The sequence below is a fragment of the Agelaius tricolor genome, unplaced genomic scaffold (genome assembly GCF_023055355.1).
Source record: "Agelaius tricolor isolate 1412-34295 unplaced genomic scaffold, bAgeTri1.0.p SCAF_2, whole genome shotgun sequence".
Classification (NCBI taxonomy): domain Eukaryota; kingdom Metazoa; phylum Chordata; class Aves; order Passeriformes; family Icteridae; genus Agelaius; species Agelaius tricolor.
The window spans coordinates 49,983,215-50,084,739 of record NW_027269262.1 but is presented as its reverse complement, the minus strand read 5'-3'; the positions used below and the strand labels follow the sequence as shown (position 1 = coordinate 50,084,739).

General features: G+C 41.5%; 1 protein-coding gene across 1 annotated transcript; it reads right to left on the bottom strand.

Moving 5' to 3' along the window:
- Window positions 1–10,439: 10,439 nt before the first annotated feature.
- TAF4B (TATA-box binding protein associated factor 4b) lies at window positions 10,440–80,838 on the bottom strand. The gene is made up of 15 exons (XM_071418532.1): window positions 80,379–80,838; window positions 65,527–65,675; window positions 64,686–64,793; window positions 60,307–60,474; window positions 60,078–60,200; window positions 57,957–58,046; window positions 54,239–54,811; window positions 49,067–49,202; window positions 48,358–48,463; window positions 43,174–43,343; window positions 40,346–40,476; window positions 35,766–35,891; window positions 34,757–34,813; window positions 22,344–22,463; window positions 10,440–11,457 (listed from the first exon to the last, which is right to left on the bottom strand). Exons 1-15 carry the CDS (start codon window positions 80,650–80,652, stop codon window positions 11,293–11,295), a joined length of 2,496 nt encoding a protein of 831 aa, XP_071274633.1. The 5' UTR covers window positions 80,653–80,838; the 3' UTR covers window positions 10,440–11,292.
- Between the last annotated feature and the right edge of the window lie 20,687 nt (window positions 80,839–101,525).

Below are 101,525 nucleotides of genomic sequence, written 5' to 3'. Positions count from 1 at the left end.
GCTTGGGGGATTTGGAGGGCATCACAACCATCTCAGGCTCCAGCAAAGGGAGGATGGATTTATAAGCATGTGTAAGCCTCAACTCCAGCCCACCAACACTCTCTCCCCAAGGGAGAGCATACAGCTTCTCCTAGAGCATTGAAAACATGAAGGGAAATACCCTTCAGGAACTGCCCAGATTTCATACTTGGAATTCAGACCACCAGTCTTGTGATTCCTGGAGATCTGATTCATACTTTTTGAACGTGTGGGTTTGGCAATCCTGTGCTTACACTTACAGCCATTTCCCAACCCCTTATTTTCCCCAGAGGTGTTCTTACTTTTCCCTCTTTTTACTCTTGTACACATGAAATAAACTGCTTGGGGGTTAGGGGGGTTGTTACTGATAGCAAAACTCATCTATTAAATTCACAGTGAGTTGCTCACTAAATAACAGCAAAAAAAATCCCCCACAATTTTATAGTCTAAACCAACCACAGCAGGTTGGAGCGACTCCTCACAGCTTTTGCTTTGCCTTGGGGCAGGATACACTGAGCAAGGGTTTTTCTCCCCAAGGAGCAGCAGGAAAATGCTGTCCCCCAACTGCAGCCATGCTGGGGTGGCAGACAAGCCCTGTACCATTGTGGTGGATGTGACCTATCTGTCCCCACGTGTTTTTGTGGGAAAGGTGAGCCCCTGTCCTCCCCAGCTGCTCTGGGGAGGGAGGTCTAGGTACATGGAGGCACATAAGCTCCTAGGAGAGCATCTAAGGGCCTTTCCTGGGGTAATGAAAATAGGATGGTTTTGTTCTGGGACATTTAATGTGAGAGTTTTGGGCCCATATTAATTTCGACCAGCAAAAATTCCATTTTTTCCTCCCATATATTTCTTTTGTTCAGTCACAGAAATGACTGTATCTTTATCACTGTAGATATCAACCAGAGGCATAAGTAATACTGTAGCTGAAAGAAACAGTATTAATTATCCAAGCCCTGTGCTGAGCACCATTTGTATTCCCTCAGACAGCCTGCTCTTGGCACAACGGAAGGCAAAACCACGAACCCACGGGAGTGGAGACTGTTTTCCATTTTCTCTGAGAGCTCCCTGCCCATTTGAACACAGAGCAGACAGAGCAGAATCAGGAAACAAAAGGATGAGGGAGAGGGTTTGCAAAGTGCCACCCCAAAGTGGCCCCACATGCTCGGAGGTATCACAAGATGTGACCTTTCAGTCAGTTTGGGATTCACAGGCAATTTCAGGAAAAGGTTTTGTTGTGGTAAATCTTAGAAAGGTATAATATAGTGCTGTCCTTGGTCTACACTGCCTCAAGCAATGGGCCATGGGCATCCACAGAGGATGGCATATTGGGAAAGGGAACTACCAAAACCTAGATGGAGGGAAATCCCCAGTGCAGGGTTTCAGCTGCTGAGAAGTGAACACTTCCTTCTCATGGCATTCTCCGTGATGCCGCAGAAGCCTAACACCAGCAAGTTTTTATTGGCATCACAGCAAAGCCCAACTTGAACGAGACATCTGAAACAGCTTAATAGCCTAGAAGCACTGCAGCTGCCTGGGACAGCGTGCCTTCTTTCTGCAGGAGGTGCACACAGGAATCTAGGGAAGGAAAACTGCTCCACTTTGGCTGTCCTTCCCTGGGGAAAAGGGAATCTGCTTCTCTGACACCTTGGAAAGGCAGAAATGACAGCAGAGACTTTTGCAGCCAGCACTTCTCAAGGCTCTTGAGAAGTTACGTTCAAGGTTTGGAAGCTCCCGAGATCGCAAATACCACAGGACTGACACTGCCTACTCATTAACAAAGATAATGGAAGAGAAAGTAACAGCCCTATTTCAGCCCTGTTCAAATTGATTTAATGTCTCGACATGCCCACCGGGACCCCCAAGTGCTCACAACCCCCGCCTGGACAACAGGTTTGCGATAAAGCTTTGTGAGCTCTCAGCTCAGACAAGGGGCAGCTGAGGACTTGCTTGTGCAGGAGACGTCTCCTGTGGAAGGCAATCAAAGCAGTAAACCTGAAGAAGGCTGAGAAGCGATGGCAGTCATCCAAGGGAAACAAATTATTTGAGGGATGGGGAAGAGAATCAGAGCAACCATGGAAGCTGAAGAGGAAGGCAGGCCTTCTGGCAGAGCAGAAGTGCCCAACAGCTGTGAAAGATGAAGGTGGAAGCACCTGGTCTGGGTCCATGAGCATTTCACCTGGGTTTTGCCTAAGCACAGAAGTTCAAGTCAGGCTGGAGGGTGTCTGGAGGAAGCAGACAGTTCCCTCCCAGTTCAGAATTCATAGAATCATCATAGTGGAGTAGAGGGGCTGAATCACCTTCCTCGATCTTCTGACCATGCTGCATTTGATGCAGCCCAGGACACAGTTTTCCAGGCTGCAAGTACATGTTGCCTGCTCATGTCCAGGCTCTCATCCACCAGCACCACCAAGTCCTCATCAGTGCTGCTGTCAGTGACTTCTTCCCCCGTCTGCACTCATGTCTGGGGTTGCCCCAACCCAGGTGCCGCACTTGCACTTGGTCTTGTTAAATCTCATAAGGTTTTCATGGGCCTACTTTTTGAGCTTGTCCAGGTCCCTCTGGATAGCATCCTTCAGGTGTGTCAACTGCACCACTCAGCTTGGTGTCATCTCCAAACTTGCTGAAGGTGCACGTGATCTTCGGTCTATGTCTTCAATGAAGATATTAAATAACACCAGTCCTAATACAGACTCCTGTGGGTCACTGATGTCCTTCAGGGCTCTGAGCCATTGACCATTATCCTCCAGATATGATCATCCAACCAATTTCTTTTCTATCTAACAGTTCATCCACCAAATTGGATGGACTGTTCTCTCTCTAATTTAGAGACAAGCATGTTGTAGGATTTTGTGTCAAAGGCTTTATAGATTCTCAGATGACATCTGCAGCCTTTCCCTTGTTAACTGATGTAGTCACTCCATCAAAGAAGGCCACTGGTTTGGTCAGGCAGGACTTGCCCTTGGGGAAGCTGTGATGGCTGTCTCGAATCATGTCCCTGTCCTTCATGTGCCTTACCACAGCTACTGGGAGGATCTGTTCCATGATCTTCCCAGGCACAAAGCTGAGGCTGATGTAGTTCCCAAGGTCTCCCATTCTACTCTTTCCAGAGATAAGGACAATGTTTCCCTTTTTCCAGTCACCTGGGTCTTCAGTTGAGTGGCATGACTTTTCAAATATCATGGAGAGCAGCTTGACAATGACATCAGCCAAGTCCCTCAGGATTCTGGGAGACTTATGTACATTCAGGTTCCTCAGGTGGTCATGCTTACACAGTGGAAAACACTTTGTTCCCCAAGCCCCCATCCTGCTGTCCATCCAATTGAGTAATGTGGAAGAGAGGTTGCCATTAAGCCAAAAAATTGTTGAGTACCTCAGCCTTATCCTCATCTGCTGCCACCACTATCCCAGCATTGTTTCTTACTGGGGGTACACCTTATACTTTCAAAATATCGTTCTAGTGGTTAAAACACTGAGAAAGGGAAGGCTGGGGAGAACATTAAGGGAAGGCAGGCAGTGCTACAGCAGGTTTGTGCAAGGCACGAGCAGGGGGGAAAGATGCAAAACCAAGGCAACTGTAGGGTTAAAGAACTGGTGGGAAGGAGATCCAACACCACAGAAAACAGGTGGAGGGGACAAGGGTGGGAGCAGGGCCACTGCATGTTGGTCAGATGTGCCTGGGAATGTTTGTTCCAAGAGCCAGGGAGTGCTTGTGCTGCATCCCAACGTGAGGAACTCAAGCTGCCTGCGATGCAGACTGGCTTCTCAAGGAGACCTCAATGCTTGAGAAGGCTGGTGCCACGTCACATCACGGAGCACCCAGGCAATCATGGCAATGGTTCAGCGAGGCCTCCCACCCTCCCTCTGGCCGAGAGCCGCCGGCGCGCCGAGGGGAAGCGCCTTCCCCAGGGCAGGGCCTTTCCCTGGGGCTGGGCCGGGCCGGGCAGGCCCGGCGGCCCTGGGGCAGCAGGGCGGTGCTGGCTCCTCTGGGCCCCGAGCCAAGGCGGAGCTTTCTCAAGGCTGCCTCCGCCAGCGCAGCCTCTCCGCCCTTCCCGGGGCGCAGGAGCTGCCGGAGGGTAGCGAACGGCAGCGCCCGCCATCCATCGGCCCTGTGCCACCCACCCTGCCCCAGCCCTGTGCTGATTCGGCTGCCCCCGTGTGTCAGCTGCCGCCCACGGCGGGTGACAGCTAAACAGGAATTTTAAATCTCTTCTTGATCCCTTCTTTAAATCATCCGTGTGTTTCTAGGAGAGGGGAAAGAATCACCAAAGAGGCAGCACCCTTCCACTCTGCCAGGGCTGGGTGGCGCCTCCCGGGCTTTCTTCCTTGGGGGATGCTGCACCTGGGGTCAGCCCCGCTCCCAGACATGGCTCAGAACTGCAGAAAGTTGAGCCTGTTAAGGAGAAAAAGCCTGAAAAGGCAGACGTCTAGCTCAGGAGGTGGAGGAGCCTCACCCAGGTACAGGGAGGTCTGGAACAGTCGGGTCCCTGCAAGGTGTTCGTCCCAACAAAGTTTTTATTTGAGCAGGACTACAGAGAAGAAAAAAAAAAAGGGGGGGGGGGGGGGGGGAGAGAGAAAGAGAGAAGGAAAGAAAGAGAGGAAAGAAAGGAATAAAGAAAGAAAGGAAGAAAAGAAAGAAACGAAAGAAAGAAAAGAAAGGGCTTCTGACTCATTCTCTTCCCAAGACTGCCCTAGCCCAGGGCATTTTCCCTGCCTTGGGAAGTGTTGCAAAATTTGAGCTTGCCCTGGAGGTATCTCTCACTAGTAACTGGATATCCTGGTTTTGTGTAAGGACATAGGCAGGACCTTCCCACAGGTTCTTCTTTACCGCATGGGAAAAAAAAAACTCGAAACGCTGATTTCTGTTCCAGCATCCCCAGCAGACTGCTGTAAAGGGCTGATTCCACACTCGAGGGGATCTTTTTCTGGAGCCATCCTCCCCAGCTCTGGGGCATCACTCACCAACAGCTTCTAAGAAGTGTGGAATTTCAAAGGCAAAAACAAGCTTACTTTTAATATTTGCCCTCTGTACCTGATGTTTAGGTCACTTTCAGGTTTTTTTTCCCCTGTAATAAAGAAGGCTAAAGCTTTCAAATTAGAAGCAAAGACTGAGAGCTGTGTGAGATGAGGCCTCTTTGAGCTTGCACCACCCACCAGCCAGTCTGCAAAGGGCTAAGGAATGGGCTGGTGAAAGGCAGGGTGCAGAAAATTACAGACCTGGCCCTGACAAGAGGTAGCACAAGCCTGATTACCACCTCAGCTTGACACAAGGTGGATGCTCACACGGACTATTAGCCTCCAACTGTGGTTTATTCACATCAGCAGAGGAAAACTGCTTCAGCTACAAGATGTTGAGTAGCCCACGCTGTATTTACACAGCTCCTGGTCTGTCTAATGTAGCTACACTTCTTCTCCTTACTCCAGCATCTTCTTTCAGCATCGGGCCACTGACTCCCATGGACAGCATGTGGCCCACAACCCACAGTAGCTCAGTTCTGTGCTGGTGATAGCATTTGCTACTCCTTCAAAGAGACATAAGGTGATAACGGCGGGGTTTTCCAAATTTTAAGAGACATGAAGTTAAAAATGAAAATGGCATTGAGCAGGAAGCAACAATATAAGGATTTCTTCCTCACCAGGTCTGCTTCATTAGATACACAGCCTGCCTACATGGAGTCACCTACTTTGTTTCTAGGAAGGTCCTTTTCTGTCTTTTCTCTAAAAGAAAGCCTCTGCCAGAATGCTTGTAAATGTATCACTGAAGCTCCTGAAGAGAGGAGCAAGCTGTTTTCCATTCTCTGTATGCATTCTCCTTTTCCTACTCTTCCTTCTTGAGGCTTCCCACTGATCAGCTCTTCAAGGGAGTCTTTATTCTCTGCCCAATTTTGCACAAAGGTATCAAAGGATTTTAACACATTAAAACTTGAAACCTCTTTAAGAAAGAAGATAATTTATCTCCTTCCTCCCTCTCTCCTTGTTGCTGGAGTTTCACACCTGGGAGCTGTTATAACTCAGTCTTTACATAGAGTATTTCTTTTTAAAAGTTACTCAGCCATCCTTATACACACAGAGTACATGTATATTCACACATAATTCCTTGAAAAAATACTTCCATCCTCCCTTCCAGCTTCTAAGAGCAGAAATAAGAAACACCTTAAAATAACTGTAAATAATAAACCCCGTCATGCTAAACACTTCAAAGTGGAAGAGCAAATATCTCAAGAAGCTTGGGGAACTACACATAATTATGAATTAGCTCTCAAAAACAGATACAGATGATCTGATCTGTCAGATAATGTTTTCATTTCAAATAGATTTAAAAATACTATTCCCTGTGATCTGGTAGAGACAGTAGCTGCTTACTGATAACCACAGAGCAGTTATCAAACAAAACATGTGGAGCAGGAGCATGGCATGCCAAGCTGCTAAAAGAGGCACTTTATGCCTTAGCAGTACCTATGCAGAAGACCCCCACCTTTGCTCCCTCCCACCAGGGTGCAGCCCCAGGGGAGGTGGTGTTTTAGTGACACTGCAAAGGGGCAGAACTCTGGTGAAGCACATATTGGTCACCCTCTGGGGCCTCAGTGTAGGTCCTGACACCCCTCAGTGTCCACCTGAATCACACAAAACAGGCTCTGTACCCTTTGCTAGTTCTGAGACACACAGCAGACAATGAGAGACATGGAAGAGCTGTGGGACTGTGGGATGGGGCTGGGGAAGAGACTGGATGACCATCTCTGATAGGGTGTCCAGTGGGAACTTCGGGTGGCTCTGCCAGGAAAACATCCCTTGGAAGATGGGAGTCACCTACTGCTATAAGGACCTTGTAGAAAACCTCTGACTGAAGTAGGAGTTAATGGTGGAAGTCTTTGCCACCATGAAACACCAGCTTCCTGCAAGGATCTTCCTGGTGCACAAAGTAGCAGCCTCAGGGCTGTGGGCTGACCTGTGCCACCATCTCCTTCCACTCCAAAATAACCATTCAAGTCCAGGATGAAAATCTTCCTTTTCCTCCCTTCAGAGCAAAAAACTTTCAAAACCAGGTTCCTCACAAGGGGAACTGTGAAGCAGGGGCTCATGAGGAGAGACTGGGTAGCAAAGCTACCAGCTAACATGCCAGAATAGCTACAGAGAGCAGGCAGTGAGTGACCATCTCATGCCTGCAAGAGAAGTAGAAAGAAGAGGCCTAGATAGGATATATCTGAAAGGAAAAGATGAAGTTTATTGCTTATTCCTTCAGTGTTACAAATGGGGTGCTTATCTAGGTTACTGAAGGCCTGCACCAAGTGAAACACTGGCATTGTGGCCTGCACACAAGCAGCCTTTGTATCCAGTGAGGGAGGGACAAGGCACCGACACGTCGCAATGAACCCAGAACCCAAAGTGTCAAAACAGACAGGTCCGGTGTGCTGTTCAGTCTTGGCACTCAGCTTTGCACCCCTCAAAGGAGTAAAGCCTTCACTACAGGTTGTAGTTATTTCCAGAGCTACAGCCATGGGACCTGGGATAACAATGGCATCCAGCTTTCACAGCATGCACAGACATTGTGTGGTACATGCACAGGGAAGAGTGTGAAGCACTTGGCCTCAGAAACCCAGCAGCCCTCATTTGAAAAGCTGCTGGGAACAAGCCTGTTTCACCAAGTCCAATCACTTGGACTGTCTGCCCCTTCAGGACATCCTCACTTGCTTTAGTCTTTCTCTCTTCACCCCAGTGATTACAAATGAAGAGGAAAGCAAAGAACAGAGCAAAGAAATGAACCTGGAGAACAGCTGACAGCACTTTTGCTCAGCACAGTGCACTCACATGGCAGGACACAGGTGCCTACAAAGAGAGGGGGCCTAGAACAACTTGATGCAAACAGTAGCCTTAAGCTACTCGTGTCAAAGTGTCCAAGAGAGTGCAATGGCTTTGAGGAATCATCCAGCAATGTCTCACAATCCCCTGCTACCTTCCTCATTAAACCTCAAACAAAGCTGCAGGGTGTGTTAGTACACTCCAGCTAGGCTTTCCCATGGGGAGAAGGGAAAAGCTGGAGTCAAAGACAGTGCAAAGGGCTAGATTCAGTGCTAAAACTTGAAAATGGCAATAAAACGAAAAAGCAGCAGTTGGAGAAGCAGTACAGGCCCCCTTTTGTCAGCAAGTAACACACAAAATTTGGCACAGAATGCTGCTGAGATAGTAGTAAAGAGCAAGCAACAACAGCTTTCCCCCCAACTGTACACCCTTTTCTCTGAAGGTTGAGCACTTCAGTGGCAGGGATAGTTGCCCAGCCAGCTCAGTGCATCAGAAACAGCCACTAGGATAGCAGGCCAGCTGGAAAGCAGGAGGTGCCTGGAGCAAGCTTTAGAGCCCTCCCAGCACTGGTGGCACAGACAGTTCCTCCAGGTTCCCAAGCTTGAACATGAGCACACTGAGAACTGAAAGGCAAGGGAGCATGATAGCAGGTTTTGTCCTTATGACTGGGATTTCAGTATTCCCATAAAGGGCAGAAAGAGCAGGGAAAAGCATGGAAGTGAACCCCTGGTGATCTCTCCTTTAATTCCTGATGTAGCTGAGCAAAGCCCAGGTATCTCCTAAATAAATGCCACTTTAGAGGACACTTTTCTCAGAAGCAAAGTTGAGCTCATCTGGGGGCAGGATGAACCCTTGGCAAAGAGACAAGTATTTTCAGCTTTTGCACCAAAGACAAAGACATCCCTGTCTGAAATTAGGCCTATAAACTTGCTGAAAAACCTTTTTGAAACATCTGCTACTCCTTACAGTATAAAATTTTGGATTTGAGAGGTCTTTTGGGAGTGGGGTGGGTGTGGACATGACACATGGGGGAAGAGGGAACACACAGGGAGAATTGACTGGTGAGAGACAACTTGTGCTGGCAGCAATAAAAGCTTGTGATCTGCATCATAGGCAGGCCATAAAAACACCTGAATCATCCATAATCCTTTGGATATATCTATTTATCAATTATTTTCTCCAACATATTTCACTTCAGCATTGCACTGGTTTCAAAAGAAAGAGGCAGGCCAATTTACAGATTCTCTGTGTGATTCTCCAGCCTGCATTTAATTAATTGTGAGTTGCTCTAAAAATAATTTAGGACAGTGCTTCCACAGCACATTGCTGAAGTCTGACACAGTTCATGCTTTCGCTTCCCAGAACATGTGCAAAGCTCTCACCTCTGCCCAGCTGTTACCAAAAACCCCACAACCCAGTCTTTGTGCTGAGAGGAGAAAATTAGAGACATTTCTTTTTCTCCCTGCCCACCCCTCCCCTTTCCAGCAATCCTTTTCTCTGTCATCTACCTGTTTTAAAACCCCTTCAAATAGAGATGTTCATAGTTAATATGTTACATGAGGAAACTGTGCCAGCTCCTGCGATGGGCAGACAGCTGGGACTGGCTCTCCAAGTCACACCATTAGTCATGGTGCTGACAGCTTCAGATGCTGAACTTCTCATGTCAGCAAACAAAGTTACCAATTTATTATTTTTAATAAAATAATTGCTTTAATGCAGTATTTAAAATAATTTTTAACATCTGATCAATAAGATAACAGTACACAAATATGGAAAATGCTGCACTTTACATAAAAAGTAAAGCTAAGCATTTAATAATACAAAACAATTTTGCCCGATGCCATCAATATCTTGCAAACTATAGTCAAAGTACTGCTTTTCTTATATATATATATGCTATATATACATATATAAATAATTTACAGCATTCATTTACTAGATTTGTTTACTACTGTTCCAACAAAAACCAACATAACCGATACACAACTTCGTGAATTTGGTAACCATCTACAGTGGTTCTGACAGTGCAGAACAGTTGTGTGAACTGTTTTTGCTTCAAGTTTTGAAGCAGCATGCCAAGTAACCCTAGGAAGCTTGTTTTTTGTCAAAGAAAAGAAAATTCAGCAGGAAGCCATTCAATAGTTGGTCAGAGCATGGTGCTGATAATGTTCTGTGTTCAATTCCTGTGCAGGCCGTTCACTTTAGAGTTGGACTCTATGATCCTTGGGGTAGGTTCCTTCCAACTCAGGATATTCTGTGATTCTCTGAATGCAGTCAGTGTCTTTCCCACCAGTCCTGGGAAACAGCCATGCTATACAGTGCTGTGTCATGAAAGGCAACATGTTTGGAGCCTGGGAAGAAGGGTGACCCAAAGGGCTTTCCTTCCACCACAAGGCAGTCTTTAACAGCAAGCAGACAATCTTTGAACCTGTTCTAACAGTCTTTATAATCCAGAGTCCTCCTTCTCACTGAATGGGAACAAAGCAACTGTCTAAATTTGAGAAGCTTCCCTGTTACACCACATTAAAGTATCAAAACAATATTCTAAAGCAGTGAATCCTGTGCTTTGCAAACACTGCTCCTCTCCAAGGAGAGTCTTCAGCTCCAGAGTTTCAATGAATCTCAACTTTTCTCTTTTTTGTAGTCAGAACAGGTTTTGTTAATATCTTTCCACATCTATGCTCAAATTCAATGCTATTTCTTTTATTCACAGAAAGATGAACTGTTTTTTCTGTTTACCCTCCCTTTTTAGGATTTTTTATTCCTTTTATTTTTAGTAACTCCAAATTTTCCATGACCATCCAAGTATGCCCTAACTACATTGTGTGATGTACTTCAATCACAATGACTGATTTGTCCTCCTTCCCTCAGTCACCTTCTCAGAGGAAAGGCTGAGGGCAATTGAGGCAAAGTATGGGATACAAAGGACCCCTCATTCCTTTTACTTGCTATTTGGTCTCCACAAGTGGGCATCCAGTAGTAATTCTAAACCCTTTAAAAAAATTTAAGACGTTGAGTCACAGAAGCAATACATTAGCATGTTTACTGACTGCTGGTTCATGATTAAATACAGTTGCCATGCTATGCTGTGCCATTATATTTGCTCCCCTAAATAAGATGGGGTTGGAAGGTGGCACTACACATAGAACAGATGTTGCAGACTCTGGAGTACTGAAGCAAGTGGCATACATTAACTAGGGACACTTATCAAGCCCTCAGAGCTTGTAAGACAGTTCAATGCAAGCAGATAGGTGCTTATGTGTGCAGCTCAGTGTTTTCATTGGTTTACAGACAGATTTAAGCCAAGTATTATTAAAACCTTACAGGTGCTAAGTTAGGTATTTAATAAAAATATTTATCTGTAAACAAAAGTTATCCTTACAACGGATCATTTTCCAGAAACTGGAATTTCAAGACAGTGCAACAATGCTTCAGTGTTATCTTTGGCAGTAGACAGCATGGTGAAATGCAAGATTCAAATCACTTCAGAAGGGCACGGTACAAGCGTAGAGAATGCTTCATCTCCCTCTCTTGTTCCATGCAGAATATCAAGTCCCTGAGACAGACACGGGTTACTCGTGGACAGAGCATCTGCTTCGTAAGGCTAAAACCTGATGATCCAGCAATTCCATTGCTTTTCAAACCCTAAATGGGGGAGAGAGGAAGAAAAAACCCATCAGAAACATTAGAATTTCATGTAAATAGAAGTTTTAACTAAACTGGTTGGATTATAATGCCTATTTGTATAAAACTAGCCCACTGATGTTCAGCTTTCCGCGTTGAAAACCAGCAATCCAAAAAACCTTGCACATTAGATACTGAAAAAGACAAAGCAAGCGCTTGCCAGGTGATGGTTTATTTCAGTCAAAGCAACCACAAAGTTCTTTCTTCCTTTAAAATTATACTAAGATGGTAAGATAAATAACTGCCATTCCACTGAAGTCTGCTAAACAGACTTGCACTGAGAAAACATCAGCCACCTATGAAGAAGGTACTAACACAGTACCTATGCAGAGCCCCAGGTCGTGCACAGCTCTTACTACCGCTTGCTCCAGAGGTTTCCATCTCTTCATGAGGAACTGTCACTGTGGTGCACCCTAGTTTTGAAACATGGCCAGGTGAAACTCATCCCAGCCATCATATGTGCTCTGTCCTTTAAGAGGGCAACAAATACTCAGTGAAAGCATCCAGATATTCAGAACACTGTATTTGAGCCTATCCACCTCAGTCAGCTGCCTTGCTTGGTTATGAAAATATAATTGGTAGGAGATGATGACATTGAGTAGTTTTATATTCAAGCTACTAGAATGAGCAACCCCCACGCTTTCCAAAATGCCCCAAGATTTATTATTAGGGGTGGGGAAGAGGAAGATTACCATGAGCTGCACAATAGACTGGCTACTTATCTTGGAGCCAATCTGTGCTGCACAGCCAGTCTCTTATCACTACTGGAGGGTTCTTGGTAATGAATGTAATTTGTACAAATACGAGTGCTCAGTCTCTGTAACTTCAGCAGGGCAATGCCTGCCAGCATCAACACCACTTGGAGATGGTGTTGCTTGGATGCAGTGTTAACTATATCAATTCTTACCCTAACACTCTCTGCAAGACTTCAGCAAAATGACTTTGCCCACTTTGCTTAGAGAAATCTGTTTAAACCCCCCATTTATTAGAAATGACTACCAGTGCTGGACTACATATAGCAGCAAATGCTACTGTTGTTAGGGTGGAAGCATTGAAATTTATAAAAATATAAAGAGATTCACCAGAGAGCACATGCTAGCCACAGAAAACCCAGGGCACATTGCAGAAATGGAAGCTGTATTTTTTTACAAGCAGCACGCAGGGTATTCAGCACCATTTCATTTGCTTTACAGTCAATACTATTAAACACTATGAAATGCCATCATTTGAAACTTTCAGTTTGTTAAATGGCTCGGAACAAATGCGTGCGTGGGGAAGACTGCTGGCCACATTGCACAGAGGGCACTGCTGTCCTGGTAAGACACAAAAGGGTCACAGTTCAAGTTTGTCATATGACAACCCTGAAGGATCCAAGGGAAAGATAGCTCTGCAATGCAGCTGCCAGCACGGGTTGAAAAGGAGGTCAGTCCAACAGGATGCAGCAGAAGGCCCGAGGCAATGTTATAAATGAAACAAACCCCAAGGGTTTTCAGTAACCCAACAGCAATGTCCTTTATAATTCAAAGAACTTTATTGAGGTGAAAGTATTTTCTCTCTAAATAAGTCATTAGACTGGAAGTCTTACCTTTAAAAAGACACTAAACAAAGCCACCTCAATCCTGTTCACTCTTACAAAAAAGGGAGACAGACAGCACAAATCACCCAGCCTGCTTTGGAAGCTGCTGTAGCTGCAAGATGCTACAACAGGGCAGAAGCACCAAGCTGCCTGAGTTTGAGACAGAGTTAAGGATTTGTTTATTCTTAAATTCCTACCCATCATGCTCAGTGCAGAGACATAAAGCGATATTATGCTGCAATACCACATCCAAAGTCAAAGCTTGTCCTGGGCCCCTGTTTACTAAGACAGCCATTCACAGTTCTATGTTTCCCACAGCATCACTCTGGCTTATCAAAGCTACCGAGCACAGCATTTCAGGGGCCAGGGAGCTCTTTGACAACCAACAGCTCCTACCACAGGGAGCTGTTTGACAACCAACAGCTCCTACCATAACCAACAGCTCCTACCACTTTAAAAGAAAGTGTCCTTCTCTCAAAGTACATGATGGTTTAAAATTAAAGAAGCCAACAGACACCCTAGGTCATTCCAGTCCAGATAGGGGCCATGCTGGGGAACCCACTTTCAAGTGAATTTATGCAGTGCTGAGCACTATTTCCTGTTAGCTACTGTCTTCCACAGTTTGTATTGAAACACTGTTTTTTCCTGGTTTTGTTTTGGAACTTGGACCAAGCAGTGGTCCAAGATCTGCACATCCCAAAGAACCATCACAGACCCCTCTGTTAATGTCCAAGACTTTACTTATGAAATGCCCAGCTCTGAGCTCTCAAGGTGACACAAGGGACACTTTAGGGAGGGTCCTCTGCTGCTCCACTTTAGCAAATTCCTATTGGGCAGGAGGTCGACCTTGTCTGGCCCTAGGCAACAGTCAATAATCCTCTCCTTTAGATCTCACATACCCCTTCCTCAAAAGCACAAAACTTTTGAGACCTGAAAAACACCAGCTCACTCCTTGCTCCCTGACATCTCCTTTATGCTCCTTCCATTTGGGCAGCAACCACTTGTGCCCTGCTGTTTTGGGGGATTCTTCACTGCTAGTCTTCAGCACGCCCCAAGACAGCTTTGTCTGTTTCTAGGGGAAAAGTGCTGCTTTTCAACGAGGTCACAGACAAGTACAAAGATAAACAAATAGAAAATGCATCCCTGTAGAATCAGTTCTAACCAAGGCTACTGCAATCAGCCTGCATCCTCCTTCTGCAACATTTGATTATTAGTGCTCTAACTAGCAACTTCTTTTTTTCTTGCTCTTTTTTGTTTGTTGTGGGTATCACAACTGACAGCTGACAGACCCTGTTTGTAAGCCAGGTGAGGCACTACAGCAATGTAACTGCACCACTGTAAACATCCATCCCAGTACTGAGACCACAACTGGCTTAAAATCAGCCCCAGGAGGTCACAGCAGCAGGAGTCCTGCTTTTGATCTGTCCTCAGAACTGAGCCCAAATCAGCACCTTTTCCACAGCAGCACACTGTCACATTTAGAGCCTTTTATAAACACCTGACAGAGATCAATTGCACTCACTTGGCAGCACAACCCATTGTGGTGCTCCTGCTGTAGTCCCAAGCTGTTGAACAGCCAGTTTCATTCAGAGGTTGCTCTGGAAACCTGTTTAAAGATCTCTAGAGCTCTCTCCAGTGGCTGGATGGAGAATGAAATACCAATTCTCTGAAAAGGTAAGAGTGAAGTTAATACAGAGCCACCATTCCCACCTTACTTCTAGTGTGCAAGGTATCTGGAGCTTGGCATCTGCAAGTTTGGATCATGGATACCAACAAGGATTTCAAAACTGCTCAGAGCTATTCTACAGGTCCTGACACAAAGCTCATAGAGGTCTGCAGATATCTCCCTCCCCACCAAGTTCCACTCAGGTTCAGTGAGCTGTTCCTGGTGGAATACACACTCCCTTCCCAAGTTCAATGACTTCACACCAACCAAAATCCAAAATTTTAAAGCTCTTGGGAGGGAGACACTTTAAGGGAGAAAAGTACTCGGTCAAATGTTTAAAAGTCAAGCCAAGAGTTCTCATTTCAATTTTTGGTGTGGCATAAACATATCACAGGCCCAGAGCCAAGATCCCAAGAGAGCAGATTGTTGTTGCAGCTCTGCTGCACATTATAAAAATACCACCAGCAGAAAGAAGCAAAGTCATGAGACACTTTTCAATGACACCCCCAAACACTGAAAAATGACAGCTGTGTGCAGCAGAGGTGTTGCTAAAAGGTGGTAAGAGCACCTAGTGAATTGAAGCAAAAGCTTCCAGGTTCAACCCCCATATCTGTCACATGTGGTCACACTGAGATCAGGGATATCTACTGTATGCTCTACTTGGTCTCTCAGCTGTAAAACACAGAACACATTCCTGTCTCATAGGAAACAAAGGTTAAAAAACCACTAACACGTTGTGTTCAAGCACTTACCTGAGTCTCCTCCAGCAGCCAGGGGGAAAGGAACAGACCCTGGCAAAATTGTGACCTTTTTGCTCGTACACACAAGTGCCTAATGCAGGCCAGAGAAAACAAAGTGAAAGAAGTTGATAGCAGTCTGGTGGCAAGCCAGCCTACTGATGCTGCCTATTCTAACAAACCTCGGTCTGACAAAAATACTCCCACATTCACAACACTAAAGTATTAGATGACTCAATATTTATAGGATTCTTTATTTAAAAAGAATAAAGTTGGTTGTTTTAGGTTGGGGTCTGGGGATTTTTTATTTTTTTAACCTTATAGATCATTCGGGTAGCTCAAGCCAATGGCTGAAAGACTCAGATTTCTATGTCCAGACTGCATCTTGTGCAGCTGAAAGCAAATGTGTATTTATGATGTTATCTGCAGCCTACAAAAAAGCCTCACAGAGCTGTCAGATCTATATAATAGAAAACTCCATTCAATTACACATTTTTCTTCAGATTTCATTGCAACATCCCTACAAGTATTTTCAAATGTAGGCAACAACATGTTTTACATATTGAAACAAATTACTGTGAATGCAGTGTCAGTTTATTCACTATTATGCCCAAGATTCATGTACGCATGTCACTTCTTATGGGTACATCAGATGCTTAATCTGTACCTGGAGGTAATGAATCCTATACAAATATGTCATGTTAGTTAACAGACAATTATTAAGCTAAAATTTTCTGGCTCTTTGCCACATCATTTTAAGCAATGCATTGTCAACTAAATTATAAATCTCTTGACCCTTCACATGTCATCAACATTTGTGCATTACCAATATGTTCAGCCTAAAGCTACAATGCAATTAGTCATTTAAATTGCAGATCTCTTTCACATATAAGAAGAATTAAGTTCATCTCTAGCACAGAGAAGGCACGATATGGGCCAATGAACTGTATTTCTGAAGTGTGTGAATGGCAGTTGAGAATATTTTTGCCTATTTACATGGGGAAAAAAATTCAGATCAAGTGTATAGCCTAGACTGACAGGCACCAGGAAATTCAGCACAGAAACTGAAACTCTAGCTGACAGAGCTGTGCTTTGTTAGGTCTTGAAACAGGTAACTAAGACGCTGAGGACATTTTATTATTGCAGTAACTTTTAGCTCCCTTCTTCCCCAAAGGTATGACCATGTCATAGACACTTCAGTTGTCCAAGAGCTTAAATAAGAACCAGAAATTTAAATCAAGAGTCTACATACATTAAGCATATGCAAAATAGAGAAAACCTCACACTCCAGTATCACTTAATACCTGTGGGCTGGGGGAAGGGGTGACAAAGACAGAAAGAGACACAGAGAAAGTAAGGGAAACCACTGAAGTGTAGAAACAGATTTTGTAGCCTTGTTAGGAACACCTACTTGTATATAAGCGGCCCAATTTGAAGTGATTGCTTTTAAATTAATTTTATGCAGCTTCTAAGAAAATACTTTAGCAGACTATCATGTACCCATGCCAAAGACCAGACAGTGGCTTCACTGCACAGGGAGCTATCATTTGCTACAGAGCCAATTCATGCCTTTAAATTCACACTTAGACACACTTAAATTCACACTTAGTCATGTCTTTAACACCAATACTGAAGCTGATGAATTGTGCTAGTGTGTTCCCTCATCAGAAGAGCTTATGGCCAAAAAGAGTGGGACTAGCTTCTACAGTTACCACTTACAAGAGCATAAACCCCTTCTGAAAATAAAAAATAAAATAAAATAAAATAAAATAAGTCATTGGATTGTCACATACCAGAAAAAAACAAATCATGTCTCTTCCCCAGCCATTTGGAAGAGTTGGGTTAACTTCCATTCTGCAGAAAGAACTTGTTGCTCAAGGCTTAGTTCTTCCTCAGTCAACCTAAAGAACATTTCCAAAGCTCAAACAAGCACCATGTACAGAATATGTTTAATCAATGTGCATACCAGCATCCCAAAGTTGTAAAGCAAGAAGGGTAAGTTTAAGTTTTGCTAACAATGATCAGATGTGGCAGACACAAGAGAAGATGACAAGCTCATTTCCTCCACCCACAGTCAATACTAAAAATGGAACAATGACCACTGTGGTAAACAAGGCATTTCTTCCATTTTTGCTTGCCAAACTTCTTTGCAGAAGGAGAATTCAAGTGTGGACTGCTGTATTAGATGTGCACATCCCTGGAAGTTATCACATTCTTTTAAGTATGTTGGCCAGGGCTAGGAGTTTGACAGAAAAGGAGTATTTGAATGGCTCTGCACTGACCACAGCATATCGGCTGCATGATTTACTAATGTAGCAACTACTTGCAGTAGCTTATGTTTCCACAGCAAAGCCAGACTGCCTGTGACAAGGCAAGACCCACACTTGCTAACAGAGCAGCCAGTCTTGGCAGGGGACAGAACAGACACAAGCAGTATTTGGAAAGAGGAATTTCCTTTGCCATTGGATCTGACATAAAGAAAGAAAAGACACGAGATGTACAACCCTTAGTCAGTCAGTGGAACCAACCTGGGAGAAAGCAAGTGAAGAACTCGACACCAACAGCAGGAGAGACTGCATCACTTTTAAGTACTTAATGTGTTATCATGGAGCCAGAAAAATAATGCAAAGCAAGTGCTCTACCCCAAAAAATTACACAGAAGTACTGGTATTCAACTAAATTTTCCTATACAAAGTAGATGAAGGGCCTGACCACACTATTCAGATGAGGACCATAAGTGTAACAGCCAGTCTTCTGAGTCTTCTCTCAGAAACATCTGCAGACTTTTTTCCTCCCTGGTGCATGATTCTGCACAAATACACAGCTCTTGGTCCAAGGCCAAAGCTGACTTGCACCCAAGACACCTCTGAATAGAAGGAAACAAAGTTTAAGGACACAGAACTGCAGTCTTCAAACTTCTAAGGTTCCAATTACAGTGGAAATGAGAAAAAGCTGTTTCCAAAATGGCTTTGTCAACAGTAAAGCAGTAAAACTTAATAAAAAATATAAAAAATCCTTGACTATTTATCAGCATTGAAAACATTATGGGGCGTTTCATAGCTTTTACCAACCAATAAAAGCTATGAAACAGAACAAAGAACTGGAAAAATGAGTCTGTGGTTTCAAGTTTACTTTTTTCTTATTTGTTTTAGAAGCGTCCTCCCTTCCCAAGATGAGTTAGTTTTCAATTCTTCCTACCCTTTAATTCATTACTGTTTACCACATGCCCTCTAACCAGGGGAGGAGGAGAGGTGGGTAACAAATGCACAAACCCCAAGACACATATAAATGAAATCCAAAGGCCTCTCCTATTCATTGTATCCAAAACTGTCCAGAGGGATAAGAATGAGAGAGATGAAGATATTGCCACCTCTGGATTACAAGTAGCACCAATTAACACATTTTCACAACAGAGGGATTTTCTTACCAAGGCTTTCTCAAATTGCTCTTTTTGAACAATACCATTCAAATGTTAAGTTGCAGTGAAGAGAACATGCAAAACTACCCAAACTAGTGTTTCCAACAAGAAAGGAAAAAGAATTCCCATTATATTGCTGCCTTTTCTTTCTTTTATTTTTTTTTAATTAGGCCTAGAGCATTAGCCTTATTTTTTCATTCCATGATCATCATGGATTTGTCCCTACTGCTATTTCAACTTTAGAGATACATAAGCAATTATGGCAACATATAGATTATTCTTTTTATATTGCTTTTAGGTCCAAATCAGTTGACAGGCACTCCTCTGGACAAGAGCCTCTTTCTGTACTTGTTACATTATGAGGTGATGAGGCTGCTGGCAAGCAGGCTTCTAGCTGGAAAGCACATGCTTGTGTCACCACATGTTCTAGTTACCACATTAAAATGACCCATAATAGGTCTCCTGGAAAGACCAAGTAAAGCACAATTTCAGACATCAAAATAAGATGAACAGGCAGGAATCGTGTGCTCAACTATCTTGGGAAAAAGACTTCTCAGAAGAGGAGCAAAGCCCAGTGCTGGTGTGTGGAGAAATAAAAAACCTTGGGCTGAAAAAATCATCCCAGTTAAACACAGATACTTATTTGTGGATAAGTTAGCATACCATGCTCCCTAAAATGCTGGTTTGAGCCCTTCACATTTACTGCAACAATAGGCAGCAGATCCAACCAACCCAGTCTGCTGAACTGAACTTTCCCAGTCCCCATTCCGTTTTGGTACTGAATAAAGAAAGGCAAATAGACGACAAATTTACTTACAGAGTTTCAGTTTTTTCATACATATGTAACTGATTATTTCTTCCCTGTCTGCCCAAATACATTAGGGCTTTGGTTTGCATCAATAATTGCTTGAAAAAATTCCTTTCCTTTAATTATTGCAGTAGGTAACCATAAAAAGAAGCTGTACAGAGCTGACACAGCCATAGGAGACACATTGTACAAATAACATTATCCAAAGAAAGTTGAAGTCATAGTTAAAAATCTTAATCCAGTTAGCATCAGTGATTTTACTCAATAATGTTAAATATCATTTGTATTTAGGAATAACTTCTTCCATTGTTATCTACCAAGTTATCAGTCTTTAAAACTAAAAAAAAAAAAAAAAAAAAAAATGTCACAGGAGTATTGTGCACAGATTTACTTGCCATTGCACAGTCTAGAAGTTCTGACATTTAAGATTATTTGAGAGTAAAGCTCTCTGTATTTTGTCTGTATTTGCAATTTGAAATGAAAAAGCATATCCTGCCTGTTTAAATTATTCTCAGACAGGTTGCCCAAAAAGATGATTTTAAAGATGCCCAAATGTGTATCAGCCTAAGGCCATATTGTACTTGCTTTCAGTTTCAAAGACCTCCTTTCATCTCTGAAGAATGGAATGTTGTTTACTGCTCAGGATGTTTTGCCATGTTATCATGAATGTATTACAAATGTTCTGCTTCTTGAACTAGAGAGTGTTTGTCAAAACCATTCTTTATTCTACATGAGAAGTCTTAAGCCTTTTATAAATCCTGCTCAGATATATTGGGACACTTAAAAACATTTAAATCTAAACATCCTTCTCAAGGATTGTTATCCTGCATAATTTCACAAAATAGAAAAAAAAAAAGGTCTGCAGAGAAATGCTTTCCAGTAGCATGAAGCCTAAGAACTAGGCACTGGAATGTGAGCTTGCATGCAAGAAACAAAAAGGGTTTCACTGCCAGAATTACCTTCACCTACTGCCCTTACAAATCAGTCCAGTATGGCAACCATATGAGAAGCTGCTTACAGTACAGCAGGTAAATTTGTGACAATGGAATGTTATCAAGATTTCTGGTCAGTTTTAGGCGTGTCGTGTCCACATTCTTTTAAAGTGGTATAGTAAATAATGGATAACCAGCTTTCAACAGCAACACTGTTATCTGTCTCGCTTTGGCATAATCTCATGAAGCTTTTAATAAAGCAGACATACCACAGATGATGAGAAATAACTGAAAAGTACTTAACAGGCAGACTTGTTAAATATTCAGAAACAAATCCGACAATAATTACAGAAAACCACTATGAAGAACAGGAATAGTTACCTGATAGAAGCTTGGGGGAAGATGAGAAAAGCATGGGGGAAACTGTTCTTGTGCTAGACTGATTTTTTCAAGTTTTTCCAGTGGTATTAAAAAAAAATAACCATACATTTAGCTTCATGTGAAAGTGCATTAAAAAACTTCAAAGAAGAGAAGAAAAGCTGCTCAAAAGCTGCTTTCTGCAGCTTGTTTAGAGAAAGATTGCTTCCCTTCACTTGTGGTTAACAGGGAGTATTCAAAGACCTAATTCTGTATCCATGTCAGGGAAAAAAATAAGTTAAAAATTCACTGAAACAAGTCTATCTCACCTGCTTAGCGAGGCCTCTTGTGACAGTCCAGATGAAGAAAAAACCACAGGACAGTTGCCACCACTATCTCAGTTACAATGCAAATAACTGAGGACAAGGTCCTCCCAGACTGCTATGCTAAAATGACAGAGTATTTTCAATCCTACCATCTATTTAAGCTTCCCAGACAACAAGAATGAAAAAGACTGAAGGTTCATCAGAAAGGACAACTTTACCATCACTGCCTCCACACAAGAGTTGCTTTCCAGGTTCCTGATCATTGTGATTATGTCAGGACCAGCCTTTCACCTGAGCAATATTGAGGCTTCATGATAGAGGGGCAAAACTGGCAGTAACACCAATTTCTCCCATCTCCAGCAAAGATGATGACCTCTAACAGAAGTCTCCTCAGGATTTGTGCAGCCACAAAAGCTTCCCAGGCACCAGGAACAGTTACTCTTCAGCACATTGAGAGATTTGCTCAGATAGGGTTTGTTAAAAGCATTTTCAGTATCCAACATGAGCCATAGAAGACAATCTTGAATGGTCTAGCTTTACTGACTTATTTTCTGCTTTTTAGGAGAACCTAGCCAAGGTGAACTCAGAATATTTCAGAAGAGTCCCTATGCATTGTGCATGGATTAATGTCCACAGTCAAATGTCAAATCAAGAACCATTTCAAAAGCCATCCAACCCAGAAACTGTGAGTTCACCTGAGAGGCCATGACAATTACCCATTGTGGAAGGCCACCACAGCTTGGTTACCCTCCACTATAGTTGGGAATTTCTCTGAGTCATCATTTCATTTAGTCCTTTACACACAGTGCTCTTATGCATAGTCTTTCCTTTAACACACAATTACACACTCCCATCAAATTTACCAGAAACAATCCTTTCAAGCACCAAACACACAAACTAGGTTTCTTACAGAATGCAACAAACCATTTTGTGTGAGAGAATTCACACTTCTTCCTACAGGGAAAGATAAATGTAATTCAGTATGAAGATGTAACACAAGGCAAGTCATTGCAAGCCACATCTGTACCTCGAGCCCAGATCCAATGTTCAATGAATCCAGTGGTCTTTTCTTCCTTGGTCCAATGGCTGCCAAAGCTGTGAGGTTGGCTTCTCTTTGTTGCATCTGTGCTAATTCCAGCTGTTGCATCTAATTTAAAAAGAAAACACCTACATTAATTATGATACACATTATGTTCAATCGTTCTTTTTAGAGTGTTTCAGACGGCTCTGTAGCTCTTACAGAAACAATGTGTTTCACAGCATCTTTCCCCTCTTTCTGGTCACTTCTGACCAATTCCAGTACTCAGTCATGCTTGGAGCCCTATGGACAGCACTGTTGAACTAACACCTTTTATGGAGGCCACACTGTGGTATCAATGCGGCCTTAACACGAACCTTGTAGCTGCTTCCTTACCTCAGAAGGTTTGTTGTTTCTGCTTAATGGAAAATCTTGGTCTGAACTGGTTTATGAACCTGGATTAGTATTAAAAATTGAAGTTACCAGGCTATGTGACCTGGTTTTATTCTTATTTCAAAATCTCAATTCCTGACTGCACAAGGAAGATACCCAATTTCCTCTATCACCTGAACTCAGCACTTAATATTGCTTTTGTGAAACATTGTACTACCCAATTTAACAGGATGCTGCTAGCTGACTGCTAGTCTTTCTTTTCCCAGTACATATTTGAATGTTCAGGAACATCTGAAGCACGGTAGTGATACACTGCATTTTTATTTTCGCTCACCTCCAAAACTGTTGCACACTAAGGAATCATTAGAAACAACCTTCACCTGGGTTAGGTAAACTTGGGATGGGATAGAAACCCACAGTAAAGAGCATTTTAAAAAGTTTTAAAAAACATTGTTTAAAATAAAATTTATTCTTGTATTTTGAGATACATTCTATTCAATAATTATTGACGCCAGCTGCTCTGGAGCTCAACTCAGCCAAGTCTGCTGACAGACTTACTGTCTTAGATCAGCCACCTTGCTAATACAAACACACTGCTTCCAGATCCACCAGCTGTCCAACTTGGAGCATGGGTGGAGAAGGAAGGTTTTCCAAACATAAACTTCTAGGTGACGTCAAGCCTGGGATGGTCTGACCTGCAACTATCGTAGATAGCTCTGTAGCCCACATCCTCCCCATTCCCAGGACTTAGAAGATTGCTCAGATGGCAATTCTCTGCATGGATGTGTGTGCATGTCTTAAAAAAACTGAAGTACAACCATATCATGGGTAGGAAAGCATCCAAATCTCCTCCCATCTCCTGTCATAAACCCAATGAATTACCTGGATTTCCTCACCCAGTCAATACGGATATCCTGCTTACCAAGCTTGCAACACTATGATTTTGCTTGCTTTTCAGCTCTCAGAAATCCCACTTGGAGAGGAAAAGAGCAGCTGATAACAACTGAGCTTGCAGCCCCTACATGGTGTTAAGTCCCCTACTTGCTACTACTTAAATAAAGAAGAATCCACAACAACAAAATACTTTGGGGCTCATGGGGAGTGTTTTGGGGAAGAGAGCTTTTGGCTGGGTGGTTTCTGGGTGGGTGCTGTTACAAGCCTTATTTTACATCATATAAGTAGATTTTAGTGATGGTGGCAGCTTCACATCAGGTACTGCAGCAACTAGGCTATTTAAATGAAAACAGTATTTCGGGGCAAGATTCCTAAAAGGACAGTGTTCCCTGGAAGAGACAAACTGCTCAAGGTTTTTCAGCAGAAATCAGGGAAAGCAAAATTTTAACAAATATGTTGAGAATAAAGTTTTTGGGGGGTTTGTATGTTTCAGTTTTGAAAACAGCACTATTTGCAAGTCATCTTTGATCACCCAATGTATGCTTTTATTGTAGTAGTACTTCTTCACACAGTAGTACTTCTTCAAAGCTAGACACCATTCACTTACCACACACACTAGTCTTGCTTTTGTGTGCAGTGTACACAATTAAAACCTTATTTATCAAAATTTACTCCATTCAGTCAGCTTGTTTTTATCCAAATACACAGGACTGCTTTCAGGAATACTTTACACACTATGAACTTTCAAACTACTAGTATTTTGCAATTGTCTGAGGTTAACTCCAGCCAGCTTACTAGCATAAAATGTTTAGGATAAATTTTCCTCTTATCTCATATATAGATTAAATCTCATATCTTTATATTCAGTAACACACTCCAGCCAATAAGAGATGGGAGAAAGTGAAAATAAATTAAAAGAAAAATTTGAAACGTCGCAAACTGTGAAAGATTGAGGCAGGAGCAATGAAATGCTTAGAGGAAGCGTTAAATCTCAGCAACAAAATGCTGAGGTTTTTGGCAGAGGCACGTGCTGACTTCCAGCTGCCCAGGCCTCCAAGACCTGGAGCCACTCCTCCTTACAGGCAGCTAATGGAGCATCCCTGCAGAAGTAAAGCACTCCTTCCTGCCAGCAGTGTAGTTCTGTCATCACAATGGTCACAGGTACACCACAGTCTTCTTGCCATGAGAAGGGGCATTGCAACATGCCATGCACACAGCACTCCTCTGGGGAAAGATTAAAATCCTTAAGGCTCCAGTGAAAAAGAAAACCAGAAGGGGAAAGATGATTTGCTTTAATTTAGGAACCATTACACTCAACGTAAAACAACTTTTAAAACCATTAAACTTAAGACAATGCAAAACAAACCAAAAGACTTTATTAGTCTGTGTGCCTGCATCCCTGGGAAGCACTGGAAAACACATCCCCCTTCCCTCTCAACCCTACAAAGCACACACCAACCAGCATTACTGCAGTTAGACTTGTCAAAAACGTGTGGCTGCTGAACACCTCTGGCTTGAAGCAGCATTGAAATAAGCCCCTCTCTCCTTTTCACAGCTGCTGTTGATGGGCAGCCATGGCCAAGTGTGACAACAAAAGGCAGAGATATGAATTAAATACCAAGAGGGCTTTGGGTTGGCATCAGCATGGGGTGGAGGGGACTGGGCAAGTTGAGGCTCTCTTGGTGGAGCATCAGGATGCTGCTCTGGTTGAGGACCGGGCAGAGCCTTGGCACCATCACCAATTACACCATGGAATTCTAGCGGACCAAGCGTGCTGCTGGCACAGACACACTGCAGGAGGGAGCAATACTGCTGGAGGGCAGTGCTGGCAGAGATAACAAAGGAGAGAATGGCACTTGGGAGACTGTATAAAAAAAGATGTGCTTTCTAGAAACAGAACTGATGCATCTTCGACCAGGCAGTTTCCAAGACAATGCTGGAATCACATGTCCTTATCAACATCTGCTCTCTCCAATACATTTTCCACCTCCTAGCTAATCAAAGGATTTTTCAAATCATGAAGAATCTCACCAGGGTTTGAAGCAAAAGAAGAAAAAAAAATCATAGTCTTGTTGCATTCTACACATCTCAGGGATTTTTCTGAGAACATAATTAAGACAAATGAATTTAAACACTCAATTTCTATAATGGACTCAACAGATCCCCGTTAAGCGATATGGGCAGGCATCCAAATTACCCTGCTGAAGCCAGCAAAATCATCTTTTCATCAAGTTTTGTTCCATTAAAAATTGCAGATTAAATGTCTAAACATTGTGTGAGCAGTTAAAAGCACAGGATAAGGGGAAGACAGGCAGATAATGTCAAGGGATACCCGAGGATACTGGCTGGCTAACTACTGCCAGATTTTCCTAAACAAGATTAGGAAAGAGCAAGAGGTGACTGTGTGGAGTCAAATTTTTCTTCAATGGTTAGTTTTGTAGCATGTAAGTTAGGGAAGAAAGATCACTGCATAAGGGGCAGTAAAAGTAGTAGATACACTTTATTAAAATATAACATAGAGAAGCTGCATGGTTTCCCTTCTAGAGGTCAGTTTTATTAACATTGGTGTCTTTGAGTATGATAGGATACAAAGAGAACTGTCACACCCAGGTGAAATCATACCATCATGCTCATCTTGACAACAGACTGATCTTTAAAGACCAAAGCATGTGATGGCAATTCCAGAGGAGCAGGGGGGAGCTGCCCCATATGTTGGACCCCCAAACTAGCAGGCTGCCCCTCAACCCGACCTACTCTCTCTGCTAAAAGATGCTGCTCTTCCATCACAACACAAGAACCCAACACATGCTCTATTCAGAATTCATTCCCCAAGAAGGGCAATAAGAGGGGGTGGGTTCCAGGCAAGTGGCAAATGAATGTTCGTGCTTCCTTCCTGCCCTTTCCAATTTCACGTATGCTAAGAATTGCAGTACAAAGAGTTCTAAAAACCTGTGTATAAAGATCAAATTGCTATGAAAATGTCTCAGAACTTGTAAAATAGTCTTTGTTGCTGCTGGCCTTTTTAATAATAAAAATAGGGTTTAAAGTCTGGTCTTGCAGCAAGCAGGAATCTCTAGGGTGACACAATAACCATTTTAGTTAATCTGACCTGCAGCAGAAATCAGGAAATAAGGTACGTTTCAAAGTCCTTCCTTATAGTGAAATGGCATTTGCAGCATGGCTGTAATCACACAGAATGAAAGGTTTTAAAATTGACCTCTCTGTTCTTCACTCAATCCTCTTAGAAAAGTATTTTTTTCCTGCTCACAGAAACTCTCACGTCTCACACACCACATTTCAGAAAATACGCAAAATCTATTTTTACTGTTACACAACGACATTTTTGAGGCACTTTAATATTAAAAAATAAATTTCAAGTTGTATGAGAAGACAAGAAGTACTTCAGCTATGAGATGCTGAAACTTTTACTTAAAGCAATACTGCAGATTGGTTTTAAACCCTTTTGGTTATGAAGTACATGATAATGTGGTTGCCTGCCTTATCAGAGCCTCAATAATGCAAGTTATGCAAATCTCGAGGCTTTCCCTAAAGAGAAAGAATCCCTTAAACACAACTGATGAAAAGTATACACTGCTATAAATAAAGTCAACTAATTCACAGCAGTTAATCCATGATGTGTACAGCAGAGGGTGGCTGTATTATCAAAGGTGGGGAAAAAAAAAGAGTGTTATCTAGCTGAATACAAGTTCACCTTGGAAAAAGAGTAGATTAAAGTCTTTGTGTCTGGTCACAAAGTCCCCAGGACAGGATTCAGATATTTGATATAAGCTTTCATAGAGGACAAAGTACATGAAACATTTGCTCTCTAAGATCCTCAAAAAACAGTTTTACCAGGGAAGGTGTTTCTACAGGTAGAATTGAGATCACCTGTCTTAGCCAGGGCTCACAGAGCAGTAACAGGAGTGAGGTTAAAGAAAAGCCAGACAGGCAGCCCTTGTCCAGCAGATAACATGCCACCATCATGCTGGCATGAGAAATTCATACCACTGTCTGCTTCTGCAGGCACTTCAATATACAAAGTACTAGGAAACAAATCTGAGGAGCAGAGAAAAGAAATCTCTCTTCATTTGAACGCTAGGAACTTATGCCTGGGGAAAAAAAAAAAAGCCGAAAAATTGTCTTGGCAATGCAATAACAAATAAATACAGCCCCATGGATGTAAATGAGCTCAGAAAAAATGCTGGCAAAACAGATGTGGCTAAACACCACAATTCTGGACTTGGTTATAATTAATATAAGAGAAATACTTAAACGTACATGTACAAGGTTTAATATTAAGTAAAAGTGAGGATGTCTCCACATATGACATTACAGGCAGATGGAGTACAGGACAGATTAAATAAATATTTAAACTAACAGAAGAACTGGCAGGAAAGGAAACCAGGGAAGGCTGAAGACAACTTAATGTATGCCTAAGGGTTATGTGTGCTATCCAGCAATAAGTACATCAGGAGTAATAAAAGCACTAAAGTAGATGAACAAGAATTTTTATAAGACTTGCGGGGGGTGAGGGGGGGGAAAGAAAGGAATATAGGCATACAAAAGAGACAGAAACTCCCAATCCTATCAGCTCCCTCAATAAAGAAACTAAACAATAAATTAACAAATAGTAAAAGTCAAAGAAACTGCGACCAAATTTCAATGTCTGCCTTTTCTAGCTTGCATGTGTGAAAGAGAAACCTCAGGACCTCTCTGAGCCTTTTACTGCCCTTTACTGTGTATTTTTAAAGAACTAAATACTGAGGTACCTTTTTAATGGGTCCACTTATCCCACTGAAATGACTTTTCTCTTTTTTGTATCCATTCTCTCTTTTTGACCAGCTTTTTCAAGCAAGGTTTCACTGGGTTTCATTATGTCCTCTGTTTAGTGCTTTGAAAGTTGTCTACTGCTCTCAGTCACTTCTCTCTTCATTGTCTTTGGAAGAAAGAACTGCAATTTTTTTCACATTCCCTTTAAGCATTTTAAGGAACTTGAGAAGAAAATGAAAAATAAACCTTAAAATCTGCTTTCAATCCCAAGCCTCTCACACTGGCTGTCATAAAGCTCAATGAGTATTACTGCCTCCAGCCTCTACCTTTCCTACACAAAATTTTCTGCCCTACAGGTTGAATGTGGCTGAATAGCAGACTTCTCATATGGGGGACATTCTCTGAGGAAAACTGACACTTGGAGGCTGCATATTTAAACATTTACCATCCTCTCCTCTTGCCTATAATGCAATTTCTCTTCTTGCAATTGCTTCCTTTCAAACTGTTTTAATTAGCCATACAATTAGTTTCCACTGACTTTTCCCTCTGTTGTAATTTAGATTTAACAGCAGAAAGGCAGAATAGCATGCACTGGTTTGAAATGCAGCCCTGACTTATAACAGAGCTGTATTTAGTACTGTAGATTTCTTTCAGGTTAATATCCAAGATACCTGCTTCAGTGGCAAGACAAGCCCTACCGTGGCTGTGTGCCCCAAGACCAGGTGCTTTGCCTCTCTAAAAGGTTGCAATTAAATGTTCTGGAGAACAACAGAACATTTTTCCAGGACATCCACAAAGTAATCTACCCGTAGGAGGAGGGAAAAAAAAAAAAGGTATTTTGAGTTGATATTTCCTAATATATAATTAACTCCACACAAGAAAAAAAGAAAAAAATCCAGGGCACAGTGACTTCCTAACTCCTTATTTTGCCCACTCTTGGTAAGAATTTCCAATGTGTTGGAGTGCATATTTCCTTTTATCTGGTTTTTTTTTGTTTGCTTACTCATTATTGATACATTTGTGTGTTTTCTAGGACACTTGGAACATGATTTCCCCTGTGCAGTCCCATCAGTTTGCCTTATTTTGAGGCCCAGGGAAGTTTTTGGGTGTCCAGCATCCACCATCAAGCTCTCTATGTGCTTTCAGACCCTGTTTAGGCTAATTGTGCTGCAAGGACAAGAAACAGACTACAGCACCCCACACAAATGCAACATATTCCACAGGTTTTGTTTCAGATGCTATCACTTAGGAGAAGACTGTTCAATGACCATCAGCAGGCAGGCCTGTCCATCTCATCATGCATCCACCCAACTCTTCTTGGCAGACAACTCTCTGGATCTTCATTATCATCTTCTTTTTGTACTTCCAGCCCTAAAGTTTCTTCCATTAGCAAATTTCTGATCCAAGGCCATACCAGTTTTATGTTCATTCTCTGTCTCTCAGACAAACTGAGAAAAGGCTATTTGCAAATCCAAGAACACTTTTAATGGAGTTTTGTGGGGGGGCTGTTTTACACTAAAGACAGTTGTTGCCATCTTTCAGGCAGATGGTTTTAGGGTATCAGAGGCAGTGTCTCAGCTGCTCTTTTTTTACATTGCTTCAAAACACCAACATGACTGTCACAAACAGGCATTTGGTCTGCTTTGTAGCTCGCCCAATAATCTAACACGTCATCGAATTTCTATTCCTGAATTTCTACAAGACTTGTAACATACCAAATCTCTAATGATTGCCCTTTGTAATTTGTAAGGCTACATTGCAGCTAATGAAATTTATGTCTCTTTGATTATCATGGTTTGGTTTTCCTGTTTTTCAAAACATGCAGAAGCAGGTAAGAAACACTACAGAACAATAAAGATAATATAAATCAGGTAATTAGGCAGAAGCTCTTAGGCTGCCACTGAAGGCTCATAAAAAAGCCAATTGATAACAATGAGGTCTTGTTTTGTTTGCAGCAACTTGTACTTGCTTTTTTGAGAAGTTATAGTTAACTTCTGCCCTGCCACAAGAGTGGTCTTAAATAATTTGAACCATTGGGTCCAGAAGACTAGATAGAGAAGCAGCACAAAAGGAAAAAGAAAACAAACAGCTTGAAAATGTGAGTTGGAGGTGGTAGGGCAAGCAGCAAAGAATCAAGTTACAGTAACTTATTACCTGAGAGTGTTAGAGGAAATAAGGGAGTTAGAAGGTTATATGAAACAGGAAAAAAAAAGATGCTAACTGTTGAGAAGGTACTACAGAACAACTAAAATTCAGTCATTACTATGTAAGACCAAGAACGCACTGGAATCATGCTGGCTCTTTGTTTGATGTTTTCTATAGGGGTTGTTTTGTCTCTACAAAAACCCTAAGGTTTGCCATTTTCTTCCCAGTCAGTTGATACTAAAGATATTGAATTTTCTCAGCATCTCATCTACTGCCATCTTGCATGAGTGCATCAAGCAGGCAGGAACAAGGAGTGGAAAGATCTGTGCAATCCCAAGTGAACAGAGCTGCTGAGAGAGCAAAGAATGGGGCAGGCAGACCTGCTGTCCCTCAGGTGCTTGCTCCACACACTCCTCCCCTAGCTCAAGATGCAGCTGCTCCCCTTTATGCGCTGACAAGGTGACACAAGGTAAGAGCAGGGATAAAGGTGGCTACTATGGAAATAAGCAAAGATGCTCTCAGTGAAATACCTCTTCACCTGCTCAACACCAGCAGGTATCTTGCCCAGATACATTCTGAAAGGTTTGCCCAGGTTCAGCCTTAAGCTTCCTGAAGCTGTACTACAAAAGCACTCACTTCTGAATAGGAGGGACAGGAGTACAGGGAAACTGGGAAAAATTCCTTCACCAAAAGAGTTGTCAAGTTTTTGAACAGGCTGTCCTAGGAAGTAGTTGAGTCACCATCCTTGGAGGGGTCCAAAAAATATTTAAATGGGGCACTTAGGAACACGGTTTAGTGATGGCCCAAGACTTGGCAGTGCTGGGTTAATAGTTGGGCTCAGTGATCTTAGAGGTCTTTTCCAAACTAAACAATTCTAAGGGATCAGAGTTTTTATTTAGAATTATAAAACACCATTTAATACTGACATTTTTACAGGTCTTCTGCAATGAACTGTTCATATGGCTGGCTAGCACATTTGACAGTATCCTATACCTACTCAATTTAGGAAAGCTCATTTCAGGAAAGGAGAAAAAGGCACAGATAAACTATAAATACAGCAACAAGAATCACATTGACTGAACACTTTCTTTGTAACTGGAAGCATTGTGGAAAGTAGAACAGGAAATAGCAGAAACCACCTAAAAAAAGTCAGGGTTTAATAGTGCAAACATTACGGACAATGAGAGGGCTGCATCCTCTCAGCCTGAAGAGGCAGATAAAGCAGAATGAAAAACAGGGGTAATTTACCCAGACTGCAGGAATGCCACTGCACAAAGAGCTGGTCCGTGAGGAGAGCAAGGACAAAATTCTTGAGTGCACAAAGCAGCAGCTTGGGGCAAGCCTTGCAGCTGTCTCAGAAGGAATGTGCACTTTCCATAGGTATTAAAATCTGCTGAAACAGGTGAAAGAGGGAAATAAATACAGACTTAATTCATGGCAAGCTACATAGGCTAAGAATATAGGAAAGTAAATGACTTAGCATAGGGGAAGTTTGAGGCAATAGGTCATGCAAAAAGGGATGAAAAGGTCACAGCAATTATGTATAGCCCTTTGGATAAAAGAATCCACTGCAGAGTCTCTGGATGTACTTCCAGCAATGTTAAGATGTTGCTTCCAGCTACTGGATGACAGCACATCCTGGATTTATAAGTATTCATTGTCAGGATGTACACCCTGCATTTTGGGAAACTTTGCTTAGAACGTGTTACAGTGCCATTACTCCACACCCTCTTCCTTCTCCCAGGGGGTCACCATCAACATACAAAAGACAGCTTTGAGGAAGGCAGGTCCATATTAATTTTTAAAGAACTATAAGCAGACAATCAGATCAAGCTTTCCAGCAGATACTCGACTGGAGTGACCTGGAAAGGATCTGATTCCAGCTGACAGAGGCATCAAAGTTTCCAAGTCTGGTTCCTTAGGACCAGACTATAACCACAACATGACAAGACAGACAGACAAGGGTAAGCTATTTCAAGCCTTCATCCCACTGTACACCATGCTTCTGTGCTACCAGTTTTAGTCTTAGGACATTTGTTGATTTTTATTTTGCTCTTATTCCAGTCCTATTCATGCTTGCATTTTTTTAGTGCAAATGTGTGCTGACCAGTTTTCTGCAAACTGTCAATAAAGTGCTAATTTTTTTCCAGCTGCATGTGTTCTCATTTCCACTCTCCATCTTGAGATGGTCCCAGATGAAAAAGCACCACTGGCACAGAAGGTGGGTGTCCCCATTCTCTGTGTGAAGCTTGGAGAAGCTTCTGGCTGCCTCATTCTCTGGAGAACAAAGCAGTAGGACAGAGTTCTTTAAGTGAATATCAACACAAAGATCTGTGCTGCCCCAAGAGGCACATCTGCCTCCTCTTCTTTTGGTGGAGCAGTTGGAGACTGTCATTCTGGGAGCAGCACAGCATGGAGAAACACACAGGACAACGAGTGATGCAGGTTGTGTTAGTCTGGCACAAGATGAGATGCACTGAAGGAGGGGAACTCAAGACATATTAGAACACCAAGCACGAAACTTATATGCCTTCCCTGCTCTGTTGGCTCATTTTTTTGTACACCACTATGCCACTTTTTAAAAGAGATCTCATGAAAAATATCACTGAATCTAATCTAACCTTCTTTGTGCTCTAAATATGCAAACCACACTATACTTTTAATGATTTTACACATTATTGTTCAGAAAACAAGAGAAAAGAAGCTGCATAAATGAATTACTTTGCAGTCTTTATTAAAAGAAAGTACATCTAGAAACGATCAGATGATGCAGAGGTAAAGTCACCTACAAAACAAGACAGATTAGCATCACCCACTGATTGTTGATCCTGGTGGCACTAGAGGCAAACTGGGAAGGGCTTTAGGGCAACTTTGTACTCACAGACTGTAGCAATGAAGGAAGAATTGTAAGCAGAAACAAAGAATTAAAAGATAGATAGTAAAGCAAGTTCCTTCTTTCTCATTTTACAAATTTCATCTACTGTGGTGCAAATCCAGAGCATTGATTCAAATACTATTTTACTGGATTTCCATTTGTTTTGCCTGGGCTCCTACATTAATCCAAACAATAAGGGCCTTTAAAGCATTCATAAATAACCTGCTGCTGCTGGCACCTAAGAGCCAAGTGCAGCAATGTTAAGCAACAACAAATTTCATAGTTCAAGAGGCACAGTTAAGGAAAAAGGTTGCTCAGAAAATCACTCTCATTTAGCACAAAGATCCTTAAAAATTGCATGAAATCAGTCAAGTAACTATAGAAACCAATTTCTTCAGCTCTGTATCACACGTCTCACACCTCAATTGTCTTTATTATCGTCTGCTGTCAGATCCTTAATCAGAAATGTGAACAGGCTTGATGATTTATTCAGCAGGGACAAGAATCTGTAGGTCAAGTGAAAAATTTCACACACACATACACACGCACACACATCTTCAACCTTAGGTACTTTCATTTCATTCTGTTCCCAGTAGCTCTGGGGGCAACTCCAGTGAGATCCAATATTAAGGCTCAATTAAAATAAGCTCCAATTAGTGGAGCTTTTTTCTCTCAGGCTAGAAAAGTCAGGAAATGGATATTGGGAAATGTAAAAAGTCAGCTACTGAGAGGAGGCTGCAGACATAAATGAACTTATTTGTTGATTTCTACAGTTGCTATGCAGAGGCCTCTGGGAGTAAAAGCTTAACCAGTCTAAGCTATAAACTAAAACCCCTGCAGCTAAACATGAACTGTGTGAAACAAGGGCTCCATTCCAGAACAGAAAACTGCTGGGCCCAGAAAATTAAAAGCCAGAGGCGTTTTCCATTTAAAACTAAATCCCAGTACCGCCTCCCAGCCAAAGAATTATAAGCAGTATCAGATTTACAAAACGAACAATTACCCTGGAAAAATGTAGCCTATTGTACAGTCCCAGATGCTAAATCTTCTTTTTTTTTTTTTTTCTAATCCCACATTATATTCCTACCAAGTGTACTGCTGCAGTTTACAAAGGACTGTTTCGAGACAGGACTGAAACTGCAAAAATAAAATGTTAAAAAAAGAGAGCTCATAATTCATTGACCTCATTTGAAGCACTGCCCTTGCCTGTGGCAGTTCCTGTCCTTCCCCAAGGCCTCTGCAAATGGTATGCAGCAGCAAAATAAACCCTGACCTAATTGCCAGGACAGGGCTGCCAACCTTCTCTCAACACACAAAGGCAAGCATGGTAACTGGAAACTCCTACCTCTTTTGCTTTCTGCTTTAACCGCAGTTGCTCTGGATCTTCTTTATTGGAACGGCTCTACCAAAGGAAGAAGAAAAAGATTGAACAGAAATTACTGGAGTCCAAACACCATCCTATCTGTTAAATATTTAATAAATGACAGTTTTCTCTGGTGATTGAAAGATTTAGCTCCAGGGCTGAATGCCTGAATCCAGACTGGCTTCCATCCCCCTCCACGCATATACGTGCACACCCCTCCTCATCTGGGCCGGCTGCCTCTGCTCTAGCCAGAGGCAAGATTAAGCTGAAAATGATGCTAACACTGTCAGTCAGGTCCAGTCTAGGCATGATGTTGTTCATGTCAGCAGCAGACACTTAAAAAGGACAGGAAGTATAGGAAAGAAAGGGAGTTCTATTCATGCAAGCACAACACTGTTCGTTCAACTCTAGATTAGGCTTCCACCCAAGCAGCTCCAGAATTCGGCTTTAAACAAAACCAAAAGAAAAGAATCAACAGAAGATGGTCAAGTCACAGCTGATGAAGCAACATCTACTGTCCTAGCTTTTTTTTCCCTCCTCTTCCTGAGGGGAAGGAAGAGAGAAAAAACTTATTCTGTACTAGCAACAGCTCCATCAGGAGTTCATGGATGCTGTGGTACCAGCTCCAAGGCTAGCCCTCTGAAAAGGGAAAACAAATACTCATGCAACGGTGGTGGATCTCATCAGGCTTCTGTTTCAGAGGCAAAAAGAGATACAGGAAGGACATTTATAGATTGTTACTTCATTTTGACCAGTAGAAATAATCTCAAAAAAGTAATTCACCATACATTTCAAAGAACTCTTGTGGACTATTGAAAAAAAATGTAAATAGGTTAAATCCTTTTCTGTATAGCCACAATTGTCCTAAACATTATAGATTTTCAGTGACAGAATTAATGGTTACTATATTTAAAGCAGAAGTAGGAGAAACCAGAAGATGGTCACCAATCTAGAGGACATGACTACTTCCCTGGAAACTTACGAGTCTTACCTTGGCTGCTCGAAGCAACATTTCACGTTCCTCTTCATCTTTTCTCTGCTTTTCTAGGTGATCAAGCTTCTCAAGAAATCTCAGTTGTGCTCTGGTGTCACTACATACGATGTACTTATCACTCCCCTGAAAAAAGAACTTTGTTATAGACAACCAGGAGCTCATAAACCTAATGGGAACAATCCAAGAAGAACAACGCTATTTTTCAAAGCTGAAAAGTGTGGGCTGTTTTATAAAGACTTCAGGTAGTAGGTAGTTATTTACATGTCTCCTCTCCACTGAAGCATGCTTCCAAGTGTCTGTGACTAGTAAGAGGTTATTGAACAAGTGACATTAAAAACATCCAGTCTATACTGACTATAATAGCAGAAGTCTTCCCAAACCTTAGACTAAAGAAATTTTGTTTGAAACCACCAACTTATTATCCAGTAAACATGTCAGGAAAGAAAAAGGAATTGTAAAGCAGCAGGGCAAAATATCTTTTCTCCTTTGAAGAGAAAAAAAAAATTAGAATTTGACATTATAAATTTCTAGTGCTTTGTGTTCTAGTTTCAGCTATTTAACGCAGAAGTTGAAACAAGCATCATCTGGTATTTCCAAAAAGATGATGGAACGTATGTATGTATTGGAAAGGTGGTCTCGAACCAGTTATAATGAATCTTAGGGGTGAAGAAGGTGAAATATATTATATCTGGTTTGTTATAGCTTTAAGAATAGGTATTTTTGCCTCAGTGAATCTTTCAAGTCCCAGGATAGCTTATGTTGAAAGGTAACCTAGGGAAGTCATCTGGTCCAGCCACCTGTACAAAGCTGGGCCAGTGAATAGTGATGATTAGCTTTAGTCCAACAATCACTGGACACACAGGCATTCACACAGGACTGAGGTCCTTTTGGTCTCAAGAATAGCAATCAGTAGTTTATTTTACATTCTATTTTTGCCCCCACTGGAAAGCCTGAGTTGGCATTTACTTTAGCTCAGAAAGGCAGAGAAAGGAAAGATCCAAAACATGGTGAACTGGCAATGAAAAGCTTGGTTTTACTACTCTGCTTTTCCAAAGACAGACTTCTTGAGCCATGCGTTGGCCAGATGGCAATTAGGCAACAAAAGACAAGGAGCCCATTCTAGATGAGGTATGTCTGTGCCACCTGTTTGTACCACTTTTTATTGCACGTCCTACAGCTGTCTTCTTTCTGTTATTTTGTGAACTTGGGTTTTTTTTTTCCCTGAGAAATTTATCCTGAGGCATTTATCAGCCAAAACCACTATGTACTTTCAGAGTCTCTTCGTTCTATCTTATACCAGTCTCAAATGGTAATGAAACAATTCTGACATACAACTATTCTAAAAGAAGCACAGGATATTTTACAGCTGTATTTTAGGCAAGGTTATATGTTAAGTATAGGGACTATCCATAACTTCAGTTACTCAATTTTTAGTTTTCAAGGATATTAAGATACTATACTATACTGCTTCTTCTCACACACAGTTGTGCACTATGAAAAGATGGAAGGAAAGTAGAAGTTTTCTTGTGGAGCACTGCTGTCTCCTGATCTGAATTTTCACAACTGAGTTAGAGCATGAAATCAATCCCTTTTCTGGTATTACGTCTGGTCCTTTTCAATGAGGTACCTCATTGTCACATATTACCAACTGTGGCTCAAAACACACCACAGACTGCAACCAGAGACTTTCCCAAGCAGCGTCTGTGGCTCTGCAAAAAAGTCCAACAAACCTTTTCCCCTCCTCGTCTGTCACTGCTCAAGTCTTTTTTAACTGCTCTCCACAAAGTATAAGCTATTTCTGAGTCACTCTCAGTACATCAGTACAACTTGTTTTGAAGCAGCAGTTTATAATAATCCACCACCATGCCACAATCCTTTTAAAAGGACAAAGAAGAAAGCTGTAGTACCAGAAGATTATTTTCTTCCAAAGTTTAGAAGTGTTTCGCTTTGGAATAGCCAGATATTTACACATTTTAAGACAAATCCATGACCCTATACCAACCAGCAATGTAAGTCTCCTCAAGCAGAAGCTCCCCAATGCACTACCATGAGCTTATATGGGACAAGAAATAGGTGCATCTGTAACAGTATTTCAGCTCATCACCTGTTTTAAGATAGCTTATTTCAGGAATTTTTAAAAGAGGAACACCTGCAGTTATATTTTGTCCTACTCAATGAACTTCTCTGTGGTCATTTAGCAGGGAATTGCTGAGACAGAAAACATTACATTGTACCCCATTGTATCATGACTTGTAGCCAGTGCTGTTATGATGAAGCATTATCACCCACATCCCACAGCCCCTACAGATAATGCAGTTCAGTGTTGTGGCGTTTCAGTGCTACTGCATGAGGGGAAAATGTTTCCATGGAGCATCACTTATAGCTCAGCACCACACCACACCTCTCGGAGCCATGAGCTCAGGGCTTCCAACCACAGGAACATGGCAGCTGTTTCATGCTGGGATGAATCCACATAAATACTCTTTCCCTTTATGGTTTTCCAAAGGCTCTATAAAAGCACTGCAACAAGAGCTGCATCACAGAAAGCAGCTCCCAACCATCTGAAAGACTATTCCTACTTCACATAAAGAGACCACCATCATAGTTTTATCCCAATTTTATCCCAATTAAGTCAATATCCAATTATAATTTCTTTTCTTAAATTTAACAAAAAAAAGGACTAAAGTTGACAAGTCTACATGATGGTATAGCATGAAGCTTTTACCCTGCCAATTCACTCTCTCTGCAGGGCTGTCTATCAGATGAAAGCTGCCAGGCATGAGCTGAGTAACTGGGAAGAAGAGTTTCCTGACTATGATTCCAAGAATTACTGGTCTTTTTATACCAACTCCCACCCTAACAACAGCTACTTTGGTTTCACCACAACTATGCCTATTGCTGTCTTTTTGTAATGAAGATAGGCCAGTACAAAACCCCTTATGGAGCAACCACCCAACCCTCCTGGAAAGACACTGGGAATTTATCTGACATAGATGTAGCCCACATCATGCAGGGGTACCAATCAAAAGCCATGAGGGAAAAGAGAACAGGGGTAAGCACCAGGGCAGATGGAATACAGGACTGTATAAATATCTATATTAATACATAACGGGACTCCAGCACCCTGCAGTGCTCTCTTCTTGAACTTTAGATTCCTAAAAGCCTGTCAGCATCTCTCACAATAGCACTGCTCACAAAGGTAATCCTGTAGGACACTCCTCTGTCACGTAATACCATCTTCCTAACAAAAGAGGGGATCTGTGCCTCTAAGATTACTGTGCCCGTTACTTTTGATTTTTTGTTTGTTTTGCTTTTGAGAAAAGAGGAAAAGAAAGCCAGCTTATTGCAATCTTATAATCTTATCACTGCTTCTGGCAATTCAATCAGACAAAAACCTGTTTTTCTATTGCTTTAGTTCAATGAGAAAGAAACTAGCCCTATCCAGCCTACTGTCCAAAACCATTTCCTTCTGTTCTTGGTGTCTGCAAGACACTATGTCCTACTGGTTACTCTGGACTTCAGCTTCCTCCTCAGTTTTGCTCACAAGCTCAACAGTACCTCCCATTTTGGAGAAAACAACGTACAAGTGCAGATTTCCAAAGTCTTTTCATACAGAACTCTGTACTTGTTCTGTATTGATTTTCTTTTCTTTTACATCTTCTTCCAGGAAGGAACCGAGTACTCCTACTGCTTCAGAAAACACCATAAATACTCAGAAGTTTCCAAATAGTTGGTCCTCTTTACTATTGCTGCTCCAGTGCTGAAAAGCCAATAAAAAGTGCTCAGTACAAAAATAATTCCTATTCCATCAGTTGGTTGTTCTTGTTAAATTTCATTAAGTATAAAGTTCTTGTAAAAAAACTCAACCCGAACAAACAGGAAACTAAGAGTTGACAGATACATTTGCTTCTCACTTTTTTTTTTTTCTAAAACAGCTTCACATTGAAAGATGTAAGGATTAGTATCTTGCTATTGAATGACAAAAGAAAAAAAGAAAGCTAGTTTGGCCAGTAAATTATCACTTCCCATTTGCACCATACAAGCATCTTAAGGGATACTAGCTCACTGGGACACAATATACTTTATATTGAATGAAGCTAAAAAAAGACTTAAAATGAAAAAAATCCTAAGATGAAAAGGGCCTCTGCCTTCATGGAGCACTTTCCAAAAGTAAAATAATCAATTCAGTTTCCCAAGGCTTTTTACTGAGCCAATACTGACTGCAATTCCAACAACAGTAAATGCATAAGGAAAACAGAAGTCCCTAAATCAACCCACCATCAAGAGCATTCAAAGTCAGCTTTCCATGTACCATGTAAGAGACTTTGTGTAACAGCCACCATTGCTATGGAAGAGAAGAAAAATATGCATTCAGTCTTATGCTGGGTTTTAAGAGCACCTGCCCAACAAATCAAATGGAACAGTTATATGCTGGGCTAGACACAGCTAAAATCAGCCTTTGGTAGATACTAGGAAGGCAAATGTTGCCTGTGATGTGCCCACACTTGGAAGAGGTTTACCTTCAAGGCTGCAAAGCAGGAAAACTTTGAGCAAAACTTGCTAATGATTTCCTTTACCTTGTGGGTTGATACTCTGTGCCGAGCAATTACAGTTAGTTTTTCCAGGAGCCCTCGTAATCTTTCCTGTGTAGCGTGGGAGATCAAGTTCACAACATCAGAGTTAAGTTCCATAATGTCATGCCTTTTACCTGTGGAAGCAGAGAAAATCCATTACGTGTTTTAGTAGTAGCTGATAATTGAAATAATTAGCACAGCAGGTATTCTGTTCCCCCTGGAAGTCATACCCATTATGAATAAAGGTTTGGAGATTATGATTTTCCTGGTAAAGTCACAACTTCAAAGATCTTAGACATTACATTAATAAAACTTAGCCTGGAGCTTCAGAAAATATAGACATTGTTTCACTTAGCCTCCAGAACCACTCTCCTTGCAAGGTCATTTATAGGACAAAGTTAATAAGAACACAAATCAAGCTTCATGTTCAGGGAGGGGGAGAAGCGGTAGCTGTAGAAATTAGTGCCATATTCTGTTAATTCCAGTAATTAAAAAAATACAGAATTACATTTTGCCCTGCTTGACACCGTGCTTGTTAACAACTCATGACATTTATTTGACGAGCAGGAATGGGTTTTGCAGCGCACTCCAGGCACACGAGACCCTCCAAAGTGCCTTGGCCGACCGACAGGGGCAGCCAGACCCAAGCGAGCCACAGCAGCCGCTGGGACAGCGCACATTCCAGTCCAGCCGGGCTCCTCCTGCCACCACCTTCAACCTTTCCTCCCGGGCTGCTGCTGAATCTCCGCGTCTCAGCAGCTGCGACCGAGGCTGGTGCCAGCTCCAGGCAAGGCTGTGCTGGCCCTGCACCCAGAGCTGGGCATCACCTCTGTGACCTTCCCGCGGCTGCAGGCTGCCAAGGAGAAGCCTTCCCATGGCTGACACCATCCATCACTCAGCGCGGCGCCATCGAGACACCTGGGCGGCTGCGGCTTTTCCCTGGTGGGCACGGCAGGCAGCAGTTCCACATGCCTCATACGCTGTACCTGTCAGAAGCACTTTCCCTTGCCCTGCACTGCATTTACAGCAGCTGTAATGCTTTATGATGCAATATACAGCACGCCTTCAAAACCCATTTCAGTATTTACTGCCAAGCGAAGTGTTAAGAATGGATAAACAGCACGCTGTAAAAAAACTAATCACCTATTTCATTTGCTTTTGCTACTGTAACTGAAAATGAATGGCAATCTCACAAGGCAGGGAGAACCTAGAATGTTTTCCCAGATACAATCAAAGCACTCCCCTTTTTGATCAGTAAGCATTGGCCTGTAACTTAACTGAGTGCAAAGCTTTTTTTGCTCAAGCACCTTTAAATACTGCAGCTCTCACTAGACTATCAGATTACTGAAACACCAACTTAAAGACAAAATAAAATCCCCCCAAACCTCAAGACCTCCCTATACACACATTTCTTAATCCAAAGATGGCTCGGTTCAAAAGCAGACATGTTAACTTTCTGAATTGCTCTGCTCTCTGGCAGCATTCCTTTCCTTGCAAACAAGCACTTATCATTTATGACATGAATTATTGATATTGCTATTATTATTATTATTAATTTGGAACAACTACCATTCTAGCTATGAAACAGCCAGGCTTTTATTTTCCATCTTTCAACACAGTGTCTTTACACCCACAACCAGCAAATTATTCTAGAAATACTCTCTCTGGTTTTGCAGAGCTCTTTATTTTTCCTAATATCCACTTCCCACAAATGACTGATTCATCTTCTACTGAACTTTGAGAACATCTTCTGGGCACCAGGTCTGATGTGCACTTTCCCTTTGCCACTGGTAACACAGTATTTGCTATGCCCCATACAGCTCGAGATGACACATCTGGTCGACTGGGGCAGGAGCACCAAGGTCACAAGTAGCATTTGCAGGTTATGTGCTTGTCACAGGCTGGCTGCTCACTCTGGACTAAGAACCAGTTGTGTGTGGAAACAGAAAGACTTTGTGAACATGTGGTTAAGCCACTGTGACAGAATTGTGACTGTACATTCAGGCTTTCTTGGATGCTCAGCTGTAAAACTCAGTGTTCCAGTACAGCAAGTACTGGGCAGAGGGCACAAGCAAAGAGCTGAGCAACAAGCATGAAGTTTGCTGCTGACAAACAGCAAACTGGGACCAGCCAGTGTGCTGCAACACAACTGCATGCTCCCTGCTCTGACATAACACAACATTACTAAGCAACACTTATTATTTTTGCTCAAAAGAAATGATATCTACATTAGAAACTTCCTATAACACAGGCATTCAACATATATTCCACAGTATTACTCATTATACATACAGCTTAAACATCTCTTTTATATAAAATTAACGAAAGTTTTTTCCATGAAGGGAGTCATAAACAAAGCTCTGCTCTGTGTGTACTGGAAGTTTGAAACTTCTTCCTAATGTTAGTTGATAGATACATATACCTGAACAGGCAGAGGAATGCAAAAACTGTTAGGGAAGTCAGTGTAATGCAGCAAGTTAGAAGCTGCTGAGACAAAAAAGCACATTTAAGTGTTTTGATGCTAGCACCTTTATGGTTGTTAAGTGTTGCATTAGGTTTAAGAGTAAGAAAGGTGCTCACTTCTCACATGTTAAAGTGGCATCAGTTTCTTTTTTCTGGTTGTGCTTCATACTGTTTCCATGTAAAGAAAACCTTAAAGGACAGTTGTTTCCTAGAAGGGGAAGTGAAAACTCAATATTGTTTGGTAGAAACATATGAGATGGTAGATCATAATAGTTCCAGGTCCTGCTTCAAAGATTGGAGGCAGGCTGATGAAAGAGGCAAGGAAACACTACATCCATACATATCTGCTGTGTGTGCTGTGTTCTCACCTATGTTCAAGATCTTACTCTGAAGAGCTTCCAGAGACAGAAACGGTTCATCTGCACAAGAGTGAATCACTGTGCCAATGAGCTCAGAGTTTGCTGCCAAAATGCAGGCATTCTCCTCACTGAGATTAACCCCAGCCATAGAAGTCACATCATTTAGGTCATCTTCATCTCTACAAAAGAGGAGACCAACATTTTATGCTTTGTTTAGAACAGACACAAAGAAAAAGTCTCAACTATCAACAAGCAGCCACATTCACATTCCCTGTATACAACAGATGTTCAGCGTGGGTGTGGACAGGGAGCTCCTAAAAGCTCCCACACTTCTGCAAGGTGCCTCTGAAACATTAATTTGGCTAATGCCTCAGTTGCTAGGCATGCAAATCCTTTATATGAAACTGAAATTTTGAGCCAGCTTGGAAACCTAGGACTGAGTTAAACCCAGATTAAAAGTTCCCACAACCCCTAACCCTGCACCACCACTCTTGCAGCCTGAAATTTGTCCTAAAACTAATTCACCAGGTAGAACCAAGCATGGAATGAAGTTGAATGTTGACTCACTGGACTATAAACAAGCCCATTTTCTAACCAAGATGCATATCTTGCAAACTGAGGCTTAAAGCACAGGCTTATTAGCACAGACATGATCTTCAGTTTTCTTTAGCGAGTTCCCTTAAAACACAGGACACAAACGCTCCATGATTACTTACTACAACCAATCCAGGTACTTTTGATCAGTCCTACCATACTTGTATACACAGCAGGGAAGATGCCACTGCTTCTGAAGCACCATGCCAGAGCTCTAGCTGGTAACACCATTAGCTGGATTCTCATGTAGCAGCTTTGGACTATATGTTAATAATAAAAACTCAGTTAGGGTGAACATCACTCAGACTAGCTTTAATAGCCTGTGTGCTTCAGCCTAATGTTTTTTTTAAGAGATCATTTAAGTTAAAATACTGAATGAATTTTATAGGGAAAAGTTCTTGCACTACTTTGGCAGTGAAACAAACCAAGTTTTTATCAAATGAGTACAGACCACCAAGAGAAAGCATTTTTACTTCACAATGTGACAAAGGCCCTAACAGTGGCTTCAGGGATTTAGGACCAATCCAAAACAGACATCCATAGTATTAGGACAAGTAAGTAAAATCACTCAATCTGAACATCTTTTTATTTGGAAAGCACAGAAAACAACACACACACACACCCCTCTTGAAGAGTATTCTCTGGCAAGGTTTGATAAAGTTCACCTTCAGAAAACACTGTGTGGCCTCAATAACTCTTGAACAAGGGTTAGCCAGGAATTTGTCATTCTAAGGTGAAATGACATTTCTTGGAGGCTATCCTTTGACTGACTAGAGGCAGAAGCTAAAGTTATTAGAACATGAGTTAGGGTTGAGGTTAAGCAATACTCAAAAGACACAAGAAAATGTTAGGATATTTTTCTTAAAACTACAGATGCATTTTCTCCTTTGGGTTTCAGTATATTTCTATGGCACAATTCTTCTGCAAACTTCCAGTGAGAGACCCAGACAGAAAAGGAGTCCAGCCTTGAGTCCAGCCACCTTCTACCCCTCCTTCCATTCGTGTGCCCTCACTGCTAGCAGTTCCTATGTGTGAGTGTGTTTAGGGAAAAGGAGACCCAACAGATTCTCAAACCAGCTCCAGTTCTTTATGTCTAACTAGACACAATAGCTTCCCAACCAGGCCTGTGCCCCAAATCCATCATGCTAAAAAAAGTGTTATATCCCAGGACTGTCAGAACAGTTAGATGTCCACAGCTACGATTTAAAGCTGAAGCCAACAGTGCCAGAACAGCTTCCCTCCTCCTACCCCTTCTCAACCAGCAGCTGAGCAGCTCCAAGTGTATACTCAGGCTCTATCAGCCTAACAGAGACCCTGAACTTCCAACAAGCTTGTCAATGAAGCTTCATGGGATGATAATTGAGTGCTAACTGATCTTCACAAGTACATTCCAGTTTCCTCTTCTTAGTGACCACTACAGAGAAGTCTTTGCTGATGGCAGAGACAAGAATCCCACTGAAGCACAGCGACTGCCACATATCTGCTGACAAAATCAGCACAACCAGCACCAGGAACACACATCACAAGCTATCAGTGCTGGAACCTGACACTACTCCAGTGGAACTGTTTATGGAATGCCAGAAGGATGCTTACACCCCAAGTACAACTGCATAGCATGCAGTTTCAGGAAATCATTTTTACTTTTAATCTGGCCACATGCTCAAAACACTCAAGCAAAGAACAGATAAACTTCTATCTTCCATTTTTCTACATAGAGAAGTTTCATTTGTTTATAACCTGCCTTTACTAGGTACTATTTTCTTGATTATTTCCATGCACACAGTCTCTCCAGTGGGTACAAGCATACAAGACTTAAATGCAAGCAGACATCTCTACCTGTACTGTTCTTTTAGTTAGAATTAGTACTGTTAGTACCAATTCTAACTTTTTCACTGTGACACCTAAGTTTGCATTAAGTCAAGCTTTGATGAAATATATGAAAACACTGTTGCACTTATTTCACTTACCCCAAAGAAATTACCACTATATTCCCTAGGAAAGTGCTCACTAAAGATTAATGGAAGTTTCAGAAGCCATGCTAAGTTCATAATTTTTACTACTCTTTTTTCTTTGTTCAAACAAACTTCAATCATTTTAAGTAAGGTATCATGTACTTTGAGTAAGCTGTAGAAAAAATTCTACTAAGGTGATAAATTTAAAATATTGTAGAGTGTACACGAAGGTGTTTCTGATGGATATTGACTTCCTTTCACTTTTAAATCCCTCCATAAAGCCCCTTTCCTGCACCACTTCCTTTAATGCTCTTTACATTTGATCATGTCACACTCAGGAATGAGCAGGAAAAACTCATCCAGCTGTTAAAAGCCTCCAGTGATTTAAGTTTACTAGGATAAGGGGGAAAGCAGAACTCACAAGTTCTGAGAGATACACCACACAAAGTCAGGTTTGACATTTCTACTGGATATTCACTGCAAAAGAAGCCCAGGCAATGCAGATGCACCTCAGATCTATGAATTTGCCTGCTGCCTGAAAAGTGAGTCTGTGGCACCCTCTGGTGTCTGATGACAGCACTTGTCTCCTGAATCCTCCTAATTTACTCCATTTTATCCAAGAGTCAAAGGGAAAACTAGAAAGACACACTGAACCCAAACCTCTGTGCACCCTCCCTGACAACTACCCAGGCCAGAACAATTGCAGCCAAGCCAGAAAGTTGCCTGTGCTTTGGACAACAACTCTATTAAACAGAATAAATTCAAAACAAATGTTTGAAGATGAAATATGTGATTTACTTTTTTTCCAGAGTGCTCTAGCATATACTTTACAGAAACGTGTAGATCTGTTTACAAAAATCTTGATTTTTCAAAACCAGGCTATTTCTTTACATGCCATGGGGCAATGTCCATGCTTAGCTGAAACAACATCTAGAAGGTTGGAATGCTTTATGTTTTGTTGGGTTTTTTTCTGTTTGTTTGCTTGGGGGGCAGGAAATCACCACTCTTTCTACTGCTTATCTCGGGCAACCTAAAGCAGCGTGTTTAAGAGCAGACAGACAAGGTCAAACTGCAGCTAATTAAGTACAGCTCAGTGAGTAGAATGTCCTCAAATCCTAACCTGGCCTAGTCACAGAATGGCAGAGGAGTCAGGCTCCATGACACACTGCAGTGAGAGGGCACAGTAAGGGCACTCTCATTAGTGCCACATGTATAATCACATCAATTACAAGACACACTCTCTGCATTTAACAAATTTCATCACAAAATCTGAAAACAGGCCATGGTGCCTCTCTCTGCCTCACACACGATCAGCAGTTGATTGATCATAGGTGAGAAAGTTTGATTATAGCAGTGAATAGAAGAAACACCAAGGGTGTATTCAAAGACAAATTCTTCAGAGACAAGAGACTCTACAAAGAAAATTTAGGGTGAGTTAGAGATTTCCTATCTAAATTCTCATGGACTTATGCTACTTTGAAGATCACAATTCAAAAGCAAGAGAAATCTCTACTGAATCACACTGTAAAAGCAGGTTTTTTCCCTACAGTATGAATTTAACAATTCAGGGAACGACTTACAAGAATTCAAATTTCTCATGTAAGACAGCTAATATATTCGATTTGGAAGATCACAGAATTTTTTTTTTCTTTTTTGGGTATGGGTTTGTTCATTGTTGCTTTTTTTATTACTATATTTATGAAGGGGTGGTTTTTTTTAAACATCACCACCCAAAATTACATCCCACATTACATTCTGAAGTATATTTCATAAGACCTTGAGGCAGATGAACAGAGCTGTTGCTTCAATATGAGCTTTTCACTCCAGCTTCTGGCAACCACTCTTTTTAAGTGTTCATTGTATACTGTATGCTACTGTAAACAGCAGCAGCTTTCTGTCTAGACCAGTGCATTCAAAGCTGCAGCTTTCAACAGATGATAAGTCAACTGGTCAACAATATAGGGGTGTCATCATGTCTGCTTTTTTCCCTTGGAAGAGCAATGCCAAACTTGCCCTGAGGTGGTACGACTAATAATGCTTATGGCAGTCTGTACCTCTATTCCAACATCACACTTCATAGCTGCAAAAATAATTTCTGCCTTTGAAAAGCTAATCAGTTGCCAGAACTAAAAGCTTTAAGTACTCTTGCAATTTAAAGGCCTAGAGAACATGTTAGAAATCATGTAGTCAAAGACTTTCACCATACACACAGAAACAAGGAGCTAATTAAAGATTCTGAAATGTGGCACAGAGCTTTAGACAGGTTACAAGCCAGTCCAAGTAACAGCTCAGTGCTATCAGATTATATGCAAAAACCAGAGGTTCTGTCTGCTTTAATCCTGTTGAGAGACTTTACTACAAGATAACTAGATTAGTAATTGTACTCACAGGATGGAAAACATGTTAGTGAAAAGCTGACACAAAATGCAACCTCACCAGGACAGTTTTCTTACAGTAAGAATAATTAACATCTGCATAGAAGTTTTAAGGTTACCCATTACCCATGAGTATTGTGACGTGAAAAACATGTAGCAGAAAAAAAGCTTCTGAAGAAAGTTGCTATTATTCGGGCTCCATTCCCATCTCTATACTTGCTTCTTCCTTTTGTTCCTTTTTATACTTAACTTCTGATATTGTTCATTTTTACCTGAAGGATGTTGCTCCATTCTCTTTCATTTTCACTTTTTGAACAGGAGATGCTTGAAGCGACAGAATTTTATTTCTTGGCAAGGTAATTTGCTTCAGAATGGAACCTAAAACAAAACAAAGAACATGCTGTAGTACAAAGAAAAATGCTAAAACAACTGTTTAGTTAGTTCATTATTCTAGGTAAGGTTACTCAGACTCAGTAACAACTAATTGGGTCCATCTGAAAAAACCAGACACTCTAGAATCTTACATTCTGCAAGTTCTGTATGGCCCAAAGCCTCACACACTCCCAGCAAACACCCTCCCTTCTGTGCTGACCAGGGAAGTGTTTCAGTGAAAACTCACTGGCTGAGACAAACTCTTACTGTGCATCAGCCTGAACCTGTTGAAGGAAAAAGCAAGGCCTCATGAAGTAACTCTCAAAATCATCAGCTTAGAGGAAGTTCACTGCAAGGAGCTCAGTCACGGTATTTTAACAAGTACAAATATTTGATTGACGTGCTCTTAACAAGTGCCAGAAGTAGATGTGACATTGATTTTCTCATCAGAGCTCCAGACAGTAAAGATGTTCAACTTAATGCACAGAGCTGCTTGCTCCCGACAGACAGCCACCTTCTTGCACTCCTACAATCTACCAACAGCCTGCAGTTATTTCTATACCTCAGCAGTCCTCCCCCTTCTCCATGAAAGAGGTTCCTGCACTTTACCTGCAGGAAACTGGCTGGTTTGAACAAGGGTATTCAGTGGCATTTTCTTCTCAGCAGATGTCTGTAGGGTGAGCACTGAGGGCTGTGGGAGCGTGGATACTTGCTTGACAATGGCTCCTGATGGTTGCTGGACTACCTGGAAGTGGAATATCCAACATCAACAGTGAGAAGAGCTAAAAATACAGAGAAGTAAACAGCATCAATATTTCCATTTAGCCAGAAGTGCCACTGGGCAGGTATGCTTGTCTAGTTTTCAGTTTAAAGCAAACAGCATGCTCAGAAAAGACCTTTTTTTTTTTAAACTTCATGTCAAGAAATCTTAACAAGTGGTAGTGAGCTTTAAGCTCATTCAGTGAGCTCTAACAGACACTTCACCCCTATTCTTTACTGATGACTCTGTTTGACAAGTGTCACTAATTATCACACAAGCCATTACACTGAGAGGCTTTCCTCTACCTCACTCAGCAGGCTAACTATTAAAGAGTGACTCTGCCAGTAACTTCAAAAGGGTAGGTATCACAAACACCTAGTCAAAAAGGGAGAACACCAAAACAACTGAAGTCTTGCACGAAATACTGTACCTGCTAAGAATTAAAGAGTACATGCTCTATAAAATTACCAATATGTTTTTGGAATTGCAACATCAATTGTAAATTGTGATGCTGAGTCTCAAGGTGTTTAACTAAAATACACTAAACAGTTGCCAGGAACATGAAGTACTAAATAGCAACACCTATAGCAAGCAGAGCCTCTACACAAAGACATCAGTACACAGCTGAAGGGTAAAAAGGAAGGCAGTTCATAGTTTTGTTTAAAGAGACTCTTCAAAGAAACAAAACCAGACAGCAGGATGTCACCACAACACAGACCTACAGGCACAGCCCATAAATACTAATCCTTCCTCTTCAGGGGCAACTATTAAAATGCAAGAAAGTAATAAAATTGCAGCATCCCTAAAAATCTCACTTCTAAGCCTCCTAACTAGCAGAATGTGGGCTGGAGCTTTGATATACGCTTAAAAAAAGTTCTTGATTACAGGCAGTAGAAATATGTTAATTCACCAAAGCATAAAATCAACATCTTCAGACTGAATCCTATTTTTTCAGCAGCAGAAAACTAACAAAGAAAATGACAGGGTCAAGAAACCATTTTTCTCCTCTGCATCTTTCATCACTTCAGAAAGTCTAGAGAGTGCTTGCACAAGTGTAATTAAAGAATTGACATTTACAATACTTCAGAAATTAGGCTCTCTCCTGTCACCTAACTTCTCTGCTATTAATAAATATCATCAACATGAGCACCATACATTCACAAAAAGATACTTTGTGTATCAAAGAGTCAAGATAACCTCTCAACCATCTCTGAATTGGTAGCACTAAGGCTTGGTGTAGCAGCAGTAATAGAATAACTGATCTGAAAGTGGTATCTGAAAACCTGACAGACAGTTAACATTAAGATCTAGAGGAGGAAAGAACTACAGGAATATAGGGACAGACTGTGGACAGAGATGAGGCTCACATATGCAGCACTTCCTCATGGAGCAGAACAGATGCTAAGGTTTACTTCTACGTGTTTTTCCCACAGCTCAGTTTGATCTCTCAGAAAGATCCAGCTTCCAAAACTGCAAGTTGTGAATAACGTTAGCAGCATCTTTTGTGAGTTCAGGTAACTAATGAGGAGCCAAGCAGCTTGGACACACTACTCACAGGCTCCACTAGCACTAACACACACCTAGAGACCCTCCTTACCACCAGGAAGAATGGTGCTTCATCTTCAGCATGCAAAACACTGGAGCAGCACAGGAGGAAACATAAGCATTCCAGACTGAGGTACAGCAGACAAAAGGACAGAGATAGCAATGTTACAACAACAGTCTAAGTGAAGACTGGGATGTAAATCAAGTAACCAAGAAGGCTACATTGCCAAGAAACAGAGAGGATGTGCTGGCAGTAGAGTTCATCTTCTATTTGCCATTCTAGCTCTAGACTAACAAAAGCTGGAAGTCCTTGAGAGTTGCAATGGGAGAGAACAACAATACTGGAAATTTCAATATGGATCCAATGTGAGAATGAAGCATTACCAACATCAGTAATATCTGTGAGAATATCCTTTCTTCAGGTTAGCAGTAAGAAATAATAAAGAAAAGGGACTGTTCCTTTGTGCCCTGTTAAGCAGGCTGACACAGACATCAGAATAAAATTATTGATGTTCTTAGGTTAAAAAAAAAAGCAACACAACATTCAGCAGACAATGAAGAGACAGCTGCCTGAAAGAGACTTTGATTAGTCTCACTGAACCTGTTTAACATTCATAAAACAAAGTTTGGAGATCAGCAGAGGAATGCTGAAGTATCATCACACACAAGCAGTATTGGTTCATGAAGGAAGCCTCATTAATTGAATGCAAGAGCAATAACCAGGACAAAAAAAAAATAATGGAGAAGGTGGTTCATGAAAGCTCAGCTCCAAGGGGCCATGACACTAACAACTGACTAAGAACAAGCAGTTGCAAAGCATAAACACTTCACTCCTTGGTTCAATCATTAATAATCTCCAGGCAGTGTGTCTCACTGGTAACTGTGGGGACTATACCATAAACCCCTCTAGGGCTGGTTATGCCTGACGTGAAGCTGTGATCTCACAGCAGCTTTCTCACCGATGGATGCCAGCATCTGGTAATGTAAATTTTCATTTATTGTGCTTTAACAAGAGACAAAGCAATACTAAAGCAACACAAACGTTATTTCCAAGATGAAAAGTCTTTGTAAGCCAACAACCTTAAATGAGATGGTGTTGAGAAAATCCTTCAAAATATGCAACTGCCACAGCACAGGAGTGCAATCAATCCCAAGAGTACTCCTGAAGAACAGGCCCCTCAGTGTCCACACAGAGTTTTGATAATAATGCTGCAGAAATGAAAAGTTTTGTGTTGCATCACTCCAGTCACAAATTTGATATTAAAATACAGCAGTGCTGCACTCTTGAGCACCACCAATATTATAATGGAGCTGGCACGTGAAAGTTCAAATCCTCTCAAGCACAAGAGGCCAAAATTAGAACGGGTCATACAGAGGGAGTGTATGGCATCAGACATCCCTGTGGGCTGAAAAGGGAAAGAACTGCTGGCAGCATTGTATGGACAGATTTGCACAGCTGGCAGTGTGCTTCCTTTTTCAGCTGGCAGTAGGACCCTTCTGTTTAGGGAAGGCAGGTCCAGATTTGTTTTCTTATGGGAGAAAACAGACCCTCTGCCCTTTCAAGAGAAGGCACCAGGACAGTCATAGGAGACACAGCCACTTCTACTGACTTGCCCTTTGTGCTAGTAAGTTGTCTGAACAAACACCAAGCTCCTGATATGGCTAAACTGTGAAGCAATCAACTCAGTCCTTCAACTGTATCTGAGAAAAGCATTTTAGTCACTGTGTCTGCCCAAAATGAGGATGAAACCATGTTTTGTATGCAATTCAATATATGTAAGGCACAGCAAAGAAAGGCAATTGCAGCAGACTGCCACAGTGCAGCAGTGTAGAGGTAGAAGCCATTTCTTGAGTTCACCAATATCAAATTCAAGAAGTGTTTTGACTCCCCTGTGTGGAGCTAAGCTTCCTTGCCTATTTGTACAGATGGTCAACCTTTCCCCTGGATTACAAGCCTTGCTGTGTAGCCAACAACTGCTCTCCTGCCCTTGTACTACCTAAGAAATTCTCCTTTTCTTCTGGCTGGAATTTCAAACTTAGTCCTCGAAGACAATATGAGTACCAACTCCTTTTCCAATTTGACTTTAGCTACTACTAGCCAAGATGTCAGTGCATATGCTTAATAACTCTTCTTTGGAGTTTTGGGGTTGAGGGTATTTTGCCTCTTTTTTTTTTTTTTTTTAACAAATCCACTCAGAAAAAGAACTCTCCATCCACCCCATACAGTTTTAAGCAAGTCTGGAAAGGTGAAAAGCTCATGCTTACGCTACCATAGCGTGAACTCTTTATTTAGAATGCAGGATTCTTGTATTATATCTACCTTAATTCCTCTGAAAGGAAAGAAACTAAAAAGGCAAAACATTTTAGGGGTCTGAACACTGTTAAATCAAGTATACACAATATCCAAGCTAAAAAGAAAACTCACACAGCAGATGTCCTACCATACCTGTGAAAAGTAAATCTAGTTTCACAGGAAGTCTAATGGTTTTCCCACTTTTTAAAGAAAAAATTTTTTACAAGGAATTCCTTTGCAAGAATTGAGTTCTTTATCTGCCAAAGGGAGACTAATTCTCTAAAATACTTGAAAGCATTACTTACATGTAGACCAGCTGGACACCATGCTACTTGGTATCTTAAACACCTATAAGCCAAACCTAATTTATTTCACAAAGTTGTTCTTTTGGGTATACCTGTGACCCACAGTTTCTTGGTATTTAATATTAATATTAGCAAAAAGTTAACCTGTGCCAAGAATAAAAAACGTTAACACATTGCTTTTGAGGGTATTGTTTTAATAAGACAGTTATTCCTCCTGGAATTTGTTAGCTAATGAGGCCTGATAGAAAAAACTCACTTTTGGATGACTTCATAATTAACATGTCTTAGTAAATGTGGAGGTCAGAACTCAGCTCAGAAAAGCTCTTTGAGGTAGTTCATGCATTTCAGATAACATATCACTGAACAATATCAAGCCACCTGTGCCTGTCAAGTAGCCAGGGCAGGAACTACCAGGGGAGAGAGACTGGCATCCCTGGTGGCTAGCTGAGGCACAGCCCTAACAGGACATCCAAGAGCAATCAGTGTAAGTATCTCATGAGCAGTTTCTGTGTCTGACACTTGCATTTCCTAACTTTTCTTCCAGGTGCCAACCTAGCCTGGCTGTGTGCGTGGTGGGGGCTAGACCTCGTATCCCTCCGCCTCTCAAAATGGCTGTTCAGTCTGGTGAAATGGTGGTCAATGTGTCTTACAAGAGACCAAGCTGACAGATTGACTTTAGATTCACCTTTCCAGAAAGGGCTCAGCATTTCTAAACTATCACAAACATAACTGCTGGACTCAAGACAGACTAGCTTCATACATTTAAAAGAAAAAACAAAAGAAGAACCAGAGGTCCAAACTGTTATCCTCTTTATTAAATGGCAAGAGTCAAAGTAAAGGAGCTGGGTTATTACAGAGAAGCAGAGAATCCATCTTACCAGCTGCTTCACTTTAACCACCTGCGGAGCACCCGCTGACCGTGCCACGATGGAGCTGGGCTGCGAGATTTTAATGCCAACTGGGGTTCCAATGACTGGTTTCAGAGGCTGGAGAGGGGTTGTTGCTGAAGATGCCACTGTAGAGACCAGCACTGGCTTTGCAGCCTGCAGAGAGGGCGCTGGCACCGCAGTGGTGAGGACTGGCTTGCCAGGCTGGACAGCGGTCAGCCCAGACGATGCCACGGCTGCGGTGAGGACGGAAGCTGCGGGCCCCAGCGCCACTGTCCCTGTGGCAGGGGAAGGAACAGCCTTCACAGCCTGCAGAGGAGCTGCTGCTGATGTGCTGGCAAGGACTGGTGTGACAACTACAGGGGCTGTGACCGCTGCAGATGAGGGTTTTACAGCTGGAAGAGCAGTTGTTGCTACAGCCGAGGTTGCCGCTCCTGTCGAAGGAGCTGGTGCTGCAGAGGGACAAATGGAAACCTCTTCTTGGGTTGGAGCTGGCTGCTCCATACACTGCTGGATAAAGCTCTGAGGATCAGGCATTAGTTGCCGTAAGGCAAGCACACTTTTCTAAAAGAAAAATGAAAAAACACTGGATGTAGTAGCAGCAGAGTTTTCCACAATAATAATACATTTTTAACTGAATCCTCTTCCTAATTTCCCAATTAAATTTTTCATGAGACAATAAATGGCAAACAAGTTTTGCTAAATTTCAGGCATGCTTTAATTGAGGACAATCCTGTTCAGTGAAGATGACAAGAAACACCAACACCAGCTGAGCAAAGGTCAACCATCACCACAGCTACACTACACACAGTAATCCCATCTATAGGGAAACTCACATATTACTTTGTTCTTCTGTTTAGATTTTTCAATTTGGAATTTATGTTTCAGAGTAAGATGATTTTAACTGCTTTATTACCTCAAAGAATTTTGTCTTGCCAAAACCCCCTGCTATATTGGAACAGCTGTGTTTATTTCATGGAGCCTGACAGGGAGCTACGAATTATCCAATAAAGTCAGGAACAAGCTCTGAAGACAAGAACACTTTTATACCAATACAGCTGTATCTACACTAGGGGGGGATACCACTTTAATAATGTCTGTAGAGCTGCAGCAACACAACTTCAGCCAGCTACTTCTCTGCAAAAGGAGAACAAAAGTAAAGGAATCTGGCAACATCTCATTTTTACTACAGCTGTGTTTGAGAAGGTTAATAGACAGAATAATCTTCAAACTCTCTACAGATTTTTCTCCTTCACTGTTTATAATCTGCTATAGCTCTGAAGCAGGGGAAATCAGTTCTGCAGCTACCTGTATATTCTTGAAAACCCTTGTATTTTTTCCTCTGTTCTTAATAGTTGCTAAAGTTTGTAAGAGCTCCTAACACAGTGCTGCCACTTTGGACTTCATGCAAAAGGTGCATGTCTCACATGCTAGCGTACCAAGTAATCATACTGTTTGCACAACTGGACCTTTTGCAGCCCATCTGTTTTTTAACATTCACTTCTTTTTCTTTTAAAAAGCTGCTTAGCTCCTGATGCAATTTTTGTACCAAAAGCATCCAGCAGACTTGAAAATCAAGCAGGCTTCACAGCCAAAGCCACTGTACTTTTTCCACCTATTGGAACAGACAAAATGAAACACATGCACAACTTCATCAAAAACCTGCAGCTCAAAGATAAGAGCTGGCTCCAGAGAGACCTCCCTAAAATTCCACTTCACTAGCTAAAAGTGGATTGGCAAAATGCCGTATCACATTTCTTTCCAGACTGAAGCTGTAAACATTTTCCCCACAAACAAGGCCAGCATTGATCCTCTTAGCACCTTCGAGAAGTGCTCCTGAAGTCATCCTCCATTTGGCACACAGTCCTGTCACAGCTGCTCAGAGTTACAGATCAACCTAATTGTGTGTATCAGCCACACATCCTTACAGTGTTTCAGGAAAAGGCAATCTGGGTGCAAGATGCTTTAAAGGATTGGCAACACTGCAAAGTCAGCTAACTCTGACCATGTCTGAACAACACTTCTGAAGTCACAGTATATCTTTGTTAATGTAGCACACAACAGGGAGAGAGCACCATGCCAAGGATTATGTGGTATGGAGACTGCACAAATCAGAGAAGCCTAGATGATGCCAGTACCTGGCAGTGCACTGCAGAAGGAACACACAAGGGCTCTGCTGTGACAGGTCAGGGTCTGACCCACACTGATGAACCCAACTTAACCCCTGCAGAAATGCCTTGAGTTCTCTGCATCAAGTGTAGCAGCTCTTCACATCATTGGATGGCTTCTTGGAAGAGCTGAGCACTTCTGTGAGTGCCAGTCACACTGACCAAGTACTCACAGCCTGGTCCCTCTGCAGCCAGAGCCACACTGCATGCAGAAAACCCATTCTCAGAGCTGTGTATTTTTCTGGCTTTTGCATGGCCATTTAAGAAGCCTCCAGGAAATTAAACAGATAATAAATGACCTGTTTAATAAATCATAACATTTTATGTATCATAGAATCATCAAGGTTGGAAGAGACCTTATACCTTTAAGATCATCAAGTCCAACTGTCAGCCCAGCACTACTACTGTATCCCCTAAACCACTAAATCTCATCACCCAGCACCAGATCCAGATCCTATTAAACACCTAAGGGATGGTGACTGCACCACCCGCCCCGGGCAACCCATTCCAATGCCTGACCATCCTAAAAGTGACAATTTTTTTTCTAATATCAAATCTGAATCTCTCATCTCAGCTTAAGGTGCTGCAGAGATGACTGCACTCTTTCAGACTCATGGCAAACTTGCTAGCAAGGCATTTAAAAGTTGCCACTGTAAGGAAAATTTTTATCCCAGATTTCAGTAGATGAGCATCAGCCATCTAGAGCAATATAAACATTATCCCATGCATTGTTATATGGCCCATCAAATACCAAGGAAGAGGGCAAACTCCAGAAAAACTCTGTCCCAGCTTTACCACTTAACTATTTTTCCTTTATTCACCATCACGCTTATAATGAACGTACAGGTCCAACAAACCTAAGAGTATGGTGCACACTGGATTTAGTAAACTTAACATAGTTTTCTATGTTTTCACTGAGATTTAATGCTTGCTGTATAATTATTTTTTATTTTGTTAATACCATTCTATAATATGATTAAAAGTCTCAAGGAAGCATTTTTTCCTTTATATGATTATTTGCTTGAACAGAAGTAGAGTCCCTGGGATTCTTTTCCTAAGCTACAGTAGTCTTATCAGACCCTTTCTGGAGCAAGGGGCAGAGATTTTTCCTGTCTCTAGCTAAACATAAACCAGCAGAAGATGAATAGCTTTATGCAGATTGTTTGATCTTTAACATGGCATAAGCTTGTGCATCACCACTGCTGTCAGCCTTTGAGTTAGAACTCAGAATTGCTACAATTTTGATGAGAAAGTAGGAGGTTATCTTACCACAGCTGCTCTACTGTAGACTAGATGCACAGCTTCCAACACACCAGTCTCCCCTAACACCGAGAGGGCAATTACTCTACAACATTAGGAACACAGCATAAAATACTCCTCAAAAACTCCTCCTCCCCTTAAGAATTGTCTTTCCAAGCACAACAGTCACAGAGCACCATTCTTCAAGTGACCTGAACAAATTTGAATGCCTCAACTCTCTTCTCTTCTGGTCCTCCTCCCTTCCTTCTTTAAATACTACATATCCATAATCAGACACTTACCTTGAGAAAAGGAACTAAATATGGTTGTGGAGATGACTTAAGCTCTGTGTACAACTTTTTTGTAAATTCTTCTGGTTCAATTTTTGCTTCCTAAGAGGAAAATAAAATTATAATTTTAAGTTATAAGTGAATTTACCTCAAGACGTACCAAAAGGTCATGGAAACTTATATTATCGTGGCATTGTTCAATTTCAGTACTCAAATGCTTTTTTCCTACTTTATTTAAAAAGAAAAAAAAAGGGGAGTCAGGATAGAACAATGTTGTAATGTTCATATAGTATTACCCAAGTTGTTTATGCTTTCTTCAGCTACAGGCAGTTAACACACTTAGGGATAGGTGTTCACACCCAGTCACTGAAGTGAAGGGACAGAAAAAAGTTTATAAGCAGCACTGATCTTTTTGAGTATTTCACTGTTAAATCAACTACTAGTACTTCTTTCAGTAAAGGTAGTTTCTCTGCATAAAAATAAACTTAGAGGCATCAAAGACTTACGACAACTTAGCAGTTTTGGTAAGACAATTCCAAACTACTGCATTACACAGCACATTAGAACATTTAACACAGTCTTTCCAAAATGATCGAAACATTTCTGCATACCCCCACGGTAACAGTCCTCTGAATTACAGAGTACTGTTTCCTTTCTTAATGCTTTCCAGCCTGTCCCAACACAAATACCTGACTCAAGGGCTTGGGAGGGTTAGGAAGCTGGAGTAAACTTCTGAGACCCCTCACTTGCACACAGGGTTAAGCCCCAGACTCATCAAGAACATTACCTCCTCCAAAAAGGTATAAACACACAAAGGGAACACCAGTCTCCATTTCTGCTGAGAAATTACTCCTCTCACTAGGTTACCTCTGGAGAAACTGTTCCAGGTTGCTAGATAAACAGGACAGGGATTTTAGAGACTGTGTTTTTGCAGACAAACAGAGCTTCCAGCAGCTCTCCCATTTAGCCACTTGATCTGTTGCCTGTTAGATCTCACTGAGATGCAAACATGGGTCACCGAGGTCTCACTGATACAGATGCAAGTGGTTTGGCACACTAAGGCTCAGTGCATACAGGGTGCTTGACAGCCACTTCATGAAACACTGCCTTAAGCATCATTCTGCTGCCCAGCTGCAATTTACTCATTTCTCTCATACACACAAAACTCTATTTTGCATTTAAATCATACACATACCAAATAGCAGAATTTTAAACTACTACAAAAAGCAAACAACTGTGCAGTTAACAATGTATTAACATCTCTTACTAACTGCTCTTTAAAAAGAAACAAAACCAAAAAACAACAAGTACTGTAAGCACAAGAAAGAACAACTCAATTTTTCCCACAGAAGGAAGGTGTACAGTCCCGCAGGGACAGAGGGTAAGGAATCAAATTTTTGCAAGGCTGCATTCTTCAAACAATCTGCTCTCTGAAATTACACCTGTCTACATCACACCTTCCCAGACTGAAAAGCCCTTTGGTACCACTAGCAAAGCCACCCCCCTCCACCAGCACACAGCCTTCTGCTAGGGTGGAACAACAACACAGCAGCAGCGGTCAAATGCCATGACAAGAAGTGGCAGGAGAAATCGTTACCAGGAAAACCCAGCTGTGCTGGGATACAGCACGAAGCACCATACGGAAGCCACCTGCAAAGAGAGAGAGTTTGGCAGCCACCACACTGTTTGCTCCATCCTACTGTTTTAAACTATTGATAATGTCATTCCTGTTCCTCTGCTCAGTTCTGTCTTGGAGTAAAGCAGTAGTATGGACTCAGTGCTGCACTGCAACCTCCAGATTGTTGCTACTGAGGACTCAAAACTACACTAACATGAAAAAAAATATACCCAGAAGCTGTGTTAACACTACCAGCTCCTCCTGCTGTCGGTTACCTGTGTGCATAAAGTGAAACAGAAATGTGAGAGGGGAAATAACACAGCATGGGATTCAGTTTAAAAAAGTAAGATTTATAATGTAAGACTTAACAAGGGTCAGATGCATTCTGCCACAAATCCAACTCCTGAGCTGTTAAAAAAAAAAAGCTACAAAATAACAGGAACAAAACTATGACAAAGTACATGTCAAAAATTCATAGACAAATGACGCAGACTTTGTTTTGAAAAAAGTCTCACCAGTAGGTTTTGCACCAGATTCTTCACATTCTGCCCCATCTCAGGGGCTTGAGGTCCACTAGACGCCAATTTTACTAGCGTAGCAAGAAAATTCTTGCATTTCTTCACATTCTCTAGCATCTCCTAGTGTGGAAATAAAGAGAAGACTGTTAGATGTTGCACTGTCTCTTCAACCTCTGATGAACATACAGAATGTTAATTTTTAATTAAAAACTTTTTTTTTCCTTACTGCAGAAGCGCTGGTCTGTGCTACCGTTGTGCCCTCTGCTTTCACAGAGACTGCCTTTTGGGAGATAGCTTGTGCAGGTGGTCCTGTAACTGGAAGTTTTACAGGTGTTCCAGTACTCAAAGGCTTTACAGCAGTAACTGTAGTAGCACTAGCTGTTGCAGCTGCTGGCTGAAGAGAAAAATTAACACTTTTTAACCAAGGAACAACGTGACAAACATACTGGATTCTGCTAGCATACAAAGCAGCCACTTCCCTGGATTCTGCTAGCATATAAGGTAGCAGCTTCCCTCCACACTGCTATCTGAAGCACAAAGAAACAATTCTTCTCCTTGTTTTTAGAGTTTAGATTAATTTGTTTTGGGAGGCTCTATTTAATATAGTAAGTGACAGCCACAGCCATAATTCTATTTATAAATCAAGGGTGGGGGGGAAGAAATTACAGAGACATATCCAGACCAAAGCACTGCCTGCAACTTTGAAGGAAGAGAGGAAGGTAAAATTTGTCTTGAAGAAACCAATATATTAACTTTGCCAGGCTCCTACAGTCTAAGACTAATGGATTTCGGGCAATGCTAAGCCAGGTGATAGGATTCTGTTTATCTTCAGAATAGTAAGTCATTATTTATCTTCCAGTCTTGCCCTGAAGCTCCTCTCCCAATTGCAACACCCCTTGCTCTTCCTATCACACAAAAAGACATCATGTCAACTTTGGAAGGATGCAAGTGCCAGCAGAAGCAGCCAGCTCAGCAAATGGACCTAGCAAGTTCTTCCTGCTTTTTCCTCGTGGGCAGCAATTTGGATCTCCTTCTCCTCTGCCCTGACAGAAACTCTCACAAAATCCAGTTATTTTGAGACCTCTTTTTAAAAGCTCATTATAATTTACCAACAGATTCAGAAGCTCCAGCAACAGGAGAGTAATTAAGGTTTAGGAAAAAGTACCTCACTTCTTTGCAAACTAGGTTAAATCTAAAACCCAAGTATTGCTAAACCCAAGTATTGCTACTTCAGATATTAAAGAGAACAAACAAACAAACCATACCCAAAACACCAACACAGTTCATTTGATACAACAGAATACAATACAATTAAAACAATCTGCCCAGGCAAAAAACCACAACTTTTGATTTCTCAACTTAAAATCTGAAAAGCCAGAGGGAACCCGCAGGCAGAGTTCCAGGTTAACATTTGAAACCTAAAGTTGGCTGTCATCTTTCCTCCAAGCCTGTGAAGAGGAAGGGAAAGTCTGGTTTTGTAGTTCAAATTTTAGGTTCGGATCTGCACAATGTAATGGCTTTCACTGACTCCTAACACATTTAAGCACCCCAGCTTAGTCAAACACGCACAACTAATACTGGCTAATTGCATCAATCATAAGAGAGTTAGACAGGAATCTAACTTAACCTACCAAGGATAAAACAAAAACTAATCAAAAGTGGGACAGACATCACACAGAACAGCAGTCTTTCAGGAAAGGGAAATTAATGAACAAACATTTAAAGCTAAAGCAAAACCATAACGCTTTTGTCATACATTTACAATTTTTTCTTTTCTGGGTGGGTGTCCTCTCCTCCCCAAGCTGCTGCCAGCTTGACATGAAAGCAGCAGGCAGCTACCAGAAAGCTTTCTAGCTCAGGCTCCCACTGTTGGTAACACTTTAATAGCTCTCTGCAGGATCTTTGCCACCACCACTGCCTCTTCCAAGGATGAGGCTCAACAGCTCTGAGACCACGGGGAGGCAAACTGGGCACAAGAATCCCACAAACAGATGGGCAGGAGGAAGACGGAAGGGGACACAGCGCAGATCTGCCAAGTTGCAATGCCCTGGGCCTTTAAAAGTCGAAAACAGGAGCTGATCTCTTGCAAATTCCAGCATGCTTACACATCAAGACTAGAACAGCATTTTATCAGCTGAGGGAGGAAACAACAGGAAGTCTGCTGGACCCTTTTCCCAGGAAAATGAATATATGGGAATTAATTTCTGTCATCTCCCGTCAACCTTTTTCGCTACTGACAATTCTCATTCTCACTTCGAGCAACAGAGAAACGGTCACCACAAAAAATGGCATTAATCCTGCATATTTTGAAGTCATTTCAAGAGAAGAAGTGCTTTGCATCTAAATGAAAGTGCCCCAGCATGATGCTAATTAGACACTTTGCAGCTTTGTTATGCCATCTGGGAAACAGGTAAAAAATAAGAATGTGCAGGTAATTTTGTCTAACCTCAGAGCTTAAACATTCAGGAATGTCAGAAAAGGGAAATATTTTCGTTGATGAGGAGAATAATCCTGCAGTCAGTACCTACAGAGTTTAGCAGGGAGTGTTCCAAGTTGGATTTCACACGAGACTGAAGATGCAGAACCAAGCCAAGTATTATTTCCTCTCCACTCTCCACCACTTTCTGTGGTGACATCATACTTCCAGACCAACACTCCTCTCCTGTGACCTCCAAAAATTACCAAGACTAAGATCAGGAAGTTATTTTAAGACTGATGAATGAATTGCTGCCAAGGAAATCAGACTCAGGGACTCTGCCATCTTTCCCCAGATGGTTCCATCAACTTTTTGCACTGGCTCCCTTTGCAGCACTCTTCTCTTGTCCACCCCAGGGTGAGGAGCAACGTGCCCACATGATGGCAAGATGTATCCACATTGCATCTGTTTACTCTTCACTGTACAAGGAGCTCGTACAGAGGGCTTTGCAATCCTCTGTAAAACAGAGGGGCTTCAAGGAAGCCACTCCAAACAAAACAGCTCTGTTAATTTTTCCTAGAGTCATCATTCCTGCTGTCTAAATCTAGCCCTACAGCTCATTCCAAGTGTTCCACTTTCTACAGTGGGGGAAAAAAAAAACAGCTTACAAAAAACACTCCAAGTCTATGTCTTAAAATATTTTAGAAGAACACAAGTTCAACAGACTATATCAAAACTGAATTAAAGTACAGAAAAACCAAGCCAAAGGCAGATAAAAGTTTTAAAAAGAGAAGTTAATAGCATGATGAATCTCAGTGTTTACCCACATGAGAGTGTGAGGATGCATGTGACTTCATCCATCAGATGATGGATGACCTTCATCTCTTTTCCCCAGTGCAAGGGTAGTATAGTAGATAACTACTGTTTTTATATCCTAAAGACCTCTATGCAGAGATCACAAGTTTGCAAGCTAGGATTCCAAAACAAAAGTGAGGAATATCCATTACTGTACTTATACAGAAAGCATACACTGTTTCCATTCTGAGCAAAATAGGAACTGAATTAAGAGAGGCCTCTGGGTTTTCCACTTTAGCCCCAACATTATCCATCTGTAGTGAGAGGGAAGTGAAAAAAAAAGCACAGAGTGTGAGTAGTGTTCAGCTGCTGATACAGAAGAACAGCAGAAGGATGAACTTGTTAGTCAGACTGTTACCACTGTCAGCACACACATCCCCCAACCCTTCAAACACCCTCAGGGTCAAGAACATACATCCAGCATGTTTTTTTAAATGACTGATCTTGCTCATTTACTGAGTGTTTTGTCAACTGCTACAGCTCAAGTCTCCTTTGAAGTCTTGTCACAAAACACAAGTACAAGCCAGACTTCTTCATGATTTCTCCTCCAGATTATGAACAGAACATACTATATGCAGAAAAATGTGGGTTTCTTTTCGTTCCACATGCTTATCCAGAAGCCTGGTCCCCAAGAACAGAGGATGAACCATACATAGGAAAAATCTCATACTCTGCAGGTGATAAAACCCTCTTCAGAAGAGGTCTACAACATTTTTTCTCCAGAAAAAGCTATATAAGACCTAGGAAATAAGACAAAAATACTACCTGAAAATAATGAGGCATTTTCAACCACTGCCTATTTACAGCTGTACCTGTGGAACCCATCTGCCACACTCAATTAGAGAACAGGTCTTCAGCTATGACCTTCCTTCAGTTTATAATAAGGGGGAAAAACATCATATACATGAAAAACAGCTTGATTGGTGCAGACAGCTCATTTTCCCCTCAACATGATCTCAGGTATACCTTTTTCTGCACTGAGGAATCAGGGAACCCAAACAGGAGCACATCTCCCAGAAAAGATTTAGCAAGAGAATGAAGGAGCTCTGTCACAGCATACAAAAGCACTGGAAATGGCTCTCTGAACTATTTATTGTATTCATTGTTCACGTGCTTTCTACTGTAGTGAGTTAAGATTATCTGACACACACTGACAGAAGCCTAATTAAATTATGCATTTAAAAAAACAGATTTGAGAAATAATTTCTTATGAGGACAAAGGTTACTAAGCTTACTGAAAACCAGATTACAGTTAGAAATAACAGGAATGCATCTATATTTTCTCCAGTTCTTTCTGTCACTTATTCCACCATACTATAAAGCTTGCAAAGTACCTGTATTACAGCAGGTGTCTGAACAGTAGAAACCACAGCATTTGTTGTTTGAGATAATGTTTTCACAGGAGCAGCTGCTATTTTCTTTACTAACTGTGTGCCAGAATTCTTTGAAAAAAATAAAACATTAAAAATAATTACACATGGGCAGAGAACAGTTGTCAGACAAGCAATGACAAAACAGACATTGCAGTTGGGGTCAGATACAAACTGAGGCACATCCTCTTAACAGTAACAACACAGGCATCATTCACACAGTCCATATCATTTAAACACTGCTCAACAAAGCTCTTTGTCTACCACTTTAATATTCAATAACAGATTCAGAGACATTTATAGATAATGCATAATCAGAATAAAATGGTTAAAGAAATACATAAATTGTTACTTTTATGTAGCTCCTTACTCTTGCGTGCTGACCACACTAAGAGGTGGAAGCAAAAAGCCAGCAGAGTTCAGGGAAGGAGGAATATCCTAGGGACATGGGAAAGGTCCTCAGCTTTGGAGAAATATCCCAACAGAGGATCACAAGGTTTTTGATAGTAGCAATAACCATTTAGGCAATTTTGGCTGGCATTTTTTTTCTTAAAATGGTTTACATCATCACCATCATCAGAGAGGAGTTCACTAATTTGACCTTTACCATATGTAACAGTCCACAAGTTTTTACCCAAGCAAGAAAGCAAAGCACATAGTGATGTTTATTGGTGCAAAACCAAACACCATCACCCCACTCAGAAAGGGTTCAAACGTTTATTTAACCCTCCACAACTTATTTGCAAACCCTGTTCTACCTACATAACATACAGCTATGCCAAACTAAAGTTATGAGAGAAGTTACCTGCACAGCACATATTCTGATTGCAGGTGTGCTGGTTGGCACAGGTGGTCTCACACTTGTGTTGTTTTGTGTCTGGTTCTGTGCTTGTCCTATTGACTGTTGAGATACCAGCATTAGGTGCCCATTACTGCTTCTGATAAGAACAGTTCCTGTTGAAAAAAAAACACATTCAGGCTGTGATATTACGGCTTTCCTGTGTTTCTGTGGAAGAAATAACTAGACCACACTAGATAATGTAATATTTACTTTATTACTCCAAGGAACAGCTGCCAAGAAATAGAAGAATAAAGTGCACATCAGCTTTACTACGCATCTCTTGACAGAAAATAATTCCTACATTCAAGAGAAAAACTTAACCACTGGCCACGCTGAAACATGGTATGCATACAAGATGCAAATTGCAAAGCAGCTCACCATTTGAGTCAAAAAGATATTCTGAACATTAAAAAGACAGACACACAAAATATACACACACTCTGGGATTACTTTAGCACTAATTTTAAGCAGTTCTTCATCTGCAAAATTCATCACCACTATCACACTTGGCTGCCTCTTCAGTTTCTGAACACTTAGGCACATACTTAGAGGTGAAAACACAGCTTAGAGAAAACTGTAGTGAGAACTGAAGCCTGATTAGTATCAGCTCACCTACCTGTATCAAGATCATCCTCCCCAGTCAAGAGGGCAGTGGTCTCCCATGAAAATCAAAGTCACTGAGATATTTGAAGCTCTCCCTCTGTCAAGGGCATGCCCAAAAGCATTAAAACCCAGGGTTTTATTGGAGCAGTTTGAAGCCAAATAGGGAGATTCCAGTGGGAAAGAATTAAAAAGGAAAGTGAAAAAAAAAAAAAAAAAAAAAAGACCATTCAGCTACTAAAGTCTCCTCTCCTAATGGCTCATCTCTGAAAAAATCAGAGGATTCAAAACAATCACAAATACAAAATCCCAGCTGGATGGTTGGTCTGTACCATGTCAGATCCTTCAAGGGAGCTACAGAGGACCCTACCTTTGTGGTGTCTCGTCTCCTTTGTCTCCAGCAGCAGCTGCTGCAAAGTCCACCACTGAAAACACCATCCTCAAACAACCTCACTTATCACTGATCTTTCAAATAAAAGGAAGGAGGAGGTACAGGAGAATCCAGTAAGTAAGACTGGATCCAGAGAATCCAGTAAGTAAAACCTCAATGTTTCTGGAGGAGTGCATTAAACTTTCTTGCAAGTTATCCAATATCTGAAACCCAGATCTTCTATGCACACTTACAATCTTTCCTAGTGTAAAACAAGACTGTAATGAAAGTCTTTTTATGACTTGGTTAGTCTGAAAGCTGACAAAATATGACCACACAATACAGTCTAAAACACTTCTTCTGTCTGAGTTTAAATGCATACAACAGAAAAAGCCACAAGCTCCACGAGTTGGGTTTTGCTGAGTATGTTTTGGGGTTTTTTTTTTAAACAATCAAGCTATAACCACATGCTTAGAAACAGCTTTTCATCCTCCACATCTAAAAGCATAAGAGGATATTGCAAGACGACACAAAACCTGGTATAAAATTCTGTAGCATCAACATATTGCCATTTACATAGCAGACACAAGCTGAGAACTGCAAGAGCAGCATCTACATGATCCCCTCTTTTCTCAAGCAGCTTTTACTACATGGGCCAGATGCACAAGGCAAGTTGCATATTCAGAAAAACACTGTTAACTCCATCTGACAACTCAGCTTTCTCCTCCTCCACTGATGACTTGACTATAATTATATTTAGGTACAGATGGATCATTTAATTTAATCAATGAATAACCGGAATTATAGAAAACATATTAGATTTCTCATTTTCTTTTCACGCCATCTCATTTAGACAGTGATTCATGGCAAACAATTTATCATCAGCCAGGAAAAGAGCATTGTTTCCCTTGTTCAGACCACATGCTTATGCAGATTTCACTGAAAGAGAGAAAGCTGACCACATTTACTAGCAAGAGCATTTCGCTCTAAGTCTACATTCAGAATGGCAGAAGTGTTGCTACTGGAGATTTTAGGCTTTTCTTTTATAAGCCTGGTTTAAAACATCACTGACAGCTATACTACTTTGAGAAGCCACATATAAACTTATAATTTCATTCCTTTAGAGGTTTGGAATGCATTAAGAGTAAGTTTTAATGTACTTGGATATTTTGTCACTACTCATTACATTTGTCTGTTAAGTCAAATTATCAGAAGTGCATTTTCTACTTCTGCATTTGAGAAACCACATTGATACCAGTCAACTTGATTATAGGGCTGGGACTGGTTTTGCACTACTGTTCTGCATTTTCAATTGGCATTCAACAGAGATGGAGACCCTGCTGGAAAAGTATCCCATCCTCCAGTCACCTGAATGGGGTGAGTTTCCAGCACAATCTACTTGCTTGACAGGAAATTACCTCAAGAGTGAGCTAGAAAGTTTATGCAAATACAATACAGTTCATATGTAAATTCATTAACATCTCCAAAAAGAAAAGGTAAACAAGTAACCCCTTTACATTTGAGCAGGATAGCAGTGATCCTGAAAAGGATGTAACCCAAAACATAAAGCAGGTTTCCAGCCCTTGCAACAGGATAAGGCAACACAAGGACATCCATACTGAATTAAAATAACTTGGTGAAAGCATCCACAGAAGAAGTTACCTAAGGCTAATCCAGTGATCATAGTCTTGATTGGAACATTCAACTATGATAATGCCTGTAACTTGACTATAAGTTAGAGTAACAAACAATCATTTCCCTAACTTTGTTCCATTTGGCAGAATTTTTAATTAAGCCTGATAACCTCTTCATGGCAGCAGATCTTTGTGACACTGGCAAAATTATAACTCCAAGCCAGTATTATGGTAATCTACAAACTACTGCTTCTGCAGGCTTATTGCTATTGATGCCTGATGCACAGATAAAGCTGAAGGCAAATTTGAAACAGCTGTCAGAGCTACAGCTCCACACACTGAAGAGCCACATCTTGTCCAAACACTAGAGACAGTTCTGGGCAGTAACAACTGATGTCACAAAGGGACAGTAAACTGACACATGAATTGGCTGAAACTCTTTGAAAGCTGTTGAGAACAGCACTTATTTTTTACCTCTTGCCACAATTTAATTACAGTTTTTCACAACTTTGATACTCCCCTTCTGCCTGGAAACAAAAGCAATAACCCCATACTGCAGCCAATAGCACAGACTCCAAGAGGCAGCACAGGAGGTCTCTTATGCCAGAAGAAGAGGTTCCATGGCTCTCAAAACCAATGCCTGAAGTCTCATACACTTTATACAGCTGCACAAGTGTGAAATGAGGGAACAGCAGGTGACAGTAACCTTGAGGCTCTCAATAAAAAGGTCACATAAACAGACTCGTGCAGCTACCAGGACGCTACTATCAGACATGAAGCTAAGTGCAAGAATCCACATTCTTCACTTGGCAGGGGGGGAAGATAGTACTTCTTATCAAGAGCTGTTTTCACATTCACTAGAAAGCAAACACTAACAAAACAAATGTGAAAAAACATCATGTCTTGCAGTCACTGCAACTCCACAAGAAAATGGGAGGAAGAAAGAAAATACATGAAACAACACAGGATCTCTGAGCAGCTGAAGCATGAAGTTTCATCTAACACCTCTCAGCACTGCATTTAAAAACAGAAAAGGTATTGGCAACCTGGGCAAAATATCAGCATCAATGGTAGTAAATGAAGAGCAATGAAGCATCCTCATAACACTAGAGATGCCCTCTTCTGGGCTGCACTTCCAAGAACATTGTTTGATAGTTTTACTGGAGTTGTTTCAGAGAACGGGAACGACTTCCTCATTATTCACGCACTTTGCTAGGAAGAGCAAGGCACAATCCCTTTAGGGCTACAAAGCTGTTCCTATTTTCAAACCAAAGTGACCAGTTACCATTAGAGATTATTTCTTACATGCTTCACTGAAGGACTCAAGTGTCTCCAGCAGATTAAAAAAAACCAAAAAACCAAGCCATTTTGCAGTGAACTGAAACTTCTGTCCTCAGATATTCTGCCTGTCCTGCCAAAAACATACTTTGGAAAGTTATTTGGTTTTCCTACAGTGGCTGAAAAGGCAGTTAAAACACAATCAGCTCTTTCAGCCATTTGTTCTCTGCACATCCTTCTTCATCTGTAACCCTGTGAAGGGAGCTGGAGGGGAAGTACCTGACAACCAAAAGCCACCTTAGTTTCCTCCAAAGCTACACAGAAGGAGCCATGCTATACCTGCTTACCTTGAAGAGGTCTCATTGAGATCTACACCCAGTGCCCTGCCTTCTCCTGGAACCAGGGCTGCAGGTATGGTTCCTGGCAACAGTCCTGCAAAGCTCTGGCAGCCACTACCCAGATCAGCCTCTACTGAGACATGCCAGCACTGTGAGCAATGGAAAATCAGAGGCCTTCTAATGAAATTTCATTTCATTTCCTTTCACAAACTTGAGATTAATCTGCTACAAATTTTCACTGTCCCAACACCACTGATGAAGGAAACCCAGCTTATTCTGAACTTGGTTTAGCACCCAGCCCAGGAACCAAGAAACACAGGCTGGAAGCTTCCAGATATCTCTGCATTTTAACTAGAAAGCACCAAAACCTCACTGGAACCATGGCAAGAAGCTGTGGGATAACGGCAGAGATCTGTTTATGCTACTCTACATAATGCCACCTGCATGGGCTTCACTGTATTTCAGGGAATAGTGTTAAGGAAACCACAATGCTGTTAACACAAACCTGTGCTGCCAACTGAAGCTCTGGGCTTCATCCAGCAGCACTGAGCACCAATGAATGCTAAAAGCATCCCACCACAAGGGCAGGCAACTTCCACCACATAAGACAAGCCTGAGACATTTCTGATGGGGAACTTCCCTCAGGAATTTCCCGAGATGAACCAGCTGGCATTTGTGCTCCAGTGGAGATACACCTTATGCTGTTATTACAGGTAAAGCTGAAGTTGTCATGTTAAGCCACCACTTTGATTACAAGGTTTCTAACCCAACTGCTCAACCAAACAGCTCTTGGGAACTGCTGCTTAGGGAATAATGTGAGGAAATGAAGAGCAGTCTTTCGCTCCTAAAATAAAATACAAGCAAGAACCAACCGCAATGAGACCAAGCTCATTTAAGAGAACATAAGTCACAAAAGCTGCATTCAAAGAAGGGTAAATTTAGCTTATTTCAAAACAAGGAGTGCCTCCATCAGGTATGCTGCCAATCTTAGTAAAGTACACTTAAACCCAATTATAAAAACAAGGCTAAATGGGGACTTCCAGGCCTCAAATCAGAAGCTAAACAACAAAAATGTTTTAAAACAACAGTAATGTGTCAGAGCTCTCTGTTCCTAAACAAATCCCATTCTTTCACTGAGCTACTCAAAACAAAGCAATAGCTTTTAAGGAAGTTATTTCAAGCTAAAACCAAGCTTTAGAGGTGATGTTTTCATAGGTAACTAAGTGGCAATTAAAAATGAATAGTGGTTTTAAGTTTCTTTGACTATTTAGAATCATTCAAAAATTGGAAAATAAGATACCAGACACTACTAATCCATGCAACAGGTTTGAATACAGTTTTTCTCTCTAAAGACATCCCTTAGGAAATAAAAGCCTGTTTTTTCCTCTTCAATTCCATTTATTGAGCCCCACAGACTAGGTCACCTAAAAATTTTAAGAAATACATTACAGGAGTGAATAAGACAGACCAGAAAAGCATTATTAGAGATGTAGACTGTGCCAGCAGTGATTGTATCAAGGTGCATTATGACAGTAGGTTAGCTGAAAAAGAGTGCAAAAGAGGCACAAAGTGTTAATGAAATACTGGGAAAGACAGTAATTAACTTCTACATGATTGACATAATCCTTCTAATATGAAGAGGCTGTAATGTTTTCAGATGAAGTATGGTCTGTAGTGCATGCAGGAGAACTACTTACTCCCTATGAACCTCACTCAGTACTTGAGTTTTCCTAAATATCTACTGCAAATTTCTGTAGTGGAGATGAAGAAACAAGGACAACAGCCCAATTTGGAGGAAACACCTAGCTGTGCTTTTCACTGTTTTAGGAATGAAGCCACAACAGTGATCTGGAGGCTACACCAAGTTACCCCATCACAGGCTCCCAGTAATGATCTCTAACTTCTATTTTCAAATGCAATTGACTTCAGACAGCAGATCTTTTGTGAAGTCACAAAGAATGCCTGATTCAGGCTTTTCTTGGGAAAAACACCTGTGCTTGTTCTCATGTTTCCCAGATAAGTAGGGGAGAGGGCTCATCTACACTATATGGGGTCAAGATAAGTTGTTCAGCAACTACACTATATCCACAAAACATTTTACTCCATACAACAAATCATTCCAACCTTTGGAAGTCAATTCTAGCTGATACAAGGATTCAGAAATGTCCAACCCACAATCAAGTACTGCTATTGCAGCAACCAGAATCACTCACCACACATCCAGGCCCTCAAACAATAAATTCCATTCACATTTTGTTTCACAAACTAAATAATTACATATCTCAGAAATTACCCTCTGTGCTCTTTCCCTTTGTTCCAGAGAAGCTTCTAAACTAATGAGTCTTCATAGCAATGGATTAGGACCAGTGACTAGCATGTAGATATTGCAGAGTCACAATGAAATGTCATTTTGAATGCCAATGAAAGACACCTTGTTTTACCCATGGATATGGAAATCATTAATTTCCATGTCAGGAGAAAAATTCAAAGGGCATAATCCCCATATTCTTTCATGCTACAACAGAACACAGTCTATACACAACGTTATACCTGTAAGTTCTTTAAAGAGGTTGGTGCCATCTCTGCCAACTGCACAAACTGCACTGCAGACTCATATGGACTCTGGAGTACAGCTTTCAAGGCTGATGTCTGACATCTCACCTTTTCAAAGCCAGTGACCAGCTTTCATTGCAGACACCACTGTCCAGCTGACAGCACAGTTCCACAAGCATTAACGTTTCTCAGACTGTCTGGGCTGCTGTGAGCAGTGTTTTAAACAACCACCATGTACGCACTACCAGCTGGGGAGGTTTACAGTCCCAGCAAAGGCTGCTGCCTCCAGTAACTCCAACTTGTCTCTGGCTAAGCATCTTTCTGTGCTAACAGCAGGCACCAACTCCTGAGATAGCCAGTGCAGACACAGGCTTTCCAAGCATAGAAAACCAGGAAAGGAATGATGCTATCTCTTCTAGGCAGGATGGAGCAGACTCTGGTATCCTATTGTTTGAAACAGTCTGGAATAATGGACACCACACATCTTTCTCAAAAGTGTAAACAAAGTCCCCTCTCCCTCTCTTTCTCCAGGAACTAGACACAAGTGCTAAAACTGCAAAAATCTGAAGCCAAGTTTCACACACTGCTCCACCAGCAAGTCTTATCCAAGCTGTTGAAGACTAGCTGCTCATCAATGTATTTTGCTGCCCAGATGGATATCTGTTTAACAATTTAGCAACTGGACCCCCTTAGTTTTCACATTTTCTGATGCCTTTTCACAGAATACAGGCCCACATTTCAGCATGAAAAGAGTTTTCCTTGACAGCACATACAGTTGAGCTTCTTTCTTTGAGAATACATTTATAGCCACAGAATTTTACAGTTATTGTAGAACTCTTAAACAAAAGTATAACTGTACGACCAACAACAAACAACCAATAGGTTTTCTGGGCACAGTTACAAGATTGCAATACCATTTCTATTTGGATTCAGAGCGTATTTATTACACTTGAATCCCAAGAAGTGTTGTTTTTATTGTGTATAGGCATCAGGGATTCTCAGCCAACACTGTGCACTGTGCAAATAAGGCAGAGCCTTATTTGATATTGTGATAGCATCTAGCTCATGTCCTTGGGCCACGCCTTTCAGCAACTGGGATCATCTCCCATCAGCATTTCCCCATCGCATCTTTGTGGTTTGCAACTTTGCACCTTGAGGCTTGGTTCCTTTCCTATCTGAGTAATCAGACAGTTCTAGGACTGTCTACAGCTAAGATGATCTGACTTGAGCATTCTCTGGGACTCATACAGAAGCTTCAAATATTTGCTGGCAACTCAGCTGATGGCAGTGAAATAGTACCTCAAAGGAGCAAAGGGACACTTCCTTACTCTCAAGACAACTCCTACTGCACTGAAAGAAGCATTGAGTCTCTACACCACATTCTCTTGTGTACTCCTAGTATTCACTGGAGTGAAATTCTTCAAATAGCAAGTTATGTGCTTGGCACACTGCAGCCATACATATACAGCAGACAGCTTTCTAAGGACCAGAAGGTATGCCAACACCCTGCACTTACCATTTCTGGAACAGCCACTGAGCTGATACTGAGAAATCTGAAGCTGAAATGTTGAACCACAAATCTTAACTTTAAACCAAGAGTTGCTGAAAACATCATCAGTGTCTTGGTAGTGTTTTAACAAAGGACAAGATCAGTCCCCTTTAAATCTCTATCTCCTTTAAGTAAGAGGTCAGTTAATTCAGATTAATTTTACAATGGGATATTTGTTTCCTCATTGCTCACCTGGGGACCAGAAGAAAGTTGAATTCCACTTCTGAAAGTGCAAATTCACTCCTCAGCTGGATGGTTTTTCACTTGCAAACAAGGGATCAACACTGAATTTTAACACTGATCACCACCTTGCTCTAAGTGTGATGGAGCAAACAAAAATTATTGCAGAAGACAGCAAAACCTTCATGGGAAGCATTAACTTCTGTCTCATTAACACAGATATTGTGGAAACTGTCACCAGAACTGTGTGATATTTGTCAAGTGCCCAGTATGGCAGCTATGTATACTTCTGCAGTACCCTGAGTGCAGTCACCCCCTTCAACAGAGAACACTGGCTGCCCCACTGAGACTGCCTGGTAATGCACCACCCACCATTCACTGGACTGGGCTTGCAGGGCTCCACTGGGAACAGGTGGCAACTGCCACTGGGAAAGCTGCCAGGGAAAGTCTTCAGGTGCTGTGCCAACCAGGGCAGGCTGTTTCACCCAGTTGTTATTCTAGCCTGGACATCCACCCAAGGAACTCTGATTTCTCAGGCAACTCCTAGGAGCAGCCAGAACTAATGAAAGCATACCTCTGCCTCCACCAAACTGGAAGCATGCTCTGGAAAAAGCCTGCAAACATGAGCTGGGAAAATTAAGTGTTACCATATCATCAGACTGTTCTTACAGCACAGTAAGATCACTGAGCTTCAGCAGCTTTCCAGCCTTAACAGACCCTAGATTTCCTCACTGGCAACAAGGATCTTCCATCTATTGCTATTTTTACCACACTTCAGTTGCAATCAGAGACTATTTCCTCAAGACACCGGTGGAAAAGATCTGTTAGTGGACTTTGTTCTAAAGGTGATCCAGATGGCAGAGCAGACCTTAATCCTGACAATCTGCATAGTAAGGCACTTAAAAACATCTATGGTGATTTTTTCCATTTTGTAAATTATACTTCGTTTTCTTCTGACATCATAAATTTTCAGAAAATGCCAAGAGAATTCTCAAAAATGTATTTGCCTTTTGCTTTTGTCTAAATGGTTAAAGCAGTACTAATTATTCATCTTTGATAGCTATCAAAAGTGTTGCAATTTACATCAAAACTTGTATACACATACATCTGTAAATACAATCCTACCCACTAGGCACAGCACAGACTCCAGTCAAATGGCATAACAAATACCTGGTTCTCTAAAATGACTTAAAAAACCTGGTATGGTTGCTACTCAAAATAACAACACATGAGCTTACCTAAATTTTATCAGCATATTTGGGAAAAAGAATACTGAAACATAATTAGTCTTTCCTCCAGCTGTCACCTGTGTGAGTGATGCTATTTTTACTGCTACAAGCTGAAAGGTCCTTTAAATACTGCAAAAGTAACACAAGTCATGCTCATGTTCTCTCTCTTCTAAGGATTTAAAAAAAAAGTTTACTGTTCACCAAACTGTAGCTGTAATTCTTTACAATACACTCTAATCAGTGGTAAAATCTGAACAGCATTAAACATTAATTTTACTGAGTGTCATATTTCCATGCTTCAGTATTCAGAATGCATCTATTTTTTTTCTGCGTGTTGGAAAACCATAAATCTAGACATTAGCTTTGCATTTTCTGCCAAGATTTAAATCTTAATTCCCACATGGCTGTGCATTTAATCATATGAAGGCATTATTTTGCTAGACAAACTCAGTCCTGAAAGCAAAATCAAGTCCTACAGTGCAGCTGAAATTTCAAGTAGTTACAGCACATTTCCTTGCTATTATCTAAGTTTGACTTAGTTCTTCAAACCCATGAAAGCTTTGCTCACCCTTCCTCAGGAAAAAGAAAGTTGATCAGTGTCACCTAACGTGAAGAGTGAAGTCTGCAGAGAATCCATCCCCAGAGGCCTGCTGACCAGAAGATGTTATTGGCATACAAAAAGTTACAAGCATGGATTATTTAGCCCCTACTGGCCTAAGCACAAGTACTATGCTCAGACTTCATGGGATTACCAACATCCAGGAACTGCATACTTTAAAGGAATTTCTACAGTTTTCTGCCTGTTGAAACAAGAAATCTTTAGGTAGCCTACACCTACTCAAACATAATATAAATCAAGAAGTATTTTAAAATCAGTAATTTCCCCTATTCTAAAGCAAGGGACCAGATACAAATATCACCAAATATTCATACAATCTAATTCCTCGTGGTTTTACCACTGAAAAAAAACAACAACTAGAACATGACGAGGGAGAAAGCAGAAGGCAGCAGCATCCCGATGTTTATCAGCCCTTACCTCTTCAGGTTACCTACCTTAGGTTCTACAGACAGTTAAGAGAAACTCAACAAGACCAGGCTCCATACCACCCCCCTGCAGTTTTGGAATACCCACGCTGGGTCTCCTTCCCACCCAGAGGAGTGCACACGCTGCCTGCCCGCTCCACGCCATGCAGCCCAGCCACCTGACACAACAGTGGCTGTGCTTTCTGAAGTTACCCACTATCAGCCTAGATAAGCTGCAGGCAGTGGAAAACCTGCAACAGACGAGGCAAAACATCCAAGCAAAGACAACTGAGCTGCAAACAGAAACCAAGAAGCTGAACTTGCTGCTGTTCCTCTCTAAGTCAGGTGCAAAGGAAACCTTACACGGAGACGATGCCTTGCACCACACTGCTAGTGAAATTACAGCACACTCAGGGCACCTTTTCTTTGCTGACACCGTGCTTGCTCAGGCCCACTGGTGTTAGCAGTAATGGAAAGCATAAAACAGAAATGCACACACCAGAGGCAGCCAATGCTACAGTGGAAAGTGATGGCAGCTGCTGCCACAGCCCTGTGTGGCATGAGGAGAGGTTTTCAAAGAATTTTCCTGCTCTAAGCAAACTGAAGGTAACAATGGAGGATCCTGGCATCTGGTTCAGTTCTGTCCTTTCTCATGGCATCAGCAGAAAAGCAGATTTATCTATTAATTGTCCTTTGAACACCTGCTTGTAATGAGCATTCCAGGTCCAGGGATAGACTGAAAGTACAGACACAGAAGTGACAAAAACCTAAATTCAAGAAAAGTAAACAAAACCGAGAAACTACATTCTTTTTGTTGTTTTTATGCTCTTTTTCTACCCTCCACTTCTCCAAAGCAGTGTGAGGCCCAAAGACACGGTGAACTATAGACATTTGTCACGGCCCTTGTGTCTCCTTCCCCTTCCCAATTATTTCCTCCTGTCTAATAGCACAGCCCATCCATTTCTCCCCCTCATTAAGCTCAGGTTAACCAAGGACACAATTTCTTGTTAAGCAGATGGTCCATGACATGAGACTTTTGCAGGTTTGTAGCATCAGCACAGGCCACATGTAGCTCAGGACTGAGGCAGCACGGCGCTCACCCCGCCGCTCTGCTCTCTGCAGACCCAGACTGCGACGTGCAAAGCCTTCTGAAATGCTGCTAGCCTTGCTGCTCCTGTCAGCAAAGAGGGCAACTGAGGAAAGGTCCCTTTGGTAGATCAAATTCCCTTTATTTGGGAGGACATAGCCCAGCCACTGAATCTAAGAGCTGATAGTATGCACGATAAGAAGACCAAAGCCACCCCTGATGTCAGACCAGCTGGAGTCCTGTTGTGTGCTAAAGCCTCCAGTGGTGGTCAGCTAGGGATGGCCTTGGGTATCTGCAGCACTGCTCTGACAGCTGGCTGCTCTACTGAAAACCAGCACTTTGTAGAGGAAATCATAGGAAGGTGATGAAAACCCCTTGTTAATCATCAGCAGGCCCGGGTCCTTCAGGACCAAGATAACTTGTAAAGCTCAGTGGTCTTTCCTGGGCAATCAGACGAAAAGAGGCATTTGGCATTTGGGCAATCTCTGCTCAGGGGCATGAGGAGTCAGTCATTTGCTAGTCATCTGCTTTTCCCAACTCCTGGCTTTATTCTGAGCAAGAGGAAGGGGGAGGTAGAGATGGAAGAGAAGGAGCAGCATAAATCCCTGATTTCCATGAACCTCCACTGCCCTCCAGGTCACAGAGGCAAACACAGCTCCACTGGTGCCCTTCCTTCCCCAGACTGCAGTGCTGTGGAAGCAATGCCTACTCTGGGTCACAAGCAGCTCATCAGAAACTCAGCATGACCAGTCATGGCAGTGCTGTCCAGAACAAGCCACTCAAATACTTCCCTCTGAAACTCAAGGGAAGGATGTTTTCTGTATGCATTTTTCTTAGCAGGTGCCACAAAAAGGTGAATGCCATAATTTTAAACCTAAGAGCATCCTCCCTTCTGTATTTTATCCTGTATGCCTAGATTTGGCAGTTTATTTGAAATAAAAACTTTTCAAGCCTAGGAATTTGGTGGTTTATTCCATTTCTTTTTCTTAATGCTGCTAACTCTTGTAGCTTTAATACTATCCATCTTGCATTTTTTATTATTAATTAAAAATTGAATCCACCTAGAAGACAGAGGTAAAATACTAACACTTTTTCAAGACAGAATGCATTTTTATATAACCTTGCAACAACTACATAGACAAGTTCCCCTGAAACATTGATCCATTTGAAATCTGACAACGTCTAGTTTCTTCTGAAGCACTGAAGTCCATAGAGTTATTTTTATTTACAATGCTACAGAGTACCAGCACCTCTGAACTTCTGATACAAAGACTGCATTGTCCCAGGAGTAAGGAAAACAAGCTGATGCAACTGAGGGGTAATACCACTTTCGTGACATCTGCTTCCTACCACAACACAAGTCAGATGACATTCAACAGTATACCTGGATGCAGTCGAACTTAAGCCACTACAAAAAACCTGTAAGTTTTAATAACATGTAGTTCCCAAACCACAGGCAACTCAACATGATCTTCCCCTTCACAGAAAGGTGCGTTTAAGTGAATGTCAATACATTCCAGAAAGCAAAAGTATTAGATACAAAACTTGTAAACCTGGGAAGCCCTGCTACAAGAAGTTAATATATTTCCATTATGGTTCATTTCAGAGGAAAGTTGGCAAGGATTTAAACTCATCCTTGACTGCTGACTACCCAGACATTACAGCATCATGAGTGCTGGGAAATCTACAGTGAAACTGACTGACTAAAGACTAATTTTTTTTAATTAGCATTATATATCTCTTTGGGAGGTGCATGTCTTTGATAAAGACATTAGGATTTAAAAAAATGAGGAGAGGAAAAAAAAAGCAAATATGCACTACCAGCACAGGAATTACTGTAAGGCCAGTCATCCTTTTCAGCAATATGCAACCTGAAAGTAATTGCAACAGATGCTCCAACAACAGAACTGTCCTGGCAGGAAATAATTATAGCATCAAATAGCAATGAAGTCATTACATATCTTGGGGTCTCAAAAGAGCAAGACCAAAACCAGTGGAAGCAAAGAAACTTTTTTTTTTATTTTTATTTTTTTAAAACACTTAGATACAGCCCAACAGGGAGAAATGAGAAGATCAGAACCAACAGCACGTTCTCCCCCTTAAGAGAAAGTGCAGGTGGAAGCCCTGGCAATCCTCTGTTGCTATCCAAGGTATTAAGATGTCTGTATCAGCACTGTGCAACTCCTACGCTAATATTTTCACTGCTGCAATAGGAAACACATCTGTAAGAGCAACATCTCTCCAAACCCTTATGTTTCCCACAGAGGTTTACAGAAAAAGAGGGTTTCAAGGAGCAACACGTAATGAACTTTCAACTCTGTCCTCCTTAGGCACGGCAGTATTTTGTTCCATGAGCAGTCGCATCGGCCTGGTTGTGCCGGTGACAAGAATTCCCGCGGGACCGTCCGGTCAGAGGCGAGTGCGGGCAGCCGGACCCGCTCGGTAACTTACGGAGCCGCTCTGCAGCCTCCAACCCACGCTCACACCCCCTCCCCGAGATACTCCTTCATCCAAGTTCCACTAAAGCCTCGAGCAGTCTTTTCCAAGTCACACATAAGAGTAACTTGGCCGCTGAATTTTTGGTTACTTCTCCTGCTCTTCGTGCTATCCAGCAAAGTAAGAAGTTGCATTTATCCAGAGACTTCCAGATCCATCCTGCAGACAGGCTGTAAGCATCCCCAGCGCTGCTACCCGACTGAGCCCAGGCACACTGCCCATGCCCCGCAAGGTAGACGCACACGCCGGTTCCCAGGAGTTTGGGACAGACAAGCAGCCCGAAACATACACGGCCACTACATCACCGCCACCCCCGCCGCCCTGCCCGTCCTTCGCCACGGCTCGTCTCCAGCAGCAAGGGCAGCGCGCCGGGCTCCGTCCTGCCCACCGGTCCCTCGCCAGCGACGACCGCGACAAGCCGGCTAAGTCGCGATACGGGACGTGCCCGCAGCAGGGGCAGCCCGGGAGGGATCACTCACCTGGGGGCAGCTGCAAGTTGGCCGGCAACTGGAGGGTGGCCGCGGGCGGCCCCTTGGGCGCCACCGGCCGCGGGACGCCGGGAGCGGCCCCCCGCACCACCGGGGTGCCCGCGGGGGCGGCCGCGGGACGGGCCGGGGTGGCGGCGGGGCCGGCGGGCACAGCGGCGGCGGGGCTGCCTCGCTCGGGCGCCGAGCCCGCGGCTGGGGCGCAGGCGGCCGCCTGCTCCGGGTGCCCGCCGGGCATGAGCCTGACGGGGGCCGCCGAGGCGCTCATGGAGGAGGAGGCGGCGAGGGGTCGGGGGGCGGCCGCGTCGCGCAGAGCCCCGCGGCGCCCCGCAGCATCGCGGGCGGGGGGCGCTCAGGCGGTGCCCCGGCCGGCGGCTCGCCCGCGGAAACACATGGCAGCGCCGCTCCGCCGGCTCCCGGGCGCCGCGCACGTGGGCCCGGCCGGCCCGGCCTCCCCTGCCGGCGGCGGGAGGGAGGGAGGGAGAGGAGGAGGGAAGAAGGGCGGTCCAATGCCGCCAGCGCGTCCTACTGCGGCGGCGCCCGGCCCGGCCCCCCCGCCCCTTTGAGCCCGCCCGTGTTTATGGAGCCATGCGGACTCCAGCGCCTGTGCCGCGCTGAAGTTGGTGGCAGCGGAGAGAGTCCGGGCGGCCGGAGGGGACGCGGCCGGAGGCCCGGGATGGGGGCGAGGTGTGGGTGGCCACAGCAGAGCCGCGGAGCCGCTCCTCCCGCCGTGCCAGCCTCCGGCCCGCCTACCTGCGCCAGACCTCCCCCGGCTGCACCTGGGCTGCAGGTGTCCTTGGGCTTCCATTCAAAACAAGAGCGGCTCCGGCAAGTGTGAGAGTTCGTCCTGTCGTGATGGGAGCTTGCTGACAGGCCGAGACGGCGAAAGGAGCACGGACCTGTACGGATGAAGGAGAAAATGCTGTCCTGTTTGACCTTCATGCACAGGGCTCGACTTGAAGAAACACTGAGGGAGGACGTGGATCTCAGTCACCCTTGTAAAGCAGGGGGGTGATCCTGACAGCATACACACAACACAGCTCTAAAAACAAATTTTAAAATACAATGGAAATTTTTTGCACGTGTGATAGGGAACTCAGCATGACCTTCAGTAATTCTGCTTTGAGGTCGTTGTGTATCGTAACTAAGTCTAGATTAAATTCCAATTCATTCTGAAGCATGTTGATGCCCATGCTTTATTTTATGCATAAAATTTAAGGGGTATTGCTTATAACTACCTAAAGTGAGCGCAACAAGCAATAACAAAATACAGGGCCTATTGTATGGTTCATTAAAGTGGTACAAAAAGCTCGAAGTCCAAAAAATATTAGGAGAAAAAAAATAATTACGCTTGTATTAAACTTCCCTTGCAACTATGTTTTTCAGATAGAAATGTAGACAAGAAAAGGAAACACTCCTCTTTTTGGCCATTTTGAGTAACAACTTTGCTTGGTTCCACAGCGTTGGTGCTTTATATTGCTGTCAGCAGCAACAGAAACAGAGAAATTGCTCACCTCTTGCCATGCCTACTCTATTCCAGAACAAATCAGCCCAAAATCTCAAAGAAGTGGCAGCAGCAATGGTCAGAGTTTCCAGGTGTCAGAGCAAGCTACGAAGATGGTGAAAAAGAAGAGGTGGTAACACAAGAGAGGGTATCCTCTGTACCTTTTACAGCTCTGCCAAGTCTGACCAAATTACATCACTTCTTACATATATGAAGCTGTGTTACACACATAAAGTAACAACCAGGGTACAGTACCTCCTACATGTCAAAGGATGCACAGAGACCAGGAGAGAGAGACCAGCAAAGACCAGCAATGACTGATGGCAGAAGGGAAGAGGATGCAAAGCAAGGCATCATGTTTATTATTCTTGGACTTCAGGAAGAATGGAGTTGGCTTCTTGCTTAAAGCCAAGTTTTTATCTTCTTGCAGACATTGAACTTTAGAGGCAATCTCTGAGACCACCATGCAGATGCTCAGGAGTGAAAGTGCATCTGAAAGAGGCAAAAATAAACAGCTAAAGACAACAGAAGTGTATGCACCAAAGCTGCAAAGCAGAGCAGTGTGTGGAAATGAGAAGTAGAAAATACAGCATAGTGAGAGAAAGAAATACATGATTCAAGGTGTGAAGGAAGCAATATGAAATGCATTACAAGAAAAGGCATACCACAATTACAACAAAGAGGAAAAAAATCCACCATATCTAGAAGATGTAGAAATATGCATATATTAAAATAAATTAAAAGTTTAAGTGCCATAAGTATCTTCTTCAAACAAAACAGAGGCACCCATCATTGTATGAAACTGCACAGAAAATAAAAGGAAGAGTTCTTTTCCCACACTGGAAACGTGCTATCATATAGATCCAGTATGCACTCTTTATTAGCAAAGTTAAGGAAAATACAAAATGTAATTCAGAATAAAAAGGAACAAAGAATCTGGAACTTGAAAGCTATTTTCATAACTGAAGAAGTTACAGCACATGTAAGGAAGTTATTTTTGTCATTACCTGGAGTTTTGAGGTTTTAAAAATCTCTATTCTCTTGGGTAAGTGCCACCATCAAAAAAAAAAAAACTCCAAACAAAAACCCATACATTAAAAACTTTGAATTAAGTCATCATTCTTATCTACACTCTTGTTTTACCCCACGACCTTGTCTGAGGGATACTGCTAAATATGGTAATTGCTTTTCAAAGTCAGCTAAAGATGCATCTAAGCATGGAACTGTTCCTTCCATGAACACCCAGCCTTGGCAAACTGACCTGCTCTGCTACTTCCAATAACCCATGAATGGGCACATCTGACATTCATATAGAAGTCCCTTCTTTACCTTCCAGGCACAGGAAAGCATTACAGCAAACAGCAGCTCCAATTTCCTTTCCAGGAGCTATTAGGTTAGATAGATACTGCCCGTAGTTTGCTCTGCATGACATGTTTCCAACAGCTGAGACCTTCACAGTGCACATTGAATCAGTCTGTGCTGTTCTACGTTTCTGGAGGCTTTCAAATAGCATATTTAAAACACAAAACACCCTCCATAAAGCTGCTCGCCCTCCAAAATTTCTGTCCACACAGCCGGCCTTAACTCTTCCAAAGACCGACATTTTTAGGTCCTTAGGTGTTAAGCCAGTTTCACATACAACAATGGTTTCAGCTTCCTATAATCCTATAAAATCTATCTAGTGTGCTTCAAGAGTTTTTAATCTGTCTATGATTCTTTTTACAAAATTTTATATTCTCTTAGTTAGAAATTCAGGAATAGAATACTTGAGCAAAAAATACTAAGTTAGGGGAATCAAAGTTGTAAACATGTTTCTATTTACTAATGAAAACAAAGTGAAATCACAGATAGCTATTTAATATCAGCAGTAAACACACCTGCATTTTGGTTGCAATTTCACTAGATTTGTTTGTTTGTTTATAGTCAGAGATACAGTCTGCCCTGTTTTTTGTCTTGACTGATGATCTTTTTATGGAGGTGTCTCTTTTGGATATTCAGGTCACAATGTATATACAGATTTGCGTAAGTCAAAGTCTTTGTTCCATGAGGTAAAATACCCTGCAGCTTTAAAACCTTATAAAACATTTAAAAATACAACAGGAAGGTATAATAAAAGAATTGGGCATATACTTTTATACTGTTACATAACATAAAGCTTGGTTGACTATACTGAGCCACTAATAGCAAGAGCTAACAGTGAGGCACGTGAAGTCCCAGCAGAGGAATTCCTGTCTGGCTGTGCACCTGCAGTGCCAGCTGATTTGTGGAACCCCAAGCTACATCACAGAGTCATAGAAACATGTGTTGGAGAAGACCACCAGGACCATCAAGTCCAACCATTACCCTGCACTGCCAAGTCCATCACTAAACCTTGTCCCTCAGTACCACACATACAGATCATTTCAATACCTCCAGGGATTATACCATTTCCCTGGGCAGCCTGTTCCAATGCTCAGCAGTCCTTTCAGTGGAGGAATTTTTCCTAATCTCCAATCTCAGCTTCCCCTGGCACAATCTGAGGCCATTTCCTCTTGTGCCATCACTTGTTACGTGGGAGAAGAGACCAACTCTCACCTGGCTACAGCCTCCTTTCAGGTAGTTGTAGAGGGCAATAAGGCATCCCTCAGCCTCCTCTTCTCCCAGCAACTCCTGTAGCCATTCTCCAAACAATCTGTGCTCCAGACCCTTGCCCAGCTCCGTTGCCCTTCTCTAGACATGCTCCAACACCTCCATTTCCTTCTTGTTGTGAGGGTTCCAGAACTGAACACAGGATTTGAGGTGCAGCCTCACCAGGGCCAAGTACAGGGGGACAATCACTGCCCTGGTCCTGCAGGCCACACTACTCCTGACACAGGCCAGGGTGCCATTGGTCTTCTTGGCCACCTGGGCACAGCTGGCTCATGTTCAGCTGGAAGTGACCTGGTGGGGTGGGAAGGTCTGGAACTCATGCACACCTCACAAGCTTGGCTCTAAGTAAGAAAGATCAGAAAACTAAGTGAACAAAGGAAGAAAGAATGGAGGAATGGGCACGAGCAATAGTCATGAGGAGCTGAAAATATACAGTAACAGGAAGAGGTACAGTAAAAATGCCTCTACAAAAGAGATCCATAAATTAAAGCTTAGCCATTGGGCACAAATATATTCTCAACAGAACACAGAATAAAACAAATTGATCTGGACTTAATATGGTAAGAATTACAGAATTATACTCTGAAATTATACTGGATATCACTTGCTATCCAGTAAAACTCACTCAAAGAAAAAAGTTTTATCACTGACACTGCAGTGGTTTCTAATAATACAGCATTATGTATTCAAGTATTATGTAAGGTGACATTGCTATTTTATTTATTTATTGATATTGCTCATTAATAATGTACTGTATTGCAACACTTAGTAAATGAAACAGAACACAAATAAGATCTTTACTGGACTCATAGTACCACTGAGCAGTAATAAGCCTATTTGCAAAAATTACAATAAAAAAGGAGGAGGAAAAAAGAGGTTCTGACAGATTTTACATATCCTGTACCACTAATAACCCAGGCCAATCATCAGCTTCTGGAAAACAAGTCAGTAATTTTTCATGGCAAATATATGTGCAAGGGGGAAAAAAAAGCCTCTTTTTTACACAGCTCAAGCATATTGGACATAGCACAACTCTAGCTCCATCATGTTTCAGGAAAACCACAAAACAGCTTAGATAGAAACAAGTTCATTCAGCAACTCTGTGCACTGTAGACAATTACTGCCTCTTAGAGCTTCAAAAACACTATGCTTTCATAATTGTTCTGTGACTTAGATCTTTTTCCCTTCTCTGCTTCTGTAACTTGCATTTCAGTATCTTTTGCATTAAAAATCTGAGTAAAACAAAATTATTAATGCCATGGATTTCCAATTGTGATGCTCCAATCTATTTTTCCTTTATCCTCATAAGTATCACATTGTAGAAAACTATTGCTGGAGTGGTGTGTTAAATTTCCACCTCCCTATGCTTGCATATCATCTTAGATTAAGCAGGTTTTTTAGCTGAACTGCTGGTCTCCCAATGGGAATTCATAATTTGATTCCTTAATAATTTGATACCCTTAATGCACAAAGAGCATAAAAGCATAGAAAGCTAATGATTTCTGAACCTGGAACTGCAATCTTGTTTCCTTGTTTTTGTTCCATGGATAAATCAAAGAAACTGGTTTACTTGTTCAAAAAGTGCCTGCAAAGAATACCTGGATTTATCTTTTTTTCCTTTTGGTAATTAATAAAAATATTGAGTTTTTTTTTTCCCTTCCTCTTCCTTCCTTCACACTGTTCTCATATATGAAGTGGGAAAGAGGAGTATTTTAAACTTTGAACAAATGCTAAAACTGAAAAAAATATTCTAATTTCTAAAGCATTAATGCAAAGCAAAATGTTTGCCCTATTTAAACATTGGGGAAAATGCATTTACATATTGTTGCCTCCCCTATTTTTTTCTGTGGTGTTTTCAAAACATTCAAGTCACAGTCTCTTACTGTACTGTCATACTGGGAGAGAGGAAATGCGTACTGAATTTCAAAGTACACACTCGTTAAAATTTGTTATTCAAGCTGAATACCTGGAGACAGGCAATACCCTTTGGTGCTCCATCATCCTCATTGTAAAAAAAAAAAAAAAAAATTAAAAAAAAATCCTGAAGTTTCAGTTTGAGCCTGTCACCTCCAGTCTTGTCTCTGAACACCACTGGTGCTGTCCTCTTCATACTCTCCCATCACATATTTATAGACATTGACTTTATCTCCCTGAGCCTTCTCTTCTGCAGGCTGAGCAGTCCCAACACTCTCCACCTTTCCTCACAGGAGAGATGCTCCAGTCCTTTCATCATCCTTGGGGCCCTTTGCTGGACTCTCTCCAGTACATCCATGTCTCTCTTGTACTGGGCAGCCCAGAAGGGAATACAGCACTGCAGGTGTGGCCTCACCAATGCTGAGCAGAGAGGAAAGTTTGTCTTCCTTTAACCTGCTGGCTGTACTTTATAGAGGTAGTATTACAGTAACTATTATGAAAAATGAGAATACTGCATTCTGATAATATTTTAATGCAAACTTTTTATACACTATATAGCCTGTATCTTACTCTTGTGATGGAAACTGAAGCTACTAAGCTACAAAGGGAAAACATCATGTCAGAAACACTGTGGGGTAAGGATCACTGTTGGATAAAACACTGCTATAATTTTCATAATTTTCAAAGACAATGATAATGTCTTATACAACCCACACAAGTAGCATGTTGCCATACAACTTCCTACTCTGCTTCCTGCATGAAATGTTCCCAACAGTGTCTTACACTATTATAAATCAGCAGCAACCATTATAGCTCCCAGCACTATCAATCTACAGAGACACTACAAAAGTCACCTAACATTGTACCACCAGATGTTAAGGGAGATTTCATACATCAAGTTGAATGCACAGGTGTCACCTGGAATAATTTTTGTGAGAATATTTTGCATACCATTTATATAATTGTTTCCTATGGAGTTATTAATACATACCTGGGATGGCTGGTTTCTCCTTATTATAGCAAGTTCAATGGTTTTTCCACCAGATTTCACAGTGTAGCATACAATGAAATCATTAAAAGAAGTATATTTACCAAGTATTTTTGCATTTTCATGAAGGAAGGAGGCCCAGGCTTTTCTTGAAGCTTTTAGCATGCACTTAGTACTGGATGACTTCTTTGCTAATTTGATGGTGTCCTTTGAGCTCCTGGAGCAGCTTTGGGGTATTCCTGTTCCAAAAACTCCTACCCCAGCTTTAGCATTGCCAGCAATTGCAGATGACAGAAAGCAAGTTGCATCACAACACATATGAACTTACCTGCTTAAATTGATCTTATAAAGGCTCATGTACATTTTGCAAAGGGACTCCCTCACAGTCACTACGCAACATGCGGTGCACAACTTTTCGGTCTGCCACGTCAACCACTTCCCCTTGCAGCTCACAGTTAGACTCTGCTAGTGTTCTAGTACTTCATCATAGGATATCTAGGAATATAAATACATGAGAGCAGCAGTTCTCAACTATTTTTATGCCACATGTCTTTTTCTTTATTCTCTGGCAACTCTTGTTAGCCAGAACCTCTTCTGATCAACAGCTATGGAAAGCACTTCAATCCTTTAACACACTCTTGTGAGCAACAGTTGAAGGAACTCAAATTCTGTCCATGGCAGAAGCACTCCTAAATTAAGCTGGGATGTAGACTATTTCACTAACCTATGTAGATCTATATTCAGCATTTTAGGAATGCCATGGCTGAGTTAGGCAGGGTTTTTTTGCAAAAACAGCCAAGAAGCTCAGTTTGAAAGAACTGCAAAGTTTGGTACATATTTCTTTACATCAGAGAAGAAAAAAGGGATGCACAGGGTTTCTCTCAAATGGAATTCCAGACTTTTTCCAGTTTCATTAGCATCTAAATCACTATCAGCTTCCTAGTGAATTGAAGATTGTCCACATGGTCTAATGTGCAAGACTAGCTTCTAGTGCTATGTTTTCTTTTCTTACATTATCCAGAGAATAGATATTTGTAGTGGTTCAGTGATTATCTTTCCCACCCTGAATAATAAAAAAAATTATTCTAACATAATAGCACTAAAAAACCCCCAGTAGCATTTGTTCATTTAGAAGAGATGCAGAAGGTGGGCAGAAGCTTCACCTGGGTTTACTGAAGAGCTGATTATGACCATTTTCACCAAATCATGCCATGATTTTTCAATAAATGGTATCCCTGGTGGTCCAGCTGCCAACACACATTCACCAGTCCTGAAGACAAGGATCATCCATCAGCATTTTTTAAAATTAAGATCAGAATGGCAAGAAAGGTATTCTGCATGGTTTACAGTGGAAAAAAAAGTATATTCAGAGGATGGGAAAAGCAGGTGGGGGAAAGGGCTTCCCTGCTTTCTCTCTTTTGGGAATCAAACAGAGAAAGTGAACAGTAATCCAATTAACTACACTCTTGAGGCAAAAACTAGGGAATAAAAGGCAAGTACAGGCAGGTCCCAGCAGGACAGGAAGCCAAGAAGGTTGATGGGCACATCAGAGTATAGAACAGTAGAAGACTGCAAAGTTAAACACCATCCCTTGCATTGGTAAGTAACTCTGCTACTCTGTGCTTACCTTGGGAAAAATAAAACCACACAAACAAACATGCAATACGTAAGAAAGAAGAAAAGAAGGAATTAGGACTTGTCATTACCTTTTGCCCATAACCTCCAAGTTAAGAGCCAAAATCTCTGAGCAAAATGGAATTGAGAGAGAGATAATGGTAACAGCAAGAATGGCTACTACCTGGCAAATTATCAAAAAGCAACTTTCCCTACCAAGGTTCTTAAGTTGAGAAAACACAAAGTGTGTACTTATTTACCAGTTCTAGCAACTACTTTAAAACATCAATAACATTAAAAGGTTAAAGTAAATTGGCAAAAATATCAAGTTGATTAAACTAGCATTTACAGTATCAACACAGTAATGAGAAGTACTTATGTAATAAAACTACCCACTTAGAAATAAAGATAAGTCAATACAGAAGTGATTATCACAATTCAGCCTTGAATTTTTTCATTTCATTGATGGACAAAAGCAGAGAAATTCATAAAATACACAGAACATACATAAAATTAGTGTAAGCCTTTAAAGGATCCTTATGTCCTTCAGTCCTTTGCCTCAAAGCCATCATGACACTTGATTTTGCCTTCACCAAGGTACATACTCTTACAAGTCTGGGGAAGTTTTAATTCTACAGAAAAATTGTTCAAATTTACTCATAACCAAAGAATGGAATTACAATTTGCTCATAACCAAAGGATTACAAAATGTGCTGATGCACCATTTTCCTCCCTCCTCTTCTCCTACTAAGCCTTACCAAAGAGAACTAATTAAAACTGAGCAGTGAAGGTGGACATCACTCCTGCTGTGCATTGGGAGACAAATCCAGTGCAGCAACTTCCAGCTGCCTTAGTTATACCTGTGCCAGAACAGAAAGGTCATCAGACACTGGAGCAGGCTCATCTCTATTTCTTCAGTGGTCTCTGGCACACATCAGAAACCTGCAGCCAGGGCACAGCTGGTCCATTCTGGAGGCAAGGAGACTCTGGTTTGAACACTGTCTTGAGGACAAAACCTGGTCTTCAGCAGTTTTGTTCACTAGTGAAGAGGCACCCCATCAGCTCAGGCACTGTAAGAGCTTCCAGAATCCACTAAGCACAAACTCAGCAATGAAATTACTCCACTGGATTATAGTGGTAAATACTTGATGGACTGAACACAAAGTATGGACAGCACCAGCTGCTGTCAGGTGTGACTGTTCCTTTAGCCAGGGGACTTCCTCAACCAGATCCCATACCTCTTCATGATACTCACCATCATCTGACACTTTTAGGCAGAAACCTAAAAGTATCAAACCTTATCTGCTAAAGTTGCAATGCTGGTGTGTGATGTATTCTGCTGTGGCTGGACCCTCAAGGGTCAGTCTATGGTGCTTTAAATCACTATTGTGGCACCAGCAGTCAGGTCTGCATAATCACAATGATTAAGTCCTCAGAAAGAGTCCTTCATTAACTAACAACACATTGTTATTCAAGAAGGAGGAAACCATCACAACTTTTTTTAAGTCAAAAACTGCTAAGAGAGTAATGAGAAATATTCTGAGAAATAGCAGTTTATTCTAAGAAATAGCAGTTTTAAGTAAATTTCAGGCCGTAACAGTTTTTAAGTTTACAGAAAGTTAACTTGCATAACTAAATATGGGTTTAGCCACTCCAAAAACACATATGAAAAGCACCTTCTTTTCCAGATACCACATATCATGGTTTTGGTATTGTATCACTCCCACCAACCACAGTACCAGGAAATGGGGGTTGCCAGCAGCGTAACAGTGTGTAAGAAGAGAGGGATATTGAGGTTCATCCTTTTTCTTCTTCATTACAAGATACTGTAGAAAATGCAAAGCACAGTACCACATCATAAGTTTCCTGATGGTAAAGCAGTTGAGTAAGTTCCTTACTTCCCAGTTTCCTAGTAAATTATTCACTCTCTGGTGTAGTTTTTCATTCTCCAATTCTCCCACAAATTCACCTGCTTGTGAGGCCAGTGAAAACATGCAGTTTCCAAAGGTAAAAGATAATTATGTTTTTTAAGTTGGATCATTCTGATGAACTGTTTACTACAAAAAGCTAAAAATTTCTTTGATCACTTGGACTCCTCTTTTTGGGAGCAGTTCCACACTTAGCATCAGCCAATCTAAGAGCCCATTGCTACAAAAGAAGTTCTTTCTCCCGTCTCTCACTGGATATTTTGATTTTCTCCCTATTTTAAGATGAGCAGTTCTACAAATGTTAAATTACTGTTGATCCACCTGTGTGTGGATCAAACTCAAAACTAATGTTTTTTTGACAAGCTGAATTTCGTTTTCATCCCTTTGAAAGCACACAAAGTGGATAGTTTCACCTCCTGATAGCATAACCTAAATGGAGATTGCCACAAAATACAGCAGTTCTGTTCTTCCCAACCACTTCCACAGATATTCCTGCAGCTTCCCTTGAACTGGATTTAACAATCACACAGCTTTCTGGCAACTCACAAAAAAAATCACTTTGCATCAGATCAGTGAGTTTAGCACAATTATCCTCAGTAGCAGCCTGCATACACAATTGGTTAGGTGTAATATCAAATTCCACCCTCAGTGGGTGACATAAATGGTCTGACCCCCAAAAAAGGACATTTACATCTCCTCCCCCAACTTCTTCCTTCACTCCACCTTTCCCTCACAGGTATGGGATACATATGACGGCCCACTGAATCAATGCAACAAGAAAGTAAAGATTTGTTTTCTGGGAGGTTGGTGAGCTGAGTCCACTCACAAGGGCTCCAAAGCAGTATCAGAAAGGGCACCAGGGAGATGACAGTGCTTAGGACAGAGCAGGACAGAGCAGAGGCAGGAGGAAGAAGTGCCACCACCCAGTAGCACACAGTAATGTGAGAGTTAAACTGATCTAAGTCAGTACTGTGGCTTTGCTCTTTGAATTGCTTCCTCTTCTGAGTCTGTGGCTCTCACCTGGCCTGGGTGAGCCATTGCAAGAAAACTTTTCTGGCTTTCTTGGCTTATCTCTCTGCCCTGCAGGGCTTCCAGCCTGGCTTACCACACTCCAGCCAGGCAGCAAGGCCAGCACAGAAGGGACAGTGGGAGAGCACAGCCTGGGGTAAGACCTTGAGGTGCCAGGTAGTAATGACAAGTTGGTTTAGGCATCCCATGGAACTGTACAGGGGGATGATATGTACACTCTAGGCAGTTCTGCTAACCATCTGCTGAGCTTCCATGCAGTTTGGCCTTCATTCAGTCCTCATATGAAGAAAAATATTCATTGTGGAGGCAAATGTTCTAAAGCGCTGGATTATATATGTTTGGAAGAGGGGTCTCTTTTAAGAGATGGATGTGTCAAGAGGCAGCAGCTAGGGCAGGGGAGGAGGAGAGCAGTAGAGATTTAAGCCCAAAGTTGTGTTCAAAATCTCCAGAAATATTTCCAATATCATCCTCATTTGTTTTGATGAATTTTATCTGTAGGTTAGTATTTCTTGTCCCTTTCAGTCTGCCTATTGCCATTGGAATTAGTAAAGAGCAACTTCTGCTAAACAAGTGGCTTGCTCCTAATAACAAGATGCAAACAGACCTAAAAGATTATTAAAAAAAAAGGTACCATTAATTTTGCAAAATCAAAATTATAAATTATTCCCACTGGCCCCATAAGAATCCTTTGGCCATGTTCAAAACAGTTGTGTAGAAGCCTTCATGTCCTAATACCAATGTCCCAAACCATAGCATCCATCTTCACAATATTCTTCATAAATTCACTGTTATTCAATTATCTTCTTACATTCAATCTTCATAAATTTAGTTTAAAGGTCTCCTATGTACCGTATAATTGCATACTTGCAAGCCAACATATTGTGGTACAATAACTGGTAACAATACCTGCAATAACTGGTGTGATCAATAACCTACCAATAACTGGTATGATCAACCAGTGCACATGCTCTGCTCACAGTTCTTTTCTCTTGAAGCTTGGCAACATTTTTGGTTTTGTATGTACAACACAGCTGTATCCAGCCCTCAAATTCCATCCTGTTAAGTAAGGATAAATTTTTCTAATCCCAAATATTTATTTATGTTATGCAGAGGAGATGTTGTAATAATAAGTCTTTTCACAAGGACATTGGTAAGCAGTTATCTGGAGGCTGTGTCTTCCTCCCCAAATTAGAAATAATAATAATAATAATAATGTCTGACACCTGTTAAGAAGGAAAAAATTCTAAGGTATAGTAGAGATCACCAAAAAGTTTTGAAGTTGCAAAAGTTGTGATTTACAAATATAGTACAGATAGGTAGCCCCTGGACAAAAGGCTTATAACCAAGTAGAAAATAAAGGAAATAAGGTGGTTACAGACATGAGAGCCCAGGCAGATAGCAAGTCTGCACAGATCAATGTGGTGAGCAGTATTCTCAGTATATTCACTGTTTATGGGTGCAGTCATGGCTACAATCTTCTAAAAGCTAACTGCTGACAAAGAAGGGTAAAGCTGCCCCACTCTTCTGCCCCGGAATCATCCTTCCCTTGCTTTGATATTGAAACTCATCTGCTCCCAATCTGTGAAACTGATCAGGCAGAAAAGCACTTTTAAAGAAAGGCAATTGGTTTTCTGCCAATTCAGCTTCCTTAAACATCTCACTACATGATCAGACAAGTAAATGTGATGGCGCAGAGATGGAGTGGGGGCACAAATGAGGGTATAAGGGACTGAAGGAAAAACAAGAATTTTGGTAACACCTTGCTGTGAGGTTTACTTAGGTGTAAGGTATAACCTGGCTGCAACTTAAATGCTGTCACTGGTTTCATAAGTATTTTGGTGGGGATGAGTTTTGAAGGCAGATGCACTACAGGGATTTATGAGAAGCTCCTTTTATAGATGGAGGGAGGGAGGGAGGGAAAGGGAGAGATATAGAAAGAAAGCTGACAACTGCTGCTTTGAAAATTTCTGAGAAAGACTCATGGAGGGACAGTTAGTCAACATCTCAAGAGCAGAGAAGAACTTTGTTGCTTTCTCAGTTGTTTGAAGCTCAGCACTTCCACCTTTTTCTTAGAAGATGCAAATAAATAAAAAAGGAAACTGTGCACTGTGTCAGATCTGTCAATGGACTGAAGAAATTAAATGAATGATAGGGTGATAAACAGTGATAAACAAGGATTTTGAGCTGACCATCTTGAGCATGGTTGAAATACAACATAAGCAACCCCTCCCCTGCTTAGTCAGTCTTCCTCAAAGATGCTCTCCTACTAACACTAATGAATTGATGTAAAAGAGGGTTTACAGGAACACACATAGTCTTTCCCTTGCAGAAATGTATCTTCTTATCCAGTACTCAAGAAAGAAAAACTCTTTTAGTATGTTACATACCGAAGTCATCTCTTTTTTTACACAATTTTCTTATGATAAATATTCTCCTTTTTGTTTACCTAAGACTAGAGTTTTGGTATATCACAACCAACATCAAACTTTACAATTTCTGTGACTATTTTATATAAAGTATACACAAGGTAAAATATCACATGCATAAATGTAGACAATGGTTTATTATTTTAAAAGACATAAGCTGATATTTTAGCCATTTAAGAAGAACAACAGGCTGATTTCATAATTCTAATATAAAATGTTTGCTCTTTTCAAAAGTCCAGACCATAGGTACATACAATCTAGCCATCAATTATACTTGTTTTAGAGCTCATAAAACTTATATCTTAAAATATGCCAGCAAAGAGTTTTTATAGATAGTTTCGTGTTACGTGTCAGTCAACTAAAATTTTGTCCTTTGTTCTAGCCTTACAATTCTTTACATTGCTTAGAAAAGTTAGGTCTAAACCAATAAATATCAATAAACATAGAAGGTTTAATCTGCTTCTCCTCACCTGATTTGACCACTCTCTTTTCCACTTGGCTCTCCTTGTCATAATTTCTGATGAATTCAAATTTTTTTGTTTCTTTTCTCCAGAGAGCAAAGTTATTTCAATTCTTCATTCGTGGGTTATAATTTATTTTCCTTGACTCTATCTAATCAACTTTCCAAGTTGATGCTGACCAAGTACTGGGAGCAATTCTGAGAAAGACAAAGAAAAATAAAACCCATGTTTAGTATTTTCAATAGATACCTAAATATTGAATTCTACAAAAGATAATTATTCCAAACTGAATTATTCTCACTAGCTAAATCAACAGGGTAAAATGATGCATCATGGATGGAGAATCAAAGGCTCACTTGGAATGACTAAGGAAGAATAGAGTATTTATGAGTAGCAAAAGAGCAAAAGGGGGTAATGAATTTATTTGAGCAATAGTACCTTATTCCTTCACAAATATATACACACTAATAGCTAAACTGTGAATGTATTTCAATGACAAAACTGCATTTTGTCATTACTCGAAGACTAGTAGTATTTAATAATGAAGGTTACAGTCTAGGAAAAAAACTTTCTTATTCCTATAGAATCAACATAAAAGAGGCATAAGTATTTTTATGGCCCACATTCCCCTCAGCAAGGTTTCTAATTAGTCTTTTAACTTAGAATTTTTCTTACTGATACCAAGAGCAAACTCAATTTGATTTTCAGACTGATTTAATAGTAAGATATATTGCTATTTTACTTGGAAAAGAATATATTGCAATTATGGAATAACACTTTTTAAAAGTATATTTTTGTATGAGAGGCATGCTTTAAAATTTCATGCTGGAAAAATGGAAAAGAAAAAGGTAAAAAGCATTGCTACATCCATAAAAGAAATACCAGAAATCAACATAGTTACTTTTTTTTATGTTTCCTCCTGTTTTTCACAGCAGACCTTCTTTGCCTTGGGAGCCTCTTCTTACAGACTGTACTCACACAAAGCATCTTTCTTCTCCTCCTTTTTGCTCCTTCTTGAAAAGAAACACACATGCATAGATGCAAGGGGTCTGCATGGATGAACATGAGCAAGGAGCTCCTGACAAAACCCAAACATAAAATGCAGCCTACCAGCGGTAGAAGCAAGGACAGGCACTCTGGAGGAATAATACAGAAATACTGCCTGAGCAGAAAGAGCTATTTTAATAGTTTCAGCTTTAGTTAAGTCTTTAGACATTATCTCCCACAACAGTCTCGTAGGCAAGCTGATGGAGTATGGACTGAAGAAGTGTACAGTGAGGTGTAATGAACATTGGCTGAACTGTCAGTCTCACAGAGTTGGGATCAGCAGCACAGAGTCCAGCTGGGGCCAGCCAACAGTGATACATCTCAGGAGTCACTGCTGGGGCCAATGCTGCTCAACTTCTTCATTACTGACCTGGCTGACAGCAGGGAACTGGACCCTCAGCAAGTTCACAGATATTCCAAGAGTGAGAGTTGTTCATACACCATTGCTCTTGGATGACCTCAGCAGATTGAAAAAATAGCCAGACATAAACCATATGAAGTTCAACAAAGGGGAGAGCAAAGAGTCCTGTACCTGGGGAGAACCAACCCCATGTACCAGTTCATGCTGAGGGATGTCATTATAGAGCACGACACAGTACAAAGTACCATGACTCCATCAGAAGGGTGCAAGAGAGATTTATTACAGCAACATGTTGCTTTTATACTTTTTCAAGATATTTACATTCACTTAACATACACATTCACTGCCCATTGGTTAAAGAAAAGAAACAAAGTTCTCAGTGGGTGACCAAGGAGCCATGTTATTCTGTGAGCCAGCTAGAGTCTGTATCTCTTAACTTTCTCTCCTTCATCACGTCTCCATGGTGACAACCTTGGAGTCTTCCTCAGGAGAGATATGGGGCTTTCCTTTATCTTCAGGAGGCCTTCGCTGGCTCACAATAACAGCACAGAATGTCTCTCCTACAGAGGGATGACTGCAAAAAGCACCTGAGAGTCCTGGTGGACAAGGTGGTTGTAAGCCAGCAACATGCCCTCACCACAAAGGGCAAGAGAATCTTGGACAGCACCGGAAAGAGCACTGCCAGCAGAATTAGGGGGTTCTTTCTTACCTTATGGGATCAGAGTCTCTGAAAGGAAATCACACTCGGCATAATTTACACTTTCTATTTTCCCTCAGGAAGTTGATTGGAATTGTGACAAGGTGGAAGTACTGCCCTCTAGTTGTTCAGTCATCTCCTCTGTCCTTCATGGTCATGAGTCTTCAGAAGGCAGATGCTGGAGATGATGCAGATGATGCAGAAGTGAGAGTCCCCAAAGACCGGTATGACTCTCCACTGCAAATGTGTTGCGTTGTACCAGATATGAAAGTTCAGTGATCTTCAAGATCATTGCTACATTTTCTTCAGTATGGCTTGGCAGTGCCTTCTCATGTTTGTCTTTCCTGCTTTGCTTTCAACATTCAAAAACTGAAGTTAGTGAACTGTAGCACTTTGCTGCTGTGCCATAAAATAAAATATTAACCTCTAAGAATACTTGAGGAATTTGCAGCTCTAAGGAGGTTTAGATTAGATGCTCTGCTATTTTTTATTTATAGGATATGTTCCTAGTAGCAGGAGATTCCCTTTTGAAGAATAAAATTAGGACATGGAAAGATTTTCTCACTGCAGATACTGCACTTACTCCCATTAGTTCAAACTGCTGAACCTGCTGTGAGCTTCTTTATTCTAAATATTTATATTTGTAGACTAAAATGACAGGTAGTAAAATAAAAGTTTAGCATCCCAATGATTTTTTTCTGGGTTTGTTATTGCCCCTCTGGAATGTGGCAGAGCTGCCAATATCCTTGAAGTGTGCAGTGTTGTTTGAGTACTTCATTTTATACTGGAACATACAGACTTGCATTTCACATGCTAGTTTTTATTACTATTCCATACAATAGCCAACGCAGAATGGAAATTACAAAATTCTGTGAAAAAAAACCCCCAACAATCAGGCAAGAAGCTGCCAGAATAAATTGAAGACAAATTTATTCTGTTAGCATCGTCCCTTTTAGGAAACAAAAAGCACCATTTACCCTGAAAACCACTCTGATATTGTTATGTATTTTGATAACAAGTGGCTGGGTTTTATTTGAACATCAACCATTTACATAGGCAGACCTTCAGGTGCAAGCTTCATTTTGCCACAAGATGAGTTAACACAGAGACTGGGCATATAGAAAATCCCAAAAAAAGTTATGAGATCACCAAGTTCAGTTGGTAAAGAAATACTCAACCAAAAATCGCATTTTTTCCATCTTCTTTTTCATCTACAGGAAGACCCTTCTTCCTTGGGATCTACTCTGTTACCTGATAGTATTGTTGATGTTACAAAACACCAGCATAAACACCCTATCTCTTTTTTTTTTTTTTTTTTAATTTCAAGATGAAAAAGGAGTCTACCCTGGAGAAGAGGCTCAGATTCACCACTATCCTATCTATTAGCAGTAGATCCTGAGTTATCATCCTTATTATAAAGTGGGTGGGTTGCTGTCAGTTGGAGTGAGGTCACAAAATTAGGTGCTCTCACCAAAAACTATGTATGTTAAAAGCTTTGTCTAAGAAATACCTGGCTCATAGGAAGGATCTAACTTTCATACCAAGACCTGTAGTAAAGAAGGTTTTTAAGCAAGTGGTACTACCATAAAATTCTTTGCTGTCCCTTTCTGTTGCAGTGTGATGTGACTGGCTATGACATCACACTGCAACATCTTTCTTGTATATATACCTTCATAAATACTACATATGTAGTATTTTTTTAATTTTAATTTTAAAAATTTTTAAAAATTTTTAATTTTTTTTTTAATTTTAAATGTACATTTGAAAATGTTAATGAATCAGCATTCTGTATTTTCCTTCTTGTGGATGGAAATGTCCGTCACTCTGTGGAAATTGAGATAATACAAGTGGCAGAAAACAACTTGTTACTGAGAAATATGAGTTGGAACCTTAGGAAAAAGTCTTTCAGAAAAGGACTGATCCTCCTCTGTCTGAATTCTTTTCTCTCCAAAAAATATGACATACTCAAATGCAGATCAACAAAAAAGAAAGGCTACACTGACAAAAGTTGGAATAGAGGTGGAAATAAGATCTCATTGAAACATATTTGCATTTGAAACTCTTGATGATGACTGAGATTTACACATCTAAATTACAATTAAATAATGTTAAGGTTGTGAGTAACTCATAAGAGCAAAGAAATGTGCAATTAAAGGGAAAATATACCATATGTCCTTTGATATCCAGGCATATTGCAGTGCATTAAGGAAGTCATAAAAGAGACACCCTGTTGTGGTTATGTGTTCTGAGACATGTGGCACATTTCCATTGTAGCTATCTATTTCCCTGCTTGTATGCATCTGTGCCATTATTTAAATGTTGATTTTGAATGTGAATTTCCCTTCGCATGGTAAAAAAAAACAAGCTTCAGACTGGCTTTTTTCAATGTTTGTTTAGATTTGTTGCTATTTATGAATGTGGAAGTCCAAAATGTTAAACACATGAATGAAAAAAACAAATCACAAATGGCAAAAAAATAATTAATTCAATCCTCAGACAAAATGAGGCAAAGGAGATAGTTTTAACGGCTATGAATGAATGATCTTATATCTTCCCTCTAGAAACTGACAGAGTTGCACTTCAAACACCGCTCTCCTGTATTTTGCATGGAAATAGGAATGTACTAAAAGAATTCACATATTTAGTTTGGACCATTTGTGGAAATAAAATGGAAAATTACTCCTTTCATTTTAAGGTTTCTCACCTATGGCCTCCCACAAGTTTTTATTTTTTTGTCTTCCTCGACTCAAAATCCACCCTGAAAGTGTGGCAGAACAAAATGAACATTCAGATCCTAAGAGCAGTGTTTGTGTGGCTGGCATCTAACCCACATTGTCTCAAACACTGCAATCACCAAGACACCCCAGTGCAAAATACTTTATACACAGGGGTTGGGTAACCAGAGCATGGCATCTGGACGTCACACTCGTGGAAAAATAAAAGCATTTTGTGGCATTCCCAGCGTTCAGAGTATTTCATGGGAACATGTTTGCTATGCCTGCAGCCTTGGGACACTTTCAGACACCTCACCAGTTCTCCAGGGACAAGTATATGCTTAAAAAAGAGTCTTCATAATTCTGTTACTAACTAGGTGGGAGATGGTTGGTACTGATTACACTGATTTAGCCATGGCATTCTTCACTCATAGGGCTCTTTGCTGCTGTTTGTAGTAACTGAAAAAGTACCAATTTGAACACACAGGTACTACAACAGTTACTCTCTGAGCTCACTCCAAGACCATCTAATAATTACCATACATCACCATGAAGCATATCAACTTTAGAAAAATACGGTTTCTTCAAATTTTCTTTATTTTTGGTTTCCTACAAGTATTATAGTAGTAACAATGATGATGATGATGATGGTGAGGTGTGTAGCAGACAGAAAAAATGGACCAAAATAGTCCAAAAACTGGACCACAGTGATGAGTGAAATGGTTAGAAACACAAAGTAATGGACACACTGGCATTGCTCCATCTTAGCATAACCTACAGAGCGAGCACTGAGAAGAGTGCTTTCCTGGAGAAAAGGAATCCAGATTAGCATCACATCAACTCTGGATCCTGTATAATCTGAAGAGACAGGGAAGAAGAAGTGTCATTCTGGTAACACAGAGCATCAGGCCCAGGTGGCGAGCCCTTGGGAAGTGGGATGGTGTAGGAACGCAACAACAGTTTCGAGCCCGGGAAGTGGCTGCCAAGGGGAAAAAGCAAGGGGCAGGCGCAGCACATCCTCAGACAGCAGAGGCAGCACGAGTAATCGTCATGGGGCTGGGGACAGGAGCCAGCCTAGACCCAGTGTGAGGAGAGAGCATGCCAGTTGGGAAGCAGCGGCACAGCCATGGGATGGCCGTGGGTGCCGCTGACAAACGCGTGCTGTGACCAAAAGGGCCGGCTAGGGTGGAGGGAAGAGCCAGGGCCTTCCACCAGCACTGCTGAGAAACTGAGCAAACAAGGAAGGATCAAGATTCACGTCTCGTGGCTGTGGTATCCTGCCAGTGTCCTGCCAGCCACGGAAGCACACACACCTCAGCCAGCTGCAAGAGCAGCCAAAAGCAAGAAATTCCCTACCTACAGCCTGTAGTGTGGCACGGGAATGCCCACAGGCTGAGCAATGGATGTGCCCAGGAAAAAGGTTTAAAATGCTTTGGCTGGGGACTTTCAATGTCCCTGTACCGATTGCCTGTTGCAACTCTTAGACTGTCTTAAACTTCAGCGACACCGAGATTCCCTCCAGTGGCTGCACTGAAACAAATCAAGGCTGGTTTCAGGGCTTCCAGCGTTTGTAATTTTGCTTAATGCTGCAGCCGATCTTCTTGCTCTGTTTCACTCTAAGGGCAGTGAACCTGCAGCTGCCCAACTCACCGGGGAAAGCCGTCCCAAGCCCCTGAGCAGCCTGTTCCACTGCTCTGCTACCCTCCATGTAAAAAAGTCCTCCCTCATGTCGAAGTGGAAACTTCTCGTGTTCTAGTTTATGGCCATTGCTCCTTGTCCTGTCGCTGGGCACCACTCTCTTGGCCCCCTCCTCTGAGATGTGTAGATGTA

Bases quoted from the DNA above. Each gene is read 5' to 3' on its own strand.
- TAF4B (XM_071418532.1), bottom strand. From the start codon at position 80,652: ATGAGCGCCTCGGCGGCCCCCGTCAGGCTCATGCCCGGCGGGCACCCG. The intron at 60,201-60,306 runs GTAAGGAAAAAA...TTTCCACACTAG, and splicing joins CACAGACCAGCGCTTCTGCA to GAGATGCTAGAGAATGTGAA. The intron at 43,344-48,357 runs GTAAAAATGAAC...CCTCTTTTGTAG, and splicing joins AATGGAGCAACATCCTTCAG to AGATGAAGATGACCTAAATG.